General features: G+C 39.5%; 2 protein-coding genes across 33 annotated transcripts; both read left to right on the forward strand.

Moving 5' to 3' along the window:
- The first annotated feature begins 8,404 nt into the window (after nt 1-8,404).
- LOC142087181 (dipeptidase 2-like) lies at nt 8,405-26,585 on the forward strand. Of its 18 annotated transcripts, XR_012675357.1 has the most exons (14): nt 8,409-8,678; nt 10,526-10,637; nt 16,074-16,354; nt 17,102-17,228; nt 17,714-17,843; nt 18,178-18,319; nt 19,212-19,281; nt 19,793-19,969; nt 20,466-20,553; nt 21,231-21,306; nt 22,818-22,953; nt 24,165-24,309; nt 24,973-25,141; nt 25,305-25,375. XR_012675357.1 is itself a non-coding variant. In XM_075161103.1 (13 exons), the coding sequence occupies exons 3-13, from the start codon at nt 16,218-16,220 to the stop codon at nt 25,310-25,312; spliced, it is 1,236 nt and encodes a 411-aa protein (XP_075017204.1). In that variant the 5' UTR covers nt 8,409-8,678; nt 10,526-10,637; nt 16,074-16,217; the 3' UTR covers nt 25,313-25,383. The 18 variants fall into 18 exon arrangements, 17 of the variants coding, with proteins under 17 accessions (XP_075017208.1, XP_075017204.1, XP_075017205.1 ...); XM_075161103.1 differs by lacking the exon at nt 24,973-25,141 and having other exon boundaries at nt 25,305-25,383; XM_075161104.1 differs by lacking the exon at nt 25,305-25,375 and having other exon boundaries at nt 17,740-17,843; nt 24,973-25,286.
- Nucleotides 26,586-36,959: 10,374 nt separating this feature from the next.
- Nucleotides 36,960-88,661, forward strand: SLC12A4 (solute carrier family 12 member 4). Of its 15 annotated transcripts, none has more exons than XM_075161082.1 (26): nt 38,680-38,705; nt 38,875-38,935; nt 53,868-54,145; nt 57,626-57,720; nt 59,831-59,962; nt 66,405-66,551; nt 67,134-67,188; nt 67,506-67,636; nt 68,075-68,316; nt 70,176-70,390; nt 71,370-71,534; nt 71,618-71,716; nt 73,675-73,732; nt 75,168-75,342; nt 75,726-75,844; nt 76,342-76,440; nt 76,771-76,890; nt 77,653-77,757; nt 78,774-78,942; nt 80,051-80,246; nt 80,967-81,136; nt 81,311-81,442; nt 81,540-81,647; nt 82,447-82,631; nt 85,338-85,471; nt 86,634-87,799. In XM_075161082.1, the coding sequence occupies exons 3-26, from the start codon at nt 53,974-53,976 to the stop codon at nt 86,723-86,725; spliced, it is 3,315 nt and encodes a 1,104-aa protein (XP_075017183.1). In that variant the 5' UTR covers nt 38,680-38,705; nt 38,875-38,935; nt 53,868-53,973; the 3' UTR covers nt 86,726-87,799. The 15 variants fall into 15 exon arrangements, 12 of the variants coding, with proteins under 12 accessions (XP_075017178.1, XP_075017188.1, XP_075017181.1 ...); XM_075161078.1 differs by lacking the exons at nt 38,680-38,705; nt 38,875-38,935 and adding exons at nt 47,497-47,604; nt 47,696-48,947; XM_075161084.1 differs by lacking the exons at nt 38,680-38,705; nt 38,875-38,935; nt 53,868-54,145 and adding exons at nt 47,497-47,604; nt 47,696-48,035; nt 48,847-48,947.
- The last annotated feature ends 55,518 nt before the right edge of the window (nt 88,662-144,179 follow it).

Here is a 144,179-nt window from a genome sequence, read left to right on the forward strand (position 1 = left end):
TTCTCTGTGTAATAGGTATCATGGTTGCACATATGAATAAAAGCAGCAGTGTAGAAATATTGGGCTCTCTTTATGTAAACTGAAGCATGTGATGCCAATGACTTTGCTTTAGGCACTTTGGTAGCCTCTTTTGAAGCAGTTAAGTAAATTAAGAACTGGTGACTTCCCTGTCTCTTCTAAACTGGCTCTGTCACAGACATGTTGAGGCAGGTCTGGTTAAACACATAGCAGTTTAGATGCTCCTTAGCGTGGGGATAAATCCTTCACATGACTTTTTCATGTCTTCCTTACTGGACAGGTAGATGCATGGCAGCTATTGCTGATTATAAATACCCTACAAATTACTGTAGCCTTACCTAGAATTTATAATAAAAATATTTTGAACAGCCAAAAGCATTGTATCCACACTTCATTTGCAGACATTCTTCTGCAGTTTAGTTTTTGATAAGCAGTGTAGAGTTGTTTAACAAAGCTTGTTATTCATTTACGACCAACCAAGTAACAAAGTATGATCTTGGCTCTAATAGAAATTATATTGGAATAAAGCTACAGAAAGGGAAGACTGTTGGGCATACAGTGTTGGCAGGTATGTATAAAACTAGGACAAGAAGATGCCAAAACCATAATAAACCTCAAAACAGGATGCTTGTTGATACTTGTTGCTGCTTCTTTAGAGAATAAGGAACGTGGGCTGGCTTGTGTCATCAGATTCAAAACAACACATCTCTTCCTGTGTGCTCCTGTGGTTTTGTGCACAGCTCTTTTGTGAACTGAGTGTGGTCAAAGTGATGTGAGTGATGTCTCACATTTTGGCCTTACACAGAAGAACAAGATGTCTTGATTTGGGTCCTCATATGTGATATATTTGTAAACACATATATGACTCTCTGCAAAGGGTAATCAAATCTCAGTGCAGAGTCTGAGGAGAAATACTTGTGTTGTGAAAGCTAGAAGCAGAACGTCATCCTGGAGAGGCACTGCCCCCCTTGTTAAATACCAGACTTGCTGGTGTTTAGATGAAGAAAGGTGAGAAGATATTACAACTTCACTGGAGTTTATGAGCTTGATCCATCCTGATTTGAAAAACAGATCATTCTATGACAGCATGAAAACGCTTAGTTAACTTCTCATGGTGATAAACTAGTTTAAGGCCAGTTCACCAACCTATTTTTCTTGTGTGTCTATCAACTTGACTTTACCTACCTGGTTGGGTAAGATCACTTGTCCAGTTCATCTCCTAATACTCCTCTTTCTGTCACAAGATACACTGTCAACTGGCCAGCTCTAGAGCATAACAAAATTCTGCAATAGTTCTCCTGAGTAAGTCCTGCTCTCTTGCTGTGCAAATAGCCCTTTTACTCAGTAACTCCAGACTGTATCACAAAATGCTGCTTATTACAAAAGGAGAGGCGTAAGTGTACCTGCTGTGCTTTAATATCATCTTAGCAAAAAGTTTCCATGGTGATTTCCTCTCATAGAGAAAATCTCTTTCCAATAGAACCACAGCAATTTTCTATCTACCGCCTTATTCAGATTACTGCCAAATTCCCCAATTAAAGAAACCTGTTCTTAAGCATCACAGTATGTTGTATAGATGATAAAGTACCTCAGAAACAATGGATCCTAAGTTGGCAAATTTTCTGGTCTAACAAAGACATACCAAGACAAAGGTACTTTGAAGTCTCTTAACAACACTTCTGTAAAAAAAAAAAAAAAATTATATATAGGATCTCTTATTTGTCCACACCTCTAGATGTTCAAGAGCACATGCTTGTGCTTCATGTCAGATTCGGAGGCAGCTAACTTAAAATACTTGCAGCAAATTTTAGATTCTTTAGATTTGAGTTAATAATTTTTCTGAAAGCCTCTGACAGACTTTGAATGAGCAATTTTACTTAGTTTCCAGTTTGTTCAGCGCAGTCTGGACAAGAGTCAATTTATTTCCATGCCGCATTTAGGCTTATAATACTTCTGAGGTAGGAAAATAACCTCTACTTGTGTGTGTGCCCAGTACAGTTGGTTGCAGATACGTAGCAAAGAAAAGTCATTGCATAAGCCTTTGAAAATTGCTAATGAAGTGACAAGCACACAACTGATTATTTAGAAACTTGGTATAAGAACATGAATGTGTTTCAATGTAAATACAGTAGAAATCTACCATATAATGGATGTCTGTTGTGTTTGTAGCTATGTTGTGGTATAGTAAGGTATAACAGTCAATATATTAGACCTTCTGTATCCCTACTCGTATTTAGCTTGCTGTTCTCCTTTGTCCTGTAACTTGTGCTTAGGCATCTGACTTGGTAGATACATTACTATTGTAGAATCCAAAGGTCTTGTTTTGGATTGGGGCCACTTCAAAAAGCATAGATTAGCAATAATCCCTGGACCGTTGCAGAGGCTTGAAACAGGCTCTGTGCAGGAGAGGAAGAAGTAAAACACGTCTGCTTTCACCATTTGTCAGGGCTGAAAACCAGTCATGAAATTCAGAATATTGGTAATGAGTCATCTCCTGAAAATGAAAGAAAATGGCTTATTACTTTTTGTCTATATCCCTTGCTGATATTTTGCTGTCATTAACTCTGAGTCTTGTCAAGAAAGACATATGTGAGACCTCTTTAATGGCTCTCAAAAGTTTGAGCGCTTTCTGGTAAATCCTTAGCTTCAGAGACCCCAAGTCATTTGAGGGCAGTTCTTGCTTTTCCAATGCACATGTGTGACCACCGACTGGGAGATGGTCTGTGAGATTTCCTGGGAGGGAGGGGAGAGAAGGAGGCAGGCCAGGAGGGCTGATACCTGAGCTTACACATTCTTGCTGTCTACCAAAAAGGCAAGCTGGAGCTGAATTGAAGTGCTTTGGCATGAGTAGGATTCCCTTCCTCCCAAAAAGCATGGGAAAGTGGATGTGGATTCACTTAATAGGAATTTTCCTCCAAATAATTAGTTCTAGTCTTTACTCTGTGTATGTGTGTGTATACATGCAAAAGCTATTGTTTTGTTGGGAATATTATTTTCAGGATTGACACTTGAAACTGGAGAGATTTTTAGAAAACCTTGGCTGCCTCAATATATTTTGTTAAACTGAAAAGAAAAAAAAAAACACAACACCAACCCCAAGTTTCTTGATTTCCTGTCCTGCTTACCAGTACATTACAAAATAACTGAGTTGGCTTTTCAATGGCATTACGTTTTACATTGACATTATTTAAAAAAAAAAGGGGTGTGTGTGCTTAAATGTTAAATAGAGGACAGAACACTAAAATTAAAATCGGTAGAACCTAGACTCTTCCAATATCCTAGAGTATGCTGACAAGCTTTCAGTTAAAGGTGGTTGGGAGCTTCTACTCATAATGATTTTCTGGTGGAAATGCCTGTTTCCCAAAACTGAAAAATTTTGATGAAAATAGCTGGCTAACTGCTAGGGACAAAAGGGGAGAGAGAAGAGCAATATCCTCAGCTCTAACTTAAAATGGAATTTGTCAGGAACTAAACATAATTATTCTTGTTAGTAAAATGTTGTAATCTACAAATAATACTATGTACAACTTCAACGATATTTATGCGGAAATATCTTTGGGATTTTGTTATGTCTCAAGTGCACAATTTATAATAATTATGATTTAGCAGAATAAGTAGCAAACAATAAGAGCTCTAAAGCAAAGACAGGTAGGAAAAAAGTTTAAAGTCAGTGGAAGACAGAATACTTGAAACTTTTCTCATATTCGCCTACTATGTTAAAGAAGGAAAAAAAAAAAAACATCCAGAAGGTACCATCCTCTCTGCCACCATAATCTGGCAGCTGTTCTGTGACAATAGATTTGAAGCATTCTGTGGAGACAGTTTTAAGCACCAGTGAACATTGTAACCTGAAGGTCACACCTAGTAAGTTTCTTGCTACTGATAGCACAGTGTGAGTTGACTTCAGGGGTTGAAACACTCCTGTCCTTCCTGAGCTGTATGATCTTCCATTTCTGCAGAATAATCCTGACAGTAAACACAAGTTAAAAAAAAAAACAAAACAGTAAAAATGCAAATATTATATGGGCCAAGGCACAGAAATGTAATTTGCAATGCTGCATTCATGAACGTTGGTCAGTTTACATCACTGAAAGCTTTAGGCTAGGTCTATACTTAAACTTACACCAGCAGAGCTGTCAGCTGTGAGCACAGGGGTAAAACATCTCCAAAAACAGTATAGCTGCTGTATTTCAGGGCATGAACTCCAGTGAAGGAAGGAAAGGAAGAAATAGGGAGGACTCGGGCCTGGGTCAAGGATTACCTGGACATCATCTGCAGATCAGAGACAATGAATGACTTTTAGGCATCCCACCAAAACTAAAAGAAAAGTCTTTGAAACTCAAAGAAGAAAACCAACCAGGTGGCAGAAATGAACCTGATTAAGTAGACTTGCTCTAAATTGGGTTTTCTCACTGATACCAAAAGGATTGGGTCTTCTCAGATATTTGTGCTGAGCGGGAAACTCAGCATTCAGTGGAGCTTGCTGCCCTGCATAGCTGTGGGTGCCTAATGTCACAAGGGCAGCTGTTACTTTAAATATATATGAATGGCTTTGCTCTTGCTAAAAAATTGGAGTGGAAAGAAATAGAGCTTTGAGAATTCTGTTTTTAAACAGGAAAGAGTGCTTATATAGGAATCAATCCAGAGTGGGAAAACAATTTTTCTAAGTACTTTTTTTTTTTTCCCTAAACTGTTGTTGGAAGCCTTTTTAGTTATAATTCCCAAACTGAGTAGGCAACAACTTCTGCACAAAGTCCACAAGGCTTTTGTGATCTCTTCTGTTGCTTTTTAAAGAGATTTTTCTTTTTATTTCTTGTTATGGGGGAAAAAAATCCAAACCCAAAAAAACCCACCCATCTGAAGCAAGCTAGTTTGCATCCTGGTTCACAGAAATGTCTATAGTCCTGACAATTAGCAATCTGTCATTAGATCAGAGGTTAGGTATGATTTTAATTGGGAAGCTCCTGCCACCTTGTGGCAAGAACTTTCACCTTTCTTGAATCAAAAGAAACTGGATACCTAATACCTTTGTAGAACAAATGTATAACTAAACAAACAGCAGGGAGACCAGATGCTTCACTCTTTGGGCATTATGACTTGTAAATATTATTTTAGTATTAGTTAAATTAAAATTAGTATATACTAATTAAAATTAGTATTTTAAAATAAGCATAATTTAAATGAATAGATAAGCTTATCACAACTTTTTTTTTCTGCAGCTGCTTCCTCCATCTTTCTTTCCAACACACTACAGAAACTAATTCTGTGGAAGTAGAGTATTGAGCCAGGAGAACCCGTAACAACTTTGGTATTTGTATAGAAAGTTGTTGACAAGAGTCATTGATGGGTATCAGTGTAGTACTCATTTGTGTTCATCCTGCAAGGTATCTGCTTTCATTATGGCACTATTTGCTTTCAGCTGTAGGTAACATTCAGCTATAGCTTCCTTCCTAGTGAAGCTTCCAAAGCTTTTGTGACATCTTGATGTGCTTCATGAAGTCTTTTCTCTGTTCAGAACATGGGGAAAATAAAACTGGCATCTGTGAAGAGAAACATTCATCTTTCTACTCCTTCCTGTTTCTTTTGCTATTTGGTAATTGGTGTCAACTGATGTGGTTCTGTATGTACATATCCTGAGAGTATATAGCATCATCTGAACTGTTTTCATGGGTGCTGGTCAAACTAGGGTCATGAAACTGTGGCAGCTTCAGCCACCCACAAGACAGAGTAACATGGGAAAAAGAAGTTTTTCACTGACTTGGTTTGTAAACTTTTTGATTTCCCAAGCTTAGATTAATATTTCTCGCAAGGTCTTATCTGAGAAAATATGTTGCAACCATGCTGATTTAAACAGATTAAAACAACCAACGAACCTCCCATTACCACCTCCGCCAAGTGTGAACTCACTCCGTTTTAGGACCTGAAACTAATACTGAAATCAGTAGAAGAAACAGATGGAATTTAATTTGCAGTAGTTAAGACTGCCTGTATTGCTATTTTTATGCAAACAGAAATCTTGATACATGGGATTTCCTCTTCCTAACATGTTGTAACAGTTTCTAATTAAAATACTGATGCCTGCGCTCAAGAAATGCCAAACTGACAGTCTTGGAGATTGGATATAAGATACCAGCTTTGGATACTTGATAAGCAGCATTTATAATACTATGTTAATGTGGCTTGTTCCTAAGCCATTTCACTGTATGTGGTTTTAAAGCTGATTCCCACACAAAATTATATCCATGCCAAATGCTGGAGTGCTATTATGTAGGGTAGATGATGCCACGAACTGGTAGAGTATAAGGATTTTATGGAGAAACCAAACTGCAGTTAAAAATGGCTGCCACAGTTGGCATTGGCATTTGCAAAGCCCTACTTTCCCAGTTGTAGTAATCTACAGTTTAATCTGTGCTCGTTGTAAAAACACTAGAGCTTTCGACGTATAAGTATTGAAATTAGTGAAGCTGCTCTGTGGCTGGAACAAGCCTTCCTGGCGTGAAAAATAGTTCCAACATATAATGTTATCCCTCTGTGTCCTGACAGCAGCTGGTATGAGTGCAAGTGCTGCAGTTATTTTATAGCTTCTCAGCTTGCTCCAAAATATGTCTGAGGTGAATATAACATGATATAAACATATAAAATAGGGATAGCTATTATTAGGGAGAGACAGCTGTGTAACAACATTCTGGACAATAAAGATAGCTCTCAGGATATTTATTAAGAGAACAGCCCTGCTAGATGGGCTCTGCAGGAAGGACGTACATCACAAATGCCACATTATAAGAATTATTATACACAAACAGCTGCTAAGGCTCATCCAGGGCTATTGGAATAAAAAGATAGAAGAAACCTGACTGTGAGTCAAAGGAAGAATTTGGCCTTTAGCAGCTTTAAAAATCAGTTGCATTCTGAATCTGCAAAGAGGTGAGCTGTTAAAAGTCCAAGCAGGAGCTTAGTGGCTCAGCAGAAATTGTTCTTGAACCAGGAGTGGGTGAGCTTAGTTTTCCTCGAGGCTTGTGGAAACGTAGAATTTTAGGTAGAAATCAAATCAGAGATTAAACTTGACTTTCCAAGGACAGAAAATTGAGAAAATAGGAAAAATAAATTGCACTTGATGATGGTTATGTGGTACTACTTACTTTGGAAGAAGGGGATGAGAATTTGAAAAGTTGAAAATTAACAAGGAAACATGAGCTAGAACTAGACCACAAGCGGGCAAATGAATCTGAGCCTGTTATTTGCTGCTTTAAATTAAATTTGGGAGATAGTTTCCTGTCATAGGCATAAAAATGGACCTGGCCTGGATCAAGCTTCAGAGTAGGTGGAGGATATTTTCTAAAGAAAATATTTGTCTTACCTCTTGATACTAAATTCATATCATTTAGGGTTCTTTAGTTCACTTGAGTTGATGGTAAATGTTTGTAAGTGAAGTTCACCAAATTAGCAGTGTGCAGCAGAATTCCAAGTGATGTGGAGTTTTCTAAGTTTTCCAATTACTGGGAACAAGAGGATTGATGACAGATGTATGTTCCAGTTAAGACATGACTTGCGCAACAGCTCTGTGGGAGTTCTGATTGTGAGACTTGGTTGTTTCTCCACAACGGAATCATAAACAAAAGCATGATGCTCTTTTGGTTTCCTGTACAAAGTATGAATAAAATAAAAATGATGATAAGCAAACCTTACTTGTGAAACTGCAGGATCATGGTTTTGCACGTATTTCTTTGTTTCCAAACTGTCAGCTCCCACAAAGGGAGTGAAAAGTCCCAGTAAGTTCAGAGACATAAGTATCTTTGAAAAGGTCACCTGTACCTTGTGAGCATTTTGACTTTTACAAATATCACACAATGGCACTCTGAGTCCTGATTAAAATCTGGCGGATATAGTAACAAGGGGTAGATATTTATTGGCTTAGGTATAGTCAATGTGGCAAAATTAAGTCTGCAGTAAGGTGCATACCTGTACCTGTGTTTACTCTAAGTTCAAATCTAAGAGACTCTTCTCAGAGCAGGTCAGCAAGAGGATGAGAGGCAACCATTTCAGATTGCAGCAAGGGAGATTCCAGCTGAATATTATTTTTTGGGGAGGAAAAAAAAAAATCACAATGTGAACAAGCAAGGACTAGAACAGGGGTCTGGAAAGGTTGTATAATCTTTTTCCTTGAAGACATCAACCTGATCTAATTTTGAAGTTACCTTAGCTGGGATCAGGTGGCTGGACTTAGACATCCCACCAGAAATCCCTTCCAACCTAAATTATTCTGTGATGAGGGGCACCTATTTCTAAAACAATATGAACAGAGCAGTGTTAAACACATCATGTGTTAGTGAGCACAATGGACTGCACAAACAGCCTGCCACAAGAGGGAGGAAATGCCAGATTTCGAACACGGCACAGCACAAGGCTTCTGGGTTGCCAGGTGGGCGGTGGCTGAAAGCTCTCTCACAGACCTTACATCTCTGACAGAGGTAATCTCCAAATGCCTGTTGAGTGTGAAGCCTGTGACATGGAAGCTAAAGAAATAGAGGACGTTTCTTAGTTGCTGCTCTGATGCCAGGAAGACCTGGTACCAGGTACCAAGCTTTAGCTGTCACATCCAACACATTGGAATGTGGATTTTGACCCCGCTGCATTTTCTTAAGAAGGTAACCTCCTCGAAGGTAAAGAAGAAAAAGCTATAAATCTCTTGTCAACTTCCACTTTTCAACTCTGCTCAGTCAGCATGGAAAAAAGCTGTGTGGGTTTTGTATTTTAATTCTTGTTTAAATAGGGGTGCCTAATATACCATGTTCTTAATTTTGTGTAGTGCTTGCAATACTCCTTCAATTTTCAAGAACTAATTTCTGAATGATGATATACTTACGTGTCTTTTTTTACCTAAACAGTTTCAAAGGCAAATGAGTCTTACTGTCAAAGTGTAAAAAATATTTCGCATGAAACCTAGAAGGTACTTTTATATAGCAGATCTTAGGAAATTCTTTTAGCTACCAAGAATAGCATTTTTGTACAAACACACGGAATGGAGATTTGGTAATGTATAGATAAGTATAATTTCTGTTAGCAGTCAAACGGTTGAAGAACATGTACGTACACTTCCTGCTTAAAAATATTCCTGAGAATCACTATGGACTTCATATTGGTGGAAAAATAGTGAATATTTGGACCAAAATTTACAACGTGTAGCAGTTTTTATAGCATCAGAACAGTGTTATTGTGTGAACAAGGCTTGGTACTTTCTCATTAAGCATTTTGAACTGACAAATTATGTAGATTTCTGGAATAGCAGTTATACTGTACTATGCCACAGCGTATATAATAAGCTTATAAAATCCTAGTGTTCCCTTTAGAGTCATTTTGTCAGGATCTGGCAGAATTCTAGAGATACAGGTTGCAGATCTGATTTTGGTTTGAGGAATTTGAAACCAAAAAATGCCTGCAGAAACTAATTTGCCTTTGTGATACCAGCTTGCCAGAATTCCAATGCTTGGGCAATTTTTTGACCTTTCCTTTTTAACATTTTGCATGCTGAGCTGCCACAAACAAATTTAACATTTTCTAGATTAGAGATACATGGATTTTTTTCACTGTGGTAACAAAGTCTGCATTTGTGCTTTGACATTTAAGGGAAATCTCTACGGTTGCCACAAAGCAGAGAAGAAACAACTTATGATTGCCCTCTATCCTTTACAGTTCTGTAGAAGTGTTGTTTCACTAAAGTTTTTGGGTCTCACAATGCATGTATATTTCTGATGCATGTTTATGAAAGAAAAACTAATTCGCACTCCCATCTGAGGAAAGATTTAAAAGATAATTGTGTTTCCAGTAATTGCTGTTCTTCAAAATCTTTCATTTGCATGCCATGACCAGAAGAAAACGAAGTACTCTCTTTTAGATTGGAAAAATGTGGGCAGCACAAGAAAAAAAAAAAAACAAAAGACCATGGTGTGTTTGAAAATGCTCTCTTTTTAACAGCTGTGAGAGAGAGGCAGGTAAACTCCACTGTGGCACAAGTACTTAAATAGGCTTTCATGTGCTGAAGCAAAGTTCATTACCTCCTGTGAGAGCAGTATTTCCACAGGCTGCATCCGTTATGGTTAAACTCGGTTGTTAATGCTCAGTAATGCTCACCCTTGTGGCATTTGTCTGTGTCTCTCACTATTTTGTAGCATTGTTTTTTGAAAGCAGTATCCAAACATTTCCAAAATATTAGAAATATTTTGGAACTGGGCAAAACCCTGCCAAAAAGAATAAGTCTGTCAGGAGTAGGGGCTGGAGGGGATGTGGCTTGCACTGGCCCTGGCATGGAGAAGAGCACATTAAACAAGGGACAGGAGCACGGGGCAGGGGGCCTAAATGGGGCAACTGGGAGGATGAGCATTCCTTTCATATAATCTGCTGTCTATAGCTTTGAAACCTGTTGTGGTTGATACAGTAGGGAGTACATTTGCGAGGGGAACCCTGGAGTAGTTGTTTGCTAAGTCCATACGTGCTATTCAGTGGGTTCTAGTTTGCGTTCCAGGAAAGCAGTATCGCCAGATCTGAGAAAGAGGAGACTGCACATTAACAAAGAAGCCAGCTGACTCCCTGCATCAAACGCTCCTGGCCAGCCCTTCACCGAGGTCAGCACTCTTAAGCTGGACACAGTTTTGCCTGATAATATGTGGTCTGCTACAATGCTATAGAAGTAGTTGTCAGGCTGTTCTGTTTTGTTCTGCCTTTAGGAAATTATGCCATAAAGCGTATCTGTCTTGAAGTTAAAAGAATTTCAGTAACTTAGGATTTCTGAGAAAATAGTCCTCATCATTAGTAATTAGATAAAAAAATTCATCGCATTAGCAGAGCTCCTATTTACTTTAAAATTACTGGATTCAGCAATTTGAATTTGTCAGAAAGTCTTAAAAACTGTGTACAGGAAAAAACAACGGTGAAGTAAAGGATGAGAACCTAAGAGGAGAGAAATTCAGTAGCTGTCCTTTTCTTAAGGGAAGTTATGAGAAATTTTTCTGAAGTTCAAACATCATTTTTATCTGTAATAGTAAAATTTGTTGTGGAATTTTTTTAAAGGAGAAAGCAATGAATCTCCTACACTTCAGTTACAAAGAAGTCTTGCCAACTGAGGTTATATTCCATCTAAAAAACTTGTAGTCTACTTGCGTGGTGGATAGCATGTGTAATATCCAAGGATCCACTTAAATTCAAGGCTGAAAGCTAAAGAGTGACTTTATATATGGAAGTACTGTAATTGCCCCTAGTGGGTTCCTCTTTCCCAGGAAGTTTGGGACAAGCTATCCTGCTTGTTCCTTTCTCTTCCCTACAGATCTTGAAATGCCTTCCAACCATTACTGTATTTATTTCCTTCTATCCCTGTTTTAAGCAATAAGTTTAACAGCACCACATTTTCTCATTGCTTGGTGGCACTTCATTGCACCTTTGCACAGGCAGAGAAGGAATAGCAGGTTGGAAATTGCAAATTGTAATGCCTGTATTGGAACAGCACTAAGGAGGTTTGTAAACAGAGGAACAGATAAACCTGACATGATTCAGGGCTGGTGATAGCAAAAGGAATTTCAAGCAAAAATTGAGAAAGATTTGAAAGACTGTCTTGATGACAAGGTGAATTTCAAAGGGATTGGTATCTTTTCTTAAAAACATACTTCATACTATGATGCATGTGTTCTGCTCCTAAAGTATGTCTAATATTATGTATCACTAATTATTTTTAATTATTATTTAAGGAATAGGGCGAATCCATGCTTTTGCCAGCAATCAACAAGGAAGTTTTTACCTAGGGTCCTGGTCACCTTGTGTTGTCTGTGCTGTTGCAACTAAGCTGCTGCCATGATCTGAGGTAGTTAATTCAGAGCTACGCTAGGATTATCTGCATGAGCTCTCAGCAAAACTGGATTGCAGGGAGGGGATGAACCTTCTTTATTTCTCAGGATATGTTACTATCTTGAGCTGTGAGCTCTATTTTATTGCACTTTATATATTTGATTGGGTGTAATAATTCAACAAATTTGAGTCTTAATGTAATGGCTGTCATAAAGTTTTTTAGTAAAGAATAAGATGGAAAATAAGGACTTCAAATGGGATGAAAGGAATGCCATTCCTAACTGAAATTTGCTGCACTTAAATAGCAGCTGTTTACTGAACCTTCTGCAGTGAGGTCTGGCCTGCCTGCTGGAAAGGCGAAGAGGCAGCTTGCCCATACTTCCAAAGATGGTAAATGATAGAAGCATGCAGAAAAACTTCCCTTTTTTACTGTGAAACTTTCCATTAAAATGTATCTATTTTAAAAGAGCAAACCCTCCTTGTTGCATCCTTTTATGGCAGATATGGCGATCCTGCTTCATTATAGCTCTGTCCTCCCTGATGTGGGAACACTCAGTGTAATGTATGCTTTCTCAGTGTTCATGTTTTATTAATAGTAACTTCCTGGCTGTTCATGAAGAGCTTGGAGAACGTAAAGCAATGGTAGAAGCTAACAAGGGTGAAGTAGTAAAGCTTTATTTCTGTAGCGTGTGTCTGCAAAGACTCATTCTGCCTATTGCAGCTCTCCAGGGACTGTAATTGTTTATTCTGGGCTGTGGACTGATGGCTTTTCTAAGCTTGATGCCCCAAAATTGCTGTGCTTATCCGGTGTGCAGAGGAATGGTGGGGATGAAAAGCATCCCCCTCTCAATGAGAGTTGAAAAGGTAGATATAGAAAAAGACATTTTGGGTCTGAAGTGTAATGTGGAAGAAGAGATAGAGCTGCATTTTGCACCTCCCTCCTTATCTCTTCCACACTGTGTGTGTCTGTATGTTGCAGATATTGCAGATCTCTTCCACACTGTGTGTCTATGATGTTTTGTGTAGCTGGAGTGGAGCTGAAAGTAAGAAGTTTTCTCTTTGTGCTCATTGTCCCTTGTAGTGTTACACATATTCCTTTGGCACAGACTTTTGGTCTGTGGGAGACTCAGCTGCAGTGCCCAACTCAGAATTGAAGAGATGTATTTCAGTTCCTGGAGCAGCATCATGAGACTGCCTCTGTGTTTGTCCCATGGGAACTAATGGTGCACTTTGCTTTATGTACCCCGGGGCTGGGAGAGAGGAGCTTGGCAAGAGAAGTAGCAGGCTGTTGTGCCTGGTTTATTTTATATTGCCACTGCATAGTACCTTCCAATTTTCTGCATGAGGTTAATTAAAATAAATCAACTGTAAGCAGTTTTAAATGCATGTAAGATTCCAGTAGGATTCTGTTTATCTTTTCTTTTTGGAATGTACCCTCTTGCATAAATGGATTTTATTGAAAACAAGTAAGATGAAGGAAATCAAACACCATGTCATAGTAGCACAACAGGCCGCTCATGCTTTGAACATGGATTTCGCTGTACCTAGATATAATGTGTAAGCCCATGTATCTGTGACCTGCCTCATTTTTTCCCAAATACATGATCTATAAACATTCAATTTCTTTGAGTAAAAGTAATAACAGAGGTCAACTTGTTCAGCATGGATGCATCACAGTTGTTTCCAATGACAATTCAAATATTTTTCTGCTAAAGGCAGTATTACAAAAAAATTGATAGAAAATGACCCTCCCAATAAATTTTTCCCTATGTACAAATACAAAGCTGTGGCAATGAATAAAAGCAGAAAAATCTCCCAATCAGTCAATGTGAGAAGAACACAGAAGGTTCCCTTGGTTATTGTGCAGACATGAAAGGAATGAGGGCTTTTTCCATCAACTATGGTACGAATCCTGGACAAATTAAAGTGTTGTCAGGGAGTCAACTGTGCTCTGGTGAAGGACAGTCTGAGAGTATCATCCCAGTCTTGGAATGTCTGGTCCGGTCCTTATTCTGACCCCAGGGGAAGTAGTTGGGCCTGCAGAAAACAATTCCCATGAGAAAACCCAGATGCGCAGACTTATGATGTAAATTGATTCCCATATTGTCCCAAGGGCCTAGCCAAAAACCCTTTAAGTTTTGTACACATGAGAAGAAACTTGGAGTCAATCACTTCTGTTATGTTTGTTAGTGAATGAGAACGTAGACTGTTAAGCATCCTTGAAGGATAACTCTATTTCTAGAGTGCTTTCCTCTATGTAGCATTAGACCTCTGTACGTCACAAGTACTCTCTATTCCATTCCTTACATTATGTTTTTCTTGTAGGGAACATTTAAGGGTGAGGGTCATTAATTTTCTTTAGTTAGTGCCACAGCTCCCCTGTTATTTATATTGGATCTTCATTTGTGCCTGCATACTACTGTGTTTATGCAGCTGTCCTAGAGCTTCTTTCTGAGACCACTTCAGAAATGATTTTAAACCTGCTTCTCCATCTACGCTCCCTTTTGTATAAGCTCGTATGTTCCCCGCGTTCAAAAGTACTTCCCGCCACGCATTTTAACTTTTACATTGTTTTGATTTAGAGGTAAAATACGTGCAAAATGGATTAATTTTTATTTTAAAACATCTTAATTGCACAGCTTAATTAAACTTATACTGGCTTATTAAATATAACTCCTTTACAAATGTGTTTACATTTTATCAGGCATACACAGTGCAAATAAGCCAGTTAACTTTTCCTTTGATTTACACTCTGCATAGTGCAGGTGACAGGAAAATGCTTTAATACATAGGCTGGAAATATAAGAATCTTAATAATATGATTTTCACTGTGCTGCTTTTCAATATACTGGTTACAGGCCTACTCTTATTTTGGCTTTGATTTTTATAATCAAAGTGTTCTAGTAAGGGGAAGAAAGAAATGTGTTTAGAACAGTATCAATAGGTAATCTGCTTAGCATGACTTGAATTTGCTTCCAATGCCACTGTCACCTATGGATCTCCCTTGAGATATCTGTGACTTTATTGATGAATATGTGGCTTTATATCAGAAAACCATTTCCTGGGTTTATGTCCACCTCCTGTTGCTTTAGAAAATGTGCTTGAAGACAAGAGAAGCAAAGCATGCAGGCAAGATGAATTGCCTTATAATTTTATCATATCTTGGATATTTGCTATTGGTTTTTTTTTCTCCGGACAAGGAATACATAAAAACAATTTATTAGTAAAAACAAACTTTTGTGCTGCCAGAAGAAAGTTTATAAATGTAAACTTTACTGACTCATAGTGGAAAACAAACAAAAAGTCAACATTATTTTTCTTCTTTTTTGTTGTCTTTTGGAAAAATTTGAGTGTTGGCTCTGCAATATTAGAATTCTAGTCAAACTTTTTTGAAAGAATTCACAGGGCACATGCATCTAATTAGGATATCACTCCAATGAATGAAGGAGTTGACTGCTCCTCAGCTTTGTAGGTAATGCTGCCAGTAACTCTGAATGTGGGGGGGGGGGAAAACCCCAACCTTTTCCCTGCAAAGGTATTGTCACCTTCTAGGAGATTTTATATTTACTTTACATAGAACAGGAGGTATTTCTAATCTGTTTGTAAAAATGCTTTTTGCCTGACACCTGAAAGGCTGTTGTCCAAGTGTTTAAGTACTATATTTTAAAAAAGAGCAGGGAGTGCTTGGATTACTCTTGAAGTTGTTGTCATACGCATTTCCTCATGGAAATAAAGTGACCCTTTCAAGTTTGGCACATACTGTCCTTGCTAAGGTATGGAAAACTGTTGGATTTCAATAGCTTTCCTCTGAAAATACTCTGACGTGCTGTGTTTTTTAACAATACAGTTTACTCAGAAGAAGCTGACTTTTGGAATTCTCAAAAACAGCTTCAGTGTTCATTTCAGTGCGAGGTTTCCCAAATAACGAGAACAAACCCATTAATGTAATGAGAAAACGCTCTTGTTAAGCTGTTTTGGGAGCTCCTTTTTGGAGGGTGTGAGTCCAGGGTCCGTCAGGTTCACCCTGGCAGCTCTGACTGAGGAGTTGGTTCCCTTCAGCAGTCAGCTGGTGGCGGCAGCAGAGTTTAAGGGGTGGTTGTATGTGCAAAAACACAATAGCCAGAGGCCTTAAAGTCTTTGGGAGAGGGTAGCTGTTTTACAGTTTCCACTGCTACCTTCCCTTCTGTTTATTATTCTCTTTCTTTCTTTTTCTCCTCCTGCAGAATTCACCCCAGCCTTACCAGAGGGAGAGGCATTTTGGCTCTGCCTATACTATTAAGCCTACAACCTCCACAGACTGGAATTTTTGCTGTTTCATTGTCATCAGCGAATAATCGTGGTATCTCTTTGCTTTATCAAACTGGAAAATGGAAACGAAGAGAAATACAACAAAGTTGTTGCTGTGGCTGTTGATGTTCTTCTCTGATACTGTGCCACTCAGCTATGAGAAATCAATGAGAGAGCGAGCTATCGAGCTGATGCAAGATGCACGTTTAATCGATGGGTATATAAAATATGTTCATCTAAACCCTCTTTGTGAATCTTGACAAGTGAGGAGGAAATGCTAAAGTGTGTTTAGATCAGTAGAGACGTAGGCTGTTACTAGCACATAGCAGTTAGTTACTGTTGCAGTGATTTCTCCGAAAGGAATTTTGGTTTAGAGGTACTTACTATAGAATCACGTTATTCTAAATGCATTTGTCATTTTCTGGTCAGGTTTCGCCACTTAATTATTGTTTCCCTTTACATAATATCCTTGTCTCCTTCCTGTAATTTAATGGCATCTTTCATTAGCAATGACTTCTCTGCAGAGTTAGAAAGCAGGCATCATTCCTTGAAAGGTATACCCTTACAACTTGAAGGAATGATGTCTGTGGAGTGTATTTTAACCTGGGAACACAAACACTGATTTTTCTAGCACAGGCAGCACTGATTATTCTACTACAAGTACTTGCTTCTAAGGAGCATGGTAGCTGATTTCAGTTCTTCCATTCCTTCAGAAACGATAGGGAGAAAAATAGATACAGAAACACAACAGCTATAAAAATGGGAGAAGCGAAAAAAGTTTTTTGCTGTCCTAATTAAGAAATAAAGCTTGTTTGCAAAAGAAGGGAGACTTTAAGCATATGTTACTGCAAGGATTATTGGCACTTAATGGTCTAAGGGACTATGAACAGTGGAAGAAATTACGTTTGGGTTTGAAGGGAAACAACTTATTTCTGTCACAAGCCCTATTTGTTTTCAATTCTAGCCACAATGACTTTGTACTGCGGCTGAGAATATTTTACCAAAATAGACTCCGTAGAGTCAACTTAAGAGAACTCAACAAGACCCACACAAACCTTGCAAAACTTCAGGCTGGTTATGTGGGAGCTCAGGTATGTACTGCCATAGTTGTGAGTCTAAGAACACATTTTTACATTTGCCTCCTTCCCAATCACAAAAGTACTCCTGGCCTTGGTTTTGGCTCTTTCTTGAAAAATAAAAAACAATGAAACTGAAAAGCCACAGACACTTTTCCATAACATTTGTGTTTCAAAAGTTTGTGTTTTATAATCCAGGTACCCTTAACCAAAACAGCAGCATTTGTTTTGTGATAAATAAATTAAAGTAATCTTACATCCGCTTTCCTGCGTGTACTGTGGAGTAGCTGAGTGTGTCAGGAGGCTTTACTCATGTCTGCAGTAGATGCTCTTGCCTTGCATTGTAACTCTTCCTTTGGGGGGAAAAATTATAGTGGGAACTCCCTTTGTAAACTGTAGGAAATTATTTTGGTCTGTGCTCATGAGCTTCACTGTTAGCAAATGAAAGTTTCCAAGTTGAAACACAAGTTATCTAGTTTACTTGTCAATGTCTCTTACAGTTTTGGTCAGTGTATGTTCTTTGCAGCGCTCAGAACAAGGATGCTGTGCGTCTGACCTTAGAGCAAATTGATATTGTCAAGAGGATGTGTAACAGCTATGAAGAGCTTGAACTTGTGACAACTTCCCAAGGTGATGCTTTTTCTTGTAACAGAAATTTTTTTAAATGGGATTGCAGGAGGTATGTGCAAAAGACAGAGAGCTGCAAACAGGCAAGTTATCCTGGTTTAAAGAGTAACTTTAACTTCAGCTTTTCCACTGAACCACAATAACTGACTGTGCACAGTCCTGGCCTACTGCAGTCATGAGAAAATCTGCCATATAAACATGCACTAGTATAAGCTCCAGTTCTATGAAAATGTCAGTATTATTGTTTGCAATTTACAATAACAATTGTTGCTCAGAAGTGCTGGCTTCTTACCTGTCATGAAATTACTTTGGAATTATCTTCCTTTGTTGTTTCCAGGTATCTCTGACAGTAGAAGGATCGCATGTTTGATTGGAATAGAAGGTGGTCACTCCATTGACAGCAGTTTGGCAACGCTGAGGATGTATTATGACCTGGGTGTTCGTTACATGACTTTAACGCATTCCTGCAATACACCTTGGTAACTGATGTGCATGTTTTTGTGTGACATCTAATGCAAAGTGGTGGCAGCTCCAAAGTGGGGAAGATACGGATTCAGACACAGAGTTCACCTGTGAAAGACTCTGAACCAAGTCAAGGATGATAGGTTTTTGGGGTAAATTACTTGCCATGTGTCAAGTGGGAGACTGAAGGATCTGTTATGTAGTGCTTGTTATGCTGACAGTTTGGGAACTTTTAAACCTTGTTAACAACACGAAGATGGTAAAACTGCTATCCCCTTTGCTTTATTAGGAAAGTTACATAGGGCAAAACAGGCCAAAAAAAAAGTACTAAAAATGCATATGATGTAGATAAAAGAGGGTAAATGCTATGTAAGAACTCAGCAGCCAGCAGCCTTCAACACTGTCCTGTCTGGCCAGCTCAAAAGTGCAGGTCCCATAAGCAGCTACAGAGATGGGTACTTAGTTCCTGTATCAGAATATTAGCGCCTACTTTTTGCTGGATTGACAAAATTCCTTCTTGTACTGACTCAGGTAAAGGGGAATTGTGTGCAGAGAGGGCTGAAAAGCAGGCTTTCTGGCTGACAGGTAACTGACATTTCAGTGTATCTTTGTTCTCTGATGAAGGTTTGTTTAATCAGAAAATTTCTGACAAGCATCTCTTTGCTTGTCTTGCGTTGCTTTGCAAACATACAGCAGTCCTGAACCTGAAGGCATAACATCCAGAAAACAGTTATGAACATAAAAAGCACTGTGTGAACAAGATACGTATTATGTAGCTCATTATCCCTACATTTGGCTATGTGACATGGTAATGATTTTTATTGTGTGTAGCATAAGAGGTTTCAGTTTGCTGATATTGTAGTCTCCAGAATAATATGATGTTTCTCCTCTCTCACTCCCCTTTTTAAGGTCTGAATCCTCATCTAAAGGAATACACAACTTCTATCCTAGTGTTACTGGTCTGACTGCATTTGGCCAAGTAAGGATCTCTTTCGAATGCTAATCTAAGCAATCTCTCATGCAACTAACAACTTCTGGCCTTATCTTTTCAAAAGCAAATTGTCATTAAAAATTAATTACTGAACTAATAAGTTCTTGATAGTTAGGAGGTGATCAAGGTTCAGTCAAACCAAATTCCCTGTGATGTTCCTTAGGGTAAAAGAAGCACTAGATTTAATTATAACAATTGTTTTAATGCAGATCAGATGCATGAATTAATATGCGGAATTAGTGGGATGTGAATAACAGTTCAAATGACTTATTTTAGATTAACTAAGTTTTCTAAGTTTTGAGCATGTGGTGGTGTGCTAGTTAATTGTGAGTGAATAAATTACTATTAAATTAATAGGTAAATAGAAACCCATAAAGGCATAGCATGTTTAAGACTAGCTGATGGCTGAAGAATTTATTTATCTGTTTACATATATCAGCAAAACGGTTTCCTTTAAGGAAACTTAATACCGACACTGTTGTCTGTAAATCTGTTTTAGGAAGTGGTAAAGGAGATGAATCGCCTGGGTATGCTGATAGATTTATCTCATACTTCATATTCCACAGCAAAAGCTGCACTGAATATCTCAAAAGCACCAGTAATTTTCAGCCATTCCTCGGCATCTTCTATTTGTAATCACTCAAGAAATGTTCCTGATGATATCCTCCAGCAACTGGTGAGTGATATGGTTTTTGGTTTTGGGGTTTTGCTTGTTTATTTTTCTTAGTTTTGTTTTTGGGGTTTTTTGTTTGTTTTTTGTTTTAATGGCAATGTTTGGCTAGTCTGAGGCAAACTTGCACATTCAAGTCATGGTGTTTACTTTTCACTTTCTCTTCTATGAATTGGATTTATAAGCAGATCCCTGAGCAGCAAGTTACACTTTCTGAGACATTTTCTTTGGCTACAAAAATGAAGTGTTTGCAAATACTTTGCAATTCTGGTTGAGTTTATTTAATGTAGTCACTGGACTTCTGCTGTTTCAGGCTACATGAGACTATAATTAACCCAGGGTAAAGGACAGAGGGGCAAAGCCTTGTGTTGCCGTCTAAGCTTTGACTTATGGAGTGTTGTTATGCTCATTGATGGATGGATGTAGAAGGACTTATATGAGATGCCCATGAGGTTTGGGCACACGAATGTCCACTCATCACCTGTCTCTTCATATCTTTCAGAAAAAGAACAAGGGAATTATCATGGTGACTTTCAATGCAGATGTACTGGCCTGTGGCAGAAAAGTTGTTAATGTTTCCAACCTTGCAGGTTTGAAGTTAATATACTGTAGTTTTTGTGGGTGGCTTCTATGAATATCCTGGTATCTGTGTCATTTTTGAGATCATGTAAATTATACTGCTTGTTTATTCCCTTCCACACCTTACCCCAGCTCTACGTATTTTTGGAGCTAATATTAATTAAACAATAACAAGAGGTACAAGGTGTGTAGCTGGAGGACATGATGCTCCCAAATGGAGCCAGGAACCATTAATCCCAAAGTAGTTCTTACTTTCTGGAAAACATCTTAAACCTTTGTAATTAAGAGTGGAAAACATAGCTATGTATGTTTTGGGTATGGGTATGTAATGGGTAATGAAAAGTTTGTTGGTATATGTGGGCTACTTGTTGGGAATTAATGTGCTGTGATGATCATGTCTTTTTCCTTATTTGCATCTCATCAGTGTAGCTGTTATTTTGAAGATTGCTGCCTGATGTGCTTAATAACAGATAACATCTAGTTAAGCATCAGTAAATATCCAGAATATGTCAACTGCATTATTAAATTTTAAACTGTATTATCAGGATGTATTTTGACTTTTTTTTAAAAGGATTTGATTAAGAAGCTGTGATTAAGGAGAACAGTTACCTAGTGCCAATATGTTTGAACTGTATTATTTCTTCTTGCAGGGTGCTTAGATATTGTTTTCTTTGATATTTTCTTTCAGATCATTTTGACCACATAAAGAAAATTGCAGGTTCAGAATCAATAGGAATTGGTGGTGACTACGATGGAGTGGAACAGTGAGTAAAATTGTACATGCATTGACATCTGCTCCTTAAGTTATGGAGGTTTTGATTCCTTTTGGGGAAAAAAGAAGGCAGACTAAAAGAATTGTAGCAAGTTGTCTTGTGGTGAGTACTAAAACAAGTTTCATGAAAGCAAGGCACAATGATTCCTTTTTAGAACTGCGTGAAGCAGTCCTACAAATGTGGAAACAGATCCTAATGCCCTGTAAACTCTGCAATTGTGTGTTCTAGGCAGTGGTTTGCGCATACAGAAACAGTGATAGAGGGTGCTTTCCTCCAGAAGCCAAAGATGAATGACAGAAAAGCTGCCTCAGCCTTTAGATGGTAAATGGGTTAGCCCAGGAAGATGCTGCAAAACTCTTTCCTCCACTATTACTTTTTAGTGGGGAAAGTCCAAAGTGTTTCAGGGCTGTGAAACCACTCCTGCTTTTGGCGCTTGGGAAGTGTTTGAGGCAAGCAGAGCATGGCGAACAGCCTACAACATAATCTCTCTTGCTCAATCCTGGGCTAGTGTTGTTACAGCACAGGAAATAAATGCAGATTGGGTGGCATTTGCTGGCTTAACCCTAAACTGTTTTTTGCTTTTTATCTTTCTGTTAAATCTTCATCTCTTCCTCTTTTTTTTTTTTCTGGGGTCAGACACACTTGGGTATGAAAGTCACAGTCAGACTCACATCTGTAAAGTAGGACCACAAAAAGAGTGTGTCAGCTCCCATGAGAGTTAGCTAATCATAGCTCTGAAACTATAATCTCCAAAATAAAAACACAGTTTGCAACAAAAGGACATATTTTATTGCATGCATTTTCGCAAAGACCATCAGTTTAAATTGGTGGTGGAGTTGTTAAGGTCCTAAGTCCTGGTAGAAAGTAATGGCACAGATTTCTTGAGATATGCCTATCACCACACCTCCACAGAAAAGAAAAATAACAGCTATTCAGCTTTCTTTTCACTGCCTAAACTGCTGAATTCAAAACAATATTATTATTCAAATTGTATTTCCTTTGGAAAAACAACTTTGTAAACAACAGATTACACAAAATTGCCTGCAACTCCTTAGCTCATCATGTGTTTGCAGGTTTGCTTTTGTTCTCAGTTAGACAACCAAGTCCATCTGTGATGCAGCTGTTTCCTCTTACTCTAAAGGCCAGGTATAAAGAGTGGATTAATGCATATATGGGCTTGTTGTTTTGTTTTGTTTTGTTTTGTTTTAATATCCTCCATGCTGTTGTTCTGCCTATACACAAGTGCATCTTCATTCTAGAATACACAGTTTTGTTCTGCTAATGGGATCCTCTGTGGAGAAAAAGCCTTTCATTGTGTCCCAGTCCTGCTTCTGTTTGTCAGTTGAATTCTTAATTTTTTTTTTTAACTTCTCAGAGGAAGAATTGGGTCCAAAGTGAGCTCATTCCAAAAGTGAATATGTGCAAAAGATTAAGTAAAAATTATTTTCCTACATTTTTTCAGTGATGTGTGTTGAATGTTCTTGTGTAACTCTTGCCAACAGTTTCCCTGAGGGACTGGAAGACGTTTCTAAATACCCTTCTTTGATTGAGGAACTTCTTAGAAGAGGATGGAATGAAACTGAACTGAAAGGGGTCTTAAGGGAGAACTTTCTCCGTGTCTTCAGGGAAGTGGAAAATGTAAGATTAAAAACTAAACTGAATCTTGATTCTTACTAAGAGGGAGAGAGGAACTGTTGGTGCCTTGCTGCCTTTTTTTTTTTTTCTTTCTTTCTCAATGAGACCTATGAGGGAATGTAAGCACTTAATGCAGTAATTCCAAATGCTGGGAGAGAAACCAAGATGGCAAGAGAGTGTTAGCAGAATAAAGGAAAGTGAGAGAGAGTGGACAGAGCTCTTTGGAACTTTTTCTCTCTGTGGTAATCTGATAAGTACACATCACTGACTTCTAAATAGAATCGCTTCGTGGTTTGGAGAAACTGCGGACGTACCAGCGTCACAGTCTGGCTGTGTTCACTGATGCAGTAAGGAATGCTGACTCCTGAAAATCAATTTAATTCTTGTCATGGGATTGGGCAGCTATCCAAAGGGCTCCTGCCATGACCAGATCACTAACAAGCCATAAACATAACCAGATCACAACGAGCTTTAAGTGTAAATGGTAGAAGCTAATCCAGAAGGATGAGGGAGGAGAGGAGGGAAGGAGAGAGTGAGGACCCCCTAAATGGTAACTTTTTCAAAAGGCTCTGTTGAAACTTGCAAACTCCTTGCCTCCTACTGTTTTTATTTACAGGGGTAAGTAAGTAGACATTATACACAAAGCCTCACAGACAACATATATTTCACAGTGATTTTTTTCCAGTTGCCTTTTTGGGGTATGTTAGATGAACAGAAATCAGGGACTTTTGTACTGTTCCAGTTAGTCTGCCAAAATATCTACCTAATGCAGAGTTGCACATGTGGCAGACTGACGTTATGAAGAGGTTGAAATTCATCACACCTAACTGATCTGTGACATTTAGTAATTTTTTTCCTTCTAAATTAGAAACCTATGAAGCTCTGTCTTGAGACTGTGAGCTGACTTCAGGGAGGAAAGCTCATCAGTTTGCTTAAGGTTTTCCAGCTAATGCATCCATATGTGGAGGGAGCCAAGACAAAGAACAGCCAGACCTATGACTCTTGCCTGTAATGTATCTGTACTGAATTCTGGGAAGTGTTTCATAGTAATGCAAACATCAGGATAATGGTGTTGATTTTCTCACATTCAGATATGTTTTTGCAGTACAGTTTGAGTTGGTTCACTTGAAATAGCATTGAATTTGCTAGCTGCATAAAGCTTTTTGATGTTGTGCCAGTCTGGCTTTCAGGGGCAACCTTTTGAATTTTTCTAGGTGCGGAACATTAGTGGACTAATGGATGTAGATGAAAGTGAAATTCCGCAAGAAGAAGTACAAAATTCCTGTCGCCTAGACCTACGTAATCATCGACTTCAGGCAGCCAGGTCCTTTGGATTTCCTTCTGTGGCACAACCTTTAGGTCTGACACTTGTAATTGTATCATATTTCATACTGTATTATGAATCATAAGACCTATGGAGTCTAGAGAGAGATATATGGAGTGATCTGCAATGCAACTAGTTATCTGTTTTGAGTTTTGTTAATGTAAAGCTATGCTAAATTTTTTAATATAATTTCTATAAATTCACCCGCATACTTGAAAGTTAATGTAGATTTTAAATGTTGTAGCAAAAGCATTTAGAATTTGACGTGATAAATTCTGTGTCATCTTGGCTAAACCAGGACCAACATTGTTAATGAAAAGTATTCACATCTAATGAATAAATTCACTGATACATGACACATGGTTTTGGTACCCATATTGTGGCACTTGGTATATATACTGGAGTCCAGAATCGGCAGTTCCACACAGGAACTAGAGAATATGATTAAGACAGCTGTGCTGAGATGTTTTCAGATACTACTTTTTGTTAAATGATTCAACTTTCACCATCAGTTGATGGCTTAGAGAAGACTACCCCCCTGGTATATGTAGAAGAGTGTTTTTTTTGTTTTGTTTTGGTTTTTTTAAGCAACAAGATGGATGACATGGCTATTTCAATTAGGATTTCATGCCTACCGCTAGCTTTAAGGATCCATCCTGAAGTACTAAAGTCTTATTTTTGAACCCTGACCAGGACAGTGGGCAACTGGAGAGTTACTGAAGGGTGGAGGTCTTGCATTCAGGTACAGGCGACCAGGCAATGTTGTAGATGCTTTTTTATAATTTGGGGACTGCTGTTTGCTGCATGTTCATGAAGCTGGGAGCAAGAATAAGTCAGGACAAAGCAGGAATTTTGGCTATTCAGAGGGTGAGATCTTGTTCTGATATTTTTATTGCTGTCTGAACACTATGAAATGAGTATTTAAATTAAAATTTTGTTAGAATGTTCCACAGCTTTGTGGAAATCTTTTTCACATTTAAACAATGCTGTCTTATCAATAACAAGTTTTTTTATTTTATTTTTATTCTAGCTGGCTAAAATCAGACCATTGTCAAATGATTCATAGGTATGAGATTAGAAAGAAATCTTTTTATTATAAATCTTCTGCTGTTTCAGCCTTTGGAACACGTTTTCAAATACACAAGGTATGTGAGGTTAGAATTACTGTTATACAGAAGAGCATATATTGCAATAGGCCTATTCTTGGTAGGCTACTATGTCTCAAACCTGGAATTTTAATCAAATATCTGAGATTCATGACAAAATTGTAAGATGGCAGCACTGTATCTTTGTAGGGTCATTTCCCAGTGCTTGCTGCTAAATGCCTTATCATGATACTTACTGTTAATTGTGATTTTTATCTCATGATACGTGCTTTTATTTACTGATATGACTTTAACAAAATTTAGCCTTAGTATAGAATAAAAGAAAAGTCCTGTCTGAGGACAGCATTTGTAAACACACAAAGTCTTTAACAGCTGAAAGACAAGGCTAAGCATGAACAGAATGGAAACAGCAAGTCAGTTGTTTTCTAGAGTCACTTGAGACTGTTCCTGACATCCATTTCTGCATTCCATGTACAAATAGGGTTTCTGGAAGAAGGCTGTTCTTTTATTGCTTCAAAATGAAGCTTCATTAATTCTCCTGACAAGGTGGTCTCATTGATAAGTATATTCTGAATATACTACTGCCACTTACTGAATTCTTTACAAGTCATGTTGAATAATCTAGTTACATACAAACCAAGTTTTTAAGAACAGTTTCTCAATAAATACTGATCCTGGTTATGCATCTACAATGGGGAATTACTGCACTGACTCAAAAGTCTTGCCTTCCCGGTACTGCTTGGCTGGCATCAGAACTTGTTTTACTGGTAAAATCATGAATAGGGCAAATATTTACTTCCCATCGGTACTTCTGCTAATAGCTTCATAAGCCATTGGAAAACTGCCATCCATGGTCTCTTTTCACAGAATTAGTATTGTGAGAGTAATTTCATTACATATTTGAAATGTAAGATGCTTCCTTATTCCTTCCAGCCTTTTTCTTTCTACTGTGTTGTCACTTTCCTGCCTGCTAATTTCTACTTTTTTTTCCGTGCTTCAGCATGGATTAAAAATATATTCCTTTCCTTAAAGACATGGATAATACTTTTATGTGACTGATTCCACCATACTATAGATATTTGTAGTTTATTTCCTTGTTTTATCTATAGTGTATTGCACTTATTTGTTTGACTGCTTTGTGCAGTAAATAATTTGTAACCTTGTGGCAAAACATATACATGAAATTTAAATAAAATATTGTTTAAAATTGTGTATAGATACTGGTGTAATCTTACAAAACAATGTAAATGTTCAGAACTCCAGGAAACCCTGAAAGAACCGTGCAACTCTGCTGCAGAAGGAAGGCCACGGTATCACGAGGCTTTAGGTCCGCTCTTCACAGGGAAGGTAGCCTCCCTCCATGGCAGGCAGGAGAAAGTCAGGTAGGTTTAACCCTAGAGCATCCTGAATGTAGGCAGTCAGCCTCATCGTCACTCAGATACCACTTAACCTGTAGAGAAGTCCGAGCAAGTGCCTATGGAAAGGGAACATGGATGACTCAGTCATTGCAGCGAGTCCACGATGACAGTGTTACCTGCAGCAAATCACTTGGTCAAGCAAGTCAAGTCATAGAGAAAGAAGGTTTATGGGGAACTAGACAGCTTGCCTGCACCAAGGTTAGGATAACCTCTACTTCACAGCATTTCTCACAGATGGGTGATGATCTAGAAGTCCCTTTTTCCATTACTAGTTACAATGTTAATTCAGAACACTTCAAATAAGCTGCTTGTGTGAAACCAACATCAGAGTGCAAAATCATCACGGAAGAAACGGAATCTTGTGCATCGTGCAATGATTATGCACATGGTATCTAGCTTATCTAATAGATGCAGTTAGTTTATTTTTCTTAAACGATCAAAATCACACAGCTTGAAACATGGTGGAAAGGCATCTCATTAGAATTCCATTTCAAAAGTAAAATAATGTAAGATATGGCTGTGACTGCTGTCAGAAAAACCATAGTGACCTTTCAGTCTGAGTGCTAGTGTCTCCAGTCCTACTGACAGCAGCTTGTAGTAGTAGTCACAACACTGTATTTCCAACAGCTCAAGCATAAAATGATTGCACTCTGATTTCTGCCTCCCAATGCAGAGGATGATTCATCTCGAAATGGAATGCCTTTGCCCTGCACCAATTAATAAGAGCAATTAGAAATGCATGCTAGCTCAACTGACAGATTCTATTATGGCTAGTGGTATCAGTGAAGTATCAGATATAATTGAGATACCAACTTTGTAATGAGCTTTGTTGGCTGCCAAATGGAAGAATGCAAGTCATTATTTACCTCTTTTAAATAATGAGTTGTGCTAACATGGATTATGAAAACAGTTATTACTATTTCTGTAAATCTCAAAATCGATGTACTCTAGTACAATCAAAGTACTTTAAGCTGATTTTCTAAATAACACCCAAACTTCAAGGCATCTTTAACAATCCAAGGCTCATGCTTTCACATGTGTGATATGAACAGCCAAAAACTACAGGCATAATATTGATGCAGACTATTGATTTGATTCTAAAAGGTTGACGCCAGTGCCCTTCCACCAGTACTATCCTTTTCCAGACTAATGGGCTGTAGCATCCACAGAAATAAACAACTATTCTCACTTGTCTCATCTGGGTAAATGGTGATGCTAGAAACCAAGCCTAAAAAGCCTATTGCTGGTCTAACATATACAGCTGATCTGTTATGTAAAATCTGAGTAGTTCAGTTCATTATCTAACTTCTACTCAGTAGGTGACTTGTTTGGGCCATGGAAGGACTTTTGCATTTTTTACATTGGATACGGACTACTGAACTGTGCCGGTGCTTAACATCTGCATTCCTTCTTGCACATCATTGAGCTGCTCAAGCAATATGCCAGCATATTTCTATTTTGCAAGGTCAGTAAACATCATATATTAAATCTAACCACCTATATAAACATAAGTTTATTAACTTCTGTTTGATCTTAAACATAAGGCTCAGTGGGCATCTCCACCACAGAATCAACTTTGAAAAGCCGGGTATCGTTGCATTTCCATCACCTTCTGGAGTAAGGTGCAGTGCCATACCAGTTTATGCCAGTGTCAGCTTTGGCTGATGAAGTCCTACCCTGTTTCTTAGCTGCATGTTGTCTCTCCTGTCCCTCGTGACAGCACTGGTGTTTGTGTAACCATATGGTAAGCTGGTTCAGGGAGCTGATCTAGCTGAAAACTAACTGTTTTCCTCCCTCAAGTAGTGGGTTTCCTGCTGATCATGTCAGTGATTGGGTTAACTGTGTTCAGTGTTAGTGGCGGGGAGGAGCAGAAAAGCAGAGTGAGACTGCAGCAACTTGGATTTCTTCCATTTGCTATTGAAAGCAGCAACTCCTCTGTTCACTCTTCTCTGGATTTATACATATGGAAATGATCAAATTGCTTCAAATTCTGAAAATGTAACATGTCTAAACTACAAAAAAAAAAACCCTAGAAGATTCTTCCCACTTGCTCTTAAGATTTGTTAGATTTAACTCACAGACCCAGAGCAGTATGTTAGTGGGTCTGCTGAACTGTTTTCAGGACAGATTGCGATGCTGGATAACCCTTCTCGGAGTGTTTTGGAAGGCTTGCGTCAGTGTTTCAAGAACTATTTTTTTTTTCAATCTGGTCTTGATTTTTGTTTTGATATCTTACCTACATAGAACAACTTGAGATGGTGGTGGGTGCTCCTATAATTTTCCTTTTTTTATCTTTTGAAATCAGAGAAATAGAAAAGCTTTTACTAACCTTCATATTTATTTATAAGTTTGTTATGTAATTTCTACAAAATTTGTGGAAATGGGAAGCATTTTTGCCCCATTTCTGTATTTCACAGATGTCCAGTATCTTTGGTGGTAGAGCCTAGAACCTCTCAGTCACTTGGTCCAGTATTACCAGATGAACTGTTCGTAGCCTTTTTCACTTCCTGGTACTCAAATTGCAAAGGTGGCAATTCTTTCCCCAATGTCTATACTGTTTGAGAAATTATTACAACCTATGAAGGTTTTTTTCTTGCAAAGCAAAAGCAACAATCCACACCTCCTCCCTAAATCTCTGACTTCAGAGAGATATTAGACTTGGTTCAGCTGCTTCTGTCATGAGTCAATAAATCGTTTTTTAAAAAAAAAAGTAAACAAAGTTCAGCATTTAGCTTACATCACAGAAATGCTGCTGTTTCTAATCAAGGCTCTAGCCTTAATGATCAGAACTCAAATGAAAGGGCACTTAATTTTTCTCTGCTTCTGTTGCTTCTCCCCAAATTGTTTTGTAAACGTCACTAGGATGATTCTTTCCCCTATATAATGGGTAAGTTTTTTTCTCTGAAGCCCTTTCTCAGTACCTGATCTCACTGTTTTCATGAAGCATTTCTTTTTCCAGTTCTGCAATGAAAGAAAAGCATAGAGCCAGGAGGCAAGAATTCAAATTCCCCTGTGGGTTGTTGCTGAGAAATAAAATAAAGATTAAAATAGCTAAGATTAAAACTGAAGCGAATACTGGTTTTGTCAGACAAATCAAAAGAAGGTCCCTTTAGTCTGGAATACAAACATTTGGAAAAAACTTTAATACACCTTTGAATAGTCCGTTTGGATTAACTCTCCTGAGTATCCTCCTGTAGCTAAACTCAACATCTAAAGAATCTTGTCTAGGCCTGTGCTTAGTTTATTCTCTGAGCCCTTTATTAAAAATTAAATAGACAATGTGTCGAGGTTTAACCTGGCAGGCAGCCAAATACCACGCAGCCGCTCACTCACTCCCCCCACCCCCAGCGGGACGGGGAGAGAATCGGAAGGGTAAGAGTGAGAAAAAACTCGTGGGTTGAGATAAAGACAGTTTAATAGAACAGGGGAAAAAAAGGAAAATAATAATGATAATGATAAAATATACAAAATTAGTGATGCACAATGCAATTGCTCACCACCCGCGCTGACCGATAACCAAGTAGCGATCGGTACTTCCTGGATCACGCCTACCCTTCATATACTGAGCATGACGTCACATGGTATGGAATACCCCATTAGCCAGCTGGGCTGGCTGTCCTGATTATGTTCCCTCCCATCTTGTGTACCTAGCTCAGTCAGTAGGCACGGGAGCTGTCCTTGGACTAGGAGGGCACTTAGCAACAACTGAAAACATCAGTGTGTTATCAACATTCTCCTCGTACTAAATCCAAAACACAGCACTAGGAAGAAATTTAACCCTATCCCAGCCGAAACCAGGACACAATGACAAATCTATCCATGCTAAAAATGTAACTAAACTGAAAATTGACCCCTTAAAAAAAGGAAAAAAGAAAAAGCCACAACAAACCACTGAGTAGTATTTTTCCAGCATCTTAATCCTACCCTGAGAATTACTGCAAGGTTCAACAAATTTAGTGGAGAAAACTTTGATCCAGTTTGATCTTACCTGAATTGACAGCATCTGATTGAGGGGGGAAAAAAATCTCAAAGACTTAGTACTTTTTCAGTCTCTAAAGATGAGATTAAGGTATCTTTGTAGAAATGGCTATTCCATGTATCAAATACAGTTATGAGTAATTTTACAAGTGAGGCAGAAGTTCCTTGAAGTAAATAAATTTTGAAGATAAATGGTACCATAGTGTCCTCTTGTGGTCCTTTAATGTCTAAGCTGTGACATGTTTTTTAAGAGAACAGCAGCAAAATTTTCAGATGCAGTTAGCGTACAAGCTCCTGTACAAGTATAATGTGACCTTTCCTTGCCCTATTTTTCTTCTGGAAATGGCATATGGAGGATTGCACATTGCATCTCCCATAAGCACTTACTACTCTGTCCCCAGTTCTTTACATGTGGATGTACGTATTGTGGTCCTCGCCAAAGGACCTGTTTCAGCAACTGCTTGTCTTTGTCACGGATGAAATAGATCGTGATCTTTGTTAGTGAGAAACCTTTGCGGCCAGGTTGCCAATTTCTGGCCTGCTTTGTCTACAAGGCTGGTGTGATCCTCGGATGTGGAGAACCAGGAATGTGCTGAAAATGGAAGTTCACTATGGTGAAATGCTGGCCATGAACTTGCAGAATTTCTGCCAAGTGTCATGTCCAGGGAAGCTGTACCTCAGCAGTGGCAATTTTTGTTTTGTTATTTTGTCTGATGGTTGGCTCTGGGCTATTTGTCACCCAGGTTCCACTCTAGTGGAAAAAATCTTTCAAAACAATAAATAATATTTATGGATCCACTGCTGTGCATATCCCAGCCTTTCTCTTTACACAGTTTTAAATATCTTTATTTATGCTTTTTAAAAACATGTTGGCTTTAAAAATTGCAAGTATTTAATTCTTCCGGGTATCAGGACTTTGTGCCTAACTGTATGGAGATAACGGAGCAGGGTTTCAGTTTCCCAGAGATTTTTTACTATGTTGGATCTATGCTGTTTATAAATCTGCAAACCTCTCCTCTAACCAACAATCCTATTTCTATTCTAACTAGAAATTATTTTTTGCTGGGCCACTACCCTGCTACTGACTTGATGATCCAGGATATCTCAGAAATACTTTTCATGTCATATGGTTTAGAAATTTCCCATGGTTTCAAAGCATAAGTTCATAGATTGTCCCATTGACAAAGAGGAGAGAAGCATTATACTGGTCTGTATTAACAGAGATGCAATACGATTATTATCTAAAACATCAGAATGCAGGTATTCCACTCAAGAAGTTTTATGTATTTTGGATAAACACAGTTATGGATGTTATCTCTCAGGCTTCTAGGGCAGTGCATCCTGTGCGTATACCTCTAAGCAGGCCACGTATTCTGCCTGGGGACATAAACATTACAGTCAGCAACAACAGCAATAACCGGACACGTTACTCCACCAATGAGGCATTTCAAAGCTTCATTTACAGAAAGTTAATTTAAACTTTCTACAAAGCTTTTTGAGGTATCATGTTATTATAAAGCACTCCAAACACTGTTAGGGGCAACATGATTTTACAGATTAATTAAAAAAAAAAATCATCTGAATTGTAATTTTATGACATACTTATTTCTAAGGATGATACTTTTTGCTCGGCCTTGATTTTCTTAGTTAGAAAAAATAAACTAGTTTATTTAAAATTAGGCATCTCCCCATGAAATATAGGAAGAAGGGAAGATAAGAAAAGCTGCCCTCAAACGCAGTTTCAGATGCTGGGTCTTCCTATCCTTAAACGAATGGCAAATCACTTTCATTGAGAAGGAGTTGAATTGGTGTTACTTCTTGTTGTTTGTTTGAGGTTAACATCATGTATTGCACATCCATAAGCTACCAATACTCCAGAGCTCATTTAGAAGGGCCTTCCAATGTGTGTACTACATCCCTTGGTGAGGGCTGAGGCAGGCTGTTTCCTCTACTACATCCTTAAAAGCGATCACTAATGCTGATATTAATTCTATGTTCACTTTCTCCTAGGTTGACTGTATGAGCACCACCCGAGAACCTGTGAATTGCTGTCTGTCAGGGAAGGGATGAAACCTTGCACGCATAAGTCAAGTCTGTTTCTGTAACAGCCGATGCAGTGTGCAGAAACTGTCTCATGCTGGGCTGTAAAAGCCAAGCTGCTTTTTTTAATGCTTGAGTGGTGTCACCTATAATAAGAAGCGTTCAAGGCAAACTTGACCTTGCTTGCCTGCCCTGAGGATTTGTATCAGGCTCTTCAGCAGTTTACCAAACTACCCTTCCAGAAGACTCAGAGTTTCTCATACAGCCTTTTTCTTTGAGTCGAGTGGCATAGTTGTTTACTGTGGAATCGTACTGACCTTTCAGCTGGAAGCTTGTATCTACTTAAGGTAGTTCACAAATACCCAGTGGCTTACTAAGTAAGAACTGAACCGTGTCTTTTCTTATATGATTTGTAGGTAATAAACAAACAATTTAAAAAGCAGTTCCTGATGGGGCATCAGAGAGGAGATCATGGATTTGCTGATCTTTAGGCTGCTGATTTCACTGATGCTGTTAATGTACACTAGAGTACCGAAAATTCAGGCCTTTTCTCATCTAATAAGCCTTGATTCTGCTAAGCTGGTCTCAATGTTTTTCACGGTGAAACCACCAGACTTTTTCTTAGAAGTGCAGTTTTCCTCTGTTAAGAGTGGGGTGGAGGGTGGGGTGTGTAAAGAGGGGGAAATTAATATTATTCTCTTTGCTCTTCCTTTTGTTTTCACTGACTAGTCTGTACCCATATGAAACCATAATCCCAAATTCTATTTAGCTTTGTAGAAAACAGGTAATTTTCATCCCCGTTATTTAACGAGAAATAGCAATGTTGTCTCAGGCTAGTTTCATTCCAGCCTCATATTCACATCAGACAACTTTTAAGCTTATGATGGCCACTCATACCATTCAGAAGTAACAATCAGTATTCATGCTTAGGAGAAAGAAGAAAAAAAAAAAAGTCAATCACCCACGTTGAAATTTCAGTTCTCTTACAAACCAGATGCTAAACAACAAAGCTGATACGGGTAGATAACTCCTTACCTTTAAATATGGGCTTTCTAAAAGTCAGTAAAGAACTATTGTCTTTAGACAAAAGAAATACTTTTGCTTCAATAAACTTGAATAGTTTCCTAGGGCTAAATTCTCTCCTAAGACATTTGGATGTAGTTTCCATTCCAGAGAGGGGAGTTGCTGGTCTATGTGCATGAGCTTGATTTTATTTATTTTTTCCCCTCATGGGGTACAATTTTAGTGCCATTGATTTCATGATACTAAAACGTTTTGTGGTGGCATAAATGCATTTTTTGATGCCTAAAGACAGACAGCTCCTTGCCAGACCTGCTTTCAAAAGCAAGATGAGAAGGAAATGCCCAGTTTAATTCTTCTTCCTGAATAAGCATGACTCCAAAAACATTAACTCTTGAGACTTTTTTCTTATAATCCCTGTCTCCTTTTTCTAGGACGGCTTACTAGGACCAGACACTTTCACTCAAAGCTTTATAAAGTGGAAAACAGGAAAGAAGACGACAGAAGACTAAGCATGAACTAACTTGCTTAATGGTGAGTTATCATCTTGCCCTTTTTCTATATAAAATTCTTTGCCCCCTATCACTTAATAATTAATTTTCCTGTTTTCTTGGTGGACTCTAGCTTATCACGTCATACGTATTATGAACACTAATGAAACATAATTCAACCAAAGGGGGTTACACAGAAAATGCTAGTTTTTGGCCAATTGTTCTACTTTTCTCTGGGGGAGAAAATATTGCTGGAGATAAGACAGTGGACTAAGTGGTGCACCAGGATGTTTTCCAGTCTGTCAGAACTAATGCTTCTAAAATTAACAGAAATGCTTTCTAGATCATCAAAATTGGCCTAACTTGCCCATAGAAATTGCTGGTAAAACTTTACAGACCTCAGTGTGATTGTATTTACAAATGTGCTCTTTTTAGGGTTACTGGGGAAAAAAAAAAATCTCACCCTAGGTCTTCAAGATATCATGAGTTTTGAATAGAGGAAAATCTGGTGTTTTTTTAAATCTCCCCCAAAACTGATGAGGCTGTTATTGAGATATACATGCCCACAGGAAGGTCATCGTTGTTCTCCTTAACAGAGCAAAAAGACAAAAGTAAAATGTAGGTTATATGAAAGCACAGGAGTCTTAGAAGTCTTTCCACCTGTCTGATCAATACTAAGAGGTGTAATTGCTCTGGCTTTCCCCAGAGGTGGTCTACCAGCAAGTTTGTGTTAAGTGAACTGAGAGACCTGTACCCCCTTGGCAGCAGTCACTCCACAGCATGGATCCTTCTTGTTTATTTCAAACCCCAACTAATTAAAAGTAGACTTATTACTCAGTTCTCGTGAACAAAGCATTCTCCCTCTTGTTTGTCTCTCTTCTGCTCATTACACATTTTTCTTTCTCCCAGTGGCCTGGGGGTTGCTTTGTCAAACAGGCTGGACAAATTCAAAAAGCTAGGGATAAGGTTCTTTGGAGCACAGGAAATGTCTAATCTTACCCTCTTGCTCTGCTCTAAGCTTTATATCCTCCCATAGACTCCTATGCAATCCGAAGACAAAACTTACATCAGTACTGGATTGACTTGTCACTGTTCACAGATTTCTTGATTAAGGAGTATTTTAGTCAAAAATCTACAGAACTAGTTTGAGTTGATATTCCATAGTAAAATGCACAAACTGTTCTCTAGAGCTTTTTTCTGACGATTACATAACTCGCCAAAACCGGATCCTTTTACTTTCAAGGCTAGCTTTCAAATACAGACAATAAATAGCATTATCAGCTATTAATTCATGTTTTTTAAACTCCATGTGAAGGCTACTGTATACGAAATGAAGGCCAAGATACCCATCGCTGGCGCCAGCTTTTTCAAATGTGATGGCAAAATTGAATTTTGCTCCCTTGGGGACAAGAGGTTGAGAGGCAGGCGTGCCCTGGGCTTTCTGTACCTGCCGCCACCGAGGCGGCCGTCCCAGCTGCTGGGAAGGGGCGGATCACCCCACTGCCTCCATTACTGTCACAAAACAATGGTGCAACCCCGGCTCCCAGGCTCCTGCCTGAGCAGCAGGGCCACAGTTCATCTGCCCTGGCAGTCTGCTGCCTTAGCAACTGTCTGCTTTGCATAGAGCTAGAAATACCTTTGGCTCCAGCCAGAGTTCACATTTCCCCAGTGTAGTATTTTACCCCACGCTCCCCCCCACGCCTTTTGTGCAGCCATGTTTCCTGTTTCCCTTGGGCTTGCTCCTTGCGCCACGTTATTTCTGAGGGTTTCATGCAGCCAGAGAGCGAGCACAAGAGAAACCACCCCGCTGCCACCACAAACACAGGAAGCGGGGACAGCTGCCGCAGCTGAAGTTAACGATAACTTGCATAGAAATAAACCCGTTCTCCGGGTGACAGCATGCCTCTACTCAGTTTGTTGTTGTTCAGCCCAAGGCCAGGTTTAACAGTCTGCTGGGAGTCATGAGAATGTTTAATTGGCGCGCTCTGCTCCTTCAAAGCCTAGCAGGGCACCCGGTTTATCTGCCACCGTCTCACTGGCTGGTGTTTTCCCCACCCAACCCCTCCCGGGGTTTCGCGACCACCCGGGCCCTGGCAGGACGCACACAGGACCCCCCCACGCCGCCAGCGGAAGCGCCGCTTGGCCCGATGCGGCCTACCGGGGCCGCCCGCCCCCCGCCCCGGGGATCGCCCCGCAGCCGCCCGTGCGGGCCTGGGCGCGGCGCGGCAGCGCCCTCTCCCCATCGCTCCTGTCCAGCAAATGGCGGTGGGGGGGAGGGGGTCGGAGGCGGCCCGGGGCACGGCGGGGGGAAATTTCCTCCCCGAGGCGGCCCGGCAGCGCCGGCAAGGGAGGGCCTCGGGCGGAGGGGACCCGCCCCGCCCCGCTCCCAGCGCGCCGCGGCTCCCGCCGCCCCCGGGCCCGGCTCCTGTCACGATAACTGCGGGAGGAAGGCTCCCCCTTTCCCGCGCTGCCTCGCCGCCTCCGGCCCCTCCTCCGCGCCCCCGCTGCTGAGCGCGGCCGCCCGGCGGAGCGACCCCCTCCCCCGCGCCCGGTCCTCGGGTCCTCGTTGCGGGGCGGCCCTGGCCTGCCCGCCCGTCAGCCCCGCAGGCGGCGGCCGCCGCCGCGCCGCCCCGGCGCTCGGAGGGGAATGGGTGGAGTTGAGGAGCGCGGTTTCCTGAGAGGAAGTGACCGCACGGGGCAGGAATGCGCCGCCGGCTCCGCGCCGCGTCCCGCCTGCCTCGCTGCGGTGCCGCGGGGAGCCCTCGCCGCCCCGCCAGCCATGCCGCACTTCACCGTGGTGCCGGTGGAGGACAAGCACCGCGCCGAGTACGACAGCGTAGAAGGGCTCAGCTGGGTGGACTACCGGGAGCCGGCCGCGGCGCCCGCCGCTGGTGACTCCTACGACACCGTCAGCTCCGACGGTGAGCGGGCACGGCCGGGGCGGGGGGGCGGCGGTGCCGGCCGCTCCCGGGGGGGCCCGGGGCGAGCCTGGCTCCCCCGCTCCGCTTCGTTACCGCCGGCCGCGGCAGACAAAGGCGGAGGCGGCGAGTGGAGCCGCGCCCGGCGGAGGAAGCCCCCGCGGGGTCCGCCGTGGCGGGCGGCGGCTCCACTGCAGCCAGGGCCGGGCCGAGTTCCCTGACGAGGCCCGAGGGGAGCCCGGCCCGGCGGATGAGCGTTGTCGCCGACCGTCAGCTCTGGCGGCCCGGGCCGAGCGGTGGCAGCGCAGCCCGCGTGGCTGCGGCGGGAGCCCTCGGGATGCGGGTGGCCGGGGTGTCCTCCCGCTGCGCAGAGGAGCCGAGCCGGGGATTCCCTCCGCTCCGCAGCCACTTGTTGATAGCCCGGGGCGCAGCGGGGAGCGGGGCCGGCACAGGGGGACGGGTGTTATCGTTGCTCCCACAAACTGCAGTCACCAGCGGTGATAAGAGTACGTGGAGATACGCTCAGATATTTTCAGGGCTCCTCTCCCAAATTAAACGGGTGACAGAAAATTCAGTTAAATTAGCCGACTGCTTTTCTTGCTTATGTCCTCTCAAAAAATGCGCCTGCCCGGCTAGGTCTCTCTCTCTCAAACTGGGCCCTTGAATACTACAGCATGTGTATTGTGTCTTTGTGGCTTTCACAACTGCTCCTGCTAGGCAGAGCTGCTTTTTGTTAGTGGTTAATTTATTCCAATTACAGAAGAGGATCACGTAAGTAGGAGGGGATTTTGGGTGGTGAGAAGTATATTCTTTAATCAGGCAGCTGATATCAGTGCTCAGCCTGTCTTGGTGTTTTGCTGTGACGTTTAGGTATAAATCAATTTAAATACAGTGAGTGTTTCTAGTGAGAAAATGAAGGACAGTCACATTTGGAGAGTAGAGTAGTTCTGGTAAAAGCTTGTTTTAGCTCTTTAGAGAATCTGTTTCTTTTTTCTGCCTTGGTTATGTTTAGTTCTGTAACCTTTAGGAAGAGGATCTTCCCATGGGTTCAGCTGGTGAATCTGACTTGCCCTCTGAATCATGCGTGACTCTAGGCAACAGAGGAAAAATCAGTAAATACCTGACCTGTTCTTCCTTGCCCGTACAGTCAAACTTTTTGAATGCAAATGTTACTGGATGCACAATAATCCCTGAAGGCAGCCTGCACTGCTCAGGCCTGTGCTCAAGGAAGAGAAAAGGGTTATTTTGCTGGGTGATACTCAACTGTCATGAGATCAAGGTCCAGTTCCTGCCTTGCCACCTTGTTCAGTTCTCTGTGAATCTGCGCTTCATTCTCTTTCTTTCTTTGCATAGTTTTCAAAGGAATTTTAGATTTCATATATCAAGTAGCTTTCATAGGCCTGGTGTCCATTATGTCAGTTCTTCCCAGTTCTAGCATGGGCATTTTGGAATGATGAAGGGTAGGTGCTTTTCCCAACTTGTCTGTTATCACAGACAATTTGAGGCTCTAGCCCTAAAGGCTGCGCAAGGCCTTGACTTCATTTTGTAAAAAAGGTCTGTTTTACTCTTGGGTTACTTAACGTGTAGTTCATGTGTATGAAAGTAACAGGTGTTTTTCACCCATCTCAGCAGGTTGAGGTGGAGACCTTGTGGAGTACTTTTTCCACTAGCTAACTTTGGCCGTGGGTTGGTAAGTGTGACTTCTGGAAACTACTGCCATGGTGGATAAAGGAAGGTCAACTCAAACTGCCTGTCATTTGGATATGAGACTGCCTGTAGGATGTGTGCAAACAACACACTTCAGGATACTCAGCTCCCCGTCACAGTCTATCAGTAGTTGGCAAGCTGTGATCTCTTAAGTACTGCTATTCCAACTGCAGCACAGAACCATGCTGCTGGAAGTTAGCTGAGTCGCTTTATTTTAAAACTGATAAATATCTAGTAACATCTCTATTAATATATGGTAGTTAGTTCTGTTTCTGTTTGAACTATAACTGCCTTCTATTTTTTAATTTACTTTCACAGTAATTAAGTGTTGTTTCATATCCTCAGGGTGTATGTATAAAGATATGCTGTCTTGCCTGCCTGTACTGACAAGCATGTTCTTCCCCACTAGCCTTTTCTGTCTCTTCCTAGGTTTCTTGGGTTTATGGCTCTGTAGAGGGGAATCTGAATTCCCTTGTGTTATTCCTTTGGTTGTTGGTGCTTCTTTCTACATCCTATGCAGAGTACTGTAGCCTCTTATACTGGGGGAGCATTGATAATAAGACACGGTGGAGATCGAAGCTGCTGTTGAAGACAGTATCTCACAGCTGTTTAGTGCTGGCTGGAGCCTGCAAACTGGAGGGAAGAGAGTGACCCTCCAGAGCCTTCTGCGGCAGCTGATTATGGGGCTCATGGAGGGATTTGTTGGTGTTGGTGATGCCCCTGATTCCAGATAAGGTAAACTTTGTTTGACTTGAGCACACAGTTTCAGAGTTTTAGGTTGTGGCCTTATCAAAATGCATGCGATTCATATTGGCACTGCATGAATGCACACAGAGCTGCCTGAGCAATGCCAATTCTCCAGTCTTTCTGGAGATCAAGTAGCGCCACCATAGTCAGTATGAGGAATTGGTTGCAGTTGTTCTGGTGAATCTTCTCCAGGGAAGATTTTCTTTCGTCAGCTTGCTATTCGGAGCCTTCTTTACAGACTTCTTTGGATTGCGCAGTTTGATTGAGATGGGTTAAAGTGAGTCAGTAATGATACGGCCCTTCAAGAGTATGGTTTATCATGGTAATGTAAGTCTGTTTATAGCTTGTCTCTAACAGTGTGCAAAGTAGTGGCTTTGTTGTCCAATACTCCTTGCACAATCTCTTAGGCTGTTGCTTATGATTCTGACATTCTTATTTCACTCTGACCTTTCCACTCCAACCTTTATTTGTCATAGCCTTGGTTTTGAATGTTTTTTCTGAATTTTGCTTTGTTTAGGGCATCAAGTGATACGGTGTCATCTAAACATTACAGACATGAAGCCATTCTGTAATAGAATGTCTTGTCAACCGTTTCCATAAGAAGACCTTAGTCAGTGTGCAATAATTTAGCCTTCCCAGATAGCTCCAGTGCTTGCTTGTGAATAAAATCAACCTTTTTTTTCTAAGCAGGTTCCACTGGCTGCTACTGCTTGTAATAGATTTTGACATCTTCCATTTACAAAAAGAAGTACAAAGAATTATCCTGTGATCCTATGATAAACATGTGAGCCCTGCTTTATGGATCGGCAGGGATGAGAAATGTGAATTTGGCATCTCTTCAGTCTTTGAAATAATGCCAGCACATTAGGTTGGGTACACAGAATAAGAAGAGGGACAGTGGGGCCTGAATAGCATTTAAAAAAACCAAATAAGCTTTGCTTTAATAGGAATTTCAGCTCCACAGTGATTGCGCAGCCTGTTAACCAAAGTGCGGCAATGTCATGTGTCCTGTGGGAAGTTATTTATCTTCCTGTGACTTTTGTTTGTGGAAATGAGACACTAATCAGCTTGGTGTCACTAACCAGCTTTGGTCAGCTGCCACCCTTGGTTTTTGCCAATGAATTGCTTTGCTTATGTTCCAGTTATCACATGGCTTCCTTTCAACCCAGAGTTTTCTAACTAGGCTTGAGACCTTTTCCTCATGCTTACAGTCTGCATCAGTATGTACAGTGCCCTTGTGCAGCAACAGATTATACTGGTCATTTGCAATAAGCTATTTTCCAGAAGATGGATAAAGAAAATTCTGGTGTGATAGCAGTGCGCTTTTACTTTAAGCTTCTTCTTGTTTCACTGCTTTTTAATATGTGGTAACTTACTAGTAAAGGTTTTAAGTCTTTTGCAAGACTTGAAATAAAGCTCACAAAATACGTCTGAAGATACTTTCAGGGGATACATAAATGGGGATACATAAATCATTTCAAAATTCCTTTTCAAAGCACTTAATTCTTATATGTAGGTGTTTTGGCAAAGTCCAGAGATAAGATAAAATTAGTCATATAATGAATTAGATACTACAGCTAAATAGGAGTGATGGAAACGTGTCCAAATATATTTTAGGTTATCTTAAATTCAAGAACTTCTGCTAACGGCAGTGTGGGTAAATGGTGCTGTTACAGTAGTCATAGCAGGATATTTTTGCATAGCCTCTGTAGCATGTGCATCTTCAGCATTTTTCATGTTGCCTCAAAACTGCAGAAAAGTCATGGAGGAGGGAGCCTGGGGAGGAGTTGAGGCAGAAGCTCTGAATTGTTGGGAGGAAATTTGGGAGGGAAGAAAGTAACCTGAGAATAGAAATACACTGATGTCAGTGAACTGTCTCTTCTGGTGATTTGTTTACTGTTGTCTTGCTGAAAATGGTACGGAGACTGCATCTTCTTCAATTTAGTTGCATTTTGATGAGGAAGGGGGGGGTTTTCCTGTTCTGTTAAGCTTGACATCTGTTTTCCCTCTCTGTAAAGTTTAATGGGTAGATTTGGAGATATTAAAGGTGTTCTGTCAGTGCTAAATATGTCAGTATTTGCTCCTGCTTCATAAAGGATACTTGTGAGATACTCGTAGGATACACAGCAATGGTTATAATTTGAAATGCAGATCCTGAAAGAGGTCTTAGCAGCACGGTCATCCTTGTGAAGTCCTGTATTTTTTTCTTCTGTTTGTGCAGTCGGCAGTTAGCACAGCACTGATAGCAGTGCCAAACTCCAGAATACTTTTTTCAACAATACATGTGCATAGGTAAGTGGACTCTTGCTTCAGATAAGGAAAGATAAGAGTGCAGTATGTGAAAAATGAGAGTGGAGAAGTGCTTTGTGACATGACTAGCTGTTTATAATACTTGGGTGGGTGAAGGAGATGGTATATACTTTCTTTGTAGCCCTGTAAGCAAAGGAATTTCTCCGAGAAGCTCATTTTAGTGGAGTCCATGGTGGATACCTCAAGTTTCTTTTAGCAGCGTGCAGTGTTGTAAGGTTTAATTCATCTATAAAAATGCTTGTCTAGGAAAAGAAACAAGTTCATGTTACTGCATAAACTGTTAACTTTTGCCAAGCATGTCTCTCATACCTCTTCTAATTTGTGCGGTCATTAAGACACAACTGGAGAGGCTGCAGCTGTCCGGTACCAAGGGGATCTTGGTGCCAACTGCTGGCGACCAGGACACTTAGCTAAATATAGAAAAACATGGGCCTTTTTGTGGGTTCTCTGGTATTTCAGTTATTTGGAAAAGCTCTGGGAAGGATCTTTGTGATATATCTGAGTGATTTGAAAGCAACTCCCGTAACTGTGTATGTGTGGGTCTGTATGTTGCAAAAAATTAAGAGAAGATAAAAAAAAAACCCAAACCAAGAACCCGCTGCTGGTCTTTTGTAGCTGCTGATTTTTTGTGTTTTGGAGAACACCTGTATTAGAAGGCTAAGCAATTGCGCATGAAAAGACATGGATTTTGCCATCTAATTCTGCCTTCAAATGCTTGCTCCTTTTACCTTGCTAAGTGCTCATTTCAAACTTGAGTTGAGACTAAGTTTGGGGATTTTTTTTACATGCTGAAGCTATATCTTTTATTCAATCTCTGAACTTTTCTAAACAAATTCAAATAAGTTTTTGGGTTTTTTATATTGTGTTTGTAGTACATATTTCTCTCATGTATAAAATTGATCTGTGTGTGTTATTCAATTTCCCCTTGCAAATTTCTTCAGTGTTTCACTTCCTTAAAGAAAATAGAGACATTTCCTTTCTTTTCCCCACTGCAGCAAAATTAAAGAATACATTTTTGCATGCTCTTCAATGTAAAGTTTAAATTTGCCTTTTGCTCTAAAGTTCTGTGTAGAATGGAGATTAAGGTACTTTGCAGCCTCGTTGACTAGGAAATGTAGCCAAACATAATAAATGTTGTTCGCTGAAGTTAAAGAACAACAACAACCTTGAGGAAGATCAAACCTAGTGATCACTGCTTTCTTATTAAGTGCATGTAACAGAATGAGGGACACCCAGTGCCACAGGGAGAGAAAAGCTGCATATGGTGAGTTTCCCCTTCCAAAACCAAGTCAAAGATTTACACCTGTTCTTGACTGTGATGTAACAAATAATTTAATGTGCAGACTGATTCATATTACAGAAAAATTGCTATGTGGGAGCAAGATTTATTTGATCAAAGGGTTTATGTCTTCAACCTGTTGGTTCAAGGTTTTTCTTTAAACACTTTGATCTGTGACCTGAACTATGGAGAAAAAAATGCACAATTTTAAGACATGGTCTAAAGCATATTGGAATTACATTTTAGGGACATTTCCATTGTCTTCAGTAACCTTTGAACAGGAAATTTTAAATCTCTTAATTGTACTAAGCTGATTTTTATTCTCACAGATAAAGTTTCAGTATTTTTTTGTTGTTTGATTTAGTAAAACCTCTTTCTTAATTATTAGTTTTCAATAGGCATCTGTTCAAATGATGCCAAGTGATCCCTTAGCAATGAGGAGTACTGTTCTTGTTCTTTCTGTTGAGCTGCTTTGGATGGTTTCTTTCAGTACACTTGGATTTTGTCATGCATGGAGAACTGTGATCTTTCACAGTGGCTGCTGTAGTGAATGCTAAGCAAACAGTATCTTATTTATAAGCAAGCAAAATAACAAAATACCATACACAAAAAATATTAGTCTTTTAGTGAAATCAAATACGTGACATACATTTAATACGTTCTGTCTTTAAGTATAAAAAGTCTACATGACCAGGAAAAATACAGCTCTTGTAATGCATGTAGGGTAAACTTCTCTGGATTTTGGATATGATAGCATTTTGTATGCTGTTATGTGGTACAGGTCCCCTTTCTTCTGCCATCCTCTGCACACCTGTCTGGAGGTTATGTTGTAGGCTGTCTACTGCCTATTTGTCCTCAGGGACTCTATTTTAAATAAAACATTGTTTCCCAAGTCTCAAACTGTCAGGTCTGAACCACAAAAATAAGTTACTGGAGTTAGGGGAGTAGCATTTTTTCCTAATAGGTCATGTAATGGGGCTTCAGATTTTGTGGTAGGTATTAGGTTTGGCCTGGAAAAGACGGCTGTTTACTTTCCAACAGTCTTAATTCATGTCTGAGCAACAGAGGTATAAGTTAGAACAGTTCTGGGAATACGTTTTTGTCAAAAATTTTTGTTGCTATTAAAGGTACTTGGTGGAATTTTTTCTTAATCATCTTTTGATCTTCATTCTGCTCTGTAGGACAGGTGGAGTTTGACGTGCAGAATAAAGTGCTAATTGCCCAGAAAGAGCTTTGACTCAATTAGCTTAAGGATGAATGGGGAAGGTTGATAACTTGGCAGTTTTGCCAAGTTAGGTGTGCTTTACTGACTGGAGGCAGCCTAAGACTTGTCGGAAATGTAAGTGAAATGGCATTTTGCTGAGCGGAAGATGAGAGGCCAGTGCCAGGCTGGGCTGGGCAGCTGTGGCAAGGGGTGAGGGAGGAGATTGCTGGTGCTGGTGAGGGGATTGTCATCATCCCACCTTTGTGTTGGTGGTCACAGTGCTCTGACAGGACACCGGGAAGCTCATTTGCTTACAGCATGGCTTAGCAGCATTTCCAAAGGTATTCAGATTCTGGGTTTGCTTAATGTCCCCTGGAAGTTTGTCCCCCAGGTCCATCCCCTTGAATCCAGAATGGTTAATTTGCCCCCTTCTCCCTGCTCCACACAAGTGACCTGCATTGCCCTAGAAGCCCAACTCTTTCATTGATTGACACGTGGTCTGTCATATAGTTAGGATGTAGTCCATCGATTACTTTGAAAATTAGAATCAAAGCTGTAAGCTGATGTTGGAAGCTGGCTTGCAGGGAACTGCAGCAGAGATTGTATAACAAGATCCTGGGAAAGGAGAGATGACGCAGAGCTCTGTGTTTAGGGCAAAGGCATGTTGTACTATGTATAGGTTCAAGCTAATTATGCCTGAACAAAACTGTATGCGTTTTTTTTCCTACAGTCTAATTGCCAACCTTCATTTTCATCTTCCACCAGTAGCCAGCAATTTCTTGTGTTTATCTGAGGGATTTAGAACATCATTCAATCATTACAGATACCTCCTTATTGTGAAGCAGGTTAGACCATCCAAACCTTTGCCTTTCACTTTCCATGTCAAAGGGAAAAAAGGATTTTTATGGTGTCCCATTAGAAGCTGCCCACTTGCTGAGTTAGAGTAACTCCTAAGGAGGGCAAACTTGTTGAGACTTGCTCTTGCATACTTTAAATTGCTGATTGCTGCAGTAAAACACAATTTTGATGCCCTGGAGTATAATTTTGTTTCATAAAATTATCTATAGCAATGCTACTTTGTGTTATGACCCTGTCTCTGCTTGCAAGCTGAGCAGCCCTGAGCTTAGTTACTGTGTGCAAAGTCCTCCTCTGAATTTCCATGTAGAAGGTCAGATGTGAGTCAGGACTCGGAGTAATTCAAGAAGACGGTGTAGCTGCTGCCGTCTCTGATGGAGGACGGCACATTACTGTTTCTCCTCTGCCTTCTACCTTTGCCTTCCTGATCCACTTCTAAATAATATAACTGACATCATTTTTACTACTACTTGCTATAGTATATATTTGTATCCAGAGCTGATTCAAAGGACAAAGGTAGAGGTTCTTTAATAGTCTTGCAGGTCTGATTTAAGAACCTACTGCTCCTGAATGTTTTCAGCTTTCTTCTGCTAAGGTTTTCACTGTCCAGCCTGCGATTTTACAATATGAAGTGCTCAGCAGCAATACCACATGCCCATCCCCCCCCAACAGGATCCCTTCCTTTCCCTGGATTCATATTTGTGTTCTGCACCCTGTACTGGGACATGGTCTCCAGGGCACAGCTGTTTTTACAGCATCACAAGCCAACCCTTGCCAAACTTAATCCAAATTCAATTCCCACGTGGATATAACTTATGTCTTGGCTACTTTGCCTAAGCAGAGACAAACCATTCACTTTTGATGTGGCTGTATGTTCCAGAGAATGCGGTGCCAATGTCAGAAATTAATTTCAGGGACATTGCAGCCAAGCATGAAAGGAGGTAGAGTTCAGCTATGTTTGGTAAATCCCAATACTATGTAACCAGACAGTGGGATGATTATCTGCCTTGTGTTAAGATGTCTTTAACATAAATGCAGGGAACTTTAAAGCTGTAACTCAAGGCAGCACACAGAGAATAATTTAATTGCAGTATTTCGCCTTTGCCCTTTTAAGACGCTGTATTCTGGACTTTGTGGTTTGGTAGAAACGTGTTTAGCAGGAGTAAGCTCACTGTTATATGTCCCTGACCTGCATTGCCCTAGAAGCCTAATGTAAGTCTTCTGACTTACATTCTGTTGCATGTGCTTGATTTAATTCCTGACTGGTGGAGCAGGAGACAATTGATCTACTGTTGCCCATTGCTCTTTGAAGAGTTTCCGTAAGCTAATGTGCGGTACTCATTTTGGGCTGATGCTCTTGCAAATTGATGAACTTTTTGTAAAATGATGATAAAAGCCACTGTGGCTTCTCCAGATATCTGTCTTTGTTTTGGTCTGGGCTGTGTGTTGCACAGTGTGAAATATTTTGTGCTATTTTGGAAGACCTGTGAGCTCTTTATAAAAGTGTGTTTGAATATATGTATTTTACAAGTACTGTGGTTTGTTGCTTATCACGTGCAATGTCAGAGCGCTTTCCACCCTCTAAAATGTTCAGTGGGATGGAGTGAATGCCTTGGCTTGGAGAAGTCTCATGCTGACTTGTACTTTCTTTAAGTATTGTGACTGGGGTTACAGTGAGTTTTGGCTGTTTGTAGCAGTTCACACTGAAAGTTCAGCTCTTTATCCTTGGAGCATATACAAGCTTAGCTCTTTTTTGTCTTTCTTTTGTTTTTTTTTCTTTTCTATTTTCCTTAGGTAAAAAATCTCTCACGCTTTGTTTTCACACGGAACAAAGTACTTCTCAAATGTAAGAAAAATCTGATACTCAGCACTTTCTATATGAGTTAACTGAAAACTTAAAACATTCAGGGCTTCACAGTAAGCTATAACTGATTACAGATGTCTTTCTGCTCTCTTCCAGGAATGGATAGTAGGTGTCTGTTAATGTACATTGTATAGTATGTAATGCATAGAATGTACATACGTTTAAATTTTCAAAGTAATTAAACCTCCTTTTTCTGTTATTTTCTGTATGTCTGGAGATGTTTAGCACCCTGGCTCATATCTCCTCTATTTCCATTTGTTCCCTGTAGGAAGTTTTTTGAGCTGGTGGCAATATTGACTTAGTGGTCACTGTTCCCATCTGCTGGTTCTCACTCCATGGTTTGTGCCTGTACAATTGTTTCTTTGGCACATGTTGAGCTGGAGAAGGGAGCAGGTATGTCTGAAATTGTGGTATGTATTGTGGGTTGTTTTTTGGAGTTTGGATTTTTTGTTGTTGTTCTTCTCTCATCTTTCTTACTGTGCAGCCATGGTCAGCTGAACAGTTATAGGGCTGAAAACAATTTTCCATATTTGGTATCGGAGAGAAAGGTGAATTGAATATCGCATGGAATCTGCATGCTGGTCTCATAGATGTATGCTGCTGTCTCTCAGAGAAAGTGTGAACGTTTTACAGCAAGGTAAGAGGCTTTTCCTGAGGCAGGGAAAGTGCTAGAATGCTTCTCCCTATATTTTGATACAGGGTGTGCTCTGAGGTGCCTTCATGCATGTGAAGGGACAGAGTTTCAGGGAGGATAGTCATGAGAAATGATTTGGAGTCGTTCCACATGAAAGAATCTCTGAAGTGGATTACAGTGAAGTACAAAGGTTGTTTTTATAGTGTTTTTTTCAGCTGGCAATGACAAGTTATATTACGAAAACTCTTAAGTGATGCGAGTTCCTAAATCCAATTTCTCAAAAGTGACTTGGCATCTTTAACTACATAGGTGTTCTTGGTCATTGCACCTACTGTATAACGTAGACAAGTCTCAGTGTGGTGTGCGCTGGTATCCAGGGGACTTCCTTATGAATGAGCGGAATGGAGTGGGTTCTGGTAATTATGAACTGCTTAGAATCATTAAGTTAGTATTTACTTATGTATCTTATATAAACCTCCATTTCATCATGCTGATGCTTTTTTTTTTTGTGATCTTGCATATGATTCGTCCATTAATGGGTAATCATATCAAAAAGTATTGAAGATGGAAAGAAATACATCACTGTTTTCGCTTGAAAGCTGAAATGCCTGCAGGGCTGGCATCACAGAGCTATACTTTTCGTGGCATTAGCAGGTTCAAAACGCTGTCTGATTCCACACTCAGCAAGCAGCAGTTTTGTGGTACACGCTTTCCTGAACAAGTGTGCAAACAGCTGGCAATGTGCCTCTTAAATGTGGCTGGGTTTGGATTTCACAAATAGCATTTTCATTAGGATCCTGACATTTGTGTATTTTCTCAGTGTTGAAAGGATTATAATGCCAGGATTATATCCGTGTCGGCTTAGCTTTCTGTAAGAAACCCTTTTGCTTCCTTGAAGAGATCAGTCCCGTTCAACATTGCAGCCAGCAATCAGTTTGTCAGAAGAGGTAGAAAAAAGTTCTTTTGGGAATACGATATTATTAAACTTGTTCGATCCTCAGGACTTCACAGAGAAGGCATTTACTAAAGCATGTACTAAGAGCAGAAAGAAGAATAATGGTAAACCAAATTACTGAAAATGGCAAAGAGCTATTGCTAAAGGGTAAGTACTTCATGTTGATACTAATATCTACAAAGGATTATAGTGTTCTGAAACTATCAGTGTATCTTAACCGAAGAATAAAATCATTGCGCTTTCTGAAACACAGGATTATTAAATTGCTAAATCCTTTGAATTGTGTAGTACCAGTCAACTTGATTGGTAAAGCTGTTCTCTAATCTAGTTTTGCAAAGTACAGTAGAAGTTTGATAGTAACTTCACAGGTTTATCTAGGGATAAGTGAAAGATCTGTGCTTAATTGTACATTTAATTTTGTACTCTCGTGCAGCCTAACTGTTGCATAGGTTGTTGTCTGGGAAAGCTTTGGCTGTTTCTTTCATGCAGAACACAAACAAATGCAGTCTTTAGTACTCTGAACTGTTTCAGAGGAACTAATGTGTTATCAACAATACAGCTTTTTAATTTACTTTTTGGTAAAACTGTGCTTTGTTTGTGTCACTTTTGTAGATGCCAAAGCTGTTGCTGATTACAAATATGTACATGGTATCTGCAGTGTAGTGTGTAATGAATTTTAAGAAGCACACCTTTACTTGTTGGGTAAAATTCAGCAAACTCAGAACTTTGATGACAGTGTCAATTTAACAGTGAAGTAAATAATGTTATGTATTAATCTGAAAATGGTGAATGAACATTCTTAAAATACCCATGAATGGCAATAGTTCGGCCTTAAGTGGCAGTTTCTGATGGAAGCGTGTGTCTGGGTCTGGCATGTGAGAGTTCAGCGTCGTCAGTGTAACTGATAGTTTGAGCCTGTGTTTAAAGTACAGAGGATCTCCTTGCTGCCTAAAAGCTATACAGGTAAAGATCTGTCTTTTCATTCTGCTATTCGTTCCTCTCGTACAGCCGTATTGTTGCATGGGTTGTTATCTAGTGCAACTTCGGCCTTTATTTTCATAAAATAGTGGGTCAGCCTGGAATTCACAGCTCGTGCTTTCTGCCACCTTCAGGGAAAAAGACCTGGTAACCCAAGGTTTTAAGTGAACTGGCATTAACAGATTTCGGTTAATTATTTCATTACCAATGCCTAGTGTGTACTGTGAATGAGTTTTATCTAACTAGATGCAATGCTATTTATTTCCTGTTTCTCCTATTTCTGATGTACATATAATACTTCTAATTAAAAAAAAAACCACCTAAAACACTCACCTCCACCCCCAAGAACGTAGTAAAGTTTTCAAAATATTTTGAGAACTGTTTTTTTTCTGATCTTGGAATGTCACTATCAATCTCTTACTACTGCAAAATAACAAAATTCTCGTTTTCAGTTTTGAAAAACATGAAAGTTAAATCATGACTTTCTGGTTTTGCTTGAAAAAAGTGCTTTGGATAATATTGACTACTTTGTACCTAAAGTGAAAATAAGTATTCTTCATTAACAGATTTGTGATGTCAGCTGTCTGTTCTGCTGCCATAAATGAGTTTGTAATCAGAATTTTTGTTTTAGAAATGCTTCATGTTTCTGGCTAGCTGTGTGTTGTCCATAGAGAAGCAAACATTTCTAATAGGCTGTCTTTTTAAAATTATTTTTAAATAAGATCTCTACTTTGGACTGTTACTGACATTGGATTAAGATTTTTGCTAAGCAGTTGAAAGTGAGTAATTTAAGAAAAGAAGCAATATCTTATTTCTGTTTATGAAATTTATATATAATGATCTCTGCAAAAATATAATTGTAAATTGAATAATTTGTTGTAGTCTCCCAAATGAACCAAGAAATAGGTTTCATAACAGTTCTGAGAGTGAATAAGAGTTTTGTTTAGCCCAGCCACAGGTGAAGAGCCACATAAATAAAGTGTATAAGCAGATTTAGAATGTATTTAAAATCAAATTGTCATCTACATGTTTCTTAGGTTATCTTAATATGACAGTCTCTTGATATACTTCAACAATACCCTTGAATGCTTTGCTGCTGTAATGTGGAGATATCGGTGTTCTTGAACAACTAGGAAAGGCCACGAAACTTGTTTAGGGTTTTCTGTTCTTCAACAGTACTCAGTTCTGCAAAACTGTACTGCTGGTGGACGATGAGAAGAATGCTATCGGAACATAGCACAGCCTTTTGGAGGGAACCAAGTTTTATCTCACAATACAAGTGCTTGGGAAAGTAGTATCATTGTTAACATCTGGAAAGTGCTTTCTCAAGAACTGTGTTACAACAGTTTCTTTTATAGAAACAAACAAACCAAAACCTCAAAGTGTAATAAAAATGGACATGGACAGCTTTTTATATTAAAACTTCATCCTTAAGGCTGTGAACAAATGTCTTCAAAAATAATGTTGTGACTAATAAAATTACCTGATTATGCAAGGAAGAAATATTCTACCTGAAAATAATTTCTGTTTGCAGCAATCCCATTGTTCCTCTAGCATATCCTATCCTGTAGCATACCTATCTGGGCTGTATTCATTTGCTTCTAGGTCTTGTAAGAAGAGTAGGTGTAGCAAGCCTATTTTGTTTTTGTGGTCAAAAAATCAAACTGAATTCTGGCCTAATTACCAGTTGTGTAGAAATTTGCAAAATATCTTGACACATGAAAATCTGGAAAAGCATAAATAAATCGGAACAGAACTAACTTGCCTTCCAAAGTTGGATAAATTTTGCATACCTTAAACCATATATAAATTAGGTTTTAATTTAAGTTAGGTTCTCTTTAGAGGTAATTTGCAGCATGCCAAGATGCGTGTACAGGAGAGGCACTCCAGGGATCAGCTAATTGAGCCATCTCTTTGAGTAAAAAGCTAGCCTACATGATTAGTTGAATATAACTACCTGCTGCTTAGATAGCTGAAATTAGGTTAAAGGAAGTCCACACCAAGTTCTTGGGTATCAACTCTAATTTCTAATCTTAGGTTCTAGTGTTATTTGTAGATAGAATATTAAAAATATGAATGATTGTTGTTTTTTTTTTTAAATTAAAAAAAAAAGCCTAAGATTATTTAATGTTCTCTGTGCATGAAAATGGCTCAGTTTGTGTCCCTAGCTATCACAGGCTTTGTGGCCAGTGGTGCTTATAAAATAATGTCTGAATGACAGAAAAAAGTGGTGTTAGCTGCTATCCAGTCTATTTCATTACAATTCTTTTTTTTTACTGTGGTGTACACAAAGGAGTCTGTACATGCATAGTACAATTACAAGTGAGATATTAGCTCTTGCGCTGCTCCAGAAATTAAATTACATTGAGGGAAGGAGTGTTAGGCTGTCCTTTGAGCTGGTTTTCTAGTAAGTATCTGCTGTTTGTCAGTTACAAAGAGGTAAATAAACCAACGAGTTTCTTTCTTTGTCCAGCCTAGCATTTCAGTTCAACTCTGATTTGTACTCTGATTCATGCTAAAATTCTTTGAAGAAATTTAGCCCCTCAGTTAACATTTAGCTCTTGATATTTCAGGCGGGGAGGATTATGGCAACTCTGCATGCCATCATCACAGGTCACAGCCATATCTGGAGCTTTGCCTGCCTAGCAAAGCATGTCTGAGAGTCTGTGCATTCCTCTTGAGATCCTATGAACATGGTGTATGTGCCTCTACCAACGTGCATTTAATTAGCTCGGATATATGCCTATAAAAGCAAAGAGGCATAAGTGTGCTATCAAAGTTCAGCCCTCTTGGGAATCTTTTTTTTTTAATGTTTTAAGCCTTACTGCAGCTTAATTAGCATTCCTATATTTTTCACTTCTGTTATCTGTGCTGGCTAGACTAAAGCCAGTCAGACTATGTCCATCTGTGCCTTCAGCATGCCTTAACTTGTTAGGTGGATAGAGCCTCCATAAGAACTAGATGAGCGTCTCTGAGTTAGTCACATCCAAATGGAAAGATCTGAAGTTGTTTTAAGATGTACTAATTTCCACTTATTTAACTGAACATGATGAAGTAGGGGAGTGGTGGTTTTCTTTAAGGGAGTTCAGAAACTGACAATAGAGGAGGAGAATAAAACCTCGACAGGTCGAGTCATGCAACCATTCCTGCCACCTTCTCACAAGGATGATTATTCTTTTAGTAGTCTGCTGAGTAGACTTTATCACTGTGAAGCTTCCTGATCTTTCTTTACGATAGTCTCACTGTGCCTAATTGTTCAGCTTTCATTTATCCTTACTAATCTGTCTTTCTTACATAGTTACTTTCATGTATGTGTTTTGTCTGTAATTCTCTCTAAATTCTGGTTTTCATCCCTCAGTTACTAAAGAAAACACAATGGCTTGCACAAAAGACTTGCACTCGGCGTGTTCAAGCAGTGAAACTGTGTCTCTCTGGCCTAATCCCCTTCCAGAAGGAAAGCAGTAACGTGAACACTGTCCTCTGTGTTCTTAATCTTTTTTTTTCCTTGCCTTTTTTTTTTTTTTTTAAGTAAAGACAACATAAACCTTTTGGAGAAGAACAAAATAAAACCAGTCAGTAGAATATCCGCTACAATTTTGCCACAGTGTTTTTTCTTGGCAATGAGATAAAAGTTAGGCAGAAGTTTGGACATCCATTTATTGCTTTTATTCTGTCTCCTGGGCTAGTGTGTTTGCATGTATGGGAGTATGCACACTTAGGATTTTTAGCTTTTGTTCCATGGACCATCTTTGATGTTTTATGGAAGTCAGGTGATCCACGCGATGATGAACCTTGTTCTACAGACCTGTGTCCATAACTGAGTAGGGGAGCTCTAAAAAGTTCAGGGAACTCTGGTGATGATGTTTAGATAAACTGTATAATTGTGGTGGCTAGAAATAGAATTATTTGGTTTGGAAGAGAACTGGTAGCATTCAGAAATAAAATGCCTTAATTACTGAAAGATAATGAAGACTGAGAAGCAATGAAACAAGTGAAGAGGAAACATTAACCTACTTGGAATATAGCTTGCCTGCCTCAAAAATTGAGATTAATTAGAGACTAAGGCAAATAAATTATTCTCTGTTGCAGAGTATATAGTTCCCTCTTTAAGAAATGTTGCTTGCAAAACAATCTTGCATGATGAAAACTAACACCACATAGCTACTGTCCAAGACCAAAGACTTGATAACTAAGAATGTGGAAAACTGTACGCATGTCACAAGATGGTGCTTGCCCAGGAGACTTCATGCTTGAGAATGTAAACTGTCCTCGTGTGAAGCTGGGGCAAGAATTCCCCGGAGTAGCTTTCCGAGGTCACCTCCGCTCTCTTCCCAAACTGATGGAGATAACAAGCTCTTCCCATGCAAGTAAGTCTCTTTGAAGCTGCTGGTATTGTTCATTGGCAGACGGAATGTACTAGACAAGTTTTTTTATTGCAGTACGTATTATATACTGTGCTGCAGTCCGTCCTATTCTATTTTGTTAAAGTACATTCGTGATTCTTGTTGAGGAAATGATCATCTGCCATAGACTTTACTCATGAAATTGGAAACAGAATATGGAAAGAGAGAAAATGAGATGAACACTTGGCTGTTGTGATTTAGGACGTGTCTGAAAAGTAGAGATTGCACCGAACGTGCAGCTGTGGTGAAGGTGATTTTGGCTATCATTTAATTAGCTGTATTTAACTTACCAGTGTAGTACTCCTCTTGAATCGGCACACATCTCTGCAGCACCCGGTTCTACATACTGGTAAAGTTAAAATAGGATGTCATTGTAAAGAACTTGAATATAAACTTATATACCTTTGCTTCCTCTTGAAAGTGTAGAGTGTTTGAGAGGGGGTTTAATGTGGTACTTCATTGGATCAGTAGAATCATGCAGTTTGAAAGTTCACTTTTATTTTTGCATTGTGCGCAGTAATTCATAATCTGTATATGCTTTCAGGATAATGGAGCTAATGGTGTGAATGTGGTAAAAAGCCAGCTGTATTTCTCCATCATCTGAACTTTTCCATCGAGAGAAAAATGCACCCTAGCAATTGCAAAAATAATACTCTTATTTCCAATCACTAGTTCTACTGATTTTTCTATTGCAGTTTGCTTTGTTTGGGCTTCCTGTGTGCAGGAAGATGTATAAAGCAAGCACACCACGGAGTCAAATTCGGAGGGAAAGTCTAATGGGAAGGAATTGGGTGATGCTTGAAAATGCAAATGGAGAATGAGAGAGGAGCTGGAAGCTCTTTTTGAGAGAGAGCGGGCTTCTGAAGAGACCAATTGTGAAAAATTTACTGGAAGTAAAATGAAGATGCATCTGAAAAATAATGCCAATTAACTTGGAGATTCATCTTAAGTCACTGGTCTTTGTCAGGCTCAGAGAGATGGTATGAAGTAATCTTTCTTAACTAAGGATAGGTTATATTGATGACAGTAATGAGAGTCTTGGCATTTTGAAAGAGCAAAACAATAGTCATCTTATATAAAAATCTGAGATTGAATGTGTGAGTTATCTTGACAACAGTGTGATTTTATACATAAAAAGAGTGAGAGTTTCTGTAAGCATTACAAGTAAAGGAACGCCCATTATATTTTTTTGAGACAGTAATAAGTTGCATCTGTAAAGTAAGGTTCCTGAAGGAAGAACAAGGAAAACTAAGACAGCAAAGAATTGATTTAAAAACCGCTAAGTGATTTAAAAAAAAAAAAAATCTGTTTGATTTTTTCAAACATTCCGTTGCCAGAGCTAGTATATAGGAAATGAGAAAACAAAACGAAGTTACTCATGACCTTGCTGTGTTTGGTAAGTGTAACGATGAGAAGATACTGCACAGACAAAAGTCTTGAATAATCAAGTAGACAGTATTTCTGTTGATGTTGTCATTATAATTTGCACCTGTGTCCAATTTAAAACCTATATGGCAGATAACTCCATTTCCTCAGTAAAAATCGCAAATGTACTTCAACCACAATAGCATAGAATGAACCGCAGCACAGCTTACAATACGTACTGCAACAGAATTGATCTTGTATACTCTTTCCGCCAATATAGATATAACAAGTACAGCAAGCAAGTAGTTTTTGCAGATTTTTAGTAAATATTTACCTTTGCTGAAGGTGATAAACATTTTATTTTGATGCTGTGTTGCTAAGCTTATATTGCTAAGCTGATATTTTTCTGGTCATGCAAAAATACTACAATGTACAGCAATGCAAACATCTCTTACATGTAGGTGGGAACAGCAAACAACCTGAGCCCACTTGTGCAAGGCAGCTGCTCATTAACATTTTGGTGTTAGTCGTCAGAGCTGTGAGAAAAGCAATAGGCATGTAAACACAGCAGACGGCTATCTACAAATATTTTTGGTCAGCTAAGTGTTTACTTCCAGAAGCTTAAAAAGACTTCTGTTGTTTGTGAATATTGTTTTTCCAACAGTTTTGTTCAAAGCACCTGTGAGCAATTTCCAGCGAATTGTCCTTCTTTCCATGCATCCCTTCCCCTCAGTAAGAATAATACTGAACTTTTTCATAATTTTTTCACTTACAGCTATTACTTTTGTAACAGTGCGGTATATGCTGATCACTGTGTGTAGGGGCAGAGTCTTCTATTTGCCTGTTCATTTTATAAGTTGATTCAGATTTCAAAATGCAGAGATACTTTCACTTCAATTATATTAAAATAATTTAGTGTAGCCATGTTGAACTGATTACCTTAATCATTGAAAATATGCACCAAAAAATCCAGCTGTTTAGTTTCTTGCTTTTTATGTATTCAGTGTACAATACTACTTTAACTTGCAGTATTTTCATTTGAGATAATCAGTTTTTTCTTTCATTTTCAATTTCTTTACTGGTTACTTTTTTGTAAATAGAAAAAAAAATATTCCTTGGATTGATCCTTTCTTAAGGAGATACTCTTGGAAATCTCTTTAGTTTGTATTGGCTGAAATAGCAGGGAGTGAAGAGTTAGAGGCAAAAGAAAGGAATTTTTGTTTGTCTGGAGCCACAGGTCCAAGAACTTCTGAAAACTGGAATCAATTTAATCCCCCCCCCCCCCCCCCCCAAGCTCATTTTATACTATAGTGCCCTTACTTTTTTTTTTTAAAGTTACTACTTGTTACAAAAAACTCTACTGATCTTCCATGTTATCTTTTTTTTTTAACATTCTTCATTGCATATGTGAATGCTTTGCTTTTACTGCACCTGATGTTAGGTTTTAACTTAACAGCATAACAGTAGTCTGAAGAACACACAGTCTAAATGTTCAAAATACAGTAAGGGTAAAGGCATCATGAAGTGAGCACATTTGATGCCTAGGATCAGTGGGCATAGTAGAAAACCAAACAACAACAGAAAAAAACCAACAACAACAAAAAAAGGGGGGGCTTTGGTTGATATTTGCCTGTATTGTAATAACAGAATCTAGTCTTTGAATTGTTTGGTCTTACGAAATCTACCTGATCTGTTTGGACATACTGCTCAAAAGTTGCTCTTAGCCTTAGTAATGATTTCTAAGTGCACGAGAACTGTCTTTTCACTTGTCACTGTTCTATATAAGAAATAGTTATAAAAGGGAACATTAGAGAATAAAGGCACAGATAGTGGTGTAGCTGTGACCCTACTTGTAAATTTTTTTTATTTTACTCTATTTTAATGAAAACAGAGGAGTAGAAATAGAAATAACTCTACCTTGAGAGTAACACCTCTGATACTGATAAGATTGCATAACTTTAGATACTCAAAAGAAACGGATTCAATTGACCAAACAAGTTTATTCCCTATGGTTTTTGTCAAGGTTACAAAGTCTGTCTTTCTGCTCTTATCAAAACCTGCTGCTTTTTTTCTTTGCAGGTCATGGCAACCATAAAGAAAACAGTCCTTTCCTGAACAGTTCAGAAGCTGGCAAGGGAGGCGATTACTATGACAGAAATCTGGCCTTGTTTGAGGTAATTTCTAACTGTTTTTCATACTTCTAATGTGATTTGTGATCTTCCAAGATGGGAGGGATTGAGCACATCGTATTAAGTGGAAGATAAGCATTGCAAAGGTCCAGGCAGTGGGGTGGGTACCTAAGTCTCACTGCATGGCAAATCTAAGAGCCATTGGTGTGTTTAGGGGTGTATCTACGAAGTAGCAAAACATAATGGTACTGGAGGTGACCTGAATAATTTAAATAGTGAAGCTGTGGCACTGTGGGCTAATCAGTGTGGAAAATGAGCATGGGCTGATTTACTGTGTTAAGAAGGACCGTGTTATTCTGTAGGAGAGTGCCTAAATTCAGGTATTCAAATTAGGCTGGATGTCCTGTATTACAACTGCAGCATATCGGTAATACTGATTTCTCCCCCACATGCTTTTTTGTGGGTGTATGTCTGCTGTCCGAAGTACCAGTAGGCAGAGATATCCTGTGTGATGAAAAAGCTCAGATATTATGACCGCTTGGGATTGTGAGGCAGAGAGGTATGACTGTTTCCATGTGGAAGTAAGGAGGACCAGACTCTCATGCGGGAGGCCAGTTGGACCAACCAGGTCCAGCAGAATCCTCCTCCATATCCTCACTTCACTGGCACTGCATTAACTGCAAATATATCATGGTGTGCGAAGACCGAGTTTCTGAAAAACATTTTCAGTGGAGTGGTGCAGAGGGTCTTTGTATGGCTCTGCAGCTGCTTTCCAGCTGGGCCTCTGAGTTGCAGCTTCACAGCAATACTGGCAACATGTACCTGGTGTTTCCCCTTCTGGGAACTCGGTGTGGGGCAGCCTGAGCTGGCTCTACACCCCGCCAGGTTGGCGCCTGCAGAGTTCAGCTGCATGGCATAGAGCCTGGACAAGTATAACTAACCTGCTGCTAAATAGGAACTCACCGTGGAAATGCTACAACCATGTTTGCAGGCAGTGTGCTTGAGCTAAAAGACTTCGAAGCATGCTCCTAGCTGTGGTGTCTCCTCCCTGCAAGGGATGGTAAATCTGTGATCAGCACTTGCAGATCATAAAGAGTTGGCCACTTGTGGCATGGCTGCTGCTAGTCATACCCGCCTTTTTCATAAGCGGTAACTCAGTACCACACCAGGGCTGCAGGCTCTTTCTGTGGTACTAAAGAGGAAGAGGAGAGATAGTGTCCCAAAGACCATGCTGCTCAACTGAACAGGAAGCATGTGTTGCCCCAACCTCTTTCTGGAAGGAATTGTAATCAGGTTTTTAAAGATGTGAACTGCAGATGAGATCAGAGGAAGGAATAAGAAAAGGGACATTTGGGGTCAGTTTCTGCCACCAGGTACAAAGCACATAATGCTACTGATCCTACCAGAAACTGCTTGTGATGATACACGAAGATTTGATAAATCTCCAGACAGTGAAATCTTTCTTCATTGGTTTTTATTTCCTGTGTAGAAGGTTGTTTCTCTTTACCATGCATTACTTACTGTGCAATTAGACATGTAAGACATTTTAATTTCAAAGAGAAAGGGGAAGTGAATTATTTTGTTCTATTTTTTTTTCTTTCTTCCCCTTGAACTTACTTTCAGAAACAGAAGTTGGATAGGATGAATGTAAAGGTGTGAGACCTCCGTACATGTGGCTTTTGGGATTTTTATCTAGATCCACATAAATTAGATTACACAGTTTGAAAAATGTAGTAGAATTATCAGGGTGCATGCATGCCTACAATAACTGGAGTTTAATCACTAACTCTCTAATTTATTTGGCAACTTGACCTTTTTAAAAGTATATCTGTTGATGTAAGCTGACATTAGAGATTTGTGGTTACAGTCCCAAGGCTCAGATGTCTTCTTTATTGCTGTAATTCATGTTTTTCAGCACCTAAGGAGAAGGGTGCAAACCTGTTGACATAGCCTTTTCCCGTCAGATTTGCCGTCCTTTCAGAAAATTAAATGCTCTCATCACTGGTTTAGGCACAATGAAATATTCTGTCATCCCCTGGATGATTTTCCTGGTGTGTTCCCTGGCATCCTCAGGCATGCCAAGGAAGGTGTGACCCCAGCCGTTCTCCATAAATGCTGGGAATTGCAGATGTTGACTGGTTGTCGTCTTCCACAGGAAGAACTTGATATACGACCAAAAGTGTCATCTCTGCTTGGCAAGTTGGTCAACTACACAAATCTTACCCAAGGTGTTAAGGAACATGAAGAAGCAGAAAGTACTGATGGCTCGAAGAAGAAAGTATCAAAAGTAAGTAAAGATTCTCTCCATGGCCAGCTGATGAACAGAATGATTCCCTAAATGATTTTTGGGGACCTGGGCTTCTTTCTGTTTTATCTTAACCTCTGTCACGAGCCATGACAGTGTTGCAAAGGAATAACATAGAACTCTGTAGGTAACCAGATGTTACCAAAGAATTATGGCAGATGTAGTGGTTAAGCACTGTGCACTACAGTGCAGTTACATACGCTTGGTATGGATTTAGATAAGGAGGATGGGCTTTTAGCGGTGAATCGAATAAACAACAAAACAAAAACCCCAGCTTTTTCCTAATGCTGTTTTAGCTGCCTCACAGTATCTGACACATCTCTACAAGCCTGGTAGGTATGACACTAGACTTGCAGGAGACAACACCCTTCTAGAGTGGTGGGTGGAGGTCGAATTGGACACCCTGGGGCGGCTCAAGTGTCATTCTGGTGTTAGGCACTTAGGCAACTGAATTCTGCCCTAAAGGATCTGCGTTTAGATGGTTAGCCCATTTGGGCTGGCCTTGTAATAACTAGGTAGAAGGTGGGGTTTGATTGTTGGTAGTTAGATTTCTATCAGGAGGGCTATGTTCTAACTGCTCTTCTTGGTGCTCTGGCACTCAGGCAAGTGTTTCAGTTACTGCTTAAACCCTCAAGTGGTATAGTTGCATTTTACAGCACTTGTAGGCCTGTCAGTTTGCTTGCAAATTTTGTCAAAGGAAAGTTTTCCAAAAAACTGAGATAGCACTTGAATTCTACAGATTTTATAGTACTGCCCTGTCAAAGTTTGAGCCATTTCAGAAAGAGATGGCAGTGATAATGTTGAAAACCAGCACATTGTTCTCAAAGAGAATGCATGTTACCCCATGCTGAAAGCCGGATTCCAGCTCCCTTACTCACACTCCAGTTCCTTACTCTGCATGGTTTTACACTGGGGATAAAGTTGTTTAGTCAACATGAAGCTTAAAGTTCAATTTTATCTGAGACCACATGCACTGAAGTGCTGTAATATTGTCGTTAGTATGAGATCATTACAAGACTGAGTGAAGGTCATCTGGGTGCCGTAACTGTGTTCTGGTACTATAAGCTTGCATTAAAAAAGTAATTTAAACATTTTAACTGTGAATTTCTTTTCTCTGGTACTTGGTGTTATACTAATTGCTGAGTCTGTCCAAAGTTTTTACCTTCTCATTACTAATACGAAATATCAGCTGCTTCTCTGTTTTAGCATGCTTTTGGTGGGAATAATGTCAGGCATCAGGTGTTAATATGGTGTTACTACATAATCTAAAATAATTTTCAGCCTCTTCCTATCAAAAGCAGATGGGTTGTTACCCTAACAAAGATGGAATGGAGGGGGATACAATAGGTACAGTCCTTACTATTTTGAGAAAGTTCTGATTACTTTTGCTGTTTATTTCCTTATTAATTGCCTGACCAGAATACCAGGGTAAGATGCAGTCTGATCTGAAAGCTAGTCACTTATTTCCCTGTTGGAAGAAGAATTGGGAGAATTTGGTGATGGGTCTGTAGTGTAAAGTTTGTTAAAGCAAATGCAGAATAGCTTCATAAGGTAAAAATGGGGCAAATAACAGGAAACTGAGAAGTTGTTTTAAATCCCCAGTAGAGTATGATTTATATAAACACTTGCGTATTTTCAAACTGTTTACTGCCATAAAAAAGGACTGTTGTCCTTACTAAAGCTATGCTTCTATGGTAAAATAGTTTGGGCTTAATACCTGGATTGTCCTGAATTATGCTTTCCCGTGTCCCAAAAATGTGTGTTTGCAGACTTTCTCAGATGTTTTTTGTAGAATGGGTTGGGTAACCATTCCAAAAGTGACAATATCATCCTGTGTTAACATCTCAGTATTTTCTGTGTAAACACTGCAGTTTCCTTAAGTGAATCTTTGCCTAGCTTGTCTGTCTCTGGGATAAATTACATCAGCTGCAATATCATAACTGTAGTTTGAATTTCTTCTCTCTCTCTTGCCATAAGCAATATGAAATTTTAAACGTCTTGCAAAATATAAGAAGGTTGAATACTAACTTGGCCAATAATTATAACTATTAAAAACAGGAAATTCAAAAGCAGTAACTGTACAATGCTATGGATTTAAGATATCCAGAAACTGTGCAAATGAAATTCTTCTACACGTTTGTTTTTAATCATCTTTGAAGTATAAATCAATACACTGCTGTTACCTTATCCTTCCCATTTGAGCATTAGTGCAGAAGCATGAATATCCACCCCAACACGGTAGCAGGTTCTGTTTTTAAGCGCCAGCATTTTTAACTGACTCGTTGCTGATTGCTGTACTGGGTAGACTCAGCAAATATGTACCCAGCCAGTGTGACAAAAGGTAAGCTGCCTGTCCTGATGTGTCACTTACTGGAATTGGCAACTTACAGACAAGAATTGGAGCAAGGAGGGTGAGCAGACTCTAGATCTGGTATTCAAAAAATGAATGAAGAAAGCAGTCCTTACAGTAAGTGAATATATAATTCTCTATCTGAGCAGGTAAGACAGGTCTCTTGGTGAATACCTTTATGTGACCTAGCACACCCACACCCCTGTCTGCCAAATCATATCCATTCAAATAAAAAAAAAAAGCAACCCAAAAAGAAACCACAAAAAACCCAAATCAACAATAAAACACAGACACAAAAAAAAAAGAGACAAGGCAGTTGTGTGCACATGAAGGAGACAAATCTCCAAGGGGCAGTATTGAAAAAATGAGATCTTTCTTCCAAAGTTTAAGCTTAAAGGATTAGAGAATGATGTGCTTTAGCTTGTGGAGATCACTGTTGTCAGCACCTGCTTTCTACAGTGGCAAGACCAAAAGAGACCTGAACATTTCCACAAGCTCTGGAAAATAGATTACGTGACTATCCCCCTTCTAATCTCTTGGAATAATTGCTACAGAGTTTGTGGAAGATGCAAATGGAGATCAGGACAATTTCAGTGCAAAACAACTTAATATAAACATATTACCCTGTTTCAGCATTCCCATTAAATATTTTTGATAGTAGTGTTCTGTGTTAGATACACGTTAGATAAAATTGACACTACTCCATGTAATAGGGTAGAAATTGGGTTGCTTTTTATCTTTTCTAAATACAGTCTTGTATTAAAGCACTTAATAGACGCAGTGGTATAAAAATATCCCCTTCTCAAGATGGAAAAAAGTAGATTAACTATTTTAGTTCATGTATCTTTAATCAGGCAGTTAATTTCTGTGCTGCTGTCTGTCCTCATGCTACAGAGCAACCGCAAGAGCTGTCATTACCGATCAATGTCCCTGAGCCCTGCAGCCAAGTGCTTTAATAACCCATCACGCTGGCACGATGGAAATAGTGTCCTTCAGACTCCGATCAATATTTGTATCAATTATGTGTCTGCAGCTGATTAGAGTGAACGGAAACATGATCTGCATCACCAAAACTGAGACTGTTTTCGAGATTTTTCTGTCCCTTCTTGGTTGATCTAAAACAGCGTTCTTCAAAATGTCTTTGTGGTTTATTTCCTTTATGCAGCATGGGGTGTTTAATTTTTTTTCATTTGGTAGCTGCTGAGACTGAACATAATACCCTTCTTATTTCAGATTGCATTCTGTTGAGACTTCAGCACTGGTTTAGTATCACTTACTGATTATAAGATGCTATAAAAGAGAGTGAAGTCACTGTAGATTACTGGTGTTAAATATTGCTGTGAACAAGCTGGTTCAATTAGTATTTGTGGATCATTCTTTCATACCAGTATTTTTTGTTTCATGGAGTAAGAAAATCCAGAGTAAACAATTATGCCTGAGGTACACTTACTAATACTGTGGCTTGGGTTTTGTCTGTGGGCAGACACTTAGCATTTCCTAGGCTGCTGTGCTCTGCAGTAGTGTCGTAACTATACAATTAATGCACAATTTCTCTTCCTCTGTGGCTGAAGTTAGCTTGTAACTTGATATGCATAAGAGGCCACTTAAGAGAGAGGGGGGGAAGATGATGAACAGTAGAGCAAAGCTGCAGGGGCCACTTAGGACAGGAGATAGGAAAGAGCTGAGCTAAGGTGAATTCTTATGCAAAGGAAGCAGGTGTTGGGAGATGTGTAAAAGGCAGGCTGAAAACTCACCTGCTTTTATAGTGCTTGGAAATCTGTCATGTAGAATATGTAACTGTGCTCCACTTGCTTCTCCTGCATAGGAGCAATAGGTTGGGCTTCTTTCCTTTTCCCAGCTGCCAGTTTTGACAAACTCTTAGAAACTCCTTTACCCCTGAGATACCCACACATCTGATAAATTCACTTGATGCTGGCTGCTGGGTTCAGAGATGTTGTGAGAGGGGTGACTGATGGATGAATGGTCAGATAGATGATAAAATTATGTGGAATATCTCTTTGAGATGCAAAGAGTATATTAATGTGACAATAGGAAGCCCTTATGCAGGGCAAAATCTGCCCAGTGCCTGGCAACATTATTTAGTCCTTTCTCAGTTAATGGTTATGCGGTTGAAGACGCAATGTGAATCAGATGAAGGTGTTTGAATCAAAAGTATCTAAACCCCCCTTTCTTGAGGAAACAGGTACACTATAAAGAATACCCTGAGAAGATCCTCCTCCACTGTAGCATTGGAACAACTCATTTAAAAATCCTTACCTTACCCTGATCAGGATACTTGTGTACAAGTTCATTTCTGTTAGTATCAGAAGACAACAATTCTTTTTGTCCCTATACATAATCTTGGCAAAGCTGCTCAGGTTAGTTCTATAGGATGGTAATTTTTGTACAAATGGCAGGTGACGTTTTGGGGATTTTTTTTGTACTGTGGCATTGGAACAGCTGAGTAACAGCTTTCTGGCCCCTTGGTGGTAGGTCTCATAAGGTAAGTCCATTGCAAACTGTCAGCACGTGGTTCTGTAGCCCATTTTACTTCAGGAGATTCACCCGAGTTGAAGTGTGTATGGGGAAAGTCTGATTGATCTGATTTAGCTTTAGTCACACGAGGAATTCAAAGTTGACTTCAAAAAATTCAGTCAACAATTCCTGGCATTTCTAACAACTGTTCAGATCATGTTCTTAGGCACAGTTTTCTTTCATCGCCGGCAGGGCAGATTCCTAATGCAGGTGAGGAAATTTGAATTGTAACATGTAATTGCAAGTTGAAGCACTAAATTCCTAGGTTGGTTATTTTGACCTGGTGGTGTTATAACCATTTGATTTTTCTAGGAGTTTGCTTTGTGTAATGAAATATACTCTTGTATTACCTTAGGTAACAAAATTTTTCCATAGTGAAGACAAGGCAAGAACAAAGTTTTGACAGCCATTTTATTGCTTTAAGAGTAATGTGCATGTCCTAAGTACCATTGCTTTTGATTCATGACTAATTTGTCTATAAGAGTGCGTGTTACCTATTTATTTTTGCATTTAATTAATGCTATGTAGTGTCAAATTTGAACATGTGTGGTTACCTCCCTTTAATATCCTTCTCATTTAGGTGATTGTTCATGGGTTTCTTTAAATGCTGTCTATCTGTAATATGTTTTGGAATTCAGGTTTATTTATAGAAAGAAGTGTGAAAAGGGATGAGCCTTGGAGAAGTTACATTCTCTATTCCCCCTATGTTTCAGCATTCTGTATAATTTTAAATGCAAAAGAAAACCTGAGAAAGCAGAAGCAATGACATGTCTTGGCAGGAAACCACAGAGATTTGGGACTCTGAATTGCTGCTAGTGCCAGGTGTGCCAATGCAGGGAACACTTTCGTATTTCTTGAAATAAAACCCTGGTCAGTGGCATGTTGATATCATTGTTTTGGATCTGACTATCCTCTGACAATAACTATTTGGGCAAAAGAGAATTCTACGAAATACTGTGTTGAATGCCAGTCGTGCAGTTTCTGTGAATTCACATAACTAACTTGTATTTTCTCAGTCACTGTCAAAAGTAATTCAGAGTCTGATCCTAACATAAAACATAAGAAAGGTGGAAGCATTAGTTTTACATATAAAATGGAAGGAAATACATTATGCATGTCTCCAAATTGCTTCTAAATCTTTTCTAGTTGTAACATCACAAAAGCATCTTTTCCATGAAGCTAATTTGTAAACTCTGGGGAGTTACGTGGGGCTGCAGCACTCAATAGGTTTTATACTAGAAACTCTGTGATTCTACAATAAAACAAATACATGTATGTTCTGTTGTTAGTAATTGGTGTTAAATGATGAGTATAGTTACTTCAAATGTGAAGATATGATAGATATTGTTCAGAAATTCGTGGGTTTGGTGTTAGGAGTTTGCTTCATGTTTTGTGGAAGTCCAGCACGATAGTATTTGTGTGTGTCTACCTTATGTTTCCCAGATTTCTACCATTTGAAAAACTGAAGTTGTAGGGTTTTTTGGTTATCTATGCTTTGAATAATTCCAGTTAATGAATGTCAATGAACTTTTTTTTCAGTCACCCAGCATGGGCACCCTGATGGGGGTGTATTTACCATGCATGCAGAATATCTTCGGGGTTATTCTCTTCCTTCGGCTGACTTGGATGGTAGGAATGGCTGGAGTTCTTCAGTCCTTCCTGATTGTATTACTTTGCTGCTGTTGTGTAAGTACATAGGTAAAATAATGCATGTGACATAACCTCTGTGAAACTATTGAGAAACTTGGAGAGGCTGCATTGCAGATGCATGTGTAAAGAAAAGCCAGATTTATGCTAGATACTTCTGCTATATTTGTAGCCATGTGATTTCTTTTTTTTTTTCCTCTTTTTTTTTTCCTTTTTTTTTTTTTTTGCTGGTATTTCTAAACTGGCAAAAATGGTGTTTGTTCAGCAAACAGCTGTTTTCTGTGCCTGTCCCAGGTCGTGGCTGCCTGCTTTGCTGGACTAGCCTTTGTTGGAATTTCAGCTCTGCAGATGGAGGGACACCTGCTTTCTTTTATCTTGCTTTGTCTGCAAACACCCATTATTTGACCCGATAAAGCAGTGGTCATCTCTCAAGCAAAAGTCTCAACAGCTTGATGATTAAATTCCTGCTACCCTTGTTTTCTTTCAGATAATGACCTGTTAAGGCAAAATAAATAGAAATATTGTATCCTATGTGCAGTGGCAGCTTTGCTCAATGAAGAAATAAGTTATGTTTTAAAAAATGTTGTTGACACAATTGCTTCCTTTTCCTTGTTTTCCCAGACTATGCTGACAACCATATCAATGAGTGCTATTGCCACAAATGGTGTTGTTCCAGGTAAGTATAGGTAGCAAACTTCTCATTTATGTTTAAATTAAAAAAAAAAAAAGTTGCTATAAGCTGTTAACATGGTTTTATTCTAGAAAAATCTGCTTAAGTCAGAATAGAAAGCCTGAATTCATATCTAGTATTTCTTCTTAGTATCAGTTAAGCTAAAGATTAAGTTACCCCTGTGCTAACAAAACGATACTTTAATTGAACCCCCCAAAAAATAGATACACAGCGTATAATTTTGTTGTATTCTTGTTGTGAATTTTTTACAATTTATAACAATAATTAAACGGTAATTTTACTCTCATTTTCTTGTTTTGTAGCTGGTGGCTCCTATTTCATGATATCCAGGTCATTAGGCCCGGAGTTTGGTGGAGCTGTAGGGCTGTGCTTTTATTTGGGAACAACATTTGCAGGAGCAATGTATATCCTTGGTGCCATTGAGATTTTATTGGTGAGTAGTACCGGAGTAGTCCTGCTTTTAAGGCAAATAGCATGTAGAAAATACTGTAGTATTCACGTCCCGTATTCATATAAACATTTACCAGAAGGTCTCCAGTTCCTCAGTGTCCAATTCTGTACTGCTTAGTGCTTCCCTTTGGAAGTTGCACACTCTGTGGGTGCCCAGAATGGAAGCTCTCCTGAAAACATAGGTGGAAGTGTGACTTAATCAAAGACACATGCTCATAATTGATAAAGTTGGCTCAATTGTACTACTGAAATAGAATGGGCAATATCCCTTGACTTTTCCTATAAACTGAAGATTCCTGTTAAAGAGCATGTTGCAAATTGGAAAGTGATTTACATTTCTAGTATAGGTACAAGATCACTACAGTAATATAGACAGAGTTCTGTTCCTGTGTTCCTTCAGCTTGCTTTCTTCTTGTTTCAGACATATATTGTGCCACAAGCAGCAATTTTTCATCCATCCGGTGCCCATGATGCATCCAGTGCTATGCTAAACAACATGAGGGTGTATGGAACTGTATTCCTTATCCTAATGGCAGTGGTGGTCTTTGTAGGTGTGAAATATGTTAACAAATTTGCTTCCCTCTTCTTGGCCTGCGTAGTAATATCCATACTGTCCATTTATGCTGGAGCTATCAAGTCCATCTTTGATCCACCTGAATTTCCGTGAGTAATATTTCTGGATGGGGGTACAGCTTTGCCTACAGGTCTGGAAGGTGTTCGGTGGAAGTTACTTAAAACTTGTGCCTAATACATTGTCAAAGCTATCTTTTTTGGTTAATTACCTCAGATTTTTTTAGCTGTATATAGTGACAGTGATAATCTTCCACACACAGAGCTCGTGGAATAGAAGTTTCTTAGCCTAAAATGAATCCATTATTACATTCTTTAACTGTTTTGGTAGAATGAAGTCTCGTGGTGAGTATACAGATTGATGGAGACTGACATTTCTCTGCTTCCTGCAAAGACAATCCAGTATCTTAGCCTACGGCTGTTGACTTAAATTTTAACAAGAATTTTGCTGGGTTATTTGTGGCAGTTAGTAGGAAGCAGTTTGGCAGATCCGTTTTCCCCAGGCCAGTCAGACATGATGTGCTGCCTTTGTGGTTGGAAACTGTGGTGGTGCGATGCAGCTGCTTGCTGAGAAATAGAGCATCTCTTAGGAATGTGGGAGGTGTGGTGGTGGGGCCATGCTGAGGCTCCAGCGAAACTTCCCCTTGGTCTGAAAGCAGATTAGTCTGGCATACGAGTAGCCCTGCTCTGAACACAACGCGTGCTCCTTAGCATGTTGGCAGTTAAACATGTAATACGGTTTCTTAAACTCAGAGCTGGCGCAGCAGTAACGTGGATACATGTGTTTTACCAGAAATGCAACTGCTGACAAGAGATGAATGGAACGGAAATAGAGTAGTTGAGTCTGCATAATTATTCACATCTTAAAATGTTGTGACCATAACTAAGTACTTGCAACCCTCAAGTGCTCCCTTTAGATATTTAGGGCCCAATGATTATAATGTTTTACAACAGTGGCAGGTTTAAAGCAGTAAAAATAAAACAATGTCTCTACCTCCCCCTCATTATCTCTTGGATTGTTCTTGAATGTTCTCCCTATCTTTCTTCCTTGGGCTGTATTCCTTTTTCTTTTGCTGAAGTAACTAGATACTGTATTTATTTTTAAATCTCGAGGGGAAGGCTTCTCTGAAGTTACAGTTCACAGGCCTGCAAACCCTACAAAAATGGCCCTGTCTCTTCCATTTTCCTGGCTTTAGTGATTGATAAGACCTGTTGAAACAGTTAAACTTACTAAAATGGAAAAAACAATTTTTTTTTTCTGTGGGTGTTTTCCGGCACTGGGAAGAGAAGCTGAATGAACTTTTAGTGGCAGCAAGCTGTTATGTAGTATCACCATGTCTTGGGGAACCGTCATTGGAGAAGTGGATTAAAAGTTTTCAGTGGTTAGGTGAAACACACAGGCACTGGAGGATTTTAGCAATTATGCATGGCATCTTCTGACAAAAAGAACCTTTGCTTATTGTGATTGAAATGTATGTTCCTAATTCTGAAGCTAAAATGTCAGGGGTCATTTGAGTGCTACTATACAGAAACTGGGATAATGTGATTCCAAATATCTTTACATATTCTAAATATCTAGTAATTTGAATGCTAGTATTTTTCAGATCTCTTCCACTCCAGTAGTTCTGTTTAACTGGGGAAAAAAAAAAAAGTGGCCTAATCTTTCCCTTTCATTGTTTAAGGTAAATTTACCAAATTCAATAGATCACACTGATGCGGCTTTTTATACCTCTCCCAAAATTGTTGGAAAAGTAGCTTTATACTTCTGACCCTTAAAGGAAACAGATACACAGTCTTTGTCCTGCTACCACCCTCTCTTTGAAGCTGAGAAATGATGTAGCAGACTAGAGCCACTTGAAGTTTCCATGATAGGAAAGAAAAATTATGGGGAAGGGCAGATTTCATTTTCCTGGTACCATGTAATAACACTGGTTTTCATGTTTCCCTTCTAGGATTTGCATGTTGGGCAACAGGACTTTGTCAAGAGATCAGTTTGATGTTTGTGCCAAAACCATAATTAAGGATAACATTACTGTGGCCTCCAAGCTTTGGGAGCTCTTCTGCCACAGTACAAACTTAACCACTGAGAACTGTGATGAATATTTCCTAATGAACAATGTCTCTGAGATAGCAGGAATTCCAGGAGCTGCTAGTGGTATTTTAAAAGGTATGATAGAATATTTTTTTCCCTTAGAGAGGAGGCATGCTGAGCAGTTGAAATGGGTTGAACTATTCCCTGGTTAAGAAAGAGGGACTGAAGAAATGTAATTACAGTGAAGAAAATTATCTTCAGTAAAGAAAACCAAGTCTTATAATCTTTAAAAAGAGTAGATGGCACTTTTGTCCTGATACAGTACTTATCTGCTGTAAAATTGATTTAAATTTGCCTTGTACATTTAATAATTTCAGCAGAAAGTCAGCTGTAATTGTGAGCTATACTAACATGAGTAAGTTGTTAAAATTTTTCAGAACTCTGTGTAGCTACTATGACTCTCCATTTCAGACAGGTTAAGATTATGTCCTGAAAGATAAGACTACTTATATAAAAATAGTGTACCTGCTCCTGAATATATCATTGGAAAGTGTTCGTTATTGAAATGAACTCCAGAGAACAGTTGCTTTGTGCAGGTGCTGAGTGCCTGAGGTTCCTGTTTTCACAGAAACCAGTAGTCTAGTTTCTAAAATGGACTCAGCATTTATTAGTGAAATTTCAAATGCCAACCATATAATTCTTCCACTGTCTAAAGAACAAATCCATTTATATCTAGGAAGCTGGTCAATATTGCTGCTTTGGATTCTCTGAGCTACTATGTATGGGTATGGTGGTTCATTAAAAATAGTCAATGTATGTATTGGGGTTAAAATAGGTACGAAGTTAAGAGTGTTACATTTAGTAATATTAAAGGATAAGATGCACTTAGACTTCTGTAGGCTATTCATACATGTTTATTGTTTTTGTTAGAGATTCCCTTGAAAGCATGCAATATAAATTTTCTTTCATGTAACTTGTATATGTCTTAATTTGTGTTGGATCACTGAATTGTATGAATTACATTTGCAATCTTCAGTTGTAGACCCATGATAATGAGAACAGGTTTGAACTGAAACATGCTTTTCTTTTTTGTGGTGTGATAACAACATGGAAGACAACTTATGGAGCAATTATTTGGAGAAAGGAGAGATACTGGAGAAAGCACATCATCCATCTGTTGACGTAGCAGGCCAGAAGAACAACCTTCATCTATATGTGCTTTCAGATATAGCTACTTCATTCATGGTGCTGGTTGGCATCTTCTTCCCTTCAGTGACCGGTGAGAATACTGGGACAAGAGGGCATCTTGGGTCCCAGAGCTTTCTTCTCTCCCTTGATCTTACGTCCAAAATGTGTTTTCAGGTATCATGGCTGGTTCAAACAGATCAGGGGACCTCAAAGATGCACAGAAATCCATTCCCGTTGGAACAATTCTTGCTATTGTCACCACATCACTAGTCTGTATCCTTTTAAAATTAGTAAAGTCCTAGCATGTTGTAAGTGACTTAGATGAATGACTGAGTCCTTGAGCTGAAAGCATCAGAATTATTATCCTGTTGTTTCCCATCCCCCTTTTTGTGCTGGGCTTTTTGGTTTGTTCTTTTGCATTTCCATTGCTTTTCTTTGCTATGAAGCAGTCTATAGCTTTTCAGGCTGGTGGAATAAAGATATATATTTTTTAGGATGCAGTGGACCATTAAGATGAGGGAAGGCTTTAAATGGGAGAGATCATAAATTTCAGTTCCTTAAAAAAAAAAAAAAAGCCTTTTAGTTTGAGTAACATTAAGGAGTATATGCTTTCTTGAACATTTTAGGGCAAGATAAACTGAAGTTAGAAATTAGACTAGGTGCTCCCCAAGTGTTTTTTTTGGGGGGCGAGGAGGGAAGGTTCATGTGTAGAGTCAGCTGCTCACTGGTACCAATGAATTTATGTATTTATTTTGAAGTCAGTGAAACAAGATCAGCTTACATCAGCTTATAGGGCTGTACTTTTTCTTTTTTCCCCTTGATTTTTAACACAGTCATCTGATTTAATGCTATTCCATGATTCTTAGACACATCTCCAGCTGGCATACGTGGAAGTGTTACAAACACCGTGCTCAGTAGTGAGCTCCACGTAGCTGTGAGCGACTCGTCGTTTCCTGCCTGTTTCCACTGAGACTGGAGTACTTAATTTGCAGAATATGAGGATGTTCCTCATACCAGATTTCTAGTTGCTGAGTGTGTGTTCAGAGGAACAGCCTTTGTCCCAATAGAAGTTGCTGGGTTTTGTACGTGGTTAAACTCTTCAGGGCTTAGGACCACAGAAGCTTTGCTTAGGAAAGACTGCTAATCTCTTCTCTCCTGCTAGAGATGAGATGAAGCCAAGGTCTTTCAGCTTCAGCTAGCTGTTGGCGTCCTAAACTACAATTTATCAACGTAGGAGATTTAAAAAAAAAAAAAAGGGAAAAGGCAATTAATAAGAACAAGGACTTCAAAACTTCTTTGTAAGAGCTTTCTGAATAAATCCCACCCAAAGAGCAGCTGGCAGAGATGGTGACTCTCCTGGAAATTCTGCTGGTTTGAACCTGTTTTTTGCCAAAGCTTGCCGAGCTGTAAATCAGGATCCCAGCTCACTTGTCCCAGCTTTTTAGGAGCGCAGCCTTTTCCAGGTGTTACTTTGGGAACTGACCCTGTACCAAGAAGTCTGCATTTCCTGTGAACATAATAAATATTAAAACAGGTCACAGACGTAACCCCCAGCTCTAATGTTAAAATATTTGCAGGTCAAAACTTATTTCGTGGTGTGTAACTTTATACGTAGATACTAATACGCCACCCAGTGGAAGGCTTACACCATAATTTTTAGGAGTGATCAATGTTTCCCCTTTTATTACTCTTTGTATTTTACAATTGTGTTTCAGGGGTAGAGGGTGGAGTTTAGGATTTAACCATTCATGTAAACTTAAATCACAAAATCAAAAACTTCTCTGGAATGCCAGATACAAAAACCCTGAAGTATTTTATACTCCCCAATGCAGAAGTAGTACAGTTCAATAACAAACTCAATGTTCAAAGACTTATTGGTGATGTGAATGCCATTAGACCACAAAATGAGAAAGTGCAAGGTAATGGTTTGCTATATGTTCAAAATATCTTCAGACACAAGAGGAGAGAGAAAATAAATATATTTTAATATCGGTTTCTGTTCAGATTAAATTGACATTTACGTATAAAAATATTTCCTTTGAAGTTATGTCCTTTATCATAACATTTAAAACTATCTTTTTTAAAAATTGAAACTTAGAATAATAACTTTGTCACTGTGTCTGTACTGTAGGACAGAGGCACATGTTGAACTTTCCACAATACTTTTTATGGTTGTTTTCATCTGCCATGTGTAAATAAATCCTACTTCCTTAGCACACTCTGTACTCAAGACTTCAGTTGTGTGTTATTATTTGGAGCCTGCATAGAAGGTGTAGTCCTGAGAGATAAGTAAGTTTTACTGCTTTAATGCTCTCCTTTCTTTTTCTTTTTTGCAGGGAAGGTGTGTTCTTTCCCATCTCGCCTCTCCCTAAACCATATTTGTATGTAAATTGTAAACAATGTTTTGGGAATCTTCTTGTATTTGGTTCGATATTTTGTGGCATGGCTCCCTCAGATTTTCCATCCTACGTCTCTTCCACCATCCCCCCCGCCCTGCCCCAAATCTGTGTTGTCTTGTGTTGGCGTACCCTTTTCAGTTTCCAGGGGTACTTGTTCAAAAATCAGATTCCTAACAGTAAACTATAGATTTCTATTTTTTCTTTCTCTTCCCTAGAGAAGGAAGATACAAAACAACAAAAATTCTCTCTTTTTTTTTTTTTTCCTTTTTTCTTCTCCAGATGAACCTTAATTTTTTACCTCGTTTGTTGTCGTCTTTTTGTTAATTACCGAGTTTGGCAAAATTACTCTTTGCAAACTGTTTTCTGGCTTCATTGCTGTCTGAGGTACTACTACTGATTTTTGTAAAAGTACTGGTGACGTCAATAGCATATGCCAAATAGCTGAAATTATTTCAGCCTATGGTATGTTAGCAAATGGCTTGCCAAGCTGCTCTAATCTTTCTTGTGCTTGCTGACCTCGGTCCCCTAAGTCAATGACTAGGATAATGTACATTCCCTGACCTATGCTAAAGAAAAATCTTAAAAGACAGGCAGATAGCACAAATCTGTATCTGTATATGTTGTATTGCTCATAGTGGTATTCATAGGAAGAAGTATTTCCTCATAGCATTTGTGATTATTTTCTTGCATAGAAACCCAATCAGACATCTGTAACTAGACAAAGTTTGACATTTGGTTATCTCTGCCCTCGGATTATTAGTTATCAAACATTTCTGTCTGTAAACCCAATGACAGTGTTCGCAGTACTAGAGTCTACAAGTGCTTTTTCTGAAAACTTCCCTCACATTGATGGACTCTTTCCAGTGGACAAGCAATGAAGTGCTTGTGACTATAATTGTCTGGGGAAAAAACAAACAAACAAACAATAAACCAAATGAAACAAACAAACAAAAAGACCCCAAAGTCTTCTATAAGGATGTCTGACACTGGATTGTGTTGGGTATTTTAAACATTAAACTTATTTTTTTGTTAAGAACTGCATCCTTCTAGGTGGAAGTAGAAAATAATGTTGTGATAATAACGTAACGGGTTTATAATATATAATCAAAAGAAAGTTTTTGAATTGTTGAAATCACGCTGCAGACACTTCCTATCTGTGTATTAAAAGTAACTCAGATTGTTTATATATATACTTATACTTCCTATATTTCCTAATCAAGAAAAGACATAATATTTAAATGACATCTTAAAACAGACCGAGAAAACCAAGCATGAGTGTCAAAATACTCCTTTGAATCTGAATGTCTTGCTGTTCTTCTCTGCAGGTACGGCGATGCAGTGAATAAGAACTTAGTGGTGGGCACCCTTTCGTGGCCCTCGCCGTGGGTCATTGTGATAGGATCCTTCTTCTCTACCTGTGGAGCAGGTTTACAGAGCCTTACCGGAGCCCCCCGGCTGCTGCAGGCAATAGCAAAGGACAACATCATTCCTTTCCTCTGGGTTCGTACATTTTTTTTTTTTAAAAAAAAAAAAGAAACACAAACAAAAAACCATTTTGTTCATCGTAACTAACCAGCTATTTGACTTTATGCTCTTGGAAATCAGATTTATTTTCCCTAGTTTGCCCAGCATTGAAGTGAAGGTCTGTTAAAAACTAGGAATATGTTTAAAGGAGTTTGACTAGACATATATGGTAATTTTATGAAGAAGTCTAACACCTAATTCAGTGAAGCACAGAAAGCCATTAGAATAATTTGACTCCTTGCTCTAGAGAAAAAAGTATGTAGGAAAATTACTATTGTTTTTTAAAATGTAGTCTTTTTTTTTTCATTGTAACTTTATGAAATGCTTGGAAGATATGCTAAATGTTTCTGTTTCTTCAGGTTTTTGGTCACGGAAAAGCGAATGGTGAACCGACGTGGGCTCTTCTGTTAACAGCATTAATTGCTGAGCTGGGAATCCTTATTGCTTCACTTGACATGGTGGCTCCAATTCTCTCAATGTAAGAAACAGGGTGGTTGCTATTTGGGGGGTGGGTGGGGAGAAGAAAAGAGCGATACTCCTTGAGTTTTGCCAATTTGATTGTCTTTCAGAACCATATCTTAAACCAGTGAAGCAAATTACCGGAGCCTGAGTTCCACTTTTATTATTTCTGTGAATTCTCTGGCTTTAGGTTCTACATATAAATCTATTTGTTTCTGCTCTGGAGTATTCTGTGAATAAACATGGTTTTAGTATATTGTTATTTTGTTTGGGAAAATGTTATTTTCATCGCAGAACAAAGATAGCGTTGATGATGTGGATAGATCTAACTTGATCCGATTAAAAAACTCTTCTGACTACTTTATACTGATAGTTCAGGCTAATAAAATTCAGAGGAATAGTCACAGGTGACAGAGCAGCTGTATTTTGACTGTAAATCATTCATGTGATTATAATACGTGCCAGAATTTATAAACGTGTGTGCTAAAAGGTTTTGCACTTCTTTTGCTTCTGCAGGTTTTTCTTGATGTGCTACCTCTTTGTTAATCTAGCATGTGCAGTACAAACACTTCTTAGAACTCCAAACTGGCGGCCCCGATTTAAATACTATCACTGGTAAGCAAAAGGCCAGCACGCTCAACGCCTACTCTGTGATCTACAGTGTGGGTTTTAGAACTCTCTCCATAAGGCTTGTGGGCATCTTTTATTCCTCTGGATACCAGTTCTAGACAAGAGTACATCAATGTAATACACGTAGAGGACCAGACCCAGATATTTAAAGGCATGAGGGTTTCATTCCAACAACAGGATACTAAAACTGTTGGGGACTACTTTTACTGCTGGTTCAGAATAGACAATGTAAAGAAAAAAGAGCAAGAGAATAATTTACTTGTTTTTAAGCTTTTCTACCCCACTACTCGCTAATATCTTTGCTTTTTGTTTCAGGGCCCTCTCATTTTTAGGCATGAGTATTTGCCTGGCACTGATGTTCATTTCATCTTGGTATTATGCTTTGGTAGCTATGCTTATTGCAGGCATGATTTACAAGTACATTGAATACCAAGGGTAAGTATTAACTGGATAGAAAAGGGTAGGATGGAGATTGGGTCTATTTTTTATGAATTCTCTCTAGCCTTCACATTTGGAGAAGGAACTGTCCAGAGATATGACTTAGAGGGCTTTCCTTATTAGTTCATTTTTTTCATTGTTTTACTGTGTCAGTGCTAAACAAAAGCCCCTGAAGTGCTTTGTTTTAAGCCTCTAAAGGTGTTTGGTGAAACTTGAGAGTCACAGGAGGCAGAAACCTGGTTGAGATCTATCCTTCTGCTGCCTATCAGGCATAGTTACTTCAGGCCCAGAACACCTGAAGGTAGCCATCTTATTGCAATTTATCTGGTGCAAAGGTCTGTCTAGAACAGTCCTTGAAAAGCTGAATCTGCAGGTTAGGTTGCCTGAGATTGTTAATATCTGATGGAGTCAGGCTGTAGTATGGCTGTATAAATTAATTTTAACAAATCAGGTATTGAAATGCCTGTTTGTTTATGCTTGGGAAGTGTTCTCTGTAGTGGAGTGTTGATTACAAATTAAACACAGAATCGTTGTGGTGGTGTTGTGGTATAGGTTTGACTGAAACATTTGCATTTCTCTCGTGGTATGTGGTAAATATTAGATACATACATGTACAAATGATAAATATACATGTGATGCATGCTATGTATCACATTATTAAACTCATTATAAGGTGGTGATTTCTCTATAGCATGACTGTCAGTGTGCAATTAAATACTTGTGAAACCATATGTGGGCTAAATGGTGTGTTCTTCATAGTGCGGAGAAGGAATGGGGTGATGGTATCCGAGGTCTTTCACTCAGCGCAGCAAGATACGCCTTACTCAGACTGGAGGAGGGCCCTCCACACACAAAGAACTGGAGGTACGCATTTTAGACTAATAAAATGCACTGTCATGATTATCTACTTACAGTTAAGGAATTAAACTGGACTCCAAACAAGACACTTACGGTCTGTGTGAATGAATTTAAATCCCCAGAATATTTTAAAAAAAAAAAAAAAAAAAAAAGTGTTGAGTCTGCGGTGAGCTGCCCTGTCACTGCCCAAGTGTGTGGGCCCTGTATGGGCAGACCTTTCTTGTCTTTTGGATCTTTAATCGAACTCTGAGTTGGTGAATTCAGAAGTGGAACTTGGGGAAACTGTGGAGATCTCTGAGTACAGAAGTCCAGAGGCCCATGGTAATTTGCACTGGGGGCACAAAGAAATCACTGCTATCATTCTAGGATTAAAAACCGGAACAGTGGCCAACATTTCTCCCTCTGGCTTTGTGCATTGAAGACAGATTAAGAGAGCAAGAACCCTCCTCTCAGTTATGCATTGCGCAATTCTTAGGCTCTGAACAAGAGGACTAGGAATCTACGAAAGAAGAGAGTTTTATAAATCCTTTTATACTTGCTCAACCATAGCTTAAGAGAGAAAATAACTTAATTGATGTGTAGCGATACCTTAAGGTACAGAAAGCAGGTGGGAACTGTGTTTAGATTCATGTTTCCCAAGTGTTTGGCACAAGTATGCAGATAGATCTGGAAGGACAGCCTTTCAGTATGAACACAGTGTGTGCTCTAATAGTACTTAAAAGAGCCTTGAAAATCAACCACATAAATAAAACATTAATGCAAGCCTCTTAAGCTAAGTACGTGAACGGGTTTTACGACTGTCAAAACAACGCAGCAGCAGAATTCCTTCACTGCTTCAAATCTGCTTTGAATCAATAGAAATAAAATATTAATTAAAACCCCTCTAATGTGTGAGATACAGCAAGAATTTACTGTTTCAGAGTTAATATTCAAGCACAATTAAACTGATGAGAGGCAGTTTTTTAGAAGTGTTTTTGTTAAAGCATTAGTAAAAAATACATTCGCTTTTTTATCTTCTGTAGGCCTCAGTTGCTGGTGCTTCTGAAACTTGATGAAGATTTGCATGTAAAATACCCTAGATTGTTAACCTTTGCATCTCAGCTGAAAGCTGGCAAAGGTTTGACTATCATAGGATCAGTGATCCAAGGGAATTTCTTGGAAACTTATGGAGAAGCCCAGGCTGCTGAACAGGTCAGTGTTTTAAACAAATTCCTAAAGTAAAAAGGGGTGAGTGGGCAGATAACTTAGAAGTTTCATAATCGTACATGGAAAAAAGCGTATCAGTAAGGCTTCCCTGACATACAGGACTAGTTGAGTAGTACTACAGCTGTTCAGTAAAGGGCTTGCAAACATGTTTCAGCTGCCACTTGTGGCTTTGGGGATATAATAAGATCGATGCTTGCAACTTGTGTAAACAGCCTTACTGCATAAAACTGTCTTGATTTATAAGAAAGAATTACTATGGAAGTCTATGTATGCTGATAATGGAGGGAAGAGGACTATTTAGTTTTCTGAACATACCAAGAAACATTTCAATAACACTCAATTATTACAAGCTTGGCAAATGTGCTATGTCTCTTTCAGTGTGGTGATCAATTTATTACAAAAAGCGTTGAAGGATGGTCCTGAAAATTTGTTAATAAATCATTTCATCTTCTTCACTGTGTAAACATGACATCATAACCCTGCTTACCTCTGTATAGTATCAGCACATCACTGTTTTCTTCCCCAGAGGCTTTTTATACAGGAAAACTGTGATAAAGGGAAAACTAATTCATAGGCCTATGTGTTGACCCAGTTTGTTTAGTTTTTAAACAAATAAAGGGTATGGTGTTCTTGATAAGTGGGGGGGGTTTGGTGCTTACATGTGTAAATTGAATATAATAACACAGCATGTTACATAGAAATCTGAAACTGGAAATCCGAATGAAGTTAATTAACCTTGGGTTTAAAAAGGTGAGTGTTTTAGGATTAGAAAATGGAAAGTGAGATGGTAACACAGATACCACTAAGTACTACTAGGAATAAGAGATTATAGCACAAACCAAAAAACCCTTATCTCAATCTGTTAGAAATAATTATGTTTGGAAGGGAACTATGTGTGTTTTAAACAAGTATTATTCACAATTAGTGGGTATTTTCTCTTCTGGTTTATTAAGGAAAGCGGATGAGCAGAACTTTGCTTTGAAATGTGTTTTACCTGTGGATGTGTGAACCAGGAATTTACGTTGTAATCACATGATAGAGAAATACTAACAGTTCCTCTTGGTTGTGAGGTTTTTCCTTGTCTGTCTTGCAGACTATTAAGAATATGATGGACATTGAGAAGGTGAAAGGATTTTGTCAAGTAGTTGTAGCCAATAAAGTTCGAGAAGGAATTGCCCACTTGATCCAGTCCTGCGGACTAGGTGGCATGAAACATAATACTGTGGTTTTGGGATGGCCGTATGGCTGGAGGCAAAGTGAAGATCCAAGGTCATGGAAGACATTTATAGGTGAGCTTTAAAGCTTCTGTGTGATCAAACATTGTGAACAGAGATGTTTATTACGTATATGGTACACACGGGGGATTTTAACAGAATCCTTGTGAAATTGGTTTTGGTTTTTAGTCTGTTTTTTCTAGTATTGATTGTGAAGTAGATAATTTCTCACAAAACTGCTCTATGTTTGAAATACCACTTCTTGTAGGTAAAAGACTTAGGAAAGATCTTTAAAGATTAATCTAGCAGCTAAAATTCATCTGTCTAATGAATGGTTTAAAAATTACGGACTTGATAGATACTGGGGTTTTTGGCAAATTATAATTTGTTTCCTAGATAGTTTGTCTTTTCACTGGTCCTACCCTATCCATCTCTCTTCACTACTGGAGCTAACATTCTCCTTGCCTATATCGCTCTCCTTCCCCTATGGGCCAGCTACTTAACACAGTCAAATTAGAACAGACCAGATGCTTTCTCCTCATACCTCGCTTTGAAGGTTGCTGCTTTTATTTTAAACATGAAATAGGGCTTGTGTTCCAGTAAGTCTGCTTTATCCTAGCTTTATCATTTGGTCCGACCTGTCTATACAAGCCTTACTGTGCATACTTTTCTTTATGTAAGCAATGACTTTTATGGTTTGCTGACATTTGCTCAGTGAGTAACTTTTTTATTTTTATAAACCATAGATCACTTGCAGAATTGGAAGTAACTGTCTGTTTTTCCCCTTTTGGGCAGGTACTGTTCGCTGCACAACTGCAGCCCATCTAGCTCTGCTGGTTCCCAAAAATGTGTCTTTCTACCCCAGCAACCATGAGCGTTACAATGAAGGCAACATTGACGTGTGGTGGATTGTGCATGATGGAGGCATGTTGATGTTGCTTCCTTTTCTTCTCAAACAGCACAAAGTAAGGAGCTAGCCAAAGAATGTTTGTCACCCAACTACTTATGTGTGCATTAGTTTAAAGAAACAAATAGTGGAGCCTGTGTTGATAAATGAGAGTGGATATATTGACAAGTTTCTGTTTCGTAGAGCAAAATATTATTGGTTCAAATACTGAGAGTTTGCATTCCCTCACCAGGTTTGGAGAAAATGCAAAATGAGAATTTTTACTGTAGCTCAGATGGATGATAACAGCATCCAGATGAAGAAGGACTTGGCTACTTTCCTCTATCAACTCCGAATAGAGGCAGAGGTAGAAGTGGTAGAAATGGTAAGGGATTTGAGCCTGTTTTTCACTTGATGATGCAAATGGTGGTATTTGGTTATGACTTGATTACAAGCACAATATTTTTTTCTTATTTCTGCAGCACAATAGTGATATCTCAGCATATACTTATGAGAGAACTCTTATGATGGAGCAGAGATCTCAGATGCTGAGGCAAATGAGGCTGACAAAAACAGAGAGGGAAAGGGAGGTATGTCATTTGTGGTTGATTGCTGTGGGCTGCTGAGGTGGATGACACAAAGTGCCTTCCTAGTAGTGTTTTATATAGCTGCTGCTTAAATTTAACTCCTGTGTTTTAAAGATGTAAGGAAATACTTTTAGTGTAGTTTTTTTTTCCCCAAAATTGCATATAGTCATTAAATAGCCTGGCTGTACTTGCAGAAACCATGCTAGAAACTATTTATTTGGGGGGAAAACGATGGCAGTATATACGCTGTAGAAACAATTTGTGTGTTCCCCTTTGCAATGTAAATGATACTTGACCTGAGGACGTAAGTCTCAACCCTTTCTTGACCTTGTTTTTGCTTTATACGGCATGTCCAGAGTTTGTCTCATATTATAGTATATCCTGTTTTCCTGCTGAAGATTTCACTCCAGTTTGGACTGTTAGGACACGTAGCTATGAAAGGTGCAGATGATCTAATTTTTCTGCATGTGTTTGTCCAACTTTTTTTTGTTGTCAGTTTTGAGTCAGACTTGTCCATTGTTTCAGACCATGTCATGATGTGAGCTAGACTGTCTTTTTTTCTTGTATAGGTACAGGCCTCTGTTAGTCCAAATTCTGCACGGCTTACACCCATCAAAACTGTTTAAAGTCAGTTTGGTATGTAAGATTATTGTCTAGGGCAGATGTGTGGTATCAGAGCTGTTCTAAATGCTAAATTGACTGTACAAAATACAGGATACAATGGAACAAAAAGTCTTTAATTGCTTAAACAGAACCAGAAAATTAGTCTCTGAGTTCACCTTGTCATTCATGTGCCCTCTAGGCTCAGCTGGTAAAGGACAGACATTCAATAGCACGACTGGAGAGCCTCTACTCAGATGAAGAAGATGAGGGAGACCCAGTTCCTGAGAACATCCAGATGACCTGGACAAAAGAGAAATGTGACGCTGAGAAGCGGAACCGAGGCAGTGCTGTGGGAAGCTTTAGAGATCTCATCAGCATTAAGCCGTGAGTCTTGTCTAAGTCAACAGCTTGCGCCTCCTGGAACTCTAGATGTGCTGTGCTTTTATTATCTTTTGTCTCCTAATCCTTGGTCTAGACTTGCGCAATAAACATTGAGACCTGACTACTGAAAACACAGCAGTTAGCCTCCTGAGAAATCTCTAACCAATTAAATGTAGCACACATCCCTCAACATTTTACTTGGTATAGTCAAATTCTAAATTGGAGCTGTTAAATCCTATTACAACTTTTCTCCTGTCTCCCAAATACCTCAACAAAACACACAATTAAAAACCAGACTGATAATTTCCCTGATCTAATCAGAATTAAAAAAAAAAGACTGATAATTTCACTATCTAATGTGTAGCGCGGATGTTTAAGCAGCAAGGAAGAAGCTATGGAGATGGTGGTGAATGACTGTGAATAGAATATGTGTGTGATAAAACCCTCTAAGACAGAGTTGCTGTTGAAGGAGCACTGGCATGTAACAACAGCCTTAGTATTACCATGTGCGTGCCTCTTGAATAGCTACACGTAAAGCTCTATTTGTGGCTTTGTATAAAAACACGTGAATCTCTTGTGACCTCTTTGATGTACTACATCTTACACGAAGCGTTCACTCAGTCAGCTTTGCATACTTGGCAAAGTTCCAGATTTTTCTTCCTTCAGTGAGAATTCAAATCTGGTTTAGGATGAATCATACGTAGTTTATATACTGTAGAAATTCTGCTGAATTTGGTGTTAACTACCTGTACTTTTTCCTCTTCCATGCTTTCAGAGAGTGGGAAAACTTGTAAGTTTGTTATTTAACTTAGAAGTACATTAAGATGGTTGAGAGGGAAGACTTCATTTTCTCAACTAAAAGCAGGAAAACTATATGTAATTATGGAAGAAAAGAAAAGGAGTTAGAGTTGAGCAGTCTTAGCAATGTTTTTGAAGGGAGCAGGATTAGCCACTTAAGCTAAGTATCATTATAAATAGCACATAATAAACTACAAGAGCTGTCCTCACTAAGGCAGGATAGAAAACAATTACAGGTCTGAACCTATTTTCTTAAGCAGAGTGTGACACAAGAAGTGGGAAACATTACTCATTTAGAGAAGCTCTCATTCCATGACACTGCTATGATGTTATTTCTGGCAGTTTCTGGACACTAAACAAACCTTCAAATCACTGGGGAGAGGCCAATTTTAAATGTCACTTAGAGAATACCAAACCTTTAGTTTTCCATTACGTTTCCAAAACCATACGTAGTTAATAACAGTATATTGTTTCTGGTGCTGGTTTCTTCCTCACTTCCTGTAAACATAATCTGGCCTCTGTGTTGTCCCTGGCTTTCCGAAGCTGACATCATGAAGACAGGGGATGTCCTTGCTCTAAACTAAATAAGAACATGAAATAACAGAGAGGTAATTCAAAGTGGGTAAATTGTGTTGTTACTGCAATACAAATTATTCTTACCATTGCATCTTCTATTTTCTGTATATATGAAATACTTCTTTGCAAACCTAAATATTTGGAAGAGCAGCAAGGTTACTAAAGACTTTCACTCATAACGTGTAAAGCTGAATTAACAAAACTACAGACTCATATTTGGTTCGTTTCTAGATTTTAATATATTAAAATAAAGAAAAAAACAAGTGGAAAATCGTCAAAACTGCAGATATAGTCTCCCTTTGATAAGTCCATTTCTGTATTGTTTTTCCTTTTACGTTACCAAAATAATGGTTGATTTCCTGTAGGAAGGAAGCATACCCTGGCTCAAAGTCCTCAAAGGATACTTTCCAGTTCTGTTACTGCATGAACTGATGTTATTTTGTCATGATATATTCTGAATAATTAATCCTGTTACCTCTCTTAGCCTGGATTCTTAAGCAGCAGGCTTATGAGATCATGCTGCATCTATTCCCTTCTCTCCCATAACTTCTGAACCAAGTGGCTACTCAAATTTGAAAGCATGATTGAGATTTTAAAGATACTTGGGTCATAAGTTTTTCCTGCAAATAGCCAGGCAGAGAGGTTGATTAGTTTCCAACTGAAGGAAAGGTTAAAATCCTTATTATACACCAGAAAAGCCCCATAAGCAGGCATACATCCAGCCATTTGTAGGCTGCGTTCCAGCCTACAAATCTGTAGGAAACAAGGCTTTCTCTGGAGATGTCAACTGCTGTTCAACACAAAAAGACAAGTGCACTCATGGGAAGTGGACTGAGCGCAACGGTGCCAGTCCCCTACTCGGTTCTGACGGGTCTCTGAGAAGGAGTTTTCCGGTGCTGAGTCCGGAGAGGAGACCGGAGAGGTCTGTGCTGCCATGGGAGTGAGGGCATCTGGAGAGGGCTGCCGGAAGGGAAGGCTCTGCAGTCACAAGTGTCCACAGTCAAAGAGCATGTCCCCTTGTGCAAATGCGTTTCAACTTCTTATGCAAGACTGTAAATCATCTTTATAAAATACGCTTCTTGAAGAGCAATGTAACTTTGTAAACTGGAGACTTCACTCCAGGGATCTTAAAACCGATGGACTAGCAGTACCTGAAGAACTCTTTGAAATCTCTTTTGTATCTTCATCATTAAGTTCGAAAAATTTTACTGTGTGTTGAGTTGGCATTTAACAGAGTATTTAGGAGATTTAAGGTATACTTTTAAGAGCCTTTTTAATAATTCCGTTTTGAGAGGCATGTTTCTACCAGTAAGTCTGAATGTGCTTCTTCTACAGGAACCAGTCTAATGTCCGAAGAATGCACACAGCAGTGAAGCTAAATGAAGTTATTGTAAATAGATCCCATGATGCCAGACTTGTTCTCCTCAACATGCCTGGTCCTCCAAAGAATACTGATGGTGATGAAAACTGTATCCTTTCAGGCAAGGCCTGGTCCACGTAGAAGATCTTCCTTTAATGTGTGCTCTTGAATTCATTTTGCCACGAATGCTGTCAAGCTGTAGCATGCGACAGTGTCCACTGCGTGGAGGGTACTGGCTTGTGGCTGTTATGTAGTAATTGCTTAAAGTATAAGTTGCCACTGGTTGCTCTGGAAGCCTTGTAGGTTTGAAATTAGTCTTGTCTAAATTCTTACTTGATCTAATTTATGTATTTATTAAATCAAATTTAATTACATTTACTTAATTTAATTCTCAATAGTGGATGTAGCAGATGTTTAAGACGGCATTCACAGCAGCCAGCGCTCTGGGCAGGGCAGTGTCTGAACTCGAGTGAACAGCAAGTCCTGAAGGAGAGGGCGTATATCAGGCATAGCTCACACATCAGAATTCAGGAGCTTAGCTCCAAGTGCGATACTCTGGAAAGATTAAAATTCAAACCCACAGTATTTAGGTACTTAGAGGGGTACCTGCACCATGCCTCTATGCAAGACCAGTGCTGAGGGTTTTGATCTGGTGAGCCTGTTGGCACGCAGTTCTCTGTCCACAGCTGCTCTTCAGCCTTGGTTTGTACCATTAAATTAGCAAGCCTTTCACTGGCCTGTGCCAAAAGATGTATGTCACAAGTCACAAATCACAGACCAAATGATTGTTTTCTCCTAAATCTAGATAGTAGTAGTAGCATCTGTTTCACAACAGTGTGCTGGCCAAAGAAAGGATAAAAACATTCCTCTTAGCATAAGGGGGTTTCAACCACAGCTACTACAGCTCAGGAGAGATGTTAAACTTGAGGTTATGGGGGAGGATGTTTATTCCTTCACCCTTCCCTGGAGAGGCTGAGCCACTGTGACTGAAAAACACTCAACATTCATGGAGAGCGGCTGGGAAGGGAGTGTGACTGTGTAACCGGGTGCCGCCAGCATCATGACGGGCTCAGCTTTGGGCAGTGACGGGTTCATTTTGGAGCCGGCTGAAACTGGCTCTGTCCAACATGGGGGCAGCCCCTGGTCTCGTCTCACAGGATGCCCCTACAGCCTCCCCGCTACCAAAACTTGCCACGTAAACGCGATACAGAGGCTGATCACTCTGTATTTTGGTTTTGATGCTTCTTTTGTCCTTAACTTCACCGAAACAGACATGGAGTTTCTTGAAGTCTTGACTGAGGGTCTGGAGAGAGTATTACTTGTTAGAGGTGGCGGCCGGGAAGTCATCACAATTTACTCCTGATTTAGTACAAGCTTCTAACGCTGGTCTACATTTACCTTCTTGGCGATAACGGACATTCCAGTCTTAAATGGAGAAGAAAAAAAGGTTTTTTGCCTAACTTTCTCCTCATCCAGTCCTATTCATTGTCTTTCCATTTGCTACATACATATCTTTTGGGATTGCAGTATTGTTACACCATCCAATTAGCAACATAAGTTAATTGTGAAGCTGCCGCATTATTCAGTTTCTGCTTTGGTACTCCAGCATTCGTGCATGTAGTTTTAACACTAAACCTATTTTTAGTCAGCACTGCTGTGTGCAGTATTTTTAGTAACTGTATGTAAAGTTAGGACATGAAAGCCAGTTACTGTAAAAAGATTTTAAAAGCTTTTTATATTAGGTTTGGGGGATAGAATTACATTATATAGCAGCTAGTTTCTGCTGATGTTCAGCTATAAAGCATTTTCTAAGAGCACACTAAATTGTAAGAGAGGACTGAAAAAGCTTTGTTTTTCTGGGTTTATTTCCAGAACTAAACTCTCAGTATTGGATAAGAATTTATACTTTTAATACATTTATTGATAGAGATTTAAATAAATTATGTTGATATAGTTGAAATTATGTATGTAGCTTGCTACAAATTGTGTTGCTTCTTAGACTTGAGGTTCTGTGAGGCCAGATCCCTATTTATTTTTGTATTTATTTGTCAGAAATATTGGATACGCAGATGCAGACTGTTTAGGATAACAGAGATCTCACAATAAATTTTGAATCATCAGTGGATTGAAGGACCAGTCCTGTGCAGTTCTTCCATGCTTTAAATTTCTTGCAGACCATCCATCAAAGTACATTGAGCATGTTGGAGTCCCGTGTGTAGAGCCAGGCGCTATGCTGCACGCACAGCGATGGGATTGCACTTGCACAAGTACAGGGGACCTGCTGCTTCATTGTATGCTTTATGCCCTTAGAGGAAACAGAAGAAAAGAAGACCTATATTAACCAATAAGTCTCTGGAGATTTTATCAAGCCCATTGAGTTGTACTTTATGTACAGAACGTTCGTATTTTTTCAATAAAATGTTGCATACACTTTGAACCTCTCTGTTCTGTGTGCTATGGTGAATTACCTAGGAAGACCCCGTCTGTCCTTCCCTGCGCAGAACTGCTGTCATCTGACTGCGGCGCATCAGCACCGGTGGATCCACTGTGAGGGGGAGGTGGTGGAGAGGTGTCGGTGCTCCCCCATATGGCGCAAGCACTGCACTGTGGAGGTGCCATCTTAGACTTCAAAGCAGGCTGGTGGCGTGTCTAAGCGAGTAAAGGCTCCTGGGTCTGGAGTTACTACCATATGCAATAGCCAGGTAGAACTCCGTATACCTGTAGACTGTGAAACACACACAAGCTGGTACTCCCTCAAGATGTCCGGCTGTCTGGGAAAGCAGTAATCCCAAACAAGGGACAACTGTGAGCTAACCTCTATGGGATGGATTAGTAGTTCGGGAAGAAAGGTGGGGATTGATGCGTTTCTCTGACCCATGTGCTCTTGCTAGTTGGTATATTAGTTCTGTCAACCCTGTTGGGATAGTACTTCTGGTTGTTTCGCTGATAATAGCATGACCAATTTGTCTGTGTGACAAAAGTCTGAGAAACTATCTAGGCCTTTATCTTGAATAAGAATAACATAATAAAAAAATGCTTGTTAAAAGAGTTCTATGGTTAAAGCCTAAGTTTGTTCTCTCTGTGAAATAGGACATACCTGATGGGAGCAGGATGGTATTAGTGCGTGCAAGATCCCTGCAAGACAACAGCCAGGAAACAACTCTAGGGTGCGCTCTCTACTGGGTATTTTTTATTTTATTTTTTTAACAACAGTTTTGCTTTTTTGGTTTTGAAAACCAAAATTCATTTCACTCACATTTTAAAACCAATGGAAAGAATAAAGCTTGCTTATTTGTAAATGGTGTGCTATTTGTAGAGAGATCATTTTTACATCTTCAGAGGCCTAAGTAGTAGTATGCAAGTGTACAGCAATCATGATAGTTAACACCTATTTGCAAGCATTCTTTTATAGGAGTAATATAAAAAGTTTATGAAAACTTTTTTATTCCTCAGACTTTGGTAGGTCTAACTATGAGATACTAACTTTCTTTTACCAAATGTAAACTTCTAATATAAACATGCTGAGAATTATAGCCACTTACTCCTTAGGAAATTTTATGCATTTGGATGACAACTCCACCTCACAAGAGGATTTCAGTGCTATCTATTACCTGAGCCAAGTAACCTGTTTGTGGCTTTATTATATTTTTAACATCCAACCAACCGAGTGAATATCCTTACAGATACATTAGGTTAGGTTTTCAGAGGTTATTCTATGCAATGTGGATTAAAAAAAAAACCTGATTCATCTTTGTGTGGACCCTAAGGATTAAATAGGCTCCAATTATGTGAGACACCTCTATATGGAGAAGGTTCAAAATAAGTTCCTGTGAGACTTGGCTTACGTTGAAGTGCAGAGTCTAGGGGTGGATGTCGGTGAAAACTGGAAGTAGCACGGAAAAAGTCATGTAAGGAAAACATCAATGAAAAAGGTAATTTCTAGTTGAGTCAGCTTCTGTGAGGGTAACCGAATGGTCATCTTCCATTCCTGTCCCTACTCTAAAACCTTTTTTTGGTAAGGAGATGAGAGCATTGCAATTAAAACACAACTTGACATAGTCGATTTAAGCTCTTTGTATACGGGTATAGAGAATTACACTTAAAACCTCTATGGTATAGTTTTAATAATTAGTGAGTTATTAAAAAAATCCTGCCGTAGCACAAAGATGTCACTTTGCTTTACCTTCCACCTCCAGAAAACTCGCAACCAAACCCACCTGCACGCCAAAGGCTGTCTCACGTTCTGTGAGGAGCCGTGTGTGGCCCCCCTCCCGTCAGAGGCGTTCCGCCTTAGCCACTGAACCCCACCAGAGGGCACCAGGCTGCCTCCTCTGGGGCTTCCCTGGGCGTGAAGTGCCACAGCAGTACCCAGATTACTTGGAAATTCAGCTGGAGCGGTAATTTTTCATGCTATTCATCTAAACAGTACTTCTTTGAGTTCTAGATGCACCGATAGGAAATGAAACGTGATAAATGAAAAAATTTCCATTTAAACAATACATCCTCCTCCCCTGTCCCCATTTCTCATTTTCTCATCTGCGTCATCCATAATAATGTTTGCTTCTTCAGTAGTTCCCTTGGGAAGGGAAAAACTGCCTCGTGCTGCGCTCTGGAGGTCAAAAGTTCTCATTCCGTTCTGGAGTAATTATCCCTCTCATAGTCACTGGCCCAGGTCTGTAGGCAGATGCTGCCAAAACAAAGTGCCGCTTTTCCCTGGGGAGAGGTACCACATCGCTCTGGATTTGCCACGTCAGACAGCAGCAGTCAGAACTACAGTGCAGTCCAGGAGGTGATGGGTTTGAAGAAAATTTCCCATCATAGTCACACTCTATATTCCAAGCTCAGGCAGCTCTTTGAACAGAACGCGCCTGGCCAGTGGACAATCGACTAAAATGCAGTCTATGGTTGGCAACTTCTGTCCAAACTTCTCTCTCCACCTTTAAAATAATGCAGGCAGGCCTCTCGCTGTTGGGCAAAGTGTCATAAGGGCATGTCTCTTCCTCTAGCCGGGGAAGGCACCTGCCAGCCAGGCAGATACTGCTTATTCCTGGCAGGCCTGATGGTCATTTCTTCTGTCAGTCCCTGAAGCAAGCCTGTCCTAGTGCTTCAAGAAGTGCTAGGCAGCCAGTGCACTTACTATGTGTGATGGGCTAAATCTGAGCTGAGAAATGGGTGAAAGGCTGAGCAAACAGGACAATTTCAAAAGTAAAGGGGTACCTGGCTAGTGCAGAGTGGCAATGGGAGGTGTCCCTAACTTACCTCTGCACAGGGCTTTTTCTGAACTTCTCTTTCACTTCTCTGCACCGCCTCGTGGGACTCCCAACATAGCTGTCAGTACTTGACACAATGAGGTCTAAGGCTCTCCAGCTTGCAATGATTTCTGCTACTCCCTGGCAATGTCAATAATACAGATGTCACTACTGAAACAGAAATGTGGCAGGATGTGTCCATGGCCCACAGAGATGGCATTGCTAACGGGTTAGTAACAAAGTTAGAGACCTCAGGCAGAGGTCTCAACCTTTTAGAGGTCTGTGTCATGCAAGTAGGACAGTGATTCTATGACATTAAAAGAAATGTAAGAGGGAGAGGATGAGACTGTGTGCTGCATGAATCTCATCCATTATTAAATAAGTAAAACAAAAATTGATCTATCTCACCAAAGTATTTTTACGGAAGAGGAAAATACCAGCTGGACCACTAATTTTCTAAGTGAAGGCAGTCAGGATCTATGACAGGATATTGTGGGTTAGCTTCAACAGGGAGATGAAAGCAGCAAGCTACCATTTTGATGCATAAATATCCAATGCTTGGATACTATTCATCCATTTTCTTTCACCCAACCCAGGAGGTGCCTGTGTTTCTGCTGTCAGATATGCATATAACCATTTAATTGTTGCTCAACATTCCTCTCAGCTCAAATCTAGGGAATTTCGTGAAAGGTTTTGAATTGCCACAGCTTGCAGTTCTGGAGGCAGTCCTGCCTGCCCTCACCTGCTGCTTCTTGTGTCTTCTACCTCTGCCCATTTTGTGCTGGCACAAGCAGTCATACAGCCATGTAGCAATGGGATGGGACCATGCCTTTTGGCAGCAGTGACAAGTTATGCCCATTTAAACTCCTCTTTAAACTGCAGCACTGGATGTGAGACAAAAGTTAAATGTCTGGCAAAGTCAGTCATAAAATGATGCTTTCTAAGAAGAACCAAAGTAGACAGTTCACCACGTATTTTGCCTGCCAGCTCCGAGATGGGAGATGTCCTCTTGATGTAGCTTCTTTTCTTTCCAATAAAATACCACTGCCAAGAAGACACAATATTGTCCATACACCTCCAGACAAGGCAATCTCCAAGGTTCGAATACAGTAAAGTATTCGAAGGATTTGAACCATAGTTGTCACGGTGTAGGGAATGTGCCACATACACTCTTAGCTGGAGGGTTCAAGAGAAACACCAGCTTCGTATTTGTGTAAGATGGGGTTGGCCTGTCCTTGGCACTTCTGCAGGAGGTCAGGGCAGTGAATCTGAGTGAAGGTAAGTTCTTCTTTCCAATCCCACCCAGACATTTAAGTTTCAAAAAGTGGTACCTTTGAAAAGCTCTTCTCCTCAGCAAACTGCAACATAAGAGGTGAGGTGAGCCTCTCTCAACAAATGCTATTTTCTATGTGATTTAATACAAGAGTATCTGTATCTATTGTACAGACTGTGACTCATATTGGGCAGTTGTGTACAGTGTTGTATATGATGTTGTCAATGCTAAGATGTGTAGTCCCTGACAACTTAGTCCTCTGTGCATCAACAAGAGGCAAAGCCAGCAGCCAGCAGAGCATGTGAATGAAAAAACAGTTTGTAGAAATAGAAAAAGAAATAAAGAACCCGAAGCTTATGAACCGATCTTGATTATTGCTCCTCAGTTTCTAATAATTTGTTTGTGCGAGTTCATTTTTGGTTGGGTCTTTCAAATGTCAGGCAGTTACTACTTCTACAGAAGAGCCGCTCTCAATCTGCAAGCAACAGCAAGGATTTTAAGAATTACAGCTTAAAATTGAGAGGCATAAATTCTAAATTCAAGACTTCATATAGGTAACAAGGTAGCAAGTCATACGAATGTAGTACTTTGCCAAACTTGCCTGCTTTATACAGCAGAATACATAGGATTTTCTTGTTACACATCTGAAACAATTTCCTAATTTTGTTCTGCCTTTAAATTTATAGCTATAATTAAATACTTTGATTTGCTTTCCATTAGATTAAAAAAAAACGGTTAATAAGGAATCAATTGCTGATGCTTTAAAAAAAAGAAGAAATTCACCACAGAAACATTAAAGATCTAAATGGAATATGTAAATCGTTCCCATCAAAATAAGCCGGCTACAATCAGGACTGAATGTATTTTTATTTGGCCCCTTTCATGTCCTTCACCAGAGTCCATACAAGCTGTTCCCACAATATAACTCTTTGTGGCGTATCTGCTCTTTTCTCTTTCAAGGACAAGTACAATTAGCTCCCTCAGAGGCCAGCTGTGCTAGGGGTGAAGCATGGTCCTGTTTCTTGTTTATGGACTTTAAACTAGCACAACTCTTCTCTTGCCAGAGTGGCCTCAGCTCTGTTTTTCATAAAAGTGTGTTTGGTTGGGCTCCACTCATTACCATTTTCAACAGCTTGCCTGCATTTATGGAGATATTTCTCACCTCAAAAGAGCTTACTGAAGCGGTCAGCCGGGCCAGCTAACTAAAATGAACATACTGCAAATAAAAAGCAGATGAGCTTTAGTCCAGCCTGTCTCTTAGGTGCATTCAGTTTAACTCCCGCGCCCTGTTTTTCACACACTAAAGCTAAAGCTGCGTAAGACTCTGCTGAGCAAAGCTTAGCAGCTACATTGTTCCCACAGTGGTGCATGGTTCTACAATGTATTTTTTAACTCAGATTTTAAAAACAACTACTTTTAAACAGGCTTGATTTACTCCTTGTGTTTGGGGACAGAACACTCCCTTCATCTACTTTTTTCCTTCTGCCAGCTGTTATGTCAGTAATGAATGGAAACTGGCATAAAATCCACATAATTGGGTAAAACAGAAGTGTTTCACCTCAGCATCTGTACAATCAGGTCATACATCTTAAGAATGCATACTGAGACTACATAACATTGTCTTGGAAATCAGTATGGCTACATCCTAATATGACTAAATCTGATTCTGATGTTTGCATCTTCTGCCGTCTCATACACAGAATTCCTCCTGGCTTCCTGTATGGGCTGTACCTTGGGTACAATGGCTGCCCAGAATGGCGGCTTTGGAGAAAGCAGGTTATTCTTTCTGTAGCGGTTGGAGATCTTTCACTTTGAAGGCTCCTTGACCCCCGTGGATGTAAACTTATATGCAAAATCAGGGAGATTAATTCAAGGTACAGCCTCTGATCTAAGGCACATGTCAATTTTTAATGTACATAAATAAGCACTATTGCTGTTGAAAACTGCGTAAGACAGATCTAGTTACTTGAAATGTGTCTCATGGCTGTAAAGACTAGTACTTGTTGGAGAGGAGGTGGACGAAGGATAAGTATGTGAGACGAGAATGCCAAGTCATAAGTTTTAGACCACATGCCCTCTAAGGCCATGGATTTATACCCTCGCACTTTCCCTCCCCTTTATCTTTCCTCTAATACCAGGAGTGGTGTTCATTTTCCCAAAACCCTCATTCTGCATGAAGTTAGAACAAAAATGACAGTAGAAGTGACAGAGATGCTCTTTACTATTATTTCTGATCTACACAGAAGTAGTAAGTGTCCCAGTAAGTTTTCTTTAAGTTAGAGGTAGTCTTATTTCTGTGTTAATTCGCCTCTGTCAGTGAAGTCTGCAGAGAGAACAAATCCTGTTAGAATTCACAGTGCTTGTTTAATTGGACATTTGTGAGTATGCCAAGAGTTTATTCTAGTAGGTGTATGTGTGGGGGACCCTTTTTCATATTGCAATTCAGTGCTGTGGGGTTACAAAATGAATAAATTTGTGTGTGTGATTTTACAGCTAATACAGCATAATGCACAACATTTATCAAGTTGCATTTAGTGTCGCAATCTAGTTAAAGAGAGGCAGCTCTTAGTGCAGAGTCTGTAAGGAGGAAAAAGTCACTCCTGTAATCTCTTCAAAGTCTAACACGATTAAGACACTGACCCTTCTCACACCAGGCTTAAGTATCAAAATCTAATTAGAATCTTGTTACTAACCATATGTCCACAATCAAATCCTGGGTACTACAACTTGCCTGTCAGTATTTTTAGGGAAACTCGGTAATGTCTTTAAATTGGGCACACAGTGGCAAATTTTCTAAGAAGCGGAGAAGGCAATTTAGAAAAAAAATTTAGAAGTCGATAGTCCTACAGATAAAACGTTTAGAGGACAAAGCCTACATATTTTAGAAAAGTTGCCCTTCTCTTAATGCTGACATTTCTTTTGCTTTAAGGTGTATCTCACAGATACTAAAATCGGCCAAGAAATCGATCTCACCTTTGTAACTAAAGGATTAGACATGCTTCAACCCCAGATGTCCAAGTAATTTTGTATACTGGCATCATCAAAGAAACCCATGTCAAACACTCATAAAGAGACTCCAAACTTGCTGCATTACAGTACCTAGCCTGTGACATCTATAAATTTCTTGGAGATAGCAGGGCTCACAGAATTAAACTCCTCAGGAAAGAAGACTCAGATGTCATCATGCTAGTCTGGGCCAATTTCTCAGTTCAATTTTGGAGTTTAAAATGAACACTTGATGTGCAGTTTAAAATCAGAAATTACTCCAAACGCAAAACTGTGAGTCAGAGTTACTGGATTAAAATGGAATTTGGATGAAAATTTTGCAGGCTGAGGGCATCTCCACAGGTTACTTGTACCACGAATAAAACAAAAAAGAAACCTGAACTAGGTCCAGGTACCTCTGCTAGGCCAAAGGAAGAGGCCAGAGTTTTTCTTGTGTTGAACTCTCCTCATCAGAATTACATCTGAAAACCTTATTTACTAGCACAAATACACAGTTCTTCATACTGCTTTGTTTACCATTGAAAACCAGACAGACAGTAGCAACATAAAAATCCAGTTTCTATTTCAGTCAGCAGGTCCCATAGTCCTGTGTTCAAATAACCATTCTTTTCAAAAGGACAGTTAAAATATGCTAGGTTTAATGTCGTCTTTGTTGCCATACCAGGAATGTGAAATAAAACTAATCTCCTGATGGACCACGTACATCCTCAGGGAGAAGTTGAGATATCTCATCTCTGCTCTCAGCCAAAAAAATCTCCGACTCCAACTCAGATGGCGTAGTGGCCAGTCTCAGTACACGAACTGAATGAAGTAAAAGAGCCTTTCTGCAGCCAGACTCAGCAGCAAGGAAACACCTCCATGCTTTTTATTCGTTGCTTTTTTTGTAATAAATGTTAAACATGTTATGAATGGACACAACTTCCACTAACGTCACTAGGAAAGTGACATTATCTATGTCATATCTCTAGCAGTCTCTTTAGCGACTTCTAAAAGCTTTCTGCATTCTGAAAGAAAACAAGGATGTGCTCAATATACTGACGTCATGTTTCTCAGGACATGCCGTAAGAATAGGAGCCTTGGGAATTTTTGTAATTTCTTGTTCCTGACTGGAGTTGTGCAATTAAAGGTTGCTCATTCTTCCGCATTTAAAAATGTGTTATTTATGTGCTCACTGGCAACTCCATGAAGTTTCATATTTGAACACCTGCTTTCAGGAAGAAGTTTGTTCTTCCTGGAATTGATACCCTTCAACAAAAGGTCTCTTCAACAGAACTTGCCAGATACTCAGCATATCACTATGACCAAATGTGAATAGAGATGGTCAGTAGTGCCACTCCGTAGTGGCCTATTTGCCTGGATACCACTGTTAGGCCTATCACATTATTGAGTTCGTTTCTGTCTCAGCACCTACTCTTGATATAATGTTGAGAAGGGCTCTCTTTCCTCAGTAAAAGGCTGATCCTTCTCTGCTCCACATTTTCCCTTGTTGGGCCTCCAGCATTTCCCCTCCAGTACCTTCTCCATATTGTATGTTTGCACTCTTTCTGAGATACCAAGGCTTACAGTCCAGCCTCCAGGTTGCCCTCTGCATGCTACTTGACTGTAGCCCCTAGCTACTTTGGATGCTTTGGACCATGAGAGCAACGAAACCCACCACTGGGTTACTACTGGTGATCTGGAAAGGAGTCCTGAATACCCAGAGAGGGCACCTGGGGGCACCACAGGTGATGCAGAATTCCTAGGTCCAGAGAACAGCAATGATAATTAGCTACTTGGGGTTTCTATAGGCCAGCGGTGACTGCCACTCATGTCTGCAGCTCTTCTGATGAGTATTAATACCACCTGTGGAAGGAAGAGTCCTGTTTTCTCAAGGCTGTGACTGTGTTCTTGAAGTTTCTGGCTAGTGCAACTTTTGACTTGGTTAAAATAGAGTCTCACGTATACCAGAGCTTCCTGCCTGACAGTGAAGTTCTTGGGAACAGCTGGTGCTGTATGCCAGCAGTGTCTGTCTGTGGGTAGTTGTTTATCTTTCACTGCTTTCTCTCTTTAGAAGTACTGGTTGTCAGCTGAGGCTTGTAAAGAACTATTTGCCTTACTGTTCCTTAAGAAAGCCAAGTCTGCTTGACACTGTGTTAGCTTCTTTGGTGCTTGGAGGGCTTATGATTGGTTTGATTTGGGATTTTGATTATTCTTTGATACCCAGAAGCCCTAGTGCTCTGCTGCAGATATCTGTTATTAAGGATTTTAAGCTGTTTATGGTGCAGTACTTCAAATGTCTATGTGAGAATTCTGCAAGACTACATCTCTTGTTCAACAAATGTGTGAGAGGCATTTTATGTAATACATGTGGTGTCCATGACTAAAGTTGTTCCTGATTCCTACCTTATCTTGAGCTCTTTGGAGGACTGAATAGCAAGCTATTGTCAAAGGTGCAACTGGATTCTTGGAGTAGCTATACTGTCTCTATGAATGTCTGTTATTTCTTCTGTCTTTTTAGAATAAACTCTGTAAGAACCACTGTGGGGACTGCTTGTGCCACCGCATATGCAGGTACCCACAGAAAGGAGTTTGACCTTAGGGACTCTGTTTGGAATGAGTTAACAAGCATGTGCATCTCTATTAGTAACTGGGGAGGAGGCAAGCACATTAAATACCTATAATTCTGATGGAAAAATCCAACTCTGCTACTCACTAGTTTATCAGCAGCAAATATGGAAATGGGCTCCCTGGTGTCCTTTCTCTTTAGTCAAATCACTTTTAAACATGATTATATGGTCCTGAAAGACATAACCAAGTTCCTGAAAGAGCAGCCCTATAAGGAGAGGAAACATGTGGAGAAGGTCCTCGGGTATCAGAAAAGAGAAGGGCAAGATATATACATGGTATCTTGTAGAATGGCGAGGTAAACCACTGCTTTTAAAACCTAAGATCTACATGGCAGTTTTATAGGCGAACTAACTGGGAAAGGTAATTAAGAAGAAAAGCCCAAAGCCTCTAAAGTAATCCATCAAAAACTCTTCCTATTGAGAGAGAGATGTGAGAAGCAGTTTAGCTACTTAATCCTATTGTTTTGGCTGCATTGGCCTAGAGATTTTTGTGGTGAAAAGCTAAGACTTAGCCTTCATACAAAGGATAAACTGGATACAGAGTAAACAAGCTGCCTTGCTTATCTTCCCTGCCCTGTTTACGTGCATACTTGCATTACTGTTGATAGCTCCTGCAGAGCTAACCAAACATTAGAACATTGCTTTCAGCGAGAGGATAGGTGTAGCTTCTCAAAACACTGTGCACTGGAAAAAAGTGCCTCGGGAAAAGGTGCCTCAATGAGAAATAGAAATGCTGCTGCTGCCACTTACTTGTTTTCGCGGTTATCAGAAGACAGAACAGGATTATTGAGGGAATAGCTTAGAGGCTTCACAAGATGCCCTGCAGCTAAAGAAAACCACCCAGGCCCTGCTAGACAGCTAAGCTAGTGACAGAAATCTGACTCCTGTGTGAGGGCTCACAGCTACAGGAGAAATGAGGCACTAGAGCGCCATACCTTTGCCTTTTTACTGTCAGTCTAAGCAAGATATGAAGTACTCTTCAAAAAAAAGCTGACTGCAGCTCAAGCAATAGGATTCCACAGCTTGTCATTCTAGCTTTGAGGTAATCCCAAAGAGTTTTCTCCTCTGCATCTCCAAGAATTTCTGGTGTCCCAGTATCAGCATCGAGCAAAGCTGCCATTGATTTGTGTAGGATCTGGCACAAACATAAGGCTTTTATTTGATTAAACTTGCATTCCCACAGTCACTGGAGAGCTCAATTCTTTAAGAAGCAGGTGTATGAAAGAGTGAGGAGGCCAAAGTAGCACAGAACCTAGTAAAGAGAACCAAAGACAAATGAATAAAAGGCAACCTGTTGCTACTACATGCTGTTGAGGGTTACTGGAAATACTGACACGAAGTCTTGTTTTGGGTGCAAAACCTGGCTAGTCTATGGGAAAACTGCTGTGGGAAATGATCAGAAGGGTATGGTGAACAAATATTACTTTGATGTCTAAGTTGTGGGATGCAAAAGAAGAAATTGTGGTACCCTGCAGCGAGCAGTTGATTTGGCTTTTCAATTATAAAATTCATTCTGAAACCATCATTACTGAGTACTGGCCTTGAAGTTTCTCAGGTTGGGAAGGGGAGGGAAGAGAAAGAGTTTTAATTGTGATTTGTAAGAGCTTGTTTGTAGCACCACACTCTTACATGGGTCGCAGACCGTGTACTGTGTTCACAAAGCATGTGTCACAGAACAGATGAAACTGCCAGTTCAGAGAGGTCTCATGTTATATTCAGTCCTATGTGTGCTATTGTACAGTAAGCCCTTATTTTTGAGCCTTTTAATGCGTAAAATGGAACTGGTCTCTCTATCTCAGTCTCAATAGCCTATATATAGCCTATTGCAAGAGATGTTAAGTCTTAAAAGCTCCAAGATAGATGTTAAGTCTTGAAAGCTCCACTGAGATTTGCTGGTTATTGCAAACAAAACACCCGTCCTATTTACCTTTCCCTAGCTTAACATTTGTAAACTTCTGTTAAGACTGCTTTCAAGCAAGTAGAAACTACACTCCTGACTAGCCCTCTTCAGCAACCTGTCCCTAGAAGTTCCAAAGACTGCACTCATTTATGAGCCTTGCAGGATAAATGAGATTTGTATCAATATGCGAAGGGACGAACTAAGGGAGAACTGATTAAATGTCAGAAGAACTTCTCTGATGTGGTGACATTATCTCAAATAGCCTAGTTCCTAAATCTTCTGTGATTATGAGAGCAAAAGTCTGGAACAACAGTTACTAACAACAGTCTACTGATAGAAATATCCTTGAATGTGGACAAATTCTCCTTTCCGGAGTTCACTGAAACAGTCAGGGAACCCACACACTACAACAGAAATGAGGAGAAGCAATTTAGCAGAAACTCTAGGCTGCAGTAATGGTCTTGAAATGGTGCTAAAAATAACCTGTATGAAATCTAAGGTTTGTCTGCACTGTTGTAAGAAGTTCAGAGTGAAGAAAGGAGCTAATGTCGTCCCTCTCACTGAAAGATATTATAGATGGTCTTGTATAAAGTTACTCTGAAATGGTGGTTCTAGAATTGGACCCCATTTGATAACTTCCAGGTTGTCACCTCTTAACAACTGCAAACTGATCTGGAGCATGCCTTGCTTTCCACTTTTTTCTAAAAACTGATGCTAGTACTACTTGTGTGTGTGGGGAGGAGGAGCATGATTTCTTTTGCTACCACCTGCTCTTCTAATGCTGCTAGAGCTTGTCTTCTTTTTGCTTCTATAAGATGAAGTCAGCAAGGCATGTACAGCATTGCTGCTCTGGAAAAAGCAATTCAGCTAGAATTGCCTTTGTTTACTCTCCTGCTTTCCTGTGCCCTCCAAATATGAACTATTGGAGTAGTTCTTCATGTGGCTAGAATTAAAGTGCAAATGCACTGGGAAGGGCTCCTATGCAGCTCCTTTTCCATGACGGAGCATGGAAAATACCCTTTTTTCCTCAGCGTGCCATGATGATCTGAGAGCTGTACTCCTTCTGTCCTACAATGCAGGAAAGAATATGCAGAGACAAATGGCTTACATGTAAGAGCTTTTATTATAGCGTTTTTGGTTGGCCTGCATAAAAGATGTGGCAATCAAATAGCTAGCTGGTTGTTATGGCTTAGAGGAGCAGTTCCTCTGTTGAGAACACATATTATTAGTAAACAAGCTAGTTCAGAGAGGTATGAAGGCTGTCACAGAGCTGTGAGCTATCAGTAGTGGTGCCCCCTGCTGTCACTGCTTCTGCTCATGGCTGTACGTACAAAAAAAAAAAAAAGTCTGGGTATCCTTAGCATAGACTTCTGTTTGAAATATTTAATTTTTCAGGATACTTTCAGTATATATTTTTTCTAGATGGACAGCTGCAGGAAAAAGCGGTATGCATGATTCAAGTATACCTAGATTTTTTTCTGCAATTGAAGCAATAGAAAAAAATCTTACAGTTGAAAAGTAAGGACAATGAATTGAAGGTGGAGCTGGGACAGCTAAAGCCAGCAGGATTCTGGTTTCTTTATACTTGGAAGACAGTAATTTTGCCCCTGCCAAAATACATGTTTATGATATATTTAGTGTGAGAACAACAATCAGAGTTGGCTGAGAGACAAAATTTCCACATTACGCAAAAAACTTTTGTTTATAAAAACATCTCCCAAATAGAGACAAAATGAAAAATAAGACCTTTTGTATGATGAAACTTGATGATTAACAACCTGAAATGAAGTAAATTTGACAGCATCCTTGTCTAACTGATTTGTGTTGCCCTGTTCCAGATGTGTACATGGTACGTATGGGAGTTATCAGAGAACAAAGTAGATCTTTGCCAAAAGTTTTTATGTGGAGTTTTTGTTCCACAGAATCATCACTTTGACAGCAATTGTATCAGAATAAATTATTCTATCTACATCCTTTCTTCAAGGAAGATGTCAAAGCACTTGCTGGAGCTGTATGGAAGAAGTGTAGCAATGTTTCGGGAATGCTGGTACCCATGTGACTGATGGCACCAATCTCTACTGTTGTACTGAAAGTTTGTTATAAAACTGGGAGCAGTTGTATTTCTTCCATGAAAGCTGCAAAGCAAATATATAGATGTGAAGTAATCAATGTTAAAGATGTCCTGCGAGCCCGTAGTAATTCTAATTTGGGAAGAATGTACTCCTGACAAGCTGTATGGTTGAAAAATTTAAGTGGGGAGACAACTGCTAATTTGATTGAAATTAAAGATACTAAATCTAAAAGAGCAAAAAGAAAAAGGAAGGAGGCAAATTCTGCCTTCCCCTCTACCCAAACAGCCTATCTTTTATTAATTCTCTCTCCAAATCTCCACTGAGATATGGAGTCTGTTCTCAGTGAGCTGCAGTCAGAATGTGGCTAGTAGGGCATGTGCTTCTACTGGGTGGGAAAAAGTTACGGTGGATGCTTACACTGATCAGAATTAAAGGTTGTGTAGAGTGGGCAGGGGAAAGGAAGGCTGTATTTCTATATAGTTTTTGTATAGTGTTTACTTTGTCTCATTAAATCTGCCTGGGATAAGAAATGTTTTTTACCCAACTAGGGCATGAGATGTGATGAAGTTTCTGTGGTAATCGCAAGCCTGTTGTGAACTTGGATTTATAAACTAATACCTATCACCTACGGAGAATGCTCCTGACTGTACTAAGAAATTGTCGTGGTTTAACCTGGCAGGCAGCCAAATACCACGCAGCCGCTCACTCACTCCCTCCGCCCCTCCAATGGGACGGGGAGAGAATTGGAAGGGTAAGAGTGAGAAAAACTTGTGGGCTGAGATAAAGACAGTTTAATAGAACAGAAAAGGGATAGTAATAATGATAGAATATACAAAATGAGTGATGCACAATGCAATTACTCATCACCCATGCTGACCGATAACCAAGTAGCAATCAGTTGCATGATGTGTAGAGGGGACCCTCCCTTTGAACATCCAGCCCAGCACCGGCAGTTGGGGTGCCAGGACGAGCTGTGCTTCAGTACCAACCACTTCCGAAGCAGCTTGAACCCCTTCATATGCTGCCAATATCTCCTTCTCAGTTGGAGTGTAGCGGGCCTCGGATCCTCTGTATCCCTGACTCCAGCACCCTAAGGGTCGACCTCGAGTCTCCCCTGGTGCTTTCTGCTAGAGGCTCCAGGTAGGGCCATTCTCCCCGGCTGCGGTGTAGAGCACATTCTTTACATCTTGTCCTGCCCGACTGGCCCAAGGGCTACTGCCTGAACTATCTCCCATTTAATTTGTTCAAAGGCTTGTTGTTGCTCAGGGCCCCATTTGAAATCGTTCTTCTTCCAAGTCACTTGATAGAGGGGCCTTACAATCAGGCTGTAATCTGGAATATGCATTCTCCAAAAGCCCACAACACCTAAGAAAGCTTGTGTTTCCTTTTTGCTAGTTTGTGGGGACATGGCTGTTATTTGGTTGATCACATCCATTGCGATCTGACAACATCCATCTTGCCATTTTATTCCTAAAAACTGGATCTCCTGTGCAGGTCCCTTGACCTTACTTTGTTTTATGGCAAAACCAGCCTTCAGAAGGATTTGAATTATTCTCTCCCCTTTCTCAAAAACTTCTTCTGCTGTGTTGCCCCATACAATGATGTCATCAATGTACTGCAGGTGTTTCGGAGCCTCACCTTGTTCCAGTGCAGTCTGGATCAGTCCATGGCAAATGGTAGGGCTGTGTTTCCACCCCTGGGTCAGTTGGTTCCAGGTGTACTGGACGCCCCTCCAAGTGAAAGCAAACTGTGGCCTGCACTCTGCCGCCAAAGGGATTGAGAAGAATGTATTGGCGATATCAATTGTGGCGTACCACTTGGCTGCCTTTGACTCCAGTTCGTATTGGAGTTCTAGCATGTCCGGCACGGCAGCACTCAGTGGCGGCATGACTTCGTTCAGGCCATGGTAGTCTACTGTTAGTCTCCACTCTCCATTAGACTTTCGCACTGGCCATCTGGGACTGTTAAAGGGTGAGCGAGTCCTGCTGATCACTCCTTGGCTCTCCAGTCGACGAATCAGTTCATGGATGGGGATCAGGGAATCTCGGCTGGTATGATATTGTCGCCGGTGCACTGTTGTGGCAGCGATTGGTACCTGCTATTCTTCAACCCTCAGCAAGTCCACAACAGAAGGGTCCTCCGAGAGACCGGGCAAGGTGGACAGCTGTTTAGTTTCCTCCATCTCCAGGGCAGCTATACCAAAAGCCCACCGATACCCTTTTGGGTCCTTGAAATATCCTCTCTTGAGGTAGTCTATGCCAAGGATGCACGGAGCCCAGTCACAACGGGGTGCTTCTGCCACTCATTCCTGGTCAGGCTCACTTTGGCCTCCAATAGAGTTAACTCTTGGCATCCCCCTGTCACTCCAGGAATACAAATGGGTTCTGCCTTTTATAGCTTGATGACATCAGGGTACACTGTGCACCAGGGTCTACTAGAGCCTTATACTCCTGTGGTTCTGATGTGCCAAGCCATCGAATTCACACAGTGCAGTAAACCCAGTTGTCCCTTTCCTCCACCTGGCCGGAGGCAGGGCCCCTCTAGTTCTGGTCATAGTATCCGTTTCTCACTTCTTACAAACGCGAGTCAAGAATTCCTTCGTTACAATCCAAAGTAAGATCAGCCCTTCTACTCTGTCTAGGAAACTGTTCGCTGGAAACTGGACCGTTGTGAGACAGGTTTTTCCTGAAAACTGGAGCAGCATTTTTCCTGGGAGAACCCCCCTTGTGTGACTGTTTTTCCTTGCAACTCAGGTACACGTGCCTCTAGGGTCAACGTAGGTTTTCCATCCCACTGCCTCATGTCCTCTCTGTGGTCATGCAGGTAAAACCACAGGGTGCCCCGTGGTGTGTACTTTCTATATCCTCTCTCTTGAGAAGAAGAACGCTGACTCTTAATGGCTGAGATACTGGTCCATACAGGCGAAGAATAGGATCTATCATCTTTGAGTTGCTGGACCTCCTGGGACAGTTTCTCCACAGCTGAGACAAGGGAGGAGGAGACAGTTTCTTCGTATTCCTGGAGTCTGCTAACCACGTCATCCACCGTTGGCGCTTCTTCCTCTTTCCAGCACAGTACTGCCAATGAACTGGCATATGACACTGGAGCGCTCCGTACCAACTTCCGCCACACGGGTTGTGTGCACTGGACTTCATCTGGATCTTTGGGCGTTTGGTCGTCGTCCAGGTCACTATAAACTACCTCCAGCACGCCTAGTTCTCTCAGGTACCGGATACCTCTCTCCATAGTGGTCCATTTGCTTGGGCGATATATAACATCTTCCTTGAAGGGATACCTTTCCTTCATGCCTCACAGCAGTTGCATCCAGAGGCGACTCCAGAGTTACATATTCTAAAATTAGCCATGTTTTTGATAGAGCAGGAGGCAACACTAAGCAAACTCTATTTTTGCTTGAGTACTATGTTGCCTCCAGGAAGCTTATGGGTTTTTGTTTTGAGTGGCCATATTACAGTTCCCAGTTCTTCCTGAACCCCCATTTCAGATGAGAACTTGGAGTTTTCAGTTTCAGAAGGGACAGGGTCTGCTCAAGGCTACTGTCAGCAATGAAAGCAAGGTAAACCCTGCAGTCGTGTGACTTCCTAAACAATACAGAACCCAACAGACCTGTGAGTTGATATGCACCACAGATCCCATCCTGGAAACCTAACACAGCAGGTGATGATACCTCTTTAATGATGGGGGAACAATTAAATTCAATTCTGGTTTTTTGGAGGAGTCCAGCCTCTTCTGTTTCACTTGCAGCAAAGTCTGGTTCTTGCAGTGAATGATGAACTATTATACCTCATTTGACAGCCTCATTAATGTGGTATTGTGGGATTTCTTTCAGTTCTAGGAGGGAAAAATGTATGGAGAAGTTGTGAAAAGTAAAGTAACTTTTATAAGGCCAATAGGGTTTTTGCAATAATGCTTTGTGGTGAAGAAAGGAAGTAAGTGCAAGGCAAGGAAGGATATGTTATGACAGACACAAAAGGGTGAAATTTGTCATGCAGTAAAGAACTTATTCCCAAACTATGCTTGCTCTACCCTCTTCCCTAAATATCAAAATATCCCACGGGTACTTTGTGTCAACTATTGTGACTTTTGTTCAGGCTTAGCACATTCAGCTAATAGCACTATTATCTATCTACAACACTCTTACATTAACTTTAGTGCTAATGTGATTATTGAAGAAGTAGGTAAGATAAAGTGGTGCCCTTGTTCCCTGCCATTAGGAACTTTCTACCACAAAGAATAGTGGAGAATTCCAGGAGGAATGCTGGCAGGACAAAATCCAGAGCAGTTGTTGAAGCCTGAAGAACCTCATGGAGTAAGGCTTTACATTCAGTGCATATGTACGATTGCACTGATAACTTGTTTTGTTCTATATTTTTCATTACTAGCCCTATTCTTATTCAATACTACCCTATTTCTTCTCCTCATGAGTCTTCATGTTCCACCCGGAAGATCTCTCAGCTTATGCACTGAAATGGCCAGAGATACAATTTCTGATATTTAAGACTTGCCATGACTATGACTTTCTTTAGCCAGAGAATGCAGTGTGAATATCCTCAGTTCTCAGAACAGCAGAGATAAAATAACTGGTTCATATATTGAGTTTAGGACAGCATATTGGCTTGCTCAAAAATTAGTAAGCTGTAAATGATGATAGGACTGAACTAAATCTAATTATTCTGTGAATGTGGGAAAACAGGATGCATTCCTTTCAAACTTGAGTTCTACATTTCAAATAGCTAGGAATTTTTTGCCTGGCTACTAAGATATGAGGTCTACTTCAAGAACTCTTCTCAAGCCTTCTAATTTCTAACCTAGATTTATTCCCAGTTTATAGCCACTTACTCTCATACCAAAACTACCCTTTAGCTTAAATAACTCTTCACCCTCACTAGGGTTTTTGTTCCTGGTAATATTTACGGATAACAACAGAGTCCTTTTGTTTAGCTTCAATTCAGCTGTTTTTTCTAGGTTGGCAGAGACAAAGACTGTAGAGGAGAGTTTACGGTCTGTAACAGCTTAAGAAGAAGAAGAAAAAAATAACAATAAAAATGGGAATACTGACTTTACTGAGATCCTAACAACAATTCACTAGATTCACCTGGTATTTGCCAATGCCATCTGACATAACACTGCATTATGGAAAAGCAATAAGGAATATTCGTCTGACCATGTTATTTGTGAACCTTCTCAGCATCACGCATTTCCCATTTTTCCTGTGATTCTATCTTGGACTTAGTCCTTGTTGCTACTGTTCTGTTAGGACTCATGAAAGAGGTTTGATGACCCATGCGGGGATTACAAAGAATTTTAAGACAAAGCTTGTGGAATCGCATGTTCCTCCTACCACTCAGTGTTTATAGGAACAATGAAGGTGTGTATTGCTAAGAACGATCCACATGCAGAGTACCAGAGCTAGGTGAGTGATCATAGCAGCAACCCTTTACCTCCTCCTGGAATAAGACATTTCAGACTTAGCTTTGAGCCAGCAGGCAATCCTGCTGAGAGGGCAGAGGGAAAAATGTTTCCTCATTATAATGAAGTTAAAACACTTCACCTCTGTCATTCTCATAATGGATACTGTAGTATGAATGGGAATGGAGAAATCGCTACATACAGATCACAGGCCATGACTTAAATCCAGTTTTCTGTGAATGCAAACTAACAATGTATGCTCTCAGTGCACTTTGTCATGCAGGAATGGGGATACTGGGAAGGTGGTAATTCTTCCACAAAGAACAGTGGAGACTCCCTGTGACGACAAGACTTCTTGGACTCTTCAAAAGTCCGGGCTGTATACAATCTTAGCATATCCTCCCCCTTCCAAAGATGCATTTTTCTTCCTGCACAGGCTTCCTGCTCCTCTTAAGTGGTATGGAAGAGTCTTGGCACTAGACAGGCCTTCTAAAAGTACAGAGCCTGCTGGTTACCTTTCTGCCTCACTGATGGAACTGGAGAGTGGTCTGCCCTACCTGCTAAGAGTGTCTTCAGCTGAGAGCTGTTGCTCAGAGATGTGCTATCTCATTTATCTAGCTGACTTTTTCACTGCTTCTTGTGCAGACAGAATCACAAGAAATAGCTGCTGAATTAAAGAAGATTTACTTCACATAGTAACTCTGAAGGGAAACAAATGTAGGACAGAAAATTGCTCCTTTTGTTTCCTATAACAGACCCTATCATTTGATAATGTAGTAACCAGCAGTCCTTTGCTTGACTAACTTCCAAACATTTATTTCATAATCTATTCCCATGTCAGACCACGTGCAACACTAAGGAAGTAAAAGGTGACAAATTCTGGCTAAATACTCAAGTTCTAGTTTGTCTTAAAAAACAGTACAACAACAAACAAGCCTCAATTGCTTTTCCAACAGTGAGCAAACTGTATAAACAGCCTTGTTTGTCCCTTGTGCATGTGATTAAAAGAAAATGTTAACTGCTGTAACTTAATTCCTTCAGCTGAATCAGACCAGATGAAAAGCACAGGGAGGAATCTACTTCAGAAGTAGAAGACTCAAGCTTTTCAATGTGCTGCACAGCCTGCAAGAAAAGGAGAAACTGCAGAATATATCTGCTATAACTTGGTATTACTTTCTCTTACAATGTGTTATTCTCTATTCATGCTGCGGTGAGCTAAGGGGACTTGAATTTTTATTGTAACCCCTGAGACGCCGTAGATCTCATCAACTGAATGTAAATTCTAAGGGACTAAGCATAAGCAACTACCCTTACTGTATGAAACTTTCCAGCAATTGGAAAACTTGGCAATATTAAGATTAATAAAAATGGTAAGCCATGCACTCTTGAATGGGCGTGCATGACCACAGGCAATGCCCAGAATACTCACCTTGTTTCTGCTCCTTACCGTACAGACAAAGCTTTCATACCGTGATAGGTTAAAGCAAAACTGTTTCATAGTTTGAGAACAGAGCAACAAGTTGTCAGAGTGGAAGCCACTGTCACAAAGTAAGCTTGGCAAATGAGGCTTTATTCTCTTTGAGTTTGGGCATAGCTTGCTTGAGCAAGTGGTACTTCAGCATATATACCCTCGTGACACTGTTAAAAGGATTATCCATATGTAGATGTTAAATGGTGGTCTTACAGCACTGAACTAGAGCTGTGTTCTTTAATCAGTTCTAATAGCTTCTATGTAGCTGCAGCTCCAGTGGCTGCAGACTTTCTCAAAAAGCTTGTCTAAAGAATAACAATACTAGAAGGTAACCTGTGTAGGAATGAATATAACCTTAATTTCTCTTGCAGTGTTCATTCTTTGAGGACATTTGTGATATTTTAGCACAAAATATACTTTGAGACTAGACACAAAGCAAAGAGCAAGTGCAAAGGACACCTTAGTTCTAATTGTTTACATGGAACAGTTAATATTCCAATTTGCTGCATTTACTAACTGCTTATAAGTCACAAGTAGTAAAAATGTTTTAATGGCATCAATAGGGGTTTTCCACCGTGAAACTAGTCCAGAAGTCTGGTTAGTAAGGGAGGAACAGTAATTTTAGTTTTGCTGATATTTGGGGAGAAGGAGCTTACAAAGTTAGACAATTGTGCTAATGTTACTGATGAATTTGCAACAATAAGTGGCTATTTCTCATCTTCCCTCCACCCTAACTGCTACAGCTGATACCCAGGCAGGCCTGTGGCCATTAAAAGAGAAGGTGGAGGGGACCCTTACTGCCTTCCAGTTTTCTTTTGCACTGATAAATGGCATTTGCTCTAGGCATGTTACCTGTGAAACTAATTCCAGATATTTAAATAGATGGTAGATATTGACCTCTAGTTACTTACTGTAACTGGTTAGACAGGGACATTTATGAAAACAACATTGACTGCTAGGACCCGGATCTCTTATATTCCTCTTATCTTCTTTTCTCCTATATTCATTACCTCTTGCTTTTTACAGTTGGTAGGAGGGGAAGACCCAGATGCTGTCTATATAAAGATCCGTAAGAATACCCAGAGAATTTAAGAACTTCATTTTTAATTGGGACACCTTTGGGGCCCTCAGAAGAAGGATTCTTCTATGGCAGTTATAGAGGATGGGGGGGAAGTGATGGCATGTCACATGATTTGAAATACAACTAATGATAGCTATTACTGAATGGGCTAAAAGTGTGTATAAGCAGATTTTTTCACTATAAATGAGGCACAAAGACGTAGTCCTGAGCACTCTACCTTTTAAGGCTGTGGCAGATCTGTTTGCCAGGTGGCTACTTATGTACCAACAAGTTTGAGATTTAAACAAGCATTTAACTTTCCATCATGTCACCTTCTGCAAGCTCAGACTCTGTTATTCCAACCGGACAGCTCTCCAGTGAACAGGTGCTTTGGTGTCTCGAGCTGCTGTGGAAGACCAGTGTGGAGAGGGAAGCTTTATGCCTGAGGGAGCACCAACTTCAGGAGTGCTTTCATTTCCAAATACCTATGGAATTTATTCAAGCCGCACCCCGTAACCACCTGCAGGGTATGCTCTGACTTACTGTCCGCTGTGTCTGTTTCACAGCTACGGCGTAGCCCCGCGTCTAGCCGAAGCAGGCCGCACCACGGGGGACTCCGGGGCGCCACGGCAGAAGCGCTGACCGAGGGGCTGAGCGGAGGCTCCATAACCGCCGGCCGGGCCGGCAGTGGCCCGCCGCTGGGGGATGAGGAGGAGGCGACGCCTCACGGCGGCGGCCGGGGGCAACCGTCAGGCGGGCATATGGTACCTCCCGCACTGCCTGGCGCCCCGGCCAGCTTTATAGCTGCCGAAACGGGAGAGAGGCACCTAAGGCGCGGGTCGGAGACCGCCGCCGGCCTTCTCACAGGCGGTGCCACCCGCAGCACGGTGCAGGGCGGCTCGGCCCCGCGCATGCGGAGCCGCGCGCGGCGAGGTGGCGGACCCGGCGCGCGGCGGTGCGAAGGCAGCCGCTCCCCTCAGGAAAAGGCGCGAAGGCGGCGGGAGCTCGGCGGCGGTCCGGAGAAGCTGAGCGAGGGTCTCTGCCAGCGGCTCCGTGTAATAGCGCCGGCGGCTTCTGTCGGTTCATGCAGGCAGACCCTGAAACTTCCTTGCCCGGCGGTACTCGTCCCCTGCTGACCAGAAACACTTGGTCAGCTCTGTGGCTGCCCGGGAGCTTGGTAACAGGTGAGGGCTGTTAAGGCGTTAGGCGCATCTCACCCAGCTCCGCTGGCTGGAAGTGCCTCAGGACGGCATGGGAGAGTACCTTCCTTACACTGGGGAAGAGAAACTGCTTTTCGTACCTCATACAGAAGAGCTCGCCTGGAGAGAAACTGAAAAATATACTCTGAACTTCAAAATAGGGTAAATAAATTGCAGTTTCAGGTTACAACACCATAGGTGAAATGCTACGCTGCTAGAGAAAATGCAATTGATACATGACTGTGATGCATCATGGAGTTCCCATCTTTTTTCTCATTTAATAGGTATAACTTCAGCTACATCAGATACAGGTTTTAATTTTAAATCGGTAGTTGTCTTGCAAGGGGCAGTTAAGTTGCTGAATTTTGTTTGAGGTGGTACTGCTTGTCTGCTTCATTGAAAACACTGAGCAGAAACTGGCAAGTGTACTGGTGAAATAGAAAAGTTTGAGGAACAGTTTGAGATGATAGTTGGGTCAGAGATTTGGTCTGCCTTAATTTTCTCATCTACTTTGGAGCAGGCACTGTGAGGGGTTAGTTTCAAACAATGGCAAGCACAAAGATTTGGTGCCATATGAGAAGATTTTCTGTTCTGTTTTCAACACAGAGCAGACTTGTGCATGTGGTGGCACTTTTGATAGCTGGAGCTCTGCAGAAAAACATAAGAAGCAAGTAATACATCCAGATCTAGGGCCTAAGTTATTTTGGAGTGTGTGAAAGTAGAGATGGCTTATTCGCCAAAAGCCAGAATCTAAAAGGTAGCTCTAGGCAAGGATCTACTAATATACTTGGTCATAAACTAGTCCTAACTCAATCACCTGTAAACTTCAGCTGGAAAATTCTATGACTGTATAAAATTTTATTTGTATTTTTATGAGTACTTCGATTATTTTCTGTTGCAATGAGACAAGAGGAGCCTTTTATTTTTGAGAGAAACGGAACAGATTTTATCTTTTTTTCTTTTGCCACTTCTACCCATAGAAAAAGACCCTGATTTCTTTCTAGTTAGCAAATCCTATATAGTTTAGGTTACGTTTAATCGATGAGAAATTGGGATTAGGATCTGGGTAAACAAATTCTGAAAACTTTGAATGGTAGGATATTGGTTGTGTAGTACTCCTAGTGGGTTGGTACAGTTTTCCCCCATGTATTTGAAATCATGTTGTGAGCACATGAATTAACCTTCTACATAATTATGGTCAAAAGTTATGGTTGCAGGGTTACATGTATTTTTTTTATTATTGTGATTCCATAGGAGGCATTGTATTTGAAACTGTTGTCTTTTTATGTAGGCTGTTGTCCCCCAGAAATGAGACTTCTAAACTGCTTTTTGTATTTCTTTTAGTTTTACTGCTGACACCTTGGTGAAATTACCCTGAGATAAATTTTCAGGCTCTTCAAGGAGCAGCCCATGACCTTACAGAATTGGAACTTCCTACGATGAGCATGTCATCGAGGTAAGCCTAAAACATATGCTTGAATAAAACACCTACAGCTGATACTGCAGAAACAAAGTCTTAAGGGTGGCATGGATTTAATGTCTTTTTTTTTTAAATATTTGCTGCTTGTAATTATGAGCCCTGCTAGGATAGTCTGGCTTGTTTTAATAGTATAATAGCACTAAGTTATCAGGTATGTTACTTATTACAACATGGTGGCTTTTCTAAACCCATTCTCTCTGAGCTTTTCTGGCATATAAGCAGTTCTGCTGAAATCCTAGCTAGTTGTCTATGAAGTCGCTGGCTAATAAGTCTTTTTGACTTTTTTGAAGCATTTAATTTATTGCCCTAAGAAAATTATATAGGGAATTAGTGCTGTTGACAGTCTCAGCTCTTATTTTCTTGACTATTTGAGTTGCTTTTAAATCTGGATCTAAAAGCTTTTAGGGATGACATTGACATTCTGCCAACATTATGTTTTATAGAAAAACCCTGTGTAATGGCTTTGCTTAACTACAAAATCTTCTAAGAGGGGACAAAAGTACAAGATGGAGCAAAGCAATGTATGTTTTTCTTGCTTTTAGTAAATGTAAATATCATCAAGAACAGAGAATGTCAGCATGTGCCAAACACAACAGATAATTTGTTTTCTTTCCCAATGTAAGCATCTGTCCTTAAATAAAGAGTAGCAAGCGTACCACCTTTCTGATAATGGGCAGTTACACTCACCTAAATTGTTCAGGGAATATCAACAGACCACTGCTTCCTGCTATTTTTTAGATGTACTTTGGTTGTGTGATGACTACCTCAGTGGACATGGGATGGGCTACCAGTGTCGTCTATCTGGACTTCTATAAGGCCTTTGACACAGTCTCCCACAACATCCTTCCCTCTAAACTGGAGAGGTATGGATTTGATGGGTGGACTGTCCGGTGGGTGAGGAATTGGTTGGATGGTCGCATCCAGAGGGTAGAGGTCAATGGCTCAATGTCCAGATGGAGGTCAGTGTCGAGTGGTGTCCCGCAGGGGTCCATATTGGGACCGGTACTGTTCAATATCTTCATCAATCATATAGCGGGATTGAGTGCACCCTCAGCAAGTTTGCAGATGACACCAAGCTGAGTGGTGCGGTCGACATGCCTGAGGGATGGGATGCCATCCAGAGGGACCTAGACAAGCTCAAGAAGTGGGCCCGTGTGAACCTCATGAGGTTCAACAAAGTCAAGTGCAAGGTCCTGCACCTGGCTCGGGGCAACCCCCAGTACAGGCTGGGGGATGAAGGGATCGAGAGCAGCCCTGCCAAGAAGGACTTGGGGGTACTGGTGGACAAAAAGCTGGACATGAGCCGGCAATGTGTGCTTGCAGCCCAGAAGGCCAACTGTATGCTGGGCTGCATCAAAAGCAGCGTGGCCAGCAGGTTGAGGGAGGTGATTCTGCCCCTCTACTCCGCTCTGGTGAGACCCCACCTGCAGTGCTGCGTCCAGCTCTGGAGCCCTCAGCACAAGACAGACATGGAGCTGTTGGAGTGGGTCCAGAGGAGGGCCATGAAAATAATCAGGGGGATGGAACGCCTGGAGAAAAGGCAGCTTCGGGGGGATCTTATTGCAGGCTTTCAGTACTTAAAGTACTTATAATAAAGATGGGACAAACTTTTTAGCAGGGCTTGTTGCGACAGAACAAGGGGGAATGGTTTTAAACTAAAAAGGGGTAGATTTAGACTAGATCTAAGGAAGAAATTTTTTACTATGAGGGTGGTGAAACACTGGAACAGGTTGCCCTGAGAGGTGGTAGATGCCCCATCCCTGGATGGGGCATTCAAGGTCAGGTGGGACGGGGCTCTGAGCAACCTGATCTAGTTGAAGATGTCCCTGCCCATGGCAGGGGGCTTGGACTAGATGACCTTTAAAGGTCCCTTCCAACCCAAACCATTCTGTGATTCTATGATTCTATGTTGTAGTGTTACATGCTTTTAAAGTAAGAAAGTGCTGGTTTTACTGCCTTGAGAATTGGTCTCATGCTTAGTAATTACTTAGCAGTTTGGAATCTGTCTCCATTGCTAATCTGGTAATGTGGTTTGAAGCTGACCTATTGCAGTTACTGCTGTAGTCAGAAGGTACTCTGTCCTTGATCTTTTCAAGAATGGCAGTGTGTTGGTCCAGAATGGCGTTGATTCCTCCCTCAGCTCACATAGGGACTCATTTGTTAGAAAGTACTGACTGTTAATAGGATTTTAGCTTCCTAACTTTGGCATTTCATTACTTAGTCTTCTGGTTATTCCTCCAAAACCAGTTTTTCTTCTGCTAACAGTATTTACTTGGCTCCTGATATTTTCATAACTGAAAACGTACGTCTGAAGCTTTAACTAATGCTTGTTTGGTGTTATGTTTTGAAAGTGAAATGACCTAGAAATGTATTAACAGCCAGGTACTTCAACTGCCACATTGTCCCAGAGAAATGTATGAAGAATATGTGTGGCTGGAATGCACCCTAGCCACCGGCAGGCCTGCGGAAGCAGGGGAAATGCCGGCGGCAGGCAGGCGGAAGCAGGGGAAATGCCGGCGGCAGGCAGGCAGAAGCAGGGGAAATGCCGGTGGCAGACAGGCACCAGCAGGGGAATTATTTATCATCCCTCAAAGATATATACATAGTAAATGGGTAAGTAAAAGTAGACTAAAATAATAATGCTGCTGTAGGTGGGGAATGTTTGGAGTCCCTGTAAGAGCTTGTGTTCATTAATTACATAGTTAGGCAGAAGTAAAATAGAAATTAATTGTGGCTCTTTTTCCAAAGAACATAAAGGGAGACAAAGGTTTTAAAAAAATTATTCCAGAACACCCAGCATTAGAATTTTTACTCTGGACTTGGATTTAAATTACTGCTTTTCTAGATTTGGAACAAAGAGAGGAGTAGCTGTAAAATGAGTGCCCTATTGCTGGCTGTAGTTTCTGAGTTAGTTTTGGCTTCTTTAATTCTGCTGTCTTTTAAAATTTATTATTTAAGTTTTAAATTTTTGTTTGGATGCAGAACAAAACTGTACAAACTGCAACATTTTTGGTTAGAGGAATTCTTATTTTCTGGCCAGGCCTCATTTAACCAAACTTAAGTTTTAAATGTTCTTTTTCCTTTTTTACTATATTACATTCTAGAGTTCTACTTTTCTTCTAGGTTTCATCCAGGTTTGGAAATCCATAGCTATAAAATACTGTAAAAGAAGTTGCCTTTTTTCTTCTCCTCCTTTTCTTTTACCACCCCTGCCCTACCTTGTGAGATATTAGAAGGCTCATGAAAATGCCTTCTCTCTTGAGATTTCTACTTGTTCAGATAAGCAGCCAAAAGTTCAAGCTTATGTGTTAAGTCAGATACAGACCTTTTGAAGCTCACCTTCACAAATTGAAAACTGAACAGACTTTGCCATCAAAAAATTCACCTTTTTTTCCTTTATTTTAATAGCATTAGGGAATGCTTGAAGTCATTGGATCTTGTTCCCTGTTATATTATGTATTGTTTACCAGTTTTGCTGTGTATTGGGCACTAGATTCCTACCTTTGCTGCCTCAGAGAAAAAACATACATTTAATACTAAAAATGTGTTTCTCTCTACTCTCTTCAGCCAACTCAGTTGCTAAGATAACAGTACTGTTTCCCTGGACAAAAAAATGTACTTATGAAGATGTCTTGAGGATCCTGTAAAACTTGATAATGTCTTATAGGTGTTTTGCTGTAAGATGCTGCCAATTTCTTCAACTTCTTAAAGTACAGCCGCTTTCAAATAAATCTGAAACGAGGCGTTTTCTCTGTCAGTGGAAAATGGATATTTATTTCAGGTCATTGGTTTGGGAGAAAGGAAACTAGCAACTTTGGTGTGGTTGCATGGTGACATTTCATTATATCTTGATGTCCCATTGCTTGAAATCAAACCAGTCTCTGATATACTTTCTTGTTACCCATAATTTAATTTTTTCCTTTCAAGAAAGAGAATGAAATTGGAGAACATGTGCCAGGTGCTGCAGTCTAACATGATCCTAGGTCCTCTAGGGGGGAAGTGTTATCACCGTGATTAGGAGATCAGTCATTACTGAAATGTGATGTTAGAATGCTTTATGGACAGTCTTGCCTGGGGAGACAGGCAAGACCAGTGCTTGTAAAAATCAGATTCTACTCTTTTCTGATCTGTTGGTGGCAATCTAGAGTCTCTCTCTCTCCTCCAAACTGTTCACAGCTCTGTGAGAGCAAGGCAGTGGTAAGTTAGTTTTTGAAGAAATAAAATCCCCTAGAAAGAACAAGGTGTAACTGTGATGCAGAACCCTTAAATGTGGTCTAAGATCTTGAGAATTGAAACTCCATCAGGCTTAGTTCCATAGCTGAAGATACTTCATGCTGGTTTATGAGTAAGTTGACTAGTATTCGGTAAAGGAAAAATTAAACAACCAAAAGTGAAAGCATTAAAGCTGTGATACTGGCTATGATCATTCATGGATGAATGCTTTGAGCTTACACATGACAGGTGTTGTGTTGAGCTGCGATCTGTTTGTTATCGCACAACAATTCCTGATAAGCTCATTTCAAATATTAAGTTATGTGACTTCAAAAACAACCTGTGTGCCATGAAAAACTTATATTAAGGAGTTAGTCTGTATTATGCTGTGCTATCCTTGGTGCTTTAAAGTAATTTCTGGAGTCATCAGAAGTATCACAGAAGCATCTTGTAGTGGCTTGGATTCATTTTTCATAAATTCCTGTTGTGTTGATGTGGTAACTTCAATAGTTTAGAAAACTAGCTTGTGAAATGCTGCCATGGCCCCACCCTGCCACAGGCTGCAAGTTCCCACCCCTGCATTTCATTGCTGCCGTAGTTTTCCATTCCGTACTTTTCTAGGAACACCCTTGACGCCAGATCACTAAAGTCATAAGAGTTAAACAAAAACCAAATTTTTGGAGGGCTGCAATCTGTGAAGGATGCGTGAGACAATGACCTGCAAGCCTGCTTTACAGAAATAACAAATCCTGGAATGTGGCCTAGATTCCCCACTGTGTACTGACGGAGATGCTTACAGGATAGTTTTTTCATTTGTTCTAAGGCATTGAATGAGGTTATCCTTATTATGAATGCAACTATAATAAGAAGGCATAGCTACAAGCCTCAAAAGGGGGTTACTTGTATTCTCTATACAAACAAACAAATATTTTAACTCCCGATCTGTGGAACTCAATGCAATAAGGTGTAGAAGCGTGTTTGCTTTAGAGGTAGGTATTCCTGTGAATTGCAGTATGCTCAGGGACATGTGAATTAGATGGATACAAGAAAATACAAATCCTCTTACAGCAAAAAGAAACTAGTAGATGATAGAGGTTAGTGGGAAGAAACAAATCCCATAACTGCCTATGTGATGTCTCCTGGGATTTTTGCCATTGGTCAGACTGCTGGGGTATCTTGAATTAGGAGGAGTGCTGCTATGTTTTGCTACAGTGAGGTTTTTCAAATAGTATTAGCTTTTTTTTTTTGCATATTACCATATCAGGCTACTATGCATTGGTCTATTACACTACTTCCTGTTTCGGCCACTCTTGTCAACATTTCAGTTGAAAGGCAGTTTGTTTTCTGTTGGAATGAATGCATCTCTCACTTTCTCTGCTCTCCCTTCTTAAGTGGTATCAATAGTTTTTGTTGGCTGTAATAGATTATCTAATATTGATCATGATCCAGCTAAGGATTTGGTGGGTCTTTAAACATCTCCCAAACTTTAAATTATTTTCTAAGGTTTTCTTTTAAATGTTTGTTTCAAGTTCATATGCGGACATGTAGAAATGGCAGTTACTTAGAAATGACATTACTAAAAACAATAAATTGGGCAATTATTTACTCTCAACAGGAGTATATTTTACTACTAAAAAAATGAAAATTTTTTTTCAAATTGCTGATACACTTTGGCTGCAGACTGAAGTGTAGCTGCTGTGGAAAATTCCAGGAAAAAGGTGTAAAATGAGTGAAAAATGTCAAGGGTAATATTTGTTTAATGTGATTTCATTCATACGTTTCTATCCAAAAATGTCTCTTTAGACCACCTGGGAGTGGTACTGTTGAGTCATGCTAGCCCTTTTCTTTTTCACATTTACTCCATTTTGTTTGTACTTCCCAATCTATTTTATTTTTCTCATTTTCTTTTACCCTGCTGGTTTGTTCTTTCTTGGCTTTATTTTTAATTAGTTAAACATAAGTGGCCTTTGACATAGCAAAGATTATGAAAACAGTGGGACATTGGTTACTGCTTTGAAAGAGTAAGGCAAATATTTTTGTGTGTTTGTTCTCCTTTGTCTGTTACCTCTCTCCTGGGGTTGTATTGTCAGTGAGTGAAGTAAAAGAACCACTTGAAGAGGGGAAAGGGAGTTTATTTAGAATCTTTCTTAGTTTTCTGTGTATTATGGCTTAGAGGCCCTAATAAATCTTAGTTCCGTTGTGCTATGCAAAGCTACAAATGCGTAATGAGAGCCTCTGAAGTTTACAGCATGAAGCATTATGACAGACCAGACCTGGCAGGGAGATGAAATTTTAATTTTATGCATGCAGATCAACAACCAAAGATTTGGAGCCAGCATGTAATCATGTTCAAGATCTCTTGAAATTCTGTCCTCGTACAATGGAATCTTCTATATGGAAGCTAGCCTACTGGAAATCTCGCCTTTTATAGTCATTTCAAGGTCACAGGGGGAGACGGTGACATGAGGTCTGAAAGTTTTTCCCAGCTGTGGTGCCAGTCCAGCGCTGTAAGCTTGAGAATATACCCTTTCACTCACTTCAAACCTTGTCATATCCACTACCAAATGTGGTCAGGCTGTGCATGTTTGGTCTCCATTTGAGATTTGTGTTGTATTTCATTTGAAACTGCAGCATTTCATGATAACCAGAGGTGGCGGCAATTGAGATGGCTGATTCTGTTGCAAATGGGCAATACAGCTCCCTGAATACTGAAGGCATGCTTGCTGTTCCCTTGCTTGACTTAAAAAAAAAAAAAAAGTTGTTACTGAGATTCTGCTAGTTAAGTAAAACTTAAATTTTGTCAAAAGGGACATGCAAAATAGTCATAGAATCCTGCCTCTGTACATTTCTCTGTAATGGGAAACAGTTAGTCTCAAAGAGGTTCAAGGGTATTTCCTTAGAGATTTATCAAAAGATAGATGATCTATACTTGTGTTGCCTGCCTAGACAAAGCTGTTCAGGCATTAACCATTGCTACTTGTCACAGGGGAGAAGTATTAAGTGCCTTGTGACTTGCATCAAAAGGACTGTACAGGTTGCCCGGAGAGGTTGTAGCTGGAAACATTCAGGATCAGGTTGGACCGGGCCCTGAGCAACCTGATCTAGTTGAAGATGTCCCTGCCCACGGCAGGGGGGTTGGATTAGATGACCTTTAAAGGTCCCTTCCAACCCAAACCTTTCCATGATTCTATGGTCTTTTGAATTCTGTCTGCTGGAACCAAACACGTCTGTTTCAGGTGACAAAAAGACTAGTTTTCCTTATCCCAGCTGTAGATCCCTCAACTCTGAGAAGTATTACATTTTAAGCATAACTCATGGCCTTCCACAGTTTGAATACAATGCAGCATGATTTACAAAAGTCTAGAAATGAGCATGTGCCCCAGAAAATAACAGAATTCACATGCTTTATGTATGAAAGTGTACATGAAATGTACAGTGGATTGCTGAACTCAGAGGTTTTCATTCATGGTTGTCAATACATACTAATCTGTTTTGCACTTAGTCACAGTAGTCATACGTGTTAATGTGGACTCTGCTCTCTGGGCCTCAAAAATCAAGGATGGGATTGGAGTTCTACCTTTGGGAAGGCTTTGAAGTGTCAATAAACTAATAAATCCTCAGGTTCCTGCAGCTAGTCAGCAGCTTGAATTTGAAAAGCAGCACACAAGTCTGTTGCCCTGCTACTATAGGTAAAAGCTGGTTGGTGGTATACAGAAGTGGAGCACTCCATGTTCAGCTCCATGGAAGTATTTATATTGTTATAAAACATCCTCCATGAAAGAAGGCTGATAACAGAAGCACTGATTCAACTGCAGCGAAGCCACTACGAAGTTTCCCCTGTTGAAGGAGCAGAGTTCTTAAGAAATGCCAACCTTTAAGCTGTTTAAATAATTTTAGAATACAAAGCCCCACACTTCGAAGATTACAGAGATGAGAGCTAAAAACAAAGGAAACACAGTCAATAGGAAATGATATTATTTGGTTTCTTAGCAGTGACCAACTACAATTACTGACATACTTTTTAATGTGTTCTAAGGTAGTTGACAATGTGGGCTATGAAGACTGTAAACAAGGATTCAGAGATAACAAGCCCTGTTCATTCCAGAGCCTTTGTCCAATTCACATACCTGGATTTCAGTATTTCAGCAGAATGAGTTTTTTGCTTCTGCTTTACAACTAGTAGCAGGAGAGAAGTGCCAGTTTATCTTACTGAACTGGCAGAGGAGGCCCCCATTTAGTCTGTATGAAAACATGGTACGTTCTTGCCCTAAACCTGTATCAGTCATGAGAGAAAAGGTGGGTGAAGCTCAGGGGAAGGAAGGCCAGAAAGACTGTTCCTGAGAACAATGTCTTATTATCCAACTCTGAATGTACTTGACAAACAGACACAGGAAAAGAGCTGGAGTACAAAAAGGAAGATTGTATACTATGTGTAACTGCGATCCAAGCTTCAAAATCCAGTATTTCTGCTCAATATTTTATTAACTGCTTGAGTAAGTTAACTCTGGAATGATCAGGAATGTGATTAATTTTTAGTCTAAATGTGGGCCTGAAAGCATGGGGTTTAAGCAGTGGAAAAGCATCATTTAAAGTAGTATAGTAAAACTTCTGTGACTTGGTATCTGTACTTTCTTTGCATTATAGTTAACATAGGTGGGTATTGGGAAGAAAGTTGGAATCCCTTTTTGAATAACTCAGTGATGTGCAGAAACCATTATATTTCTTCTGTACTAAGGGAAGTAAGTTTCTATGTTTATCTAGTTTTTGATGCCCAAATATATAGCTCCGTGGAATTAAAGCAAGCAAATGTACCTTGTGCATTTTTAACCGTCTGCTCTAATGTTTTTGTCCATTGTTACCAGGAAGTCCTTCTACATTTGCATCTAAAACATAATCTGGACCTTATTTGTTTTAAACAGTGCTATTTTCTCCATTATTCTCCAGGTTAGTTTTGTTATAATCTGAGTTTAAAGGCGATTGAAATGTCAGCTTTGTAGGCAGAAGCAAATACTAATTACTGTCTAGAGATTTGAATTAAGCATTACAGAAATGAAGGTAAAGATTGAGGCAGTAGGGGAGTTGTCAGAACAATGAAAATGATGGAGAGAGTTTGGAAGTGGCACTGGAGAGCGGGAAGGTAGTGTATAGCATTTACCTATAACTTAACCTCACACCAAGGCACTGCATCTGAGGATGATCTTAAAGCTGCTCATCTAATGATGTTAGTCACTCCTGGAAATAAAATTTATGGCATCGTTTGTTACAGTGCAGAAATGGGGGAAGCTAAGAAATGAACCCGATGCTGAGGATTAATGTGAAACAGGGAAAATCTTCCAGTGCCTCTGTTTAGCAGTGTTTACCCAATATGTGTTGGGCTTCACATTCTTACTCCTGGAAGATTTATTTTCATTTGTGTAGGAAGCACTTCTTTCAAGGAGTGCTTGTAAGCATATAGCTCCAATGTGTCTGATTGCCAAAGACATGCCTTGTTCTATTCTTTTGTAAGCAGGTGTTGAGCAAGGGCTGTTAGCTAGAAGCAGAGTGGGGGGACAGAGAAAGAGCTTTCACAGTCGGTTGTCACCGAGTTTTGTGAGACTGCAGATCTGTGGTAAAGGCACTTCTGAACTCTCAGAAAACTACGTTACCTTCACATATGAAGTGGGTTTTTTTTGTTTTGTTTTGTTTTTAAGATAAGCAAAAATCACTAATTTTGGCTAATGTTATGGGTAGTGTGAGCAGTCTTCTCCTTGGAGGCCTATGGACTTCCTTCTATTCCATGGAATGTATGCAAGGAGAACTGCTTGTGCAGAACAGTTCTCAGCATTGGAGCCTGTATGACCGTAAGACTTAATTTGTGTAGTATTTCCAAGAGCTGTGTGTTGGTATTTCCCAAATCACTTTAGACTGGTGCAATTTTCAAGCATGGTCAGTATTGTCCTGCTTCTTCCATTGAAATGAACTGAAGGAAAACAGAGGCTGAGTTTGGAATGAATCCTCTTCGAAATATCACTGCACCAGGGAGTTGATGGTGGTGAGACTACTACCAGCTTGGTATTAGTCATGCACAGTTGTAATTCTGCACTTCAGAAATGATGTGCTGTAGACAGAAGGAAGACAAGTGATGACACTGTAAAAGGTACCAGAAGGGCTTTGCCTTGATTTGGTGTGGCTGCCATAAAAGGGGAAATGAAATAATCTACATTTGGGACATACGTGCTTTAATTAAATTGTACATAATATTGTCTTGAATGAACTGATGAAAATTAAAAAGAAATTCCACAAATATGAAGTTTAAAAAAAATGGACAGTGCCTTTTAAATGATAAAGGGCTTCTGCTATAGCGTTGGAAATATAAAATAGTTGACATTTAAAATGTCAATAGTTTCAGCATTTACCATAGAGTTCTGACATTTTAATAGTGACCACTCTAGCTTTTATTTGTTTTAAATGCCTCACTTAAATGCTTTTAGCAAATTATTGGCAGTCTGGTCATCTTTGAAAAGTAGCATCCTCTTTCAGAACTACAGCTATTGGGGAAACAGAGCTCTTAATTTTGATGGTTACAGTCAGTGAAATAAGATCAGCCATATAAAGGTGGGCACTTATTTCTTGCTTGCATTTGCATTTTGCTCTGGGCAGGAAGAAAAACTCAGCAAGAGGTAATTTTTTTTTTCCTGAAAAAGTGATGTGTATTAAAACCTTTCTTTAATGGTCAAAAGTAGTAGGCTGGGCCCTGGGAGATCTCATTCTTCCCTGAATTTGGCTGGTTGGCTGGCTTTTGCTAATCCCTTCCCTCTCTGTGCCTTAGTTCTCAAGGTTTAAGAAGTTAAGTGATAATGATCTTCTTTTTAAAAAAAAAAGCATATTGAAGTTAGTGTTAGGAATAAATTAATTTTTATTACATTTGCAGAGACTATAGAGGCTTCTCAAACTATTTTATAAGATGACTGCTGTGGTTTCCCTGTTGAGAACTTAATCTATATCAGTTATTCAGTGTTTTATGACCACTAATGAAGGGCTTATATTGAAAGTTTTTCTTATTATAATATTGAATATAAATGACACTGAACTAACACTTTGTCAGGAAGATGCTGGGAAAACCAACATAGTCAAACAAATAATTAATTCAGTGCCATTCTCGCCTCCAGTGCATATACTTGTTTCGCATATACTTCTAATACAGTTTCTGCATTATCTTTGTCTTATGGCATCTGAGTGCCCATTTTAGCCTGACAAAGTAAAACGTCTGGGGTGAGGATCCATTCCACAAGGTTTCATATCTACACCGTGTGCACAGTAAAAGGAATCCCCATCCCCAGTTTTATAAAAGAAGTGAAGCAAAGTTCAAGTGAATGCCTTTTGGCTGAAGAAAACTGCACGTCATGGCTTGCCAAAGTATACTTATTCTACATGAAACTTTGCTGGGTTGCAGCTTTTTCTGTAGAATGAGGAATTCCTGTGAATGCATAGTGTATTTTGGTTGTCGCTGTTCTTGGCTTGCTTCATAAAAGAAACAGCATAAGCTATTACTGCTATTTATAAAAGCACTTTGTGACCCTATACCATAGTGTTGAACTGTAAACAGATTGCCTGCCAGTTTTTTTAATCCAAAAATTTAGCATTGCAGCTGAACAAAAACTGATAGTGGCAACTCTGACTCTTTTTTAAAAATACCTATTTGGTTGAAGTTTGGTCGATGTAGAAATAGTCTAAAAAACCCATTAGATTCCTCTTATAACTTCTAAAATGCTATATTTAAGTGTTTAGTTTTTTTTTTCCCTTAAATGTGATTTTTAATGTGTCCTGGAGATTTTATCTATTTTGTTATAATTTAGAGTTTTTTCAAAGTCTGCTAAGGCTTTGGGAGTCCTGACTGTGACACTGCCAAACTAACTGATTTGCTTCACTGAAGTAGAATGTGTGGTGGGGATCTTCTGGCTTCTGCACCTGCAAAGATGAGTCTAAGATTCTTTAACTGTGCTCAACTGTTTATATTGGATCTTGCAATATTTCAGTCTTCAGAAGGAAATCCTCCATGGAACTTAAGTTAAGATTCTTTTCCCTTTGAGGTGAACAGTATTTAATAAAGGGCCCGTATAAGCCATCTCTAATTCCATAAATGGAAGGACTTAAAATGATTTATATTTTCTGGCATACCAGTTCATTGCATATCTTAAATATTGCACTAGCAACTTGAATTAAAAGGTGTGTGAATGACAGAAATAAACATGATGTTTCAATTTTACCACTTAAATTATGTTAACCAATGGAAGGAAAGAATGAAGGGCAGCAGCTGGCTGGCTGTTTCCTATTCAGACTCAACAGAAGCACTTGTAACCCAAAATGTCTAACCAGTCCCTTGATTCAAGGAAATCTAAATTTATTCAGTGCAGACTCTTTCAATCTTCTCTCTTCTGCTGCACCCACGTAGAGGAGCTGCTAAGGAAAATGAAAGAAATGTACTTCTAAAGACTGAGTTAGTCTGAGCAATACTACCCATTTGTTTTGAGGTCTTTGTTTCTTTACTTTTCCATCATCAGGGCCAAACTCTCTACTGAACCCAAATGCATAGTCTATGGCAGAATGTTTAATAAAATCAATAATTTCTGAAGGTTTTGCCCCTGCAAAATAGTAACTGCATTCATGTGTGTGAGGATTGTATGTGAGAAGGGCAAGAAAGAATTTGGCTTGCTTTACTGAGGTCTTATCCTGACATAGAGAGCTGTTATCTGCAATGAGAGACTTTACCAAAACCCAGTTTGGTATTTTATTTCCATCTTTCCTCTGCTAAAGTAAGTGCATTAAGATTTTTTTAATGAGTTTATTAAATACATGATTTGTAATTTTGATTCAAGGTGAAAGATTCAGGTATTTGTATTCCACACCCAAGTATAATTTCAGTTGGCATTAATAAGATATATGTGCACATTTATGGACATAGTGCTTCAAATAATCTTTTATGGATTAAGAGGCATGACATGAAAGGCTGTTATCTCTGACTCAGCTGTGATGATATTTTTAAAGCAGTGTTTACCAAACTTTGATCCATAGATTGATAGCCATGTTTTGATAACTTCTTGGTTTTGTCTGCTAAGTTACAAGATAAGAGTTTAAAATCCTTTGGCTTGGCATAGTTTCTTTGCTGTTGTTGGGACAGGAAGCTGTGCTATTGCTATTGGGCATGTAGCTGGTTCCCAGTCCTAACTATATAAAAAGATTTGAGACTCCCTGCTATATAAAGTTCAGTATGAAATGTCTTCCTTTGGTGACCAAAATCCTGCGTTCAATGACATGAAGCTTGCCATTGACGTAACTGGGATCAAAACTAGGTATGTCCTGTAAGTCCTGATAAACGGTCTCATTGGGAAAGTACTCTTTTGCCAGAATCGTTGTCTAGGGACAGAGGGGATGCAGGGAAGATGAGTCTATGGAATCTATGATACAAAGTCCTGGAATATTCAAATGTGCTAAAGTAATTGGCAAAACAGAAGCGTCTATGTGGGGTAGAATATGGCAGACAGGAAGAAAAATGTAGTGGAGAGATCTGAATGGAAAAACAAAATGAGTATAGCAGTAGGCAAATAGTTGATACTCATGCACAAATCTTGAATGGGCTGAGGAAAGTGACATGAGAACTGAAGTGAGACAACAGCGTCCTGGCTTCATCAGAAGAGACTGTTGGGAGGATCTATGTGAGTGATAGATGAAAATGGCAGATGAGACTGCTTTGGCCCTTTGGATGTGCCAGAGTAAAATACACACTGATGGTGAGCCACCTCTCTCTGAGTGGAATCAGTGGAAGGGATCAGAAGCAAATCTTTACATCCATCCTCTAATTCCTTTGGAAGAGAGGGGGAGCTGGGTTTGTATGTTCCCTCCCCTTCCATACAATAGTAAGCACTATGGCATCTGCCTCTTAAATAATCTTAAAAATCTGTAGAGATACCAACAGTCTGGTGCCATGTCATAGTTCTGGTCCTCTCTGAAATTGTACATAACTGGCCATTGGATCCCTAAAGTGAAAGCTGTGTAACTTTATGTATCTTTCTGGCGAACCCAATTAGTCTGTCTCTTTCTTAAAGGAAAAAAAAAAAACTTGTAGCATGCCTTCTGCACAGACCGCAGGGAGAAGAGGAGCTGACAGAGACACTCACATGAGCGAGGCACAGTCTCTGTGTGTAGAATGTCATGGGAAGAAGGTCAGTCAGGCCCGTTTCTCAAAGACAAAGCTGTAACTGAATCTCTGCTTTATGCTGTTTCTCTCTTGATACTACCATCCCTCACTTTTCCAAATTGTTTGGAAACCAACGCAGCTGTGCTGCACTATAGATGTGAGTGCTTTGTGGTTATAGGGGGAACAGATATAGACGGAGATGAATTAAGTTCTATGGAACACAGTTTTGCACACACTGATTAATTGTGCTGTGTCAGTGGCCTTGAAATGCTGCTGGAGACGCTGTGGTGCCTGCAGGTTTTCCCAGCAGCTTTAGTTTCTTTGTGTCATGGAAAGATTAATGCTAATGTCATGTGAGACACATGACATAAGGGTATAAGCTGACCTCATATGCCCCATGATGACTTTTGGAATTGGTAGATAAGGTTGTTCTCCAGCTTTCTTATTTTTAATGAGCTATTATCTTCCTGCAGGATCCTGCAAATACTGCAATGACTTCTCAGTGATGCATAGAGGCTAAAAGATGTCCTTTTATGGTAATCTCTTAGATGTGATACAGTTTTCAGTAAGGAGTTAATGTTGGAAGATTATTGTTATTGCTACAGTGGAACACACAGGCAAGTTTACTTTTTTTGTCTTTGGTTATAAAATCTAGGAGAGCAAAAAAAACTTGAAGCAAAGTTCCTGATGACATTAACACCTACATGACCTACTAATGATAGGGAAAAGGGAGCATCAGCCTATTGCTCCAGCCAGAAAGAAGTGAATACAGCAGTTGAAATGGATTGTTCTTATTCATATTTTCAGAAAGCCTGATCCAGACCAAACCCTCCAGGGCCAAAGCTCTGGAGCTTTGGATGTTCACCTTTGGCTAGAAGGCAAGGAAGAAGCAGCTTTTTCTTTGGAAGGCCCTCTTGGTATACTAATGAAATCCTTCTGCAGGTGACACACCATCAATAGTTTTCTCTACTTCCTTCTGTTTCCTTTTGAAGAAGTGTTTTTAGAGATGCTTAAGTGGCTTCTTTAAAAATAAGGACTCTGAAAATTAAGGGTATATTTTCTGGCAGCCTTGTCTCTTGATCTTCAATACAAATCCATAGCCTCCCTTTGTTTTAGAGAATGAGTGGGAAGGAAAGGGTTTGGAGAACTAGTCACAAATCTTACCGTGTTTTAAACTGTCCTAGAATGGCTTTCCCCAGCAGAACTATTACAGTCCGTGGTTTAACAGGTGAGAGTATAAATTACTTTTTTTCCCAGAAGGTGAAACTGCCAATTACAGCTCTAGTTGCTATATAGTATAGCAGGTTCTGCTCATAAAGATTCATAAAACTGAGGAAAGTTTCAATATGAGGGGACTGAATGTTGAAAAATAGTTCCCATTTCAGAGCACACTTCTGTCTTGTTTAAACCATATCTTTCTGCTTATTCATTCTTTTGACTTCAGTTTGAACAAAATCAGCCTAAAGTAGCAAGGTTTTTGCTTAGTTTTATGTGCATTTTTATAGCCATCATATTCCTTTGGTGCAAAAGTGCTTATTTCTATATTAAAATCAGGATGTAAGAACAAATAAGGCTTTCTTTATTCAAAAAAAAATTACAAAAGATTTGAAGGATATGGATTGTTGTCCATTTTTAAATGTCATGTCTTTGCAAATCTTATGACATCGTTGATTAGATTTTGTCTGTCTTTATGGATATAGTGCTAAAAGTTCTTTTCAGAACTAAATCATATATTTGTGTGACTGGTACAGTGGCTGCTTTTCCTGATAGCAACAACATATGAGAAATTGTCTGATATATAAAATACATATTTAGTTGTGAATACTTCAAAATGTTAGGGGCGAGGGGAAATTCCTGCAGCAATGTCTCTGAAATCTGAAAAGCTTTCCTTGCTTGCTGATGTCCTGTCACAGCTATCTTCTGCAAAGTATGCTGATAGTTGTCTGGTATTTGTCTTAACACTATTTGCTCTGGTAGTGAATAGATGTATAGAAAAGAAAAGGGAGCAGACAATGATTTAGCAATCCAGCCTTTGATTCTCCCTTGCTTTCCCAGCTCAGCTGTTGGGGGTCTTTCTAACACTGCAAGAAAAAAAATAAGTGAGATAAGGTGGATCATAGCTGTTAGTTTAGTTCCCACTCTCCCATTTCATCTGTTGTGTCTATTGTTTCCTCACCTGTATGAAAGACCAGTGTCCTACCACCATGATGTAAAAGGATCTTGTTAGTTGAGTGAACAGGCAGGAAAGTTGTGACCTGCCTAGTAGTATATACAACTTTGTTTTGAAGTCACATGTTCTTTCCGTAATCATTTTATCTAGAGTCCTGCAGGAATCTCTACTATTTCTGCATTGACTGAAATGTACCTCTTGCTCTAATAGTTTTTAAATAGACTGGACTGGAAGCTTTCCTACTTGACTGAGCTCTTGGCTTGGATGTCAGTGCATGCCTTATTTAAATAAGAGGACCTTAGCTGGTCTGAATCAAACCAAATTAAACTTTTGAGGTGATGGTAAAATGGCTTCCTGGTGCTCTTGGCTTTTGCTTCTCACTTGCATTATTAGAGGGGTCGGGTTTCCCTTTGAATAGAATGATCTTGGTCAAGTCTTAGTTTCCTCAAGATGCCGTGACAGCCTAATAAGGATGTCAGAAATGCTGGGCAGAGAAAGGTTTCTGAATAATCCGCCAGGAGAAAAGCACTGATAAGATACAAGAATAACCTTACGTGTAAACCGATATGTAGGTGATCAGTGGAGCTGGCAAAGAGGAGGCATAGTGAAGAATTGGAAGTTAGGAGTTAAAGCTTGTAACAGACTCTGTGTGTGTGTGTGTATATATATATGTGTGTATAACATTATCTGCTGAATTGCAAGGGGCATTTAAAATCAGTTTAGTATAAAAGTCGTTTGAGTTCTGACAATCATATATTTTTTTTTTTCAGCAGCTCTGACAATGAAGCTTGTGGAGACATATTCTGAGGCCTCTCATTTAGGCCAAGAGAGTTGTTACTACAGTTTAAATTAGGAGATAGCTTGTTATTGACCTAGTCCTCCTGTTCAGCTCCCCACTGGCAGATAAGCTTTATCAGGAATTGAGAGCCTCAGTATAACTAAGAGGCAAATTTATCCCCGAGGTAACTCCACTGAAGTCAGTGGGTTACAATAGACCACAGGAATATTCAACACCAAATTAATTTCCATGTAACTAACGAGTTTTATTAAAGAGGTAGATGAATGAGACTTCATTTTTAAATCTCATGGTCTATTATCTTTTTGTCTTCTCAGCCCTGTTTACTTCAACAGGAGCTGCCATTCTGGTCAATAGCAAGTAGTGTGTCTCTATGGCAACTTTCAATAAAAGAATGATTTATTTGTACACACACACATTCTGTACCTCATTTAAAACTTAAGGGATATGTCTGAATCACTGCAAACATTAAGATTTATAGTTCTATCTTTTAAATAAATCAAACTCTACCCTATTTCAGGCCCACCAAGGGAAAATACTAAGTGATTGAGACATGTGCATAGAAGAGGAAACTATGATGTGCTGTAGGAATGTTAGATTTGGATGGGGTGATAGACACTGATCCTTTACTGAACACCTGTAAGTTCAGAGACTTAAAGCTGTGTACATTCTGTTCCTTTTTAATCTTTGGAATTTGAGGAGCAATTCTCAAGCTGAACCAATCACAGGTGGAATTTGTAAAGATCAGCCCTGCTGATCTAAAAGTGCTTGTTATTTCTCATTGTTATTTCTCATTGCTGTTTAAGTGTGTACAGTTGTAAGCTTGTTCCGTGTGAAAATACATGGTATAAAACTAATTACTTCTAGGTTTTTCCTGGAGTACAAAATGCATATTTCATACCTATCTATATATCTGCATTTTATTCAATTATAGTTATGTTAAACTTACTTTTTAACGTATTCCATTGCTTCTGAGTGATTCTAATCTTTGTATAAGTTCATTTGACCTAAAACTGCTTTTGGTTTTACTTGTGTAATTCTGGAACTAGCTGCTATTTTCCATGGTTGAGCTGAAGGTAGAAGTAGGCTCCAGGAGTTGAGTAGGCTTGCATTGGGTTAAAAATTAGCTTAACAAACTTATTGTAAGTTAAGATATTTGCAAATGTATGGAAAATACTAATGTTTATCAGCTTTGATTCTATGGGACAGAAAAGCAGTATTACCCAAGTAGAAGGCTGCAACTGAAATGAATCAAGAACAGCAGCTGTGTATAGTGTATTAACTAGAAAAGCTGAGAAATTGTATTAAATTCACTGTTTTTCATTTGGAGAGTTCATAGAACTTCTATGAATAAGCTTATTTCTGTGAGGGAATTAAATACCACAGCATGCACTTTATAGGGGAAGAATAAGGAATGGCAGGGTTACCTAAACCTATGCCATGAGTCTGAACGTACCTTCAGGTAACATTATGGACCTTGGTGATGTGCATTTAAAATGGCATAATACTTATTCCACATTTCAAAAAAAAAAAAAAAATCTTTTTACTGTTAGGTACTTCAGAGTCTTATCTAACACCAAATTTTGGTATTGGTGGGATATGCTAGAAAGAAGTGCTTCCTGAGGCTAAAAGTACTTATTGTTATTACTAAAGAGCTCTCCTCTGCCTCTAGATATTGTTGTCTAAATAGTTTTTGTAATAAAAAGCCCCAGTAGGTCATGTCAGGCTTGTTTATTATCATTATTCCTATAATTTCTTTGGTGTTATTTTTATGAAAGCCAGGCAGTGTCACAAAAAAGCTGTGGAGCCCTATGGTGCTAAGAAACCCTGAAAATGAGTCAGCCTTAAATAATTTGTAACAGACAACAATTGCTCTGTTTTCCAAATATGTGAAAACTAGTTGCTACGCAAGTTAATTTGACATTTAATTGCATGGTATTTGTCTGTGAGCCAGAAAATATATAGAGCGAGCTTTGTTTATTGTCATGTTATGCACGAAAAGCATGTGCGTATCAGCTTACCCCTAGGATAAATACCAACTTCTTCAGCAATGATTTTTCATTTGGGAACCCTACTCTGTGGTGGAACTTCAACTTTTAAAAAATTTTGCTGCATAGGAAATATCATGTGACCTGGCTCACTTATAGTTGGCAAGACATGGGGAAAAGGACGTATGAGTTGAAGTAACATTGCGTATCGTGTTATTTTTGCCACGTGGATATGTTTCTTAGGCATCTGTGGTGCTGTGTCTAGGAGACAGAACTCACAATGTTTGTGTATCTTGCACACCAACATAAAGCAATATATATGTGTTGTGAGACTGATTCTAATAGCAGTCCTGAAGTTACTGCTTTTTTTTCTGATCTAGCCATGTCCGTTATACCCTATAAGAGTTGTGATGGAGACTGATTTTGAAGATAGAATTACGGCCAGTGCTCCTATTTGGGGCAGTAAAACCATTCTACAGCTCATAACAGGCCTTGGTAGTTTGGTTGTCTTCAAGTCTGCACACAAGTTTTATTTATTCAGAAGGGAGTGGTCATTTTGTTTTACAGGTTATAGTTTTCCTTGTGCTTCAGATTTGCTTGCCAGGTCAGAGGCTTGAAATTCTTTGCCCATGTATAGCAGGAGCACAGTTTCTTTCTGTGTTTCTAAACCCTTTAAACATTTTAATCTGGTTACTTGGGAACAATTAATAATGTTTTGGTAATGAATTTTGATAGATATTTGACAAGAAAAGTGCTATTAATAGGGATTGTATTGCATAGCCCATAGTAAACCTTGTTTATAAATGGCTGAGGCTTTTTTCCTAGAGAATGCAGACTAATCTTACTAAGATGGGGAAAGGAAGGCTTCCTTTTAGAATTCTAATAATGCTGTTCCAGATGTTTAAAAAAAAAAAAAAATCTTACAAGTAATTCCAGCAGCAACTAATGAAAAACTTTAATCTGTTTGTTAGCACAATTATATGTCAATAACCTGATGCTTGTGTAATCCTGGAGACATTTTTCTTGGAGTTTGTATGTGCTTTTTCCTTGGCTCAAGTGAGATCACGAGAGGAGTCCATTTGTTTTCTCAGAGAAAGGGGCAGTGTCATACCTCTTTCAGAAAAAGTAAGACAGGGTGCATGATTCCTTAAAAATATTTGGAAAACATTTTCACGTATTCATCTACCAAGGCCTGTAGTTGACAAAAATATGGAATAAACTACAGATGATGTTCTACTACCTCAACTGACAAGTTAACAGTACAAGTTTGTTTACTATTTTAAAATAGTATAGAATGCAAAATATAGCCACAGTTAGTGTGAAATTATAGGAGTAACTATGGTTTCAGATTAAATGTTCAGAAATTCATTTGCTATGTTCTTGAATTGATGCCTTTTTCATGTATTTGTGTAAAATATACATTTTATAATTCATAAGATTTAAACAAAACAACTGGTCTAAACAGAACAAAGTCTAAAGTTCTTCACAGTTAATATAAAAGCATAATCATCATGAACTGTTGGAAGCTCTGCTCATCTGCTTTGTATATTAGGCTGCAAAATCTAGCTATCAAGCTGTTAGTGGCTCACAAAACAACCCCTCCACCCTTCCTTTTATTCCTGGTTTGAAACTTCTGTTAAACAGATAAAATCCTTGAATGCATTTATTGTTCAAAGTTCTTTCTCATTATGTTTTTCAGCATTTTTTTTTTCATTCTTTGAAATGGTTAATTCAGATGTATACTTATTTATCTGTATTACTCAGGAGTCCTTGTGTTCTCAGACTGTCCATATCAAAAGATATGTCTGCAAACAGTGCTTGTCTACACATCCAGCTTTTTCAAGAGAGTTGATGTTGGGGAAAGTAAAATTTGGTGGGTCAATTAGGTTGCTATTCCATATAAAATGTGAACCTGTCATACCATAACTGAGACTCATAGTTAAAGGATCTAGTTGATGAAGAGCAAAGACAAAGATTCCAGAAAGCAATTCAGCCTATTAAAGATCTGAATCTTCAATACTGTCTGGTGATGCCTTTTTCTACTGACTGCAGAGGAAGTCTAAATGTGTATACATTAGTATTTAAATTCAGATCAGGATTGTGCTTTTAACACACACTTCCTATTTTTGTCTCCTCATGTTTTGGCTTGCATGGAGTGATATCGGGGCAGTCTTCAGTGCACCTTACCTTCCGTGGTGGTGTCTGCAGAAGGTCGTGATCACGCTGTTTTCAGTAATATGTTAGATATTTGCCTTTTCCTATGACTTTAAACTAATATGTGACACAAAAAGAATGAAGGCAACATGGTCATCTAAGCTTGTAACTGCACTTTTACCAAGGTGTGTGATTGTACAGCTTTGAGGTCCTAAATTATGCTGTAGGAGTTTAACATACGCTATTGGTAGAATGGAAATTAGCCCCTCAGGAGCTTTTTTCAGTCTTCGAGCAAAAAAACTTTCATGTTTGCAGAGACTTGCCAGTTCAAAATTTCATGTTGAATTCCAATAGATATTCGTGCAAGGTGTTCCCCTGTATTTCCTCTGCCCTACGTTTTGTCTTTGTGAACATTTCAAAGGAGATTGGCTATTTGGTGAATGACCAAGCTTGAGAATTTTCTGCAGATCTTCTGAATGCCTTTCACTAGACAGATATGGGTATGTTCACACAGTTGAATCTGCGTACATTTCTGGGCTGATATTTTATGACAGTATTACTGCTGTGGAAATTTTAGGAAGTAATGAAAGCCCCCTCTCTAGGGGTTATGCTAACTGTTGTCAGTGGCTTTGAGTTTATAGTTTATTATAGCCAGGTCTAATATAAGAATTTTCTCTTGGAGTAAACATGCATTAGTTGCCACTGGTTGGGCACACAAAGTACATAAACAAGAAATAGGGAGGAATCTGTAACTCTGCATACTTGAATCGTAATAGGGACAGGATTGGAATGAAGTGTTCTCTGAGATTTGGAGAAAGCTGGAACAGTGGCTGAGAGTTTTTTTACAAAGTTCATGTTTTGTGGAAGTCCTCTGGTAAAGAAGCTTTCTATAAATTGGCACATTGCATTGCTTGACATCAGACTATTCTGTTGTATTTTGTACGTTGTATGAATATGTAAAAACTATATTAATGATAATTATATATAGAAAAAACACTGGAGGAACTTTAGCTTCAGGAGTTACTTTGGTTTTTTGGATATCTCTTAACTACTTTACATTTGGGATGGTATTTAATGTTTAATATTTATAAATCATGGAAAGGGCTTTTCTGGAAGCTTGTACAAGAATTGAAATAGTGTGCTTGCACATACTTTTTCCTGCTGGAAGATGTTTGACAGGTTTTTATACAGCTTGAAAACATTCAAATAAGATCAGATGCAAGTTTTTGAGAGTGGTAGCTTTTAGATCAGGAACCAGACAGATTAATGTTTTGTGAATTAGGTTAGAGTTGAAATTGTCTGAATGAGTTTGATACCAGACAGCTAACCAAAATTTTTTTTCCTCTTGAATTGGATTAAACTGTTGTAGTCACAGCAATTATGCTGTGGTTTGTGGGCAATTTACTGACTTTTATTATTTAAATAAATTTGAAGGAATTTTGTAAGTTTGACCTTTTGTAACATCAGATAGCAGCAGGAGTTTGGAAGGAAACCAACTGGCTAAAGAACTGTTGAAATGCCACATTTTCTCAAGCAAATAATCATTATTGAATATGGATTATATTAAACCTGCAGAAGATCTTTGAAACCTCTTGAATAATTCTAAGGGATATTTTTGTAATTTTTACTGTTTAGTTCACATCAGTTCTTCTTTATTGATATGTTGGAAACGAAGCCTTGGAAATTAAGAAATACTGGGTGGTAATTTCTATTCCAAATACTTTGATACCCTCCTGATGCATTTGTTCTAGCTAGGTAATAACTACTTATTCTGCTTGCATACAAAAACTGTTAAATAACATCCTCCAGAAATAAAGGAAGAAAATCCCTGGGAATGTCTGAGAGTCTCCGTGGAACTCTTATTTATCATTTTGACTCAAAATGGAAATGTGGGAAGTAGAGATTTAAATAAGGATTATGCAAACCCGAATTGTGACTAGAGAGTTCTTTCAAACCCAATACAAGTAGAGGAAAAATCAGTGAAGTTAATAGTAATAAATTTCTACTGATTTTGTGTGTACAGGATCAAAATCTGTATAGAACAGTTTTTTGTATGTGCAGTCTAATAAACATCCTTGTAGGACGTCATTTCATTTTTGGCCCAGAAATGGGAATGTAGTATGAGTTAAAGGAACTCCAGATCCAGTCAAAGTCGTTTAACTTTCTCTATCATCTGTACTTATTCTGTGTAACATATTCTGATCTTATTAAATACATGAGCAAAAGTTAGCTATTCAATATACATAAAAGGATTATTTTTGCTGAAATTGTAGCAAAATGTTACGTAGAACAAAGCAGTAAATAGTCTCTTCCCTGCTTGGTGAAGAAAAATTTTCTGAAACAAAATTTTGGGAGGGCTAGCTTAGTTTTCTTGACAGAAACTTTAACTTCTTGCCTAAAAATACAGTCTAAATTTTACAAAATATTTAGCTCATAAGCTGTTTTTGCTAGACTGAGGCCCTCATTGGGTCAATTCTAATTTTAATCTTACGGAGACTGAGGTTGCTAACAAGAAAATAATCCAAAAAGTCTATTCTGATGTAGCTACAGGACATGTAGCTGGGTTGAAGATACTCCTGGAAATCAAGCTGGTATTGCAGATAGATAGGTGCTAATCATAGATAATGAAAAATAGCAGTGATATCTCATTTGTCATGGACTAGAACTCAAAACCCAGGGAAAAATGAAATATGTCTCTTTAAAATATGAAAGTGAAATATCTCAGAAGTGTTTGTGACAGGCCCTATATAATGCCTAAAAAGGTGTTTCAAGGGCTATTACATAAAGGAAAACATCTAGAAGAGGTGGTAAGGTATCTTTGAAGTTTTGTCATACATGGGACTCCTATGTCTGGAAAAAAAAACCAACAAAAACCTAACCCACAGTATAGAGCCTGAACTGAACTCTTTCTGACCTGAACTTGCCTGCTATCCTCATTTGTATTGTGAGGAATGTCAGAGCCGATATATCTCTAACAGGGCTCTGCACAGAAGGGGTGAATGGGAGCAGAAATGGTTGATCATGATTCTTTTTTTCTTTTTCTTTTTAGTTGCTTAGTTGTATCTTAGCTTTGTATACAGTGACTTTTCTGTGCTACCTCTTTCTTGATGACAACAGCCCCATGCACTTAAAGGGTAATGTCATTTGGGCTTCAGAAAGCATTGAAAAGTCAGTGGAAAATGTGAACTACTGAACTGGCATATTGCAAGGACAAGAACGTCAAATCAGATGAGTGGAAAACAGCTCATTCTGTTCTTGGATAACAAAGAATATTCTACATGCCTAGGAGGGACATTAATATTTCAGGTTTAATTTTTAATAAAATAGAATTAAAAACAAAGAACAAAATAGTTCAAGGGATTCAGGGTCAGTTCAGTAGGTGCATTCAATTATTTGCTCTGTAACATGCTTAACAAAAAGCAAAAGAGCAAAATAGTGATTTAAAGATAGAGTTTGAAATTCATAGGCTGCTTAAGTGTTTTAAACTAGAGCAAGGCTGATGTGGGCTTCTGGCCTTTCTAGGTAGATGTGCTGGCAGTTAATTGGCACCCAAGCTTTTCTTGCCATTCTTTTGGATGAGACAACTAGAAATTGAAAAACAGTTTGGTCTTTTCAAAAAATGGGAAATCAAAGTTCTTACACAGTCAATTCTCAGCTTTGTTTACTATCCCAATAGGAATGGGGCCATTGAAGCCCACTGAAACAGGAAGCCAAATGCAGTATTTAAATAATAAATAAAATAAAATCAGCTCTTTCTAACATTCAAACTTCATAATTCTCAAATGCAGATCCTTATCTATGTTTTCTTAGATTATGGAATGTTTTACGGAAATCTTAATGCTTCATTCTGTTTCAAAGAGATGGCAGGTTACCTTTCTCTTGTGCAACTGCTCTATTACTTGTCTTTGGCCAAATGAGCTACAGACGGTTTAAATAGCATAGCTGACTTGAATCCTTTTGAGTAAAGAGGATTAGGAAACCCATACACGGCTTGAATAGCTGGCAGACCTGAGACGACAGGAAAAGCGAGGCAGTAACCTGTAGCACAATGCAGTGCAGCTAGGGGACAGTGTTAGTGTCAGCTAGCAGAGCTGATGCCAGTCAATGTGTGCAACGGCCTTACTTCATTAATGCTGTATGTTCATTTAGAGGGCTCTCCTTTCACTAGGTGAAACGCTTGGTGATCTGTGTTTCTCACCATGCAGCCCTACAATGCCTTTGTCCCCTTCAGAATTTTCATTACTGATGGTGAAAGCTTAGTGACAGCAGAATTAAAAGTTGGCTGTAAAGTTAAGTCAATATACTCTTTACAATCAGGTTTAATTAACTTTGAGGTTTGAAAGCAGAAGCTTAAGGGAAGCTGTCAGTGACCTCTTAGCAGAACATGGAAGACTTAATGTTGTTCAGCTCTCAGGACCAAAGTTCTAATGAAGACAGTAGGTGGCAGAAAAATCAATCAGTTCTAGGAACTGAAAACAGGACAAGATGCATTATCTTGCAGTCAGTGTCTGTTTCACCTCAGGCTCAAAAATTCTGGTCTGTGGTTCTTTTAATGTGTGTTCTAGAAAGAAGTCAGGAAATGGTTTAGATACATGTGTATTTGTTTGCAAGCTTATTAAGATTATTTAAGATAAGCTTCCCTTCTTGGGGAGGGAGGAATTGGCCTTAGTTAAGTATGTATTGAACAGAGATCCTTTTTTTTTTTGTCCCTTATATTGCACTTGGAGAAAGCACATAAGCTTTCTGTATAATTGGGCCACCTGCACTCAGAATATCCCTTGAGTCAGGGGTTCCTAGAGAGCCACTTCAATTCTGTCTCTGTTTTGGTGACTCTTGCGCCATAAACAGAGGAGGTTTTTTGTAGGGACATCAGTCTCCCAGGATTGTCTCATGCATAATGGTTAATAGCCATAATGAAATTTTTGATCTTTTATTTTAGATTTTCTGGTTTTCCCCCTATAAATATAAGAATGAAGCATCACTCTTTCGTGGAACTATTTTAAATTTGTTAAAGTGATTTTTCACTTGCATTTGTCACTCGATGGAACACTGGGTACCCTGGCAGGTTTGTGATGGTCACTGCATGTGAGATAGCAATAACAGTGGAGAGTAAGGCTTGCTCTGTTACGGGCTGGATTTGTCACAAACTTCTTCAGGAGGAAGCTGATATTCTGTCAGGTGGCTGCTGTATTCGGGTTCATGGGCTCTCATGCTTATCAACCTGTAGCAGCTTTGCCAAAACTGTAGTCTTATTTCCATGTCTCTTGTCTGCTCTTGGGGTGAAATGCTAGTATAAGTTTTTTGTGGAGCTCCTTAGTTAACAATTGACTTGGAAGTGATTAATGTTCATAATGACATCCCTGGACCTGTTGATCTTGCAGAGATTTTTTTGCGTTACTGTTCTTTCTGTGTACCTGTATATATATGTGTATGTGTTGATATGCACTGGGCAATGGGTGCAATTGTCTCGGAAGACTTTGTCAGTAGCTTGCACTTTATCTTACTGACTTGAAATGTCTTTTGCAAAATGCATGTTTTGTCAATTTTTTCATGTACCAAAGAAGAAGAGCATTATTTGCAGGAAAAAATACTGATTTTCAGAAAGAAAAAATTACCTGTAAACTCTACTATATTTATACCTAGGCACTCCCTATTAGAACTTCTGTGGCAAAAGATCAGAAGTAAAATACCCAGAGTTGTTATGGTCAAGCTTAGAAGGATGTGTAGGATAGCTTTCCTAGTTGTGAAATTTTATCGGTTTAAAGATAGATGTGTTTTTTATATGCAGATGAACTGTGAGTAATAGGTAATTTGTATTATGTATGGTCAGCAGTAGTCAGACGACTTTGCCTGTGGAGGTAAGCTGCTTCAGGCCTTTTAAAAGGTTGTGCCAACATGTGTGGATTTTGGGGTTTTTCAATTATTAAAACTTGATTGACATTCCCCTTTTTTGAAAAGGCTTACTATGTGTAATGATAGTATGTGGGTTACTGCTCATTACGGTTATATTAATGACAAGTAACGCTATGTGGCTTGTGATATTTCACAAAATTGTCTCATCTGGCTACAGTGTTTGTGGAGCATCCAGTATGCTTCCATCCAAAGAGAAAGGAGAATTTTGACAGTACTAGCACAGGAATGTGTGTCTTCTGCTCTTTTAATATGTTCATTAATGTTGGAAAGAATAATAGTACATTATTTTCTTAGCTGTAAAGTTCTTACTGTATGGAATATTACATTTAAGTGATCTCTCATTGCATATTTTTAAAGGTTCTTAGACCATAAGATATCAAAGTAAAGTTTGGGTAGACATTAAATTTTTACTTAAGCCTGCGTGAGAGAAGAGAGGGAACTGTAGAGACAGGGTTAAATTTAGTCCCACATTTTATGTCGTATACCTTTTGAATCCTTGGGAAATTTCCTCCATGTTGAATGATGGTATCTGAGCCTCTCTGCAGAGATTTTCAGATTCGCAGCTCTCACTAAGGGAGTCAATACTGTCAGAGAATTCTGCTGTTGCAGGGATAAAGGTTATAATAGAAACACCTTTTTTGGTTTGTGAAGTTTTTCCTGTCTATGAATTTTTTTTCACTTTTCCAAATTTAAAAAATGGCTGAAAATATGCAGTATCAATTATGAAGCTTTCAATTTTGCAGTTGAATAGCTGTAACTGTGATCGCTTCCAGTCTCAATCAATGTCAAAATATACAAATTTCTCAAAAGACTTGCTTTCATGGGCACCACAGAATGAAGTGTCAAGCATCTCTTCTTTGAAAGGTAGCAATATTGTTTCTCTGCCAGAAACTATAGCTTTTTGTGATTTTTTTGCTACTACATATGCTTCGTTTCTACTGTAGCTGTCTGGGAAGGTTTAGGTAAAAGGTAGTGAGTCATGAAAACCAAAATGTAATGGCAATATACTGATGTAAGTGAAACTTTCAAAGGGAATGGAATTTCCAGTCAAAGACAGGTGACAGTAACAGGTAACAAAAAACTCAAACTGCATAGTCACTGTGTCGTGGTTTAACCTGGCAGGCAGCCAAATACCACGCAGCCGCTCACTCACTCCCCCCCCCTCAGCGGGACGGGGAGAGAATTGGAAGGGTAAGAGTGAGAAAAAACTCGTGGGTTGAAATAAAGACAGTGTCATAGAACAGAAAAAGGGAAAATAATAATGATAATGATAAAATATACAAAATGAGTGATGCACAATGCAATTGCTCACCACCCACGCTGACCAATAACCAAGTAGCGATCGGTACTTCCTGGATCACGCCTACCATTCATATACTGAGCATGACATCACATGGTATGGAATACCCCATTAACCAGCTGGGCTGGCTGTCCTGATTATGTTCCCTCCCATCTTGTGTACGTAGCTCAGTCAGTAGGCACGGGAGCTTTCCTTGGACTAGGAGGGCACTTAGCAACAACTGAAAACATCAGTGTGTTATCAACATTCTCCTCATACTAAATCCAAAACACAGCACTAGGAAGAAATTTAACCCTATCCCAGCCGAAACCAGGACAACTGCCATATTCAGAACAGAGTCAGGAGCAGCTCATTGTAATATTTGGGCTGAAAACCAACCTGTGGCACTGAATCACAATGAATAATGTTCTGTAGACAGACAACTCACTTATGAGTGAGATTAAAAACATGTCTGCTTGAATTAGAATATGATTTGGACCTAGATTTCTTGCATTCTGTACAAGTACCTACCTATCAATTGGATACAGGGAGTGAGGAATACAGCAACCTCTTTCTTTGTGTGTTGAAAGTATGCACACGCATGAAAAATTGAAAGCAAGACACTTTCAAAGAAGTGTTCTTGCTTTTCCTTGAGCCCTATTCCGTAACATACAGAAAATGTTGAATAGGCAGGTAATGACTAACACCAACAACTGTTTGTCTCCGTGTTCCCTTAAATATATGTTATTTTCATGTTCCCTGATCTAGTTTTACTTTTACGGTATTTGGAGAGGTCAGTGGGAAGCACCTTACTAACTTTGTGTAGGTGACAATTCTGTTCTTGAAATTAAACTGCCAGTCTGAAACTTAACTGATCATTTGGCAAATAGGATTGTGGCTTTTTAGATTTTGGTATTTTTTCCTAAAACATCTGCTGCAGCATAATACAGCTATTAGCTTTAGAAGTAATCTGTTGCAGTCAGAGATTATTGCATGTGGTTTATCTCTAATGGGATCTTAAAATTGGTTATTACATCTTCAGAGGATAGCTTCATTAAAAGCCACTTATTGCATCTATCTGATGAACTATTATGCATGGCTGAGAAAAACATGTGATTTTCTTGTTTCTTTAACAATGGTATAGTTGGTCATTGTAGTGAATATGTAGATGTCACATGCATCTTTTAATAAGGGAATGATTTGTGTAGCTCATGAATGTCCAAGTAATCATCCTTTGAAAGTAACACAGAATAAGCTATTATCAACCCTTCTTTAGACGTGCTCCTTTTTCTTTGTCCAGTTTATACGATAAACAAAGCAGTGACATGAATTGGATTTTTTCCTTAAAAGCCAAGTAACAAGCCAGGTTATTTTACAAGTTTTCTTCTGTATGAAGATCAATCTTTTTAAAGTACAAATATTACAAGAACAAATACTTGAACTGGCTTGGAATTACTGAGTTGAAGCATTCAGGTTGGGAATATTTCTTCCTTCTGACTTTTAAACTCAGCCACAGATCTTTTTTTCTCTGTACTGAAATAAATACACTGAACTAAAAAGACAACCTGTTTAAACATGTTATCACTCTGTTCTTAATCTTTCAAGTTGAAGAATTGGGAGCTAATAGGTCCAACGGGGCCTTAATTCTACCTGCCTTATGTTCACTGAGGCTGACCAGTCTAGAGAAAATGTGTAATCAATCTCCAAGGTCTCTAATAAATCCTCGTATGAATGAGGCTAGTGTAGCTGATCCTTCACCATCCACAGCGTAACAGGCCTGGAAAATAAAAAACAGGTCACCTGTCAATAATGCTGGTCACCGGCAAAATCCTAGTCCTTGCTTGAATTCACACAATTAAGACTCCATATGAAAGTACTCTGAATTAATCCATGATCCTGATGTGTTGCTTAGTTGCCTGGAATCAGTGAATTGCAGAAATGGTTTGGCAGGAGAACAACACGAAGTCATTTAATAATAAAAGGTATTCTGTATGTTAGACTAAAGGAGCACGTAATGAAACTTGGTTTCAGGAGTGGTTTTTAAGTGCAGATGTATGCAATGTGAAAGTTCCCAAGGGACTAGGAAGACCCCTCTACTGCACTGGAAATGCAACATCAGCCATGCAAATAGTCACGAGGACCAAAAGTCAACCTGTAAAACTGAGTAGTCTAGTGTTGTGCTCCAAGATGTCTGAATTCTAAAGGCACAGCTGAGGAAATATTTCCCAAAATTGTTCATGAATAACCACTTAGACCCCAATGTCAGTTTTATTCTCTGTTTGTAAACTGTTATGTTCACATTTGTTAATATTGTTGCAAATAGTAGCTTGCAGAAATATCTGTAGAAGCAATAATTTTCATGTTAGTATTTGTGGAAAGCAAGTGCTTTTTTGGATAAAACTGAAAACCTAATTCTGAGCATTAATCTCATGAATTTATCAGGACTGGTATTGTGTGTCAATTAGCTAAGACAACTTGAACTTCAAGTGGTGTTTTACAAGCCAATTTGCGGAAAATTTGTGATCAGGAATTTAGAAGAACAGTATTGACCAACAATATTCCCTGCTTGATTATTTTCTGACTTTGGCAGAAATAAAGGTAATTACAAAAAATGGATTTTAATTTTACAATGTTTCACTGTTATGTAGGTATCTTAAATTATGTTATGGTTTTTTGAGTCTCAATAACTAAAAGTAATAAAACCCCAACATTGAGGCCTTCTGAAAATGTATTCAGTGTCATATATTTTGGTTAAAATTGATTTCTGTCCATGTAGTTTGAGAAGTAAATCTTTACTGAAATGGATATCAATGGCTTGACCATACATTTTTGCCTGAAATGATAGTAAACATTATTACAATTTGATTTTAACACGACACTGAAGATGAATTCATGGGTGGCTGAACTTTTAGTCTGCTTATGTGTATAAGGAGAAATTAAGACCGGTAGATACTGGTGTTTAGCTTTCCAGTTTGGTTCAATGATGGTGATTTGCGTAATGTGGAATAACTGTTCATTAAAATGTGGAAATGTTTCCACCAACACTGTGTAGACATCTAAGAAGAAAATTATTGCCTTCTTTTGATTCTTTATTGCAAACCATGAGAAGGGGAGAATTAACGTTGGGTCTCCTTTATCTTGCACAAATGCTACTTTCTCCAAAATGATTTATAAGAGCAAGGACTCCTTCAACTAGTTTTCTGTGTCTACACCAAATCAACCCCGCCGACAGCTATATCTTTCCAGTGACTCAAGTTGTATTCTTAAATGTAGTTTTGAGGAAATGTTTGTTTGTTTAAACATTTCATACTTTCAGTGGGCATAGTTCTGCAGTTAGTGTGTCGCCATATTTGATTTTGGAGTAGGTTACTGTAGTTGTCCTTTGGAG

This window comes from Calonectris borealis, chromosome 12 (genome assembly GCF_964195595.1).
Source record: "Calonectris borealis chromosome 12, bCalBor7.hap1.2, whole genome shotgun sequence".
NCBI lineage: Eukaryota > Metazoa > Chordata > Aves > Procellariiformes > Procellariidae > Calonectris > Calonectris borealis.

Coding starts and splice junctions, on each gene's coding strand:
- LOC142087181 (XM_075161100.1), top strand. CDS start 16,218: ATGGAAACGAAGAGAAATACAACAAAGTTGTTGCTGTGGCTGTTGATG. Junction 17,844..18,177: donor ACTTGTGACAACTTCCCAAG/GTGATGCTTTTT, acceptor TGTTGTTTCCAG/GTATCTCTGACAGTAGAAGG. Junction 22,954..24,164: donor TCTTCAGGGAAGTGGAAAAT/GTAAGATTAAAA, acceptor GAATTTTTCTAG/GTGCGGAACATTAGTGGACT.
- SLC12A4 (XM_075161077.1), top strand. CDS start 36,975: ATGGGTGGAGTTGAGGAGCGCGGTTTCCTGAGAGGAAGTGACCGCACG. Junction 75,845..76,341: donor GTGGCTCCAATTCTCTCAAT/GTAAGAAACAGG, acceptor TTGCTTCTGCAG/GTTTTTCTTGATGTGCTACC. Junction 85,472..86,633: donor TACTGATGGTGATGAAAACT/GTATCCTTTCAG, acceptor TCACCGAAACAG/ACATGGAGTTTCTTGAAGTC.